The 144,179-nt window shown below is 40.5% G+C and overlaps 1 protein-coding gene and 1 pseudogene across 2 annotated transcripts; one reads left to right on the top strand and one right to left on the bottom strand.

Moving 5' to 3' along the window:
• Window positions 1–10,536: 10,536 nt before the first annotated feature.
• Crtc3 (CREB regulated transcription coactivator 3) lies at window positions 10,537–119,496 on the top strand. 2 transcript variants are annotated; one of them, XM_076851298.1, is made up of 15 exons: window positions 10,537–10,854; window positions 21,320–21,418; window positions 70,967–71,086; window positions 81,257–81,318; window positions 82,818–82,880; window positions 84,802–84,902; window positions 91,910–91,945; window positions 95,392–95,477; window positions 96,900–96,949; window positions 103,681–103,898; window positions 108,216–108,514; window positions 112,725–112,925; window positions 113,015–113,095; window positions 115,100–115,202; window positions 116,066–119,496. In XM_076851298.1, exons 1-15 carry the CDS (start codon window positions 10,723–10,725, stop codon window positions 116,272–116,274), a joined length of 1,860 nt encoding a protein of 619 aa, XP_076707413.1. In that variant the 5' UTR covers window positions 10,537–10,722; the 3' UTR covers window positions 116,275–119,496. The 2 variants fall into 2 exon arrangements, with proteins under 2 accessions (XP_076707413.1, XP_076707414.1); XM_076851299.1 differs by lacking the exon at window positions 91,910–91,945.
• On the bottom strand, window positions 62,745–63,473 carry LOC143394224 (uncharacterized protein C9orf85 homolog pseudogene; annotated as a pseudogene).
• Window positions 119,497–144,179: the final 24,683 nt, after the last annotated feature.

Below are 144,179 nucleotides of genomic sequence, written 5' to 3' on the forward strand. Positions count from 1 at the left end.
ACTCAGGAGGCTGAGGCTGGAGGATCACAAGTTCTAGGTAGCCTCAGCAACTCAGCAAAGCCCTACTCAGCTTACCAAGACCCTGTCTCAAAATAAAATAAAAAGGGCTGGGGTTGTAGCACACTGATAGAACATCCCTGGATTCAATCCCCAGTACATACCCCACCCTACCCTCCAAAAAGAAAAGGAAGTAGCAACTCCAGCAGATCTGAGAAGCCCTATTGGAGAGAAACCTGCTGAACTTCTTATTACCTAGCTTTCCCAAATGTATTTGACCACATAATTCCATCCCTCTTACTCTTCCAGAAGCTTTCTGCTAGCCATCAACCCTGGAGATCAATAGGTAAAATAAGGTAACAGATGTCGCAGCCAGATCTCTCTCACATCCTTCCTGTTAGTGATCAGTGAAACTCATGTTCCATTGAACAAACTCTGAAATCTGGAGAAAGAGAAGGCTAGATCAGAATGTGACTCTAGGTGTTCAATAAATGGTAAATATTACTTAGTAAACAAAAGCACAAATGTGCATTTGTGTGTCACATTTGCTTTAGAACTTTGGACTTTGTTATAGTTTGGTAAATTTGTTAATTTGTTATTTATTATTATTATTATATTTTTTTGCTTTGGGCTCGGAGTGTGTGGCTCAGTGACAGAGCTTTTGCTTATCATACATGAGGTCCTGGATTCTATTCTCAACACCAAAGAACAATGTAACAAAGAAACTCTTTTGGTCTTAATTTGTAGATACTGGTTAAATATAACTTTTGTCCTTATTTATCTAGAAAATAGTTTTGATAAGAATAAGAAAAGTATGCTTCCTTGCTGGGCATGGTGGCACACATCTGAAATCCCAATGACTTGGGAGGCTGAGGCAGGAGAATCAAGAGTTCAAAGCCAGCCTCAGCAACTTAGTGAGGCCCTAAGCAACTTAGTGAGACCCTGTCTCTAAATAAAATAATAAAAAAGCTGAGGATATGGCTCGGTAGGTAAGAGCTCCTGGGTTCAATCCCCAGGACCAAAAAAAAAAAAGTATGCTTCATAAGTTTACTGTACTTGCTCATTTCCGCTGGCCTTTGTCGTTAGAAAAACACATGTCCAATTCCTATAGATACAGAGGCATAGAGATCTGAACAGTGGAGCCACAATCTGGAGATAAGGAAGAAAGGATGATGAGATGGGAATTAAAAAATAGTTCCTCCCAGCCAGTGCACCCGGCTCACTTTGGGAGGCTGAGGCAGGAGGTACCCAAGTTTGAAGCCCATCTCAGCAATTTAGCAGTACCCTGTCTCAACAACAACAACAAAATACAAAGGGCTGGAGATGTGTCTTAGTGTTAATGTGCTCCTGCTTTAATCCCCAGTACCACTCCCCTACTCCACCCACACACACACAAATCTGCAAGGAAGACAATTTAGGAAAATGCTGGATCACAGAGTGCGGACCTTCCACCATCTCTACTTTGACTTTCCTCTGCTGCAACAACAGAGAGAACTTGTTTAATATCTTGATATACAGTAACAACACTGCAAAATAACCAAGGACAAGAGACACATTATCTATAAAGTAACATTAGTTAAACTAATAGCAGAAAAAAAAGCCAGAAAAAAAAATCAACTATAACCTTCTGAGTTTGACCTGGAAATAACTGATACAGATAATGGAGAAATTGTCTTGCAAACTTTATCAAGGATGAAAATGGATCAGAACAACTTAGACCAAGAGTCAGCAAGCTAGTTAGTGAACCAAATTTGCCCCTCTGCCTGATTTTCTAAATAAAGTTTTATCAGAGTACAACCACATCTGTTTATTTATATTATTACCTATGTCTGCTTTCATGTGACAATGGCAAAGGTGAGTAGTTATTTGGGAGACAAGACCATTTTCTCTAAAACATTTACTATATAATCCTTTACAGAAAAAAAATGAGCTGTGGCATATGTCTTTAATCTCAGACATCGACGGCTGGGGCAGGAGGATCACAAATTAGAGGCCAGCCTCAGCACCACAGCGAGATCCTCAACAACTTATTGAGATCCTGCCTCAAAATAAAAAATAAAAGGCTGGGGATGTAGTAGCTCCATGGTGAAGTGCTTGCCTGGCGTGCAAAAAAGCCCTGGGTTCAAACCCCAGCACCACCAAATGAAATTTTAAAAGGACTGGGAATGGAGCTCAGTGGTAAAGTGTCCCTGTGTTCCATCCCCAATACCAAAAAAGAAAAGATAAAGAAAAACAGTTGACCAGCCCCTGCTTAGGCAAAGGATACATCTGAGTATGAATTCCCTTTCAATTCCCCAGAGGGGGATGCCCCAGGTGCTATAATCAACCAAAACAAACAAACAAACAAACAAACAAAAAACCTCTCAGGTTTTGAATTCTACCTTCTGCCAGAGCAGCCACATCAATACCTGAAAACAACTAAGTTTATAGTATTACACAGGGAAATCATTTTGCCCCTCTGTAAGCCAGGTCATCTGGGTCCTGATTCAGAGCCAAGGAGCTAGATCTAATCCTAAAATTCACGATGAGTCTTTCTTGTGCAATTTCTCCTTGCCTATGTCTTAACTTTTTAAAATGTATTTACTTTGGCAGGACGGGGGCTGGACCCAGGTCCTCATGCATATTAGGCAAGTCCTCTACCACTGAGCTCCAGGGTTCGACCCCTGACCCTGTGCCTTAGCTTTTAATCTCTGTCCAAGTAGAGGCCTCCCAGGGGCAGGCCCACTCTGTCGTGGCCCACTCTAAGATGGCTCCTCCCTTCCCTCCCCAGCATTATCCAGGCCAGTAATCAACAAAGTAGAACACAGAAGACCAAACCAAAGATGAAGGGGAGAAGATAAGAAGCAGCAAGCTGATTTATACCAAAGGACTACAGAAAGAGACCCAGAGGAACCCAAAGGCAGGAGCCATAGGGTTGAAAACACATAGAATGATTAGAGGTATATGTGAGGAGAAGTTAGATGTCCAGATCCCCTCCCCAAGTCCACAAATCAGGGATTACCCTTTCTTCTCTGTCAGTAGACAAGAGGTCAACCCCGGGGAATTTGGGGCAAAAAGGACTTCAAGTGAGACAGCAAAAGCTTGGAGTGAGGGCATCAAGAGAAAGTCTACACATTGAATAGTGAGACCTTCAGTTTCCCTTTTCTCTTTCCCATAACACCTAAACCACCAGCAGCCAGGCTTGTTCTCCTGGGTAGTAGATTAAAGGACTTTTCAGGCAGGGGAGAAAACAAACAAATAAAAACATCAAGCAAATGAAAAAACAGGCCAATGGGGAGGCTGAGGCAGGAGGATCAGCAACTTAGCAAGTCCCTAAGCAACTTAGTAAAACCCTGTCTTAAGATAAAATATAAAAAGAGGCTGTGGTTGTGGCTCAGTGGTTAAGCACCCCTGGTTCAACCCCCAGTATGGAAAAAAAAGAAAAGAAAACAAAAAACAGGTCACAAACCAAGAGATATTGCTATTTAGGGAACAACAATGAAAAAATTGGGTCTCTACTCAAAGCTCACCAGTCAAGAACTCCCCCTTACCCCAACCATACACACATACAGCTGCTGCTCGGTTGTTTAGACTAAATGGCATTCTTTATTATCGCCTCCCTCCCCATTTTAACAGTAATAATATTTGCTTTTAAAAAATGCAGATAGTTTAGGAATGTATAAAGTAGAGGATAAAAGTTTCCCAGTAGTTTTTATATTCTCCAAAGGCAGTTTCTTTTTAAATATTAATTTTTTAGTTGTAGCTGGACACAATACCTTTATTTATTTATTTTTATGTGGTGCTGAGGATCGAGCCCAGGGCCTCGAATGTGCTAGGTGAGCTCTCTACTGCTGAGCCACAACCCCAGCCCTCCAAAGGCAGCATTTCTTAGGCATATCTTTTTAAATTTTTTTTTTTTTTTTTTTGAGGTGGACATGATGGTACATGCCTGTAATCCCAGTGACTCCGGAGGTTGAGGCAGGAAGATCCCAAGCTGGAGGCTAGCCTTAGCAATTTAGCAAGGACCAAGCAACTTAGCAAGACCCTGCCTCAAAATTAAAAATAAAAAGAGCTGGGATGTGGCTTGGTGGTTAAGCACCCCTGACTTCAATTCCTGAAACCACCACCCTGCCAGGCATGGTGGCACATAATCCCTGTGAATCAGAAGGCTGAGGCAGGAGGACTGCAAGGTAAAGCCAGCCTTGGTAACTTAGTAAGTAACTTAGTTATTTTATTTTGACACAGGATCTTACTAAGTTACCAGCCTGGGTAACTTAGTAAGACCCTGTGTCAAAATAAAAAAATAAAGGGCTGGGGAGGGACTGGGGTTGTGGCTCAGTGGTACAGTGCTTGCCTAGCACATATGAGTCACTGAGTTCAGTCCTCAGCCCTGCTTAAATAAAGGTATTGTGTTGATCTACAACTAAAAAAAAAAAAATTTTAAATAAAAAATAAAAAGGGTTGGGGATATAACTTAGTGGGTTCAGTCCTCAGTGCTCAAAAAAAAAAAAAAAAGAGACAGAGATAAAAGTTCAACAGAGGAGAAGATAAAGTTGAGAAAGTTTATTGGGAAACAGAACTACAGGGAAAGATAAAGACAATAGAGACTAGAAAAGAGAAGATAAGAAAGTGAGAAGAGCAATCTGGGACACCCATTAACTAACTAAAAGAAACTGGGCTCAGTGATACATGCCTATAATCCCAGTGATTTGAGATTTGGAAAGCTGAGGCAGAAGAATCATAAATTCAAGGCCAGCCTCCTGGATTTAGCAAGAACTTGTCTCAAAATAAAATAAAAAGGGCTGAGGATATAGATAAGAATATAGCCTTCCATGTCTGAGGCCCTGGGTTCCAATCTCAGTTCAGAGGAAAAAAACTCAAGAAAGAGCAAAGAATATAATAAAAAATATAAGACAATGTGGGGTTGGAGTGGGGAACAAAAATAAGCAATTTTCAAAAAAATCAGGTTACCTACACATACACACACACACACACACACACACACACGAACAAGTGTGAATGGACTTCCTATAACAACACTATGAGAAAATAGTGAAATGAAATATTCAAAAATCTAACTAGGAAGGACTTCAAATGAAGAGAACTAGTCTTACTTAGCCAAACTGACAATCAAGAATGAGGGTAAAATAAAAAATCATTTGTGTTCTTATACTCCAATAATGAATCAGCTGAAAGAGAAATTAGGAAAACAATCCATTCACACAGCCTCCCCCAAAATAAAATACTTAGAAATCAATCTAACAAAAGAGGTGAAGGATCTCTACAGTGAAAACTACAGAACACCAAGGAAATTGAGGAAGACCTCAGAAGATGGAAAGATGTCCCATGTTCTTGAACAGGCAGAATTAACATTGTCAAAATGGTTGCAAAAACACTATATAGATTTAAGGCAATTTTCATTAAAATTCCAGTGACATTCTTCATAGAAACAGAAAAAGCAGTCATGAAATTCATTTGAAAAAATAAGAGGTGCAGAAGAGCCAGAGCAATCCCTTTTGAGAAAGCAGGATACATCACAATACCAGACCTTAAATTATAGTACAGAGCTAGAGTAACGAAAACAACATGGTATTGGCACCAAAAAAAGACTTGAAGACTAACAGAACAGCACAGAAGAAACAGAGACAGACCCACATACATACAGTTACCTCTAGTAGACAAGGGTGCCATAAACAGACATTGAAGAAAACACAGCCTCTTCAACAAATGGTACTGGGAAAACTGGAAATCCACATGTAATAGAATGAAAGTTAAACCATATCTCTCACCCTGCACAAAAATCAACTCTTCAACGGACCAAAGACCTAGAAATTAAACCAGAAATCCTGCACTTACTAGAAGAAAAGGTAGGACCAACACTTCAACTTCAGGCACTGACTTCCTGAACAAAACTCCTGAAGCACAAGAAATAAAATAAAAAATCAATAAATGGAATGGCATCAAACTAAAAAGCTTCTTTATAGCAAAATAAATAATCAAGGGGCTGAGTTGTAGCTTAGTGGTAGAGTGCTTGTCTAGCATGTATGACACACTGGGTTGGATCCTCAGCACTACATAAAAATAAAATAAAATAAAGGTATTTCACATATTATAACTAAAAAACTTTTAAAAAGAAATAATCAAGGGCATGAAGAGAGAACTACAGAATGGGAGAAAAATCTTTGCCACCTGCAATTTAGATAGGGTAAACAAAGAACTCAAAAAGCTTAATACCCAAAAAAATCAAACTGAATCAATAAATGGACAAAGAAACTGAATAGACCCATCACAGAAGAAGAAATACAACTAAACAACAAATATATAAAAAAATGTTCAACATCTCTAGCAATTAGAGAAATGCAAATTAAACCTGCACTGAGATTTCATCTCACTCCAGTAACAATGGCAATTATCAAGAAAACAAGTAAGAACAAATGTTGGTGAGGATGCGGGGAAAAAGGAACACTCATACATTGCTGGTGGGACTGCAAATTGGTGCAACCCCACTGGAAAGTAGTATGGAGATCCCTCAAAAAACTAGTACTGGAACCACCATTTGACCCAGTTATTCTACTCCTTGGTATATATCCAAAGAATTTAAAATCAGCAAACTTCAGTGACAGCCACATTAATGTTCATAGTAGCACAATTCACAACAGCTAAGCTATAGAACCAACCTAGATGCTCTTCAATAGATGAATGAATAAATAATTGTGATAATGTGTAAAATGGAATATTATTTAGCTATAAAGAAGAATGACTTTATGAAATTTGCTAGTATATGGATAGATCTGGACAATATCATGCTAACTGAAATAAACCAATCTCAAAAGAAAAAAAAAAGGTCAAATGTTTTGCTGATATGTAGAAGCTAAACTGCAATACAGTGTATGTTGGGGGAGAAGAGACCTTCAGTAGCATAGACAAAGGAGAATGAATGGGAGAGGGTATAGGAATAGGAAAGACAATCAAATAAATCTAACATAATTTTTCTATGTACATATATTAAAATATCTAAGTGAATCCCACCATTGTGCCCACCCATAAGAATGAGGTTCCAATTAGAATAAGATATATCCCATGCTTGTATAATTTTATCAAAATGGATTCTGTCATGTATAACTAAAAAGAACCAACAAAATAAAAAAATGTGGTATGTACACACCACACACACACAAACAACATCTGTGCACACACTAAGTCTCAAGATATCACCTCTTTTATTTTTATTTTTTTGTTGTTGGTTCATTCTTTCTTTCTTCTTTTCCCCCTAGTACTGGGGCTTGAACCTGGGGAGCTTCTGCCATTTAGCTAGATTCCCCATCCTTTTTATTTTTAAAATATTTTTTAGTTGTAAATGGATCTTTTTATTTATTTATTTACATGCCGTGCAGAGGATAGAACCCAGGGCCTCATACATGCCTGGCAAGTCCTCTACCATTGAGCCACAACTCCAGCCCTTATTTTTTATTTTAAGATAGGGTCTTGATAAATTGCCAAAACTGGCCTCAAAGCAATCCTTCTGCTTCAGTTTCCCAAGTAGCTGGGATTACAGGCCCATGTTACCATGCCTAGCTCTTTTATAAACATTTTAAGCCTGTACAATTGTTTAAATAATTCACATGTATTTACTTGAATAAAAACTAAATTTAGGAGCTAGGTATGGTGACACATGGGGTAATCCCAGTGAATGGGGAGGGTGAGGTAGGAGGACCACAAGTTCCAGGTCAGGCTTGGAATTTAGGTAGGCCCTGCCTCAAAATAAAAAGGACTGGGATGTAACCCAGTGGTAGAATGATTGTCTTCCATGTGTGAGTCCCTGGGCTCATTCTACAATACCTCCTTCTCTTCCCCTATTCTCCACCCTCACAAAGAAAACCAGTAAATGATAAAGTTGCAAAAAGTTTATTCAGCATAATTTTTTGAAGAACCAACAAAATTTGGTATTCTATATGTAGTTATTAGAGCCAAAAGCATAAAAACAAGAACAGTAGTGATATATACCAACTTGAGCACAGCAAGCCTCTGGAGAAGAAGGAAAGGGTAGAGCTTTAGATATGCTTAATTTTAGTGTCTTTATAAATCCAAGTTTATGGGCTGGGGTAGTGGCTCAGCTGTAAAGTACTTGCCTAGTATGTTTGAGGCACTGGTTTCGATCCTCATCACCACATATAAATAAATAAGTAAATAAAATAAAAATATTTAAAAAATAAATAAATCCAAGTTTATGTGGCAAAATGCTGTGTGTGTGTGTGTGTGTGTGTGTGTATCTTTATTTTATTTATTTTTTATGTGGTGCTGAGGATCAAACCCAGTGCCTCACACACGCTAGTCAAGCGCTGTACCACTGAGCTACAATGCCAGCCCTGGCAAAATGCCTTTTTAATTAATTATTATTATTATTATTATTATTATTTTAATTGTTGGTTGTTTTAATTAATTATTTTGTGTGTGTGTGTGTGTGTGTGTGTGTGTGTGCCAGGGATTGAATCTAGAGGTGCTTAACCACTGAGCCACACATCCCAGCCCTTTTTATTTATTTTGAGCCAGGGTCTCTTTAAATTGCTTAGGGCCTTGATATGTTCTGAGGCTGTCATGGAACACGCGATTCTCCTGCTTCAGCCTCCTGAGTTGCTGGGGTTACAGGGGAGCACCACTGCCCCAGCCTTAAATTTAAAAAAAAAAAAAATTATTTATTTATTTTTAGGTGAAGATGGATACAACACAATGCCTTTATTTTTATGTGATGCTGAGAATGGAACCTCATTCTGCTAGTGCTAGGGGAGCACTGTAACGCTGAGCCACAATCCCAGCCCCTAAATTATTATTTTTTGCATTGCTGGTGATCCAATCCAGGGCGTTGGGATATTAGACAAGCTTCTAACACTAAGATACAAGCCTGTCCTTAATTTTAATTTTTTAAATTAATTAATTAGTTATTTTTTGCTGCACTGGGGATTGAACCCAGGAGCACTTTACCACTGAACTCCATCCCCAGTCTTTTTAATTTCTCAGCCTCAAACTTGCCATCCTCCTGCCTCAGCCTCCCTTGTTGCTGAGATTAAAGGATTTTACTGGCTTTAATTTTTACTTCTTGTTGTGTCTGGCTGACATCTAGGGTCTCCGCTCTATCACTGAACTGCATCCTCAGCCCTTGCAAAAATGTTTTGATGTCTGTTTATTTATTATTATTGTTATATTTTTGGTACTGACGATTTAACCCAGGGCACTTTACTGAGCTACATCCCCAGCCCTTTTTTATTTTATTTTTTTTGAGACAGGGCCTCAGCTCAGAGGCTAGCATCAAATTTTGGTTCTTCCTGCCTCAGCCTCCCCGAATCACTGGCATTACAGCCACCAAGTCGGGCTGATATCTATTTAATTGTGACAGAGATGTGTATTTTTGTACTCTTCTGCATGTCTCTAATCCTTCCTAATTTACAAAACTCAGACACACAGTCAGGGCTCCCAAGGTCATTTTTTTTTTAAAGAGAGAGAGAATTTTTTAATATTTATTTTTTTAGTTTTCGGTGAACACAACATCTTTATTTTATTTTTATGTGGTACTGAGGATCGAACCCAGCGCCCCGCGCATGCCAGGCGAGTGCGTTACTGCTTGAGCCACATCCCCAGCCCCCCAAGGTCATTTTTTAAAATATTTATTTTTTAGTTATAGGTGGGCACAATATCTTTATTTTATATTTATATGGTGCTGAGGATCGAACCTAGTGCCTCATGCATGCTAGGCAAGCGGATCTACCTCTGAGCCACGACCCCATCCCCCGCCTCCCCCGCCCCCGCAAGGTCATTTTTATAGACATCAACATTTATGAGAGCTGTTTCTGTACTGAAGAAGGGGAAATCAGCTGAGGCCACTGGGCTGGTTTTAAAAAGTGGGGTTGGCATGTTGCAGAAGCTGGGGTTTGGAGAGGCCATAGGGTCACTTGGGAAAGAGCCTGGGAAATGGGCCAGGGCTGCGGACGGAAAGGGTTGCGCCCGGCGGGAGGGTGTTTGTGCAAAAGTGAGATCCAGGTTGGGGAAGATTTGGTGGTAGTGGTGGTGGTGGGGGGGGGGGGGGGCCTCCAGCTCCAAGGCGGCCTTCCAGGGAAACACGGAGGGAAGAGGGCACAGGAGGAGGACCGGCGGTAGACTTTAGGCCCCGCGCTGAATCAGCGCACCCCCAACGCGAGGGTTGAGGAAAAGGCTCATTCAAGCTTAGGTCGCCCAAGTTTCACCCGTGAAGTTAAATCAGGGTCGCCCGAGGAGGGTGGGGTACGGACAAAACTCTTCTAAACGAGGCACGTCAATCCAAGGGCCATCCCTGAGGCAGGGGAGTGGCAGCGGAGTGGTCCCCAGCGGCTGCCGCACACCGGCTCCCTTCTGCTCCGCTCTCCGGGTCTCCGGAGGCTGCGGGTCCTGAGCCAGGCTCCAGAGCGCCGGCGAGGCCCTCGGTCCGCCCGCGCAGGGCCGGGCTGCCGGCGCGCGGCCCGGCCGGAGGCGGGAGGCAGGCGGGCGGCGGGAGGCCGGGCGCGCGGAGGGCAGGGCGGGGCGGGGCCGGCGCGGGGCGGGCCTCAGTGCGCTCGCTGCCGCTCGCTGGCTCCGGGGCCGCGGCGGCTCCTCTGCCGGGTCGCGCCGGACGACGGGCTTCGGGCGGCGGCTTGGGTGGCCTGCGGACGGACGGACGGGTGGGTCGAGACGCAGGCCCGCGCCTGCCGTCTCGCCTCCTGCCAGCGCGGGGCCCGCGCCATGGCCGCCTCGCCGGGCTCGGGCAGCGCCAACCCGCGGAAGTTCAGTGAGAAGATCGCGCTGCACACGCAGCGGCAGGCCGAGGAGACGCGGGCCTTCGAGCAGCTCATGACCGACCTCACCCTGTCGCGGGTGAGGCCCCGGCGGCGCAGCGAAGCGGGCGCGGGCGGGACCCGCGCGGCGGGTGAGAGGTCGAGGGGCTGAGACGACTGCGGGGCCGCGCGGGGGCCGCGTTGAGGCGGCCGCGGCCTCGGAGCTACCCAGCCTTCCGACACCCGCTTGCCATTTGCCATCTCCGAGGAGTGGGAGGGTCGCCCGGCTGGGTGCGGGGGTCGGAGAAGGGCCGGGCTCCGCGGAGGCCGGCGGCGGTGTGAGGGCTGCCTGAACCGGAGGGTGACCTGGAGCGCGGAGAGGAAATCGCAAAAGGCGCGGAGGCCGGACGGAGCCGGGGCAGTCTGGCTTCTCACTGCTAGGTCACCCACCACAGCCAGCCCTCCTGGACTGTGGCGTGGAAGGCCGCGGGGCCCGAGGGTCCCACACGCTCCATCAGGGGAGCTTGGTGCACACAAGCAGTAAATCCAGGGCCCACCCCGTGGTGGTGTGGGGTCTTGGTACCACGATGCGAGTCTGTCGAGTTTGTGACTTTCCTCCTTTGCTTTGAAGGTATTTTATTACGTTCAGTTTGCTTTGTTCAGCACTAGATATTTAGTGTGAACTGACAAGGTGCACAGAGTGGCTGATGAATGACAGGCACCCAGAGGAATAAGTAAGGCTCTAGCAAGGACTAACACCTGGCAAGGTTAGGTGACTGGATTGCAGCAGAGGAAGATGGAAAGCCAACAGGAGTGCCAGCGCGACTCGCAGAAGAGGGTCAGCATGGGCGGTGCAGGCCTTGAGGATCCTGAATGCTGACCTTGAAGAACCACAGGGAGGATGTGTAGATGCTGAGGGCCGGGGTGAAGTGGGGAGCCCAAAGCAGAACTGCCAGCAGAGTTGCAAACTGGTGGTCTCCTGCTCTTGGCTGAAGAGTTACTTTTTTTGGTCAGCGTAACGTTTGGAAAAAAACTTTGAATTTGTTGCCAGATTTTTTTTTTCCCCCATTGGGAGATTTCCACATAAAATCTAGATTTACTTATTTATTTCTATTAAAGTTTGGAAGAGCTGATAACACTAATCCTGAATTCTCCTGCTGGGTGGTGGTTTTCTCTCTCAAATGGAGCATGAACCCTAGTTTGTTATAGTTCATAACATTCCCTGTTTCAGTCCCCCAAGCAGGTCCCCCATGCTGAGGCCATTTATCATATTTATTATAGTGTTTTAGTGAAGTTAAGAGGAAAGTAAAATATTTTCTGTACTTACGTTTCTGTCACACTGAGAAAAAAGTAATGTATATCTCTAGTTTCTATCTATCTATCTATGGATAGAGAAGGCCCAGTATTTCAAGAAATTTTTTTCTCATGCCCTGATCAGCTTCATTCATTATGGTCTGGTATCCATAGGCATTTACATTTGTGACCTTGGTTAGATTGGGGGATGTGTTTGACAAACTTGGAGCAGATTGAAAAAACTGGGTAGATGAAGATTGAGGTCTGTGCTGTTATGTGTTATATAGATATTTATATTGTGTATGTACAAATACATGCAATGTGTATGTCTGAAACCAATCTCCCACCCAATTCATAAATCCCCTCTCATCGGTGAGGTCATGAGTAATATATAGACTTTCTTTTTTTTTATTTTTGCAGTACTAGGGATTGAACCCAGGCCCTCACACATACACTAGGCAAACACTCTACCTAGAGATACATCCCTATCTTTTTTTTTAGTTTTATTTTGAGACTGGGTCTCACTGAGTTGCCCAGATGGGCCTCAAACTTATGATCCTCCTGTCTCTGCCTCCCAAGTAACTGGGTGGGAATATAGTATGTATCCATGAGCCTGGTTCAGACTCTTGTTTTTTAGTACTAGGGATTGAACCCAGGGGCCCTTTACCACTGAACTACATCTCCAGCCCTTTTTTGTTTTTTGAGAAATGATTTCACTAAGTTGCTTAGATTCCTGCTAAATTGTTGAGGCTGGCCTCGAACTGGCAAGCCTCCTGCTTTAGCCTCCTAATTTCCTGAAATTACAGACATGTATCATGGTGCCTGGCCTGGCTCAGACTCCTAAAGGCAAAATTTTTTTCCACAGATCCTCAGTGTTAATTTAAATTAGTTTTATTATATTACTCCTGTATGTTCAAGTATAAACTCATATATAAAGTCCTTTGCTTATAGCTGTGAGCATCCATAAACCAAAATGTGTGTGTACAAAATAAGTTCAAAGTTACAAATGCAGTAAATCCAAATTAACATTAATGTGAAGAAAGCTACTTTGCTATACTGAATTGAAGCTATCAGTGTGAATATTGTGAATTTAGCACGTGTAAATAACTATATCCCATGTGATAATTTAGTCACTACTTTATTCTAATTATGATGCTACTTTGCCCTTTGTTCAGTGCAGAGAGTCATTTACATGTTAATTCTTCTTGTGTTTTTTTGCTCACCAATTGCAGGAAAAATACTAGTAGTTGGATCCATTATATTCATAAACATGCAAATGATTACATTGAATTTGCCTACTAATATTTGCTGATTTAAAAATTTTTAAGGGTTATTTTCATAAAGAAATCACAAAACTGAAATACTTCTTATAGAAGACTCAGGTCTCCAAGCATGTATCTATAACATCCAAAACTCCAAAGATGTTAACTAGAAAATAATCTATCTAGTTCATAAATTGGTTGGCAATATCCTGACTTTCTATTATTAACCCATGTCAGGCACACGAATCAGGGGGATAGACATCACTAATTGATCTAAATACTCTAATTTCTACTCTGAGCTTGTGTTGGACTTCAAGTTTGTCTTCTTATAATCATAGCCAATCCCTTCAGAGTTGGTCTTAAATCCTGTTCTCCAAGTAGGTTGTATGAACTAGATTATTATTATTTTTTCTATTCTAGCTTTAGAGGTTCAGCCTTATCAGGATACATTGGGAGGTTTTTGAGAAGGGAGTGGTAGGAGGATTCCTTCCAAGGTGGTACCTGGGATGGGAAGGAAGTGGAGGCAGGTATGTCAGGGGAAAAACTATTTATCGTGTTGTTCATTCATTAATGTATTTATTTGTTAGCATTTGAGTAATAATTATGTGGTTAATAATGTGTGTGTGTGTGTGTGTGTGTGTGTGTGTGTGTGTAGGGGGTAAAGACATGGTGCTTCCCTTTAAAGATCTTATTAGTTTGTTCAACAAATACTGAATCCCTAGTATGTTCCAGAGATTATAATGGTCATTGGGGTTATATAGTAGTGAGTGAGCAAATCAGTCTTGTGATGTGTTTTAGGATCTAGTGGGGAAGACATTTAACAAAGAAGGCCACATTTTGATAAATGTTACAGTAGATAGTAGAAGTAGATAGAACTCTGGGCTTGTATGGTATGGGAGTCCTTGCCTCTTCTGATGGCCTGAAGGATCAGAGGGCATGGGGAAGGCATTCAAAGGTGTATGTGTTAAGGGAGGGAGTGTTGCAGGCACAGAGAATGGAGGTTCATCGGGGGAATGAGGAAGGTGATTTCAGATGGGACTGAAGACTTCTCAGGGATCAGATTGTAGAGATGGGATTTGGGAGTTGATCCTAAGGACAATGGGAGGTCACTGAAGAGGTGAAACAAGGGAGATTTACATTTTCAAAAGATCCTTCTAACTCCATAATGGTGGCTAGAATCAAGGAAGAGGTAGCTGCAGAGAAACTACCATATTTGTCTAGGAGATGTGTTGGTAGCATCCACTAGGATAGTAGTGATGAGAAGGTAGAGAGGGGAACAGATTGATACTTAGGAAGTACAAAGGACCAGATTTGGTGAACGAATGGGAGAAGTAAGAAAGGAGGGCTCAAGAGTGATTCCTAGCCGTAGGCATAAGCCATTTCAGGGTGTCCTTCATTAAGCGACACTGGCAGCAGGGTTGGTCTGTGAGGGGATATTGAGTTTGCGGTGCCTGTGAGGCCAGTAAGTGGAGATGGTTCAGCAGGCAGTTGTTTAACTGGTCCTGGGGCTCAGGAGGGAATGCTGAGTTAACCATACAAATTTGGGGATCTTTGGTGTGTAGCCACAGGAGATTCAGATGCCTAGGAAGAATTTGTAAAACAGATATTGCTGCATCTTGTTTTTGGCTTTCTCATGTATTCTTATTTTTGTTCTCTTTAGCCCCAACTGTGGATTTTTGTTGTTGTCATTTTTGTGTTGTGTGTGTTTTTTTTTTTTTTTTAATTAGGACCAGCAATGAGTATTGGGATTTTACATTAAAATCTAGACTCTGGCTTCTTTTGAAAAATGAGATCATTTAGTGACACACCCCACATTTCTACATGGCAGCAATTGCTGGGAGCTAAATATTGGCTGCCCCTTTAGATAGGGCATGTATGTGGTCTTCAGTTTGCCACAGTACCTGCCACTCCCTATGATATTCCTCATGATTCCAGACTTCTTTACTAGCTTATCTTTTCTACTTGGCAACTGTAGGCATTCGAATTTGTTTCCTTCCTATGAAGTAAAACATAGAAGAGGACCTAGGAGAAACCCAAGGAGCCCCACCATTTAAAGGAGAAGTAGAGGAGGACCCAGCAAAGAAGACTGAAGGACAACCGTAGAGTCAGGGGTGGGGAACACCAGAAGGATTATTGTGAAGAGGAGAGAAGTGGGCCAGCTGAGCCCAGTGCTGCTGATTTGAACTGATATGAGGAGGATATGTCTTTTGGTCTAGTCATGTGGAGGTCACTGGTAACTTTGGTGAGAGCCACAGCATTTACTGCTTGGTAGAAGGTTCATTGTGAGGCTCTGAGGATTGGAGAAAATGGAGACAGGTTGGAAACTGTTCCAGAAGTTTGACTGTGAAAGGCAGCTTGTATTGAAAAAACTACAGGATAAACTCAGCACGTCAACATGGAATGTTAATTTGGTTTGAATATTTGGGAAACATCATCATCATCATCATCATTATCATTACAATTGTTGTTGTTGTCGTAGTCATCATCATCATTATTTTGTGGTTCTGGAAATGGAACCCAGAGCCTTTCTGCCAATGAGTCACACCTCCAGCCCTTTTTATTTTATTTTGAGACAAGGTCTCCCTAAATTGCCCAGATTGGCCTTGAATTTGGGATGCTCCTGCCTTACCTCCCAAGTCACTGGGATTACGGGTGTTGGCTAACATGTCTAGCTGGAAAAACCATTATTTTTATATTAAAGTAAATAAACCATAGAAATATTATAGAATAGTGAGGCCTCTGAGAGAAAAATGGACAGAGAAGACTAGAAAGATTAGGTTTGGGCTAAATATTGAGTGCTGTTTTTTGGTGGGCACTGGGCTAATCCCTTTGTGTTGTTATCTCCTGTTGTCCTGAGAATGACCCTCTAGTCTGTATTGAGAATTTCCTTCATTTTGTGGAGGAGTATGTAGAGATTTGGAGAGGTTACATGGCTGGTAAATGGCAGAGCTAGGGTTTGAATCTGCCTGTCATGTTGAATGCCAGTACACTCAAAAATGTCCCCCACAAGGACATTCAGTTGTTTCAGCAGCATTTGTTGAAAATTCTTTTCTGTCCCTATTGAGTTGCTGTGGCACTTTGGTAAAAGATCAGTTGGCCATATATGTGAGAGTCTATTTTTGTACTCTCTTCTGTTTCATTGGAATATAGATCTCTCTTTTTGATAATAGCACACTCTCTGGATTGCTTATGTAACTTTATAGTAAGTCTTGAAATCAGTTTGTCCTCCAGTTTAGCTCTTTTTAAAAATTGCTTTGGTTATTTTAGTTAGATCATTTTAACATCTATAATTTTAGAATGATCTCGTTGTCAATTTCAATAAAAAAGATTTGCTTTTTGTTGTTGTTTGATCTTGGTGCTAGATACTGAACTCAGGGCCTCAAGCATGGTAAGCATGTGCTCTACCACTGGGCTCTACCCTTAGCCCTCTTGCTGGGATTTGGACTGGAATTGTGTTGCTATTGTGAGACTTTTCTTTTCTTTTTTTTAAATATTTTTTTCAATTTTTTTTTTTTTTTTTTTTTTTTTTAGTTAGTTATCGTCAGACACAACATCTTTGTTTGTATGTGGTACTGAGGATCAAACCCTGGCCGCACACATGCCAGGCGAGCGCGCTACTGCTTGAGCCACATCCTCAGCTCCGAGACTTTTCTTTTTTTAAAAAATATTTATTTATTTATTTTTGATTAGACACAATACCTTTACTTTGTTTATTTAAATTTATTTTTTAGAAGTAGTTGGACACAATACCTTTATTTTATTTATTTATTTTTGTGTGGTGCTGAGGATTGAACTCAGGGCCTCGAATATGCTAGATGAAAGCTCTACCGCTGAGCCACAAACCCAGCCCTATTGTGAGGCTTTTTTTTTTAATTTTTTAATATTTATTTTTTAGTTCTCGGCGGACACAACATCTTTGTTTGTATATGGTGCTGAGGATCGAACCCGGGCCGCATGCATGCCAGGCGAGCGCGCTACCGCTTGAGCCACATCCCCAGCCCCTGTGAGGCTTTTCTAAAAAGGAATTTCGGAGGCTTCGGTCTCATTTCATATAGGTATTTAAAGAAATTCCGCTGAAGTGTGTGACCATAGGTTCCTAACTCAAGTTACAAGCTGAGGTCTGTAAGGAAAATGAGTAGAGGGGCCAGGAATGAGATGATAAATGGTAGATTATCCTGGGCCATAATGGAGGAATAATAGAGTATGCCTTGGATCTGGGTAAACAGGAGAACCCAAGCCCTGTCCAAACCATCTGATACTTTGGGGCTCTATCTAGTGTTGCCATGCAAGCATATAGGTTCAGTGTTTTTGAACTTTCAGTCAAAAGAAGTTGGAAGCCTAGATTTTTATGCAGTCTTCTACTTTTTAAAAATTGAAATTTAAAACATTGAGTGGGTTAACATCTTGTGGCTCAAGCAGAACTCTGTCTAGGCTGTCACTCTGTGACCTCTATCTTAGGCTAATCATTTTTTAGTCTTCATTTTCAATCATCTGTGAATATGAAGATGTTGAATACAGACTCAAATTTCTTTAGCCCAATGATTCTAAATTTCAAAAGAGGAAAATATAAATATAACTCAAAGTTTTTAGCGGTAGCTGAGAATATCTGCATAAATGATAGTGGTTTGAGAAGTTGTCCAGGGCTTTACATATCATGTTATTTATTTATTTATTTATTTTGGTACTAGGTATTGAAGCCAGGGTGCTTAGCCACTGAGCCACATCCCAAGCCTTTTTTAATTTTTTTTTTTTTTTTTTTTTAGAGACAGAGTCTCACTGGGTTGCTTAGGGCCGTGCTAAGTTGCTTAGGCTGGCTTTGAATTCATCATCCTCCTGCCTCAGCCTCCTGAGCTGTTGGGATTATAGGTGTGCACCATTGTGTCTGGCTATGTCTTTTCTCTCTTAATTCTTTATGAAGGAGGCACCAGAATAATTTGGCCAACCACATGAAAGCTCTAGGTTACAAGGTCAGGTATTTAGATTCCAAATTCAGTGTTCTTTATACTATAGGGCAACAGTCTCTGAAGGTTCTGGAAATAGGCCCCTTGAGAGGGAGAGCAGGAATGGGGCGCTGTGAGAGGGCCTTGAGCTCAGTTGAAGGCAGGTCCTTAATTGGAGTTAGAATTTAGCTTGGTTGAAGTATTGAGGTTTTGGGGTAAGGGTTGAAGCTTTTGTGAGAACTTTCTGAGGGCAGGAACTTTGGCATATAATCATTTTAAGCCAGTGCCTGGCATTCTACTTACTGACACACAGTTAAAGTTTTTATACAAGTGAATAAATGGATTGATTGATCCTTTGAAGAAGGAATCAAAGGCTTTAGATCAAGGTGTTCAAGAGTTTCGTTTGGAGAATTTCAAGGATGGATGGAGTCAAATGTTTCTGGTAAATGCTTTTAGAATGTTAAGATTGAAGGCTGAGAGACTTATAACTCAGCTCACAGGTGGAAAAAGCTTGCCATGTCCTCTTTCTCATATTTGACTCTGAGATCTGGATTTTGATTAATATATTATAACTATCTCCCTCTGGCGTATGTTGGAGAAATCAGATATTATGGGTATAAGGAAGTTAAAGATACCAAAGAATTTTATATGCTTTTAAGATTTCCAAACAGGTACATATTGAAATATGGAATGATAAAATGTCTGGGATTTCATTTCTTTCTTTCTTTTTTTTTTTTTTTCTGCTGGGGATTGAACCCACAGGCACTTTACCACTGAATTATATCCCCAGTCCTTTTTTTTTTTTTTTTTTTTTGAGAGAGAGAGAGAGAGAGAGAGAGAGAGAGAGAGAATTTTTAATATTTATTTTTTAGTTTTTGGCAGACACAACATCTTTGTTTGTATGTGGTGCTGAGGATCGAACCCAGGCCGCACGCATGCCAGGCGAGTGCGCTACTGCTTGAGCCACATCCCCAGCCCCCCAAGTCCTTTTTATTTTTAATTTTGAGAAAGGCTCTCACTAAGTTGTTGAGGCTGACCTCAAACTTAAATCCTCCTGCCTCAGCCTCCTGAGTTGCTGGAATTACATGTGCGCCTCACCATGATAGCTATCTAAGATTTCTTTCAGTGGGTAATGGAAGGGGTAAAGAAGAAATAAGATCGAACCTAACTTGATAATCATTGAAGCTTTAAGATGGACAGGTGGGGTTTCATTGTATTCATCTCTATTTTGTATGTATTTGAAATTTTTCATGATAAATATTTTTAAAAATCAGAGAGCTTTATAGGCTCAGCAGTACATTTAGTTCACTGGCCTTTTTGTGAGTCTGTAAGTAGTGAAGTTGCTGAGAGAAATGGGAGAAAGGAAAAGAATATGGCCGAAATAGGAATGTGAGCTTTGAGTGAGGTAACTGTGGCTTGACCTTGAGCAAGTCACTGAACTTCCTTGAGTCTGGGACCCCAGGTCAGTAAAAAACAGAGTAATGCACTCTCCCTTGCATGGTTTTAGGGAAGGTTAGGGACGAAGTGGGCAAAGCATCTGAGGACAGCACCCCATCCATCCTAGGAGCTCAGATCTGGTAGTTTTTATTATTATTAACAAACAGTAATGAAAGAGTCAAAATCTGCCTCAGGCTCTCATATATGACCTCTTTCTTCCTATATGAATTATAAGTACCAAGGGTTATATAACCACAGAGCTAATTTATTACTTTAGAAATAGAATTCATAAGACCTGACTGGACTACTTTGGGGTTTTTAAGAATTGTAATTAGTTTACTGCCTTTTGAAAAGAGATATAAGAAAGAACTTACAGAAGAAAGGCTTATTAAATCAGTGGGGTACCATTTTATACCTACTAACTTGGCCTCCTTCACAAAAATCCATATTCAGGGTAGATTTCATAAAAATAAAAGGAGATCTGTAGAGGAAATGGAGAAAAGGAGAGGGAGGCAAGGAGGGAACCAGGGGTGGGATACTGGGGAGTGATATTGGTAAATTATATTATATTGTGAGCATGAATGAATAAGTAATAGTAAATCCTATGATTATGTATAACTGTAATGCACCAGTAAAGAAAAAGAAATAAAGAAAGTAAAAAAAAAAAAAAAAAAATCCAGGCCAGGTGTGGTGGTGGTGCGCTCCTGTAATCCCAGTGGCTCAGGAGGCTGAGGCAAATGGATCACAAGTTGAAAGCCAGCCTCAACAACAGTGAGACACTAAGCAACTCAGTGTGACCCTGTCTCTAAATAAAATACAAAATAGGGCTGGGGATGTGGCACAGGGGTTGAGTGCCCCTGAGTTCAATCCCCAGTGCAAAACAAACAAACAAAAAAACACAACAATCCATATCTAGAGATTTAGTAATTGCTCTTTGGAATATGTTCTAAGGCAGTGATTCAGAAGAAGAAATATTATATGGCTACAAAAAATTATTCTGTAGCCAGGCACATATAGGGGCATGCCTATAATCCTAGTGACTCTTGGGATAATGAGGTGGGAGGATTGAAAATTGGAAGCCAACCTCAGCAATTTAGCAAAACCCTGTCTCAAAAAAAAAAAAAAAAAAAAGAAAAAGGCTGAGTATTGGTTCAGTGATACCCTCAAAAAAGGAAAAGAAAAAAAAAAAACAAGATTATCTGTTGACATTGAAAAGTTTGTAATGTAAGGGTGCAAAATTGTACTTATGATCCCAAATATGCAGTTACTTCAAATGAATGTAAATGGAGACTGGGAAAGAGCATGGAATAAGGGTTGTAGATAATGGCTTAGTTTTTTAAGAAATTCTTTGTTATTGTTAAAGATTATGCCTCAATGACTACACTTACACACTCAAAGACCTTGCAAGAGTACCTTACTGTCCTGGCACGTGACATTTGGATCATGGGTAGGTTCTTTCCAAAAATGGAGAAGTAATCAAATATCAGAAAGCACCGGAAACTTGAAGGTTATGTTCATTTAAGTAGAGAAGAAACTGAAACCAAGACTCATTCTTGGACTTTTCCACTACAAAATATCGCATTTTGATGCTTGCTGTCATCTCTGAACAGTCTTGAAATTGTTTTGTTTCCAGGTTCAGTTTCAGAAGCTTCAGCAACTGCGCCTTACACAGTATCATGGAGGATCCTTACCAAATGTGAGCCAGCTGCGGAGCAGTGCCTCAGAGTTTCAGGTACTTTCAGATATGTACTTTTTTGACGCTGAATGGAGTGTAAAAAGTTAGGCAAAGATTATCTCTAAAAAGATTAGATTTTGAAGGATAAACTGGGCCTATATACAGTTTAGTCTTTTTCTTGGAATTCTATCAATATTCTCTTTTGTAGTTTCTATAGTACAAGTAATGTTATTTCACAAATGACCAAAGACAGCACTATCAAACATGCTCTAGATCCTGGGTATCATCTCTAGCACTGCAAAAAAATAAAAAATAATGGGGCTGGGGTTGTGGCTCAGTGATAGAGTGCTTGCCTAGCACGTGCGAGGCCCTGGGTTCGATCCTCAGTACCATATAAAAAAATAAATAAGTAAATAAAGGTAAAAAAAATCTTAAAAAAATAATAAAAATAAAATAAAAAATAATATTAACCACAGATAATATTTGGAATTTTCTAATAGCCACACTAAAGAAAAATAAACCATAGAATTAATTTTAATATCATTTAAATAATTTGAATAATTGTTTAACCTAATATGTCCAAAATATGATCATTTCAACATGTAATCAACATAAAAAATATGAGATGTTTCACATGCTTTTTTGTACTGTCTTTGAAATCTTTTGTGTACTTTACACTTAAACACTTTTCAGTCTGGATTAACCGTATTTTCCTATCTTCATGTGACTAATGGCTACCTTGTTGGACAGGGTAGGTCTAAGGCATAGATAGTGGTCTGTATTGCCTCTAGCTTAGTGAAGCGTCATCACATGCTTTAATCATTTACTTCAAGAGCCTCATGCAAAACAATGTGGAATCAGTGTTTCAGACAATGGTATTCTGGTACTATTGTTAAGATCTGAATTGGACCCACTCTGATATCTCAGTCTCTGAAAAAGTAGGAGACTGTCATTCTAATCACACAACTTAAGATTTGGTGTCAGCCTTTAAGGTGAAGCAAAACTTGATTCCTTTGGATACCTTTCCATTTTTAAAACACTGTCTTTATTGTAGAAACTGCGCTCACTTTTTCAGAGATAATCTGAAGTATTTTGGAGCATTTTGGATTTCAGAATTTTGAATTAAGGATGTTCAGCTGGCTAGATCTATATTTGCATTCTAAATTCTGGAAAGTTCTGAAATCTTAGACACTTCTGGTTTCAGGCATTTTGTAGAAAAGAATACTTAACCTGTACTGTTTTTTTTTTTTTTTTTAAGAGAGAGAGAGAGAGAGAGGAGAGAGAATTTTTTTTAATATTTATTTTTCAGTTTTTGGCGGATACAACATTGTTGTTTGTATGTGGTGCTGAGGGTCGAACCCGGGCTGCACACATGCCAGGCGAGCGCACTACCGCTTGAGCCACATCCCCAGCCCCTGTACTTTTTTTTTTACTTTGAAACAATTGTAAACTTACAGAAAAATTGAGAGTATAGTACTAATAACATTTTCCCTTTGAGAATAAGTTGCTGATGTGATGCCCTGTAACTCCAGAATATTTCAGATGTATCCTAGAAGCAAGGATGTTGTCCTATATAACTAAATATAGCCATCAAAAAATATTAATAGCCATGCATTATTACCATCTAATCCTCAGACCTCATTTAGATTTTACCAAATAGCCTCGTATTGTCCTCTATAACTGGGTCTAAGAAGATCTAGTTCAGAATTATAGATATTTAGTTATTATTGTCTGTGTTCTTCTTTGATTGGAATAGTTTTGAGTCTTTTATTTTTGACATTAAAAATTTATTTTTGACTGTTGTGACCTTGCCACTTTTGAAGATTATTTTGCGGACTGTCCCTCAGTTGGGGTTTGTCTGTCATGTCTTTGTGATTAGATCCAGATTATGTCTCTTTGGCAGGAATAACATAGAGTGCTTCTGTTATTATATCCAGTAGGCACCTGATTTTGAGTGGTCCTGTTAACTGAGGTGGATCTGTCAACTAAGGTGAATCTGTCACGCTTCTCCACTTTAAAGTAGTAACTCTTTTCCCCTTTGTAATGAGGTGATACATCTTTGTGAGGTAATACATTCTCCTGATCTTCATTAAACTTTCAATTTACACTTATTTATTTATCTCCCAGTATGGTTTTATGGGGGTTTCCTATTTTATTCAATGGATTTTAGTCTATAACTAAAATTATTTTCATTTCAATGCTTACATAATAGGAATTCTTACATGATAGGAATTCTCTTCCAAACAGAAAAATTTTGACATACTGATGAAATAAAGGGAGTTCATCCCCGCCCCCCCGCAATTTTTTTAAAGTAAATCTCTTTGGGGTACAATTTACAATTTACAACTCTATGCCATATAATCACCATCATAATCAAGATGCAGAACTGTCTGCCATCCTAGAAAGTTCCCTTCTGTCCCTTGATAATGGACTTCCACCCCAACCTTCAGTCTCTGGGGACAACTGATCTGTAGTTTTGCCTTTTCCAGATTGTCCTGGAAATCAAAAGTGTGTGAGTCTTTCTGTGTGTATTTGTATGTCTCTGTTAGCAAATCTCCCTCTTTCTTCTCTTACAAAGATACCTTCTCTTACAAAATTAGGGCTCATACCAATCTAATATGACCTCATTTTAACTTGATTACATCTACAAAGGTTCTATTTTCCCCTCCCTTCCTTCCTTTCTTTCTTCCAATAGAATCTAGGGATATTTTATCCCCTGCCCCCACCTCTGCTTTATTTTAAATTTTTTAGGCAGGATGTGCCTAAGTGACTGAGGCTGGCCTCAAATTTTTAATCCTCTTGCTTCAGCCTCCTGAGTCTGTGGGATTATAGGTGTGCTCAGTGCCAGGTTTCTGTTTTCAAATAAAATCACTTTCACAGGTTCTGGGGTTAGGACTTAAACATATTTAAGTTCTCCAGAAACATTTTTTTTGGGCGGGACATAATTCAACCTATTACATGCTTTTATCAGTTATTCATTCCTTCTATTGCCAACTAATGTGGTATAGGTGTATATAATTTGTTTATCTATTCATCAGTTGATGGGCATTTTTATTGTTTTCCACCTTTTATTATTAATAAAGACACTATTGCTGGGTGTGGTGGCACACACCTATAATTCCAGTTACTTGGGAAGCTGAGGCAGGAGGATAATGAGTTTGAGGCCAGCTTCAGCAATTTAGTGAGACCCTCAGAGCTTAGTGGGACACTGTCTCAAAATAAATAATAAAAGGGAGGCTAATCTCAGCAATTTAGAGAGAACCTGTCTCAAAAAAAAAAAAAAAAAAGTTGTTGGGGTTGTGGCTCAGTGGTAGAGTACCTGCCTAGCATGTGTAAGGCTGGGTTCAATTCTCAGCACCACATATAAATAAGTAAAATAAAGATCCATTGAAAACTAAAAAATAAAAATAAAAAAATTAGGGCTAAGGTTGTGGCTCAGTGGTAGAGTGATCGTCTAGCACATGTGAGGCCCTGGGTTCGATCCTCAGCACCACATAAAAAAACAAATAAATAATATAAAGATGTTGTGTCCAGTTAAACTAAAAAGTAAATTTTAAAAATTTTTAAAAAATTAAAAAGAACTGGGGATGTAGCTCAGTGGTGGAGTGCCCTTGGGTTTAATTCCCAGTACCAATAAAATAAAACATACAAACAACAACAAAAAAGCCACCTACACCCAACCCAAAATAAAGTGGCTCTATTATTTCACATTTCCACTAGTAAGGTGTGAGAATTTCAGTGACTCTGTATCTTTTCCAGCACTTAATGTATCAGTTTTCTTTAATAGCTTTATTTTATTCATTTATTTTATGTGGTGCTGAGGATTGAACCTAGGGTCTCACATGTGCTAGACAAGCACTCTACTTTTAAAAATTATGGTGGAAAAAAAACACATATTTGTTATCTTAATCACTTAAAAATGTACAGTTCAGTGGCATTAAGTAAATTCATATTGTGCAAACTCTCTCCAGAAGTTTTGGATCTTACAAAACTGAAACTCTATACTTATTAAACAACAGTTCTTTTTCCCCCTTTCCCAGCCTCTGGCAATCACTGTTCTACTTTCTGTCTCTATGAATTTGACTACTCTAAGTGCCTCATGTTGAGTGAATCATAGACTATTTGTCTTTTTGTGACTGTTTTGTTTTACTTAGTATAATGTTCTCAATTTCATCCATGTTGTAGCATGTGACAGGATTTCCTTCCTTTTTAAGGCTGAATAATATTCCATTGTGTGTGTTTAGCACATTTTGCTTATCCATTCACCCACTTGGATTTTTTGCATCTCTTGATTTTAGTGATCAGTGTTGCTCTGAACATGGTGTATAAATATCTCTTTGAGATTCTGTTTTCGATTATTTTAAACATATACCCATAAGTGGGGTTGCTAGATCATGTGGTAGTACAGTTTTAATTATCTCAGGAGCTGCTTCAATGTTTGCTATAGCAACTGCTTCACTTCACATTCTTACCTGTAGAACACAGGGTTCTAGTTTCTCTGCATCCTAGGCCCATAGTCGTTACTTTCTGTGTTTTGTATTTTGTCCCCCCACCCCCACCCAAGTAATAGCCATCATAATAGGTGTGAGATGGTGGTATTTCAGTTTTAAATATTTTGGTTCTTCTAGTACATGTGTAGTGGTATCTCCTTGTGGCTTTAATTTTGCATTTTCCTAATAACTAATGATGGCGAGTATCTTTTTGTATGGTAAAATGTCTCTAGATCTTTGCTCCAGTTTTTAAATTGAGTTGTTAATTTTCTTATTATTGAGATGTGAGAGTTCTTTTTATATTTTGGATACCAGCTCTTTAATCAGATATGTGTTTTGCACTTATTTTCCCCAGTGTGTGGCTAATTTTTTCATATTCTTAACAAAAATTTGAAGAGTAGAATTTTTACATTTGATGGAGTTCTGTTTATCAATTTCGTCGTTCTTTTGTGATTTAGGCTCTTTGTGCCATATATAAGAATTCTTTGCCTAACTCACTATGATTTTTTCCTATGTGGTTTTCTAGAAGTTTTATAGTCTTAGGTTTTGCATGTAGATAATTATGAGTTATCTTTTTTTCTGTGGCATAAAGTATGGGTTGAGGCCTTTCAAATAGGGTTTTGAATTGCTTTGGCACTGCCTGTTGAAAAGACTTTCCTTTCGTATTGAATTGCCTAGTCATGTTTGTTGAAAATCAATTGACCATATACATATGAGTCTATTTTTAGACATTATCTTCAGTTCTGTTGGCCTCTTTGTCGTTTTGCTAATACTACACTGTCTGATTGCTGTAACTTTATAGGAAGTTTAGAATCAGGTGGTGAGAGTCCTCCAACTTTGTTCTTTTTTAAAGTTGCTTTTATGTATTTTATTTCCTTTACTTATTCATAAAATTTTAGAATCAGCTTGTTGATTTCTATTTTTAAAAACCTTCAGGGATTTTAAATGGGCTTAAAAGACTCTGTGGACAGGTTGGGGAAATTGATATCTTATTATAATTGATATCTTATTATTAATATGGAATCTTCAGTCTTGAAATGGTTCCAATTCTGAACATGGGTACAGAAGCACAGATTTTGATTCAAGTTTAGCTGCATATAATTATTTATACACAATTCTCTTTACATGTTTTTTCCTTTATTATATTTATTTTTTAATAGACAAATAATTGCATATGTATATTTACATTATACAACATATTTTGATGTATGTATACACAGTTGAATGGCTAAATTAAACTAACATATGCATTACCTTGGTCCTTATCCTTTCTTTGTGATAAGAATTTACTCTTAGCAGTTTTTAAGTTTTAATATGATATATACTACTATTAATTCTAGTCACCATGATGTACAATGAACTTGTTTCTCTTGTCCACTCTTTTTGTATTTGTAGAACCATTTGGAGTTTACAGAATGCTTCTACACTTGTTATTTTACTTGATTATTACTATAACATTGGCTGGTTAGTATTGTTTAAATATAGTTAAAGAAAATTAATTTGGTTATAATTAATATGGTTATAGAAAATTGTTTCTATCCTAATGGAGGATCTAAAAACACATTCTTTTCCTCTAACTCAATGGGCTGTTATACAGAGAACTCAGGCTTAACAAATGAGTTTTAAAAAAAATGCAAGCTTTTCAGACTGTTTTCTGAGAATCTTTAGCAAGGGGCGCGTCATCAGTCAAGGGGTGGTTAGGGTCAAAGCCCTTGGATCTCTAGGCAGGACCTGGCATATGCCCACTGAAGACAGAGAGGAGGAAGTACACAGTACCTTCTCTGAGGGCTAGGATTGTCCCTTTTGGTTAGGGGAGGGATAAGCTTTCCACTAGTGTATTCCAACCTGAATAACAGCTAGGGTACCTGTTGCCTCTTTGTCCTGATTGTTGGGCAGCCACAGAAATAGGTACTGAGTGCTTTTCTTTGCATAAGGCTATATGGGAATAATTGTTAACTTTTCATAGCCTTCTTGTAACTGTCTAGCCCTTTCAAAATATATCACTGAAAAACGATTGCACTTTTTACATTTCTGACTTCTACATTTTAACAGAATTGCATGATCTTTTTTATATCTGAGGGTTTACAAGTTCAAACTAATTTAGGGAACAATATAGCGGCCAAGGGAGAAAGCTCTTTCACATGGCAGCAAAGACTTGTAGGGCCAGATCCAAAAGGGTGATTTTTCTGACACTCACTATCTCTATAATGAGGCCAGAATTTGCATAACAATTATATTAGAGAGCCAGGACTTAAAAAAATCAAATCTTTGACTCTCAGTGACTTTCCATTATTGCATTTCCTTTCCAAAAAAATTTTTTTTTTGGTACCAGGGATTAAATCCAGGGGCACTTAACTACAGAGCTACGTCCTCAGCCCTTTTAAATAATTTATTAGAGACAGGGTCTCACTGAGTTTCTTAGGGCCTTGCTGAGGCTGGGTTTGAATTTGTGATCCTCCCACCTCAGCCTCCCTAGTTGCTGGAATTATAGGCATGGGCCCTACCTCCAGGCCTTTTTAAATTTTTATGAGGTTCAAAACCAAAAACAATGAAACAACAACAACAAAAAAAATGGAGCTGTGCAGTGGCTTGTAATCCCATCTGCTCAGCAGACTGAGGCAGAAGGATCATAAATTCAAGGCCAGTCTAGCAAGTTAGTGAGACCTTGTCACAAAATAAAATTAAAAGAGGATTGGAGATGTAGCTCAGTGGTACAGTTCCTGCCTAGCATGCAGGAGGCCTTAGGTTTAATATCCAATGCCAACAAACAAACATTAAAAAAAAAAAAAAAAAGAAAAGGAAAAAATTTACACAAACGGAAAAAAGGAATATTCATCTCAGAATAGTACTACTGCTGCTGCTGCTGCTGTTGCTGCTATTTCTACTGGCCAGCTATTACTAAGCTCGGGTTGTGTGTCAGACACTGTTATGTTTTCTACATAGATTATTTAGTCTTCACAGAATCCCTTTGGGATTGGTATATGTGTTTGGTAATTATCATAACATTATTTGACTTTAATGTGATGAAATAACATAACAATAAGTTGCTAAAATCAAAAACTCCTGGTAAGTAATAACATGCCAATAGCTAATCTTAGATTTTTAATTCACTATGATGGCTGAACCAATATTTTAAAAAGTCAGAAGATGTGAATATAAATAAGAAAAAACATAAATATTGATGTATGTAGGCAGAACAATAATAAAAGAAGTAAAGAGACATTTGAGAGGCTGAGGCAGGAGGATTGCAAGTTCAAGGTCAGCTTGGGTAACTTAGCAAGAACCTATATCAAAATAAAAAATTGGAAGGGCTAGGGATGTAGCTCAGTGGCATGGTGCCCCTGGGTTCAATCCCCAGTACCCCTTCCCCCCACCTTTCACTAAGGAAAATTTCAAATATATTTACACTCATTTTTGTGTATATTTTATCCCATGACAAGAGCCCTCGGCCTAGGATGATTTACATTTACAAATTTATATTAAATATAAAAAAAATCATTGCCCTTATATTTTTTCTATCTGGTTTCTGAGTCTGTAGAGTATATCTGAAGGAAGACTGCAGAAAACATTTTAGTAACTTGGTACAATGATAGGCAGAAAGAGCTTGTTTGAAATAGCTGTGTCTTTGTCATTGTCCCCCTTAATTGTCAAGCAGCGTTTGGAATCTCTGTTGTCCTCATGATAAAATCCAGTCCCACATGCATATTTTCATGTCAGATCTTGAGACCTGCAATTTTGAATTTCAGAATTATAATGTAAATGGCATGAAGATGTCAGCATGAATAATATGGGACACCTTTGCTTTCCACAGTGGAATCTAATCTCTTAGAACTCTCCAGGTTTCTGTCCTCCTCACTGGTGTGTGTGTTGGGGGGAAAGTTTGGAAAAGGGGAGCAGAAACAGGTTTGGAGGAGAAATGAGCTCTACCCACTCACAGCCTAATATGCCTAATGCCAAGGAGCTGAATTCCAAGTAGGTGAGAAGCTTATGGAGTAAAAAAGAGACTGACTCTCACCAAATATTTTCAGAATTTTTCAAAAGTTTTTTTTGGTAGATGTAGTTGGACACAATAACTTTATTTGTTTGTTTATTTATTTTTATGTGGTGCTGAGAATCAAACCCAGGGCCTTGCACGTGCAAGGCGAGCGCTCTACCGCTGAGCCATAACCCTAGCCCCTGAATATTTTCAGAATTTTGTAGAACAAAATGGTGAGATTGACAGGCATTGGTCCATCCTATACTTCCCTTTTCCTAAAGAAAGAGGTGAAATCCTTGCCATATGGACAGCTTTGCTGTTAAATGACCAGAGCCCTGTTTCACTGAGTCTCTTTAAGCAAATCTCAGCATTCTCTGAGTCTCATTTATAAATGATGATAATGACAATTACTTGATAGGGTTGTTATAAGGATCTTGAAAATGTAGAATAAATGCAGATGTTAGAAAACTGTCAAGTCTTAAGCAAGTTAGTAGTATAGTAATGCAAATAGGGCTTAGGAACAGTTTTGAAGTAGAAAGTTTGTATTTATCACTTTCTACTTCCTGTGTTTTCCTTACCTACCCTCCACCCCACCCCACCCCCCGCCCACAAGTCCTGTGTTATCCAATGTTCATCGATATCCATACATGGATATTTACATTTAAATTAATTAGGATTAAAAACAGGCTGGGGATGGAGCTCAGTGTAGGGTTCTTGTCTAGTAGTCACAAGTCTCTGGGTTCAATCCCCAGCACTGTGAAAGAGATGGGGGTAGGGGGAGAAAGAAAGAAGATTAAATACAATTAGAAATTCAGTTCCTTGGTTGCATAAGCTGCATTTCAAGAGCTGATAGCCACATGTGACTGGTGGCTGCTGTATTGGATGGAGCTGCCCCAGTTAGCATTCTCGTGCTGCACTCTAATTCCCATTTTCAGCCACAGATTAAGTCCTCACCTTCCCCTAAAAGCCCAGAGCTTTAAGGTGATACTTCTCTCCCTCCTTTCCTTCTTCAGCCAGTTAGATTTTTTTTTCTTTCTTTCTTCTTCTTTTTTTAATCAGAGTTCTTTTATTTATTTATTTGCAGTTTTGGGGTTCAAACCCAGGGCCTCACTCATGCTAGGCAAATGTTCCACCACTGATCTACAACCCCAGCTGCGCCAATCAGATTTCTATATCTTAGCTTAATAAGTGCTTTGATTAAATTTCATATCAAGAACTTTTATGCTGCACCTAAGTACTCTCAGGTACATGCATTTCAAAAGAGGACACCTGCAAAATCAAATCTCTGCTAGTAGACTGTCACACTGTCAAGGTAGCAGTGGTTCTGTAAGGTTGTGTGGCAGAGATCACCTGTGTATCACCACACACACTGGTGGTCAAGATGAGCAAACTGCCCTGTGAGGGTTTTCAGTTCTCCTGTTCCTTCCCTCCTCTGAAAGAGGAGTTAAGTACTTTTACTTTTCTCTTTCATTCTTCTTCTTCTTTTTTTTTAGGTGTAGATGAACACAATACTTTTTTTTAATATTTATTTTTTAGTTAAAGGTCAACACAATACCTTTATTTTATTTCTTTTAAATATTTATTTTTTAGTTGTAGTTGGACACAATACCTTTATTTTACTTACTTATTTTTATGTGGATCGAACCCAGGGCCTTGCTCATGCTAGGTGAGCACTCCACTCTACTGCTGAGCCACAACCTCAGCCCCCTTTATTTTATTTTTATGTGGTGCTGAGGATCGAACCCAGTGCCTCACGCATGCTAGGCCAGCGCTCTACCCCTGAGCTCCAACCCCAGCCCCTCCCTTTCATTCTAAAAGAATTAAATGCTGCAGATGTTTCTCAAGCACCAGCTATAGTGGCAGGCTTCATATTATGCATATTAGATCCTCATTTAACATTGTCATCTTTGTGTCCAGAATCAGAGGCCTAGGCAGTCTATGTCCAGCCACTGCCCCTTACTGAAGAAGGGCTGCTCTGCTTTAAGCCACAAATGACCTTGGAATCTCGGACACTATCCCAGAGTAGTTCTGTGTTGAGTCATAGCTCAGAGTCTCTCCAGAGACCTCAGAATAGCTTCTTGTGCCATCTCATGGTCTTCAGAAAGTCTGTCTATATCTCTAGGGTTGACGCCCATTCCTTGTGTCTCCTGAGTATCACTTATGTAATTCCTTTGTCTTCTGGAATTTTGGCAGTGACTTGCTCTAAGCCTCTACTTCTTTTGTACTGTTGAGGAAGACCTATGGTGTGATGAAGAGTGTGGTCCTGGGTGTCACACAGATCTAGGTGGCTTCACCATTACTTTGATCTATGCTTTTGGGTGTTTCTTCAACCTCTCTAGGACCCCTTTTTGTATATATAGAAGGGGTGAGAGAATAAACTGAGGTCAGGGGAGACATGGAGGAATTGACCAACGATTTTGGGAATTGGAATGTGTTGAGGGAACTAGAGTGTAAAGATAACTGATATTTACCAAGTCACTAACTGGCTTTGTTCATTTGTCATAGTGTGTGACTTTTGTGGCAGAGTCATCTGCACAAAACTTAAAAGTGAGAGGGAATTTTGTTCCCAAGGTCATAAACCTTAGCCAGCCCTGCTATTGGGTACAGCATGCTCTCTGCCAACCCTGAAACAATACTCTTTCATCCAAATACTATTAGATAAAATGAGATAGAGCAGTGACCTTGAGTCTCTACATGAGACTCAGAACACCACATTTATAAATTATTTTAGCATGAATTATTTCCAGGAAAGATTTCCACTGACTTCTGGTGTCAGCTATTTTATGTTGTGTCTTACTTTCTTTTCCAGAGAATGACATTTTCTGACCTTGTCTCTTAAATTTTGCATAGGAGTCTGTACCTCCCAAACTATATGTACTTTGCAAGTATGATTCTTCTGTCTCTGTGTTTGATTTGCTCCCTATTTGCTTTTGATTTTTACTTCTAGCAGTATGTTGCGCTGGTGCACACCTGTAATCCCAGCAGCTTGGGAGACTGAGGCAGGAGGATCACAAGTTCAAAGCCAGCCTCAGCGATTTAGCAAGGTGTCAAGCAACTTAGTGAGACCCCATCTTTATATAAAATACAAAAAAAGAGCTGGGCTGGGGATGTGGCTCAGTCGTTAAGCACCCCTGAATTCAATCCCCGGTACCAAAAAAAAAAAAAAAAAAAAATCTTCTTTGTGGTATTAGAGATTGAGCCCATGGTGCTCTACTACCTAGCTATCTCCCCAGCCCTTTTGTTTTTTGAGACAGGGTCTTGCTAACCTGTCAAGGCGAGCCTCCAACTTGTGATTCTCCTGCCTCAGCCTCTTGAGTAACTGAGATTATAGGCATGTGCCCTGCATCCAGCAGCATGTTCTTCTCTGCTGCTAAGGAAATAGAAGCACAGAAAATTAGTGACTTACTTAATAGTTTTGGAATGTACATCTGTCCCAAAATAGGAACTGTGACCAAGAATATGTTTGTCATATTTTTAATACCAATTTCAATTGTGCTTTTTTTCCTCTTTTCTTTTTATCTAACCATATGTGTTGAATAAAAGACTTATAGAATGAGGGAGAAAACAGACAACTCATGAATCTTTAGTAGTCTGGAATAAAGCCCTTATTTGAAATTATAGAAGGAGCAAGGAAATGTTGGCCCGACACACTGAATTAGGAACATCTGTATCCATAAGAGCTTAAGTCAGAACATTGAAAAAATGGAATATAGCTATTTTCATTCTGCCTTCCATGTGCTTACAATTGTTAATGCAGTATAGGGTCAGCAACGACATAGGTACTTGAGGTCACTTGCCAGGGTGCTTTAAAAGACCAAGTATAGTCAGTTGTGGTGGCATCTGCCTTTCATCCCAGCTACTCAGGAAGATCTCTAGAGCCCAAGAATTTGAGCAATATAGACCTGGTTGAGAGAGAGAGAGAGAGAGAGAGAGAGAGAGTGAGTGAGAGAGGGAGGAAGGAAGGACGGACGGACTGGGTCATGTTCTCTTAATTTAAAATCTTTATTCCAGAAAAGTTGGGAGAGATGGGAAGTTCTTTTCCAAAGTCTGTCTATTGGATAAAACCAGTGTCTCATTTTAAAAGAAATACCACAAGGCCTAAAGCAACAATATATGTTTGGCTTTAAAATAAAACCTGTACGGCAGTATAGACTACCTAGTAAGCCAGGCAAAAGGTCAGACTCTTAATTCAAATGCAGCCTCTGTCACTTTCTGGTTTTGACCTTGGCCAAATAATTTAGCAACTCTGCCTCAATTTCCCTACCTGTAAAATGGAGATAGTGGTAATGCCAATATCTTTTGTTTTGAAGTATAAATGAAACGTTATCATACATAACACCCTTAGAATAGGCAAGAGGTAAGCAGGTTAGAGGTGTTTCCTGTTGTGATTATAGTTGTTACTACTATTTCTGCTACTACTGTTGGAATTGCTTCTGCTATAGTTGTTCCCTCTGTTGCTGCTACTGCAACCTAGGCAGGAATCTGGCCTGTGTTAGAGTTCTAGTGCTGCCACTCAGTAGCTGAGTGTCCCGAAATGGGCAGTTTAACATTCAGTCTTTTTGCGGTGTTAGAGATTGAATCAAGGTCTTTAAACATGCTAGGCAAGCACTCTACCACTGAGCTATACCCTCCAGCCTGAAATGCACCAACACTCTGGTGTGGGCAACTCCTTGTTTGAAAGTGATCATGGTGCCTGTTATAATAAGTATTTATTGCATTGACTTTTTCTTTTTGGTACCAGGGATTGAGTCCAGGGGCACTTTACTACTGAGCTATATCCCCAGCCCTTTTTATTTTTTATTTTAAGACAGAGTCTCTGAGCTAAGTTGCTGAGGCTGAACTTAAACTTGCGATCCTCTTGCCTCAGCCTCCTGAGTTGCTGGGATTACAGGCATGCTCCACTGTGCCTGGTGATGTTATTGTTGTCACTGTGGCAGCTCTCAACCAAGGAGTCACTTATGCTATAGTGTTACAGTCTGTTCTAAGTTGTGTCACACATAATTTGTTCTTACTAATGAAGTACCAGTGCTTGAGAATTTTTTTCAAAAATAATAGAACTAAATCAAAGCTGTTCCCACCATCATGTTATTGCTGTTATCTTCCATTTTGAGAATCTTATACCCCCAAGGATTGGCCACATCTTGGCTATACCTCTGGGGACAAGGGTTCTATAGGAGATTGCTTTGTGTGGAGACAGAAAACAAGCTTGAGAGTTTTAAGCCTTGGGGTGCTGTTATTTCTGCCACCAACACTATCTATGTCCTTCCATGTTCACTTTCTTCTATGTGGTATACCTCTGTTCTTACTGATTGCCAGACCAAAGCACCATAATGCTCCAAAGCCCAAATGTTTTTCTTTTCCAGACATATTTATATACCAGGAAAATACTTGTTTTGACTATTAAACTCACTTTTTCTATTACATTAAATAGCCATTATAATTTGCCATGGGTTTATTTATTAATAAATATCAATTGCTTCTTTTAAGTATTATTTGATTTATGAAGATGATTTAGAGAATGTTTCTTTAAGAAGCTTTTAGCCAAATATGATAGACTGAGTACATACCTAATAATTGTAAAACAAAACTCATTGACTCTTGTTTTTGTTTTTGTTTTTGTTTTTTTTTTACCTTTTTAGCTACTGCTTTTGTATTTTTACATTGTGGTCATTTACAACTTGATCTTTAATTCTTTGTTTTTCATTATAAATAATATATGCTCATGTATAAAATTTGGAAGATATTTTAAAATTAAAAAGGAACAGAAAAATTAGCCATATTTTATTAACTGGAAATTACCATTTTAGTGTTTTATTTTAGTCATTCTTCATGTATCTTTCATACAGGTGATATCATTCTGTCTATATATGCCTTTTTTTATGGTCCTGGGGATTGAACGTAGGGACTGGAGCTTGCTAGGTAAGCACTTTAGCACTGTATTACACTTCCAGCCCTCACTCTCCCTATTTATGTAATTTTTTTCTATTTCAGCCATTATGTAATAATTATTTCCCCACATCATTAAAAGACCTTATATGTATAATTTTAATAGCTTAATAATATTTCACTATCTTTGACTTACAATTTATGACCATTCCTCATTAGATTCTGATTTTTCTTTTTTTTGGGTGATTCTGAGGTTTTTTTAATTTTATTTATTTTTTTTTAGTTGTAGATGGAAACAATGTCTATATTTTATGTATTTATCTTTTTTTGTGGTGCTGAGGATCGAACCCAAGGCCTCATATGTGCTAGACAAGCACTCTACCATTAACCCCACAAGTCCAATCCCCACTTCTGGGCTTTAAATCCAGGGGTGCTCTACCACTGTGCTAAATCCTCAGCCTTTTTAAATTTTTATTTTGATACATGGTTTCACTAAGTTGCTGAGCCTGTACTTGAATTTGCAATCCTTCTGCTTCAGCCTCCCAAGTAGCTAGAATTACAGGCTTGGGCCATTTTATTATAAACAGTAATAATACACAAATTTATGCATGAGTCATCTATATTTCTAATCTTAGATTCCCACAAGTAGAATTAGTCAATCAAAGGGTAGAAATCATTGTAAAGTTATTACTACAGTGGTTTCATTGCTTTTTGGCAATGATATTTAACTTATCAAAAATTTTCACACTTAACGAATTTGTATATTTATGACCTTAAAACAGGAGATCCTTAGCCTTTTCAAATGTAACATTCCAAGTATGTGTTGACTATTCAAGAATGACTCCAGAGTTCATGACATAAAGTAGTTTGCATATTTACTGAAGCACAAAATTTAATCACACGGGCCAAGAGGCTGGTGAGTTACCAACACTGTCTAGCAAATGTTGTCACTGGGCTCCATAGCTCTCTCTGCAATACCTGTCATATATTGACTTTAAAACCTAATGTTTTTGAATATAGAGAACTTTTGTGAAAGTTGAGGAGGCTGTTAATTTATGGTATATGCATATGTATAGGAAATCTACCTGTTGTAGAAATGTGGGTCAAGAAAAAAGTTAGGAGTTTATACAGACACTTCCAACCAGAGGTTTGCAAATGTCTACTGCTTTCTAATTGCTTGATAGTGTGCATTAACCTGTCGCTTCTAGAAAATAAACCCAATTTCATTCTTAGTGCCAACTAAACAAATTATTTTCTGCATAATAAATCATAAAATGGTTTTATAGGTGTATCTTTATTAAAAAATAAATCCACTAGTGAAATTATCAGTGAGCCACTGTAGATGTTTTCCCCTTATTTGCTTTAATTTAAAAAGAAGTTCTTTGTATTTTGGTGGAAATGTCTTATTTTCTGGGTGGGAAAGAAAGGGTGTAGAAAAGTATGTCTTGGAAATTCAAAAACAAATTTGGCAAACTGATATTACTTAGTCCAATTTCACCTTAGTTTTTCTGCTCAACTTTACACTTTTAAGAAGAACTACCCACCTTGCCTGCCCCCAATTTGAAAGCAACTTCCCCCTCCCCGACTTTTAAAACCATCTTTCTTGAGATTGCTTTCCTTACCTTTGCTGACAGGGAGATAATGGTAGCTACATTGCCTCCCATCTGGTCCCAAAATGTTTCTTGCTTTTATCTCACAGTTCCCTGGCCAACTAGCACTCCCAAGTCCTTCCTATCCCAGACCCATCTTTTCCCCTCTTAAGGTCTCAGACATATGAAATGGAGGGGCTCACATTTCTGCCTGTCTGGTCCTTTCATATAGTGATTTGTTCAAGGCATGGTCTCAATCTATAATAATCCAATATCACCCTTATGCTATGGTGTGAATGCTGGAGAAGATGGAGTCAATTCTTTCTGGCTTCTGGCTTTTTTTTGTTGCCTTCTTCCCCAGGCTCCTGGGTTACCCCTACTAGTCACTAGCCTCTTTCCCATCTCTAGATTGCAGCCTGATCTGAAGTAGATGGACTGAGGCTGCTGCACACTCTGTAATTTGGCATCAAGTCGCTGTGTTGGCCTTTTGCCTCAGCTCTGATAACTGGACTCTTGTCTGGTTTCTCTGTGCCAGAATCCCATGGTAACCTGCCTCATTTCTCTATGCTTTGTTTTTATCAGCCTCCCTCCCAGGGACTAAAGTCCTGTCTTGAAACTCTGTCCAATGTGCTTTTCTGATTGCCTTTCTGATTGGATTCCAGAGCACCCCTAAATTTCTCATTGTTCTGCAGTGCCTGCAGTCAGGAAGCCTCTGTTCTGGACACTTACTTCAGTAAATGGCAACTCCGTTTTTCCAGTTACTCAGGCCAAAACCTTGGAGTCATCTTAACTCCTCTCATTCTCTCATACTCCACGTCTGAGTTTTCATTTCCAAAATCTGATCACCCTGATATGACCCACCATCATCTCTTCCCTGCATTCTTGTAATAGCCTCCCTAGTGGACTTGCATTAGGAGAGTCCTGTCCCATTTCAGTGTATTCTCAACAATGCCATCTGAGTGATCCTTTTACTTATTTTTTTAGTACTGTGGATTAAATCCAGGGCCTCATGCATGCCAGGTATGTACTCTACCACTGAGCTATATTTTAGGCATTTTTTTTTTTTTGAGACAGGGTCTTGCTAGGTTGCCCAGTCTGATCTTGAACTTGTGATCCTCCTGCCTCATCCTCCCAAGAAGCTAGGATTATAGGAGTGTGACACTGTCCTAGATTTTATAAAAAATTAAGTTGTAGGAGCTTTTTTTATATTTATTTTTTATTTTTAGGTGGACACAATATCTTTATTTTATTTTTATGTGGTGCTGAGAATCGAACCCAGCATCTCACGCATGCCAGGCGAGAGTGCTACCACTTGAGCCACATCCCCAGCCCCTGTAGGAGCTTTTTGAATATTAGAGATACATGTTGTCTTAAAAAAGTTTTCCTCACACTCTCTAATTTATTGTTTTATGCTGTTTTGCAATCTTTTTTTTATTCATATAGGTAGAGGTTCTATATTAGGGATCAATCAAATCAGTGAGAATACAGATTTATTCATTCACAAAAAATTTATTGAAGGCCAGAACTTGTGGCCTATTCATTTAGTCAGGACAGCTTCAAATCCTGACTTCCACTTCACATAACTGATGATGGCTTTCAGCTTTAGTTTTAGCAGATTCTTGAAAGAGAATGTGTTTTCTCAGAGCCAAGTAGCCCCAAACATTTCCCAGATTTTGCCCACATAATCAGAAATTTCAAAAATGTTCTGGAATTTATGGACTCAGCTCTAAGTTACTAGGATCAGGCATACGTTGTCTTCCCTGTGCATAGTTTGCTTTCACCATGCTTTATTTTCCCTCAACTGTGTGCCATGAATAGGGCAGATGATGAATGCTTCAGTCCTCTGCGGGGTGAACTCCAAAGGCAGCCTCGGAATCTAGACACATAATACATATGGTTGAAAGCTGGTAGGCTCTTTTGAAATCATGTGGCTTCCTATCAGACCACCAGCTCTGCAGATTTCCAATTTCTGGTTGTTGCTGAACTGGGAGATGAGTGTAGCACCTCGAGGCTGCCTACCTGAGTGAGCTATGGGTTTTGTTTGAGTCTGAACAATACATAAAAGGCTCTTGAATAAATCTCCAGTGTTCCTGTTTTTTCACCCTCCAGGTCTAAGTTTGATTTGTGCTGATGTCTCCTGCAAGAACTGCTTTTTTGTGTGGTGCTGGGGATTGAACTCAGAGCCTATGTGCATGCAAGGCAGGCACTCTACCAACTGAGCTATATCCTCAGCCCCAAGAATTGTCTTGTAAGCCACTTAGGAGTTCAATAAAATGGGTCTCTCAGATGCCTTTAACACCAAACAAGTTATTTTCTTGGTAAAGCAGCTTCAGTGAATCTCTTCTATAAGTCTTTTTAGCTTGCCATCTGGTGCATAAAATAAATCAAATTTTCATTCTCTTCTTTGGTGTCTTAGAATGGTGGTCAAAAAGGTACCCTTGGGGCTGGGGACATGGCTCAAGCGGTAACGCGCTCGCCTGGCATGTGCAGGGTGCTGGACTCGATCCTCAGCACCACATAAAAATAAAATAAAGATGTTGTGTCCACCAAAAACTGAAAAAATAAATATTAAAAAAAAAGAAGGTACCCTTAAGGGGCTGGGGTTGTGGCTCAGTAGTGGAGGGCTTGCCTAGCACATGTGAGGCACTGGGTTTGATCCTCAGTACCATTTAAATAAAATAAAGGTATTGTGACCATCTACAAATATATATATATATTTTTTTTTAAAAAAAGAATGTATCCTTAAAACATACTGTGCGGATCTCATTACCAGCCTACCACTAGGTAACATTGGGACCTTAGACAAGATCCTTAGCCACTCTGTGCCTTGGCTCATTTATCTGTAAGCTGTGGTTACTAAGATAAATTTGTGAAGATTAAATTAGTGAATGCATGTGCTTCCCAGAATAATGCCCAACACATAGTTATTACCAATAAATGTTGCAAATTTCCTGGACAAACTCTTCTATTGAGGGAAACACTGGGCATATTAGCTTTCTAATATGTTTCCAATTAATGTTGATGTAATTTTTCCTCTCTATGCAGGTATCCCCATGTAGGATTAGAGAAATAAGCTTTTGCTATTTATATAAAGCTTCTTAAATTTGATACGAGTTAGTTACATCCTAGTAATTCCTCAATGGCTAGATAAAAATACTTTTTGCTGAAGTCTTAATTGGCCTGTGCAGAGGTCAGCCAGGCTGTATATTAATGCCCTGATACCATGTAGCTTTAAGGAGAGGCAGAGAAAATATCCAGAGAGAAGACATACCTGAATGGTGGCAGAGCTAGGACCAGGATGGAAACTAGGTTTCTATATTACTTACATTTTTAGTCCACGTAAAATTCAAATCATATTAATATGAAGCAGTCCTCTTGCCTCTGTCCTTGAACCCAGTCTCTGTCTGCCAGGTCATAAAAGATAGGGAAACGAGGCCCTACATTTTAAAGTAGGGATTGTCTCTAAACTTTTAAGTTGCCACATGTTTTGGTAGTTGAATAAGCACAAGTTTTGTTCCAATTCCCTACAAAATTTCACAATAGTCAGGAGTTAGAATTGGTCCCTATGTTATGAAACAGTCAGTTTTTATACTTTAAACTTTAAAGCAAGGCTTTAGTTGTTGATTATTACTTTGGACATATTTCAAGAATCAGAATACCATCTGTGGAAGATTCTACACAGGCCTTAATTCCAGACCTTGTAGTGGTTTTCCTGTTCAAAGACAATAGTCTGCACTTTGAGTAGCTCCCTGGGTATAGAAATTGGCTGCCCTGACAACAAATAGCTCATGTCTTAGCTTTTTTCTGTCTTTACCCTCAACCTGTTGGGATGTGAATTCAGACAGCTCTCCCCTCCCATCTTCTCCTAGAAACCTCTCTGGAAGCAGTCACCACAGTAACCACCTTCTTTTACGCTAGATTTCTGGAGCACAAGGAAGAATACTTCCCCAGAGAAGTTAGGAGGTTTTAAATTTCTTTTCCCCTTCTTGTTTTTTTGTTTTGTTTTGTTTTGTTGGTGCTGGGATGAACCCATGGCCTCCAGTGTACTCTACCCCTTGTGCCACACCCCAGTCAAGAGGCAGGCGTTCAACATGAGTGAAAAGAGTAGGCAGTTTCTAAGGACCAAAGCTGGACTTTGTGTATCCTGTGTCACATAATCTTCACTTCAGCTCTCTGAGATAGTTGTTATCATCCCCATTTTACTGATGCTTAAAAAATAGCATGTTCTGGGTCACACACGTGGCAAGTGACAGCGTCAGAATTCTAACTGAGGTTTATCTTTCCCAGGCCTTTGCTCTTATTTAGCAAATTAAACAAGTATAGATAAACAAAATCAATTCATTTTCAGTTAGGAAAGAGGTTTTATTCCTTCTTTTTCTCAGTGTGGATAAATGCCTTTTTCTGGTCCCTTGGGGCCTTCAGAAGCCCAGTTCAGTGTCACTTTGGGTTAGTTCCTTCTCTTAGATTATATTCTGTTTATTTACTCCTTCAGCCCTCTGAGAAATCTCTTTGTTAGTGTAATCCTACTTTTAGTCTTAAGAAAACTTTTCTTCCTTGACTACCAAAGAAATTTGTCCTTGGTTTTGTTTTGTTTTGTTTTGAGATTGGGTCTTGCTAAATTGTCAAAGCTGGCCTTGAATTTAGGATCCTCCTACCTTAGCCTCCTAAATCTCTGGGATTGCAGGCATGTACCACCATGCCTAGCTCGGTCCTTGGCTTAGACTTAATTCTCCCCTGAACGCTCTAGAATTTCACACTGGAACTTGGTCAGGAAAGGCCAGAATTAGGAGGCTATATCTTAGATGGAAGAGGGGATCAATTAACACAAAAGGGAGCAAGCCAGACCAGGAGGGCAAGCAAGGTCCAAAAGATCAGAAGGCCAGTGAGGTTGGGTCAACAGGAGCAGATGTAGCTACATAGGTCACTCTGCGAAGCTTTGGCTTTTGAGTGCTTTTAATCTCTGTTTTATCTCTTCTCAGTATCTCTTACCTGCCATCTTGTCATTCATAAAATTGCTCAAAGAACTTGTTCTACTGGTCTGTGCATGTTCAGTCTCAGATGTAATATATAAATGAGGTTCATTTATAGTTAATTAATTTAGAACTATTATTTAAAAGTTTTGATAAGTAGCCAGGTACAGTGGCACACACCTGTAATCCCAGTAACTTGGGAGGTTGAGGCAGAAGAATCATAAATTTGAGGCCAGCCTCAGCAACTTGGTGAGACCCTAAGCAACTTAGTGAGACACTGACTGAAAATAAAAAATAAAAAGGGCTGGGAACTTAGCTCAGTGGCAAAGTACCCATAAAAATAAAAATTAAACAGAAAGGGTTTTTTTTTGGTGGTACTAGGGGTTGAACCCAGGACCTTATACATGTTAGGTAATCACTGAGCTACACCTCCAGCCCTTTTTATTTTTTATTTTGATGCAGGGTCTTGCTAAGGTTCCCAGGCTGGCCTTGAACTTGCAGTCTTCCTGCCTCAACTTCCTGAGTCGTTGGGATTACAGGTGTGTACCACCATGCCTGGCTAAAAGAATAAAACTTTCGAAGCAGCTTATAGCTTAAAATGTAACTCTATGAAGCAGAAAGAAGACTATTTAAAGGGAAGCATTTATGAGAGGCAAAGGATAGCCTTGACCGGGTTTCTGCCAATAATGAATGGCTCCAGTTTGGCACAAACATCTTTCCATATTGACTTGTTTCCCTGGAAGACAAATTACAATTTGTAGAACAAGAGTGGATCCTGAAGCTCTTTGGATGTTTGGATGCATGGGTCAGAAAACTGAAAGCAAGGGGGAAAAAGTTAGGTAATTAGCTTAAAGTTATTCAACTTATAAATAGCATAGAACTCAAGTTCTGCTCACTTAATTTAAAGTTTTTCAAACCCTGCAGACCATTTGATCACTATATTTTCCTTTGTTTCTGAATGGAACAGAAAAAAAAATTACTTCTTTTCTTCTGTCTTCTCTCTCCTTTTCTTTCAAACAAGGTTTCTACTATTAGTATTTAATGCTACTACCATTTATGTCACTACCACCATACTCAGTGTGTATCTGGCATTTTGCTAAATGCTTTGCCTACGTTATTTAGTCCTCCTAGTAACCCCAGAGTAGGTACTATTACTATCCCTACTTATAGGGGCATGATGGAGAACAAGAAGGATTAAATAACTTCCTAGACCACAAAGTCCTAAGTGGTGAAGTCAGATGTCAAGTCTGGGCTCTTTGATGTTGGAATTCATTCTTGTAACTACTAGTTATCCTTCAAGCAGTTTTTTGTTTTTTTGTTGGATTACTGAAACAACTATTTTCCCTGAATGCAGAAGTTGAAACCCATTAAGGAAATTCAACCAGAGTATTTCTTGAAGAAAAAGGAAACCATTTCCTGATTTCTTCATGTGTTAACCTTGTGCCATCACTAGGACCGGTACTAGCTACTGTCACATTAGCTTTTGCTATTAATGCTGTCTTGCCCATTATCAAAACCTTATCTATGGAATCCTAACTTCCAAGCTACTTTGACTCTTTGGATTTGTTTGGTATTTGCTTTGGAGAGAAAAAATTGGAAAATAGGAAGCTTAACTAGCAAAAAATGTGAGAGTTTGTTTATTCTCACTTTTGGAAATGGCATGTGGATTAAAACTTTAATGAAACACATAGGTAGAAGTGATTGGCGTATGATCTCAGGAATTAAACAAAGATTCAAAGGCTGTCTCCACCCTTCATGAGATTTACATTTGAGAATTTAAGCTTTCCAAGCCTAATTTTCCCCATCTGTATTATGGGAATAATAACTATCACTTCATGAGGTTGTTGTGAGATTTAAATAAGATAATGAATGTGTAGCTGGGCACAGTGGCACATGCCTATAATCTGAGTGGTTTGGAAGGCTGAGGCAGGAAAATCCCAAGTTGGAGGCCAGCATTAGCAATTTAGCAGGACCAAGCAACTTAGCAAGACCCTGTCTCAAAATGAAAAATAAAAAGAGCTGGGATGTGACTCAGTGGCTGAGCACCCCTGGGTTTTATCCATGGTACCAAAAAATAAAGAAAGAAAGAAAGAAAAAGATGAATGTATATTATCTAGCACTATGTCTCAAACATTGTAAATATGAATAAAATTTAATTATTATCAAAGTAAAAATTTAGCCTTCTTAACTTTTTTATCCATTAAGTTAAGGAAAATTTTTTAATTAATACTCACTGCTAGTGAGGGAGTAGTGAAACTTCTTGTATACATTATTACAAACATTGTAAATTGATATGCATATTTTTTAAAATTAGGACTAAGCTTATATTAGCATAAAGAATGTTAAGATATTCGTATTCTTTTTTTTTTTAGAGAGAGAGAGAATTTTAATATTTATTTTTTTTTCCGGCGGACACAACACATCTTTGTTTGTATGTGGTGCTGAGGATGGAACCCGGGCCGCACACATGCCAGGCGAGTGAGCTACCGCTTGAGCCACATCCCCAGCCCTATATTCGTATTCTTTGATGGATTCTACTTTTAGTACTCTCCTAATAATCCAAGATATGAAAGTTTTAGGCCTGGTAGCTTGCAATATTATTTATTGTAATATATGATTGATTTCAGTATAATATGATATATCTGTTCTGTGCTGCTTAAATTTACGAATGAAAAGACTCTGCAGCTACATGAAAAAATAATTGTATTATTATATTAAGCAAAACATTTATAAAGGTGTACAAAATTGTATAAACTGATGGGAGTATATGAAATTTTCATCCAGCTGCTGGGACATAACTGATTTGTCTCTAGTGCCTTTTTGACACTGCCACTCTGACACTACTCATTTTTTAAATGAGGCTAAAATAATTGTCAAGTAATGAACCTAATCCCACACCCAAATCTCATCCCCATTGCCAGTTTACCCTCATTGTGGTAAGGGCTGAGGAGTAGTGAGGGATGATATAGGGCTCAGAGATACTCTAAGGATTCCCTTACATTCCCTTACAACATACCCAATGTGGGTTTCTTCTCTGTTTTATTTGTGTTTTTATTTTTACCCCCAGTACTGGGGATTGAACCCAGGGCCTTGTATATGCTAGACTAGCACTCTGCCACTGAGCTACCTCGATAGGCCTTTTTATTTTTTGTTTTGAGACGGGGTCTCACTAAGTTCCCTAGACTGATCTCAGACTTGTGATCCTCCTGCCTTACTCTCACAGGTAATTGAGATTACAGGTGTGCACCACCACACCTGGCCTTTTCAAATTCTTGAACCTTTCTTTGTAAAAGTCACTCTAGTAGGAAGTAGAGAGGGATACATGGGCATCGATGTAAATATGATCTCTTATTCTTTTAAAAATCTTTTAAAGTCTTTTCTCCATGATTCTGGGGATCAAACCCAGGGCTTTATGCATGCTAGGCAATTACTCTACCTCTGAGCTACATCCCCAGCCATTGATCTCTGACTTTTGACATCACCACATCTTTAAAGAAATTCCTAATGGTTTCCTCAGTAACACACGCGTTACTTTATTGTTCTAATAACACTCCTTTATCATGATCATTTTGGGAAAATTTTAGATGCTAACTCAGTAAGCTATAAGCTAATTCATTGCTTTAAAAATATTGTTATTGTAATGCATCCTCATGAGAGTTCAAGCACCCTAGTAATTATTGAAGTACAAAGTCCCCAGAAATGAGAGTGAAGATGGGTCTGGGCTGCCTTTGGTATATTGAACACGTCACTTGATGATAAAAACAATGATCTTTACTTTGGCTTACAAAAGGCTCATGCTTCAAGGGGTGCAGCAAAATGTTCCTTAATCAAACTGACTGTGTCAGAAGGGTTTTATTGAAATGTCCATCTTGGGAATACAGCTATGCAAAAACATGCACAGGGGGCATAGCTCAGTGGTATAGTGCTTGCCTAGTGTGTGAGAAGCCCTGGGTTTGAGCCCCTGTACCACAAAAAACACAAACAGGGAACTAAAAACACTGGATACAAACAGCAGTTGTATTTGGATAGTTTGAATATAATCCCTCTCCCCTTTTTATGTTCTTAGATTGTCTGTTTCTCTTGTAATAGAAGATATTTGAACAAATATTTATTGAACATAATCTATGTTGCAGACACTCTGCTTGATGCTAGAGATACAATGACCCAGACAGGCATGGTCACTGCTTGGCTGAACTTCAGTGCAGTGGGAGAGGCAGATGATTTTACGAATTATTGTAATGCCATGTCACAACCCCACAATAGAAGAATTCAGAGAGAGGCTGGAGCACATCAGCATGGTCCTAACCCATACCATGGCCAGGGGACCCAGGAAAGCTTCCTGGGGGAAGAGATGTCTCAGGGCAACTGGGGACTATGTAATTAAAGGATGGAGTGGGGACTATTCTAAGCAAAAGAAACAGCTTTTGGCATAGAAAGTCTGGATATAGGAGAAAACGTGTCTTGTTTGAGGAACCGAAAGTTTTGTGAGACTCAAATATATATTGAATATGTGATGTGGGGGTGATGAGAGATGAAGCTGGAGAGCAAAGCAGGAACAAGATCATGAAAAACTTATTTTTTTATTAAGGAATTTAAATTTTGACTTTAAGGATAACATAAAGCTAATAGGAGAATATTTATTAATTTGTTGCCTGCTTGCTCGTTTATGTGTTCTTCCAAGTTTAAAAAAAAATAAATGTTTGTTGCTAAATACAGTGGCACATGCCTGTAATCCTAGTGACTGGGGAGGCTGAGGCAGGAGGATCGCAAATTTGAGGGCAGCCTCAGCAACTTAGTGAGACCATGCCTCAAAACAAAACAAAAGATAAAAAAGAGGTAGGGATGCAGCTCGGTGGTAAAGCACTCCTGGGTTCAATCTCCAGGACCAAAACCCATTTTTTTTTTCCTGGTACTGGGGATTGAACTCAGGGGCACTGTACCACTGAGCCACATCCCCAGCCCTGTTTTATATTTTATTTAGAGACAGGATCTCACTGAGTTGCTCAGTGCCTTGCTGCTGCTCAGGCTGGCTTTGAACATGTGATCCTCCTGCCTCAGGCTCCCAAGCTGCTGGGATTATAGGCGTACACCCAGCCCAAAACCCATTTTTTGCTATTGTGAAAACTCAAATAATATAGAAACATGTGAAATGAAAAGCAAAAATCTTTTTTTTTCCTCCGTCATACCCTCCCTGAGTTCTAATTCCCAGAAGTATCTATTGCTGAGTATGGCTTTTGTATCTTTCCAGAAGTTTTTGTGTATATGCAGGCATGTATGTATATATACACACTTTGTATTTACTCAAATGAAATCATGCCATACTAAATAACTTCCCTCTTAAAACAATAAAAACTTGATATATCTTCACCATCTTTCCATATCAGTACATAAAAAATCTATATTCTTTTTTTTTTTCCCCACCATGCTGGAGATTAAACCCAGAGCCTCTCATAAGTTAAGTGTGTACTCTACCACTGGGCTACATCCCCAGCCATCCCCAAAGTATATTTTGAGATAGAGTCTTGCTAAATTGTGCAGGCTGGCCAATCCTCCTGCCTCAGCTCCCAACTAGCTGGGATTACAGGTGTGCACCACCATACCCAGCCGTCTATAATGGCAACACTGTATCTATAGCTGTCCCATCATTTACTAAACTAGTCTCTTATTGAGAGACATTTAGATTATGTCTAGTTTTTTACTATTACAAAGCAAAACTGCAGCAAACATCTTTGTTATAATATATTTGGGGGTATTTATCTAAGGGTGTCTCTAGGATAGGTTCCTAGAGTTAAAAGAGCTGAGTGAGTATATATGTTTACAATTAATGTAGATAGTACCAAATTATCCCCTATACAGTTAATACCAATTTTTACTCTCACCAACATTGGGAGAGTATCTGTTTCTTCATATTTAAAAAAAAATTGTAACAGCCAGACATGGTGACACATGCCTATAATCTCAGTGACTTAAGAAGATCACAAGTTGAAGGCCATCCAGGGCAATTTAGTGAGACCTTGTCTCAAAAAGGGCTGGGGATGTAGCTCAGTGGTAGAGTACATGCCTTTGCCTAACACATGCAAGGTTCTATGTTTAATCCCTAGTACTACAAAAACAAACAAAAAATTGTGGTTAATTGAACACATAACTTAAAACATTATCTTTTTATCATCATTATCATCATCACCATTATTTGTAATACTGGGGATCTAAGATATTTATTTTTATTTTTTATTTTTGATGCTGGGGATCAAACCCAGGGCCTTGTACATGCAAGGCAAGCATTCTACCAACTGAGCTATATCCCCAGCCCCAGATGTTTATTATTTTTAAGTGTATATTTCAAGAGTGTTAAGTATACTTAACATGGGTCAAAATGGATCTCCATAACATTTTCATCTATTATCCAATAACTTTCCATTCCTCCTCTCTCTTCCCCTGTCTCTGGTAACCACCATTCTCCTGTTTCTGTGAATTTGACTCTTCTAGGTGCTTCATAAATGAAATCATATACTTTTTCTCTTTGTGTGACCAATTTTATTTTACATAGCATATGTACTCCAGGTTCATCCATGTTGTAGTGACAGGATTTCCTTCTTTTTTAAGTCTTGGTAATATTCCATTGTATGTATGTACCACATTTGGTTTACCCATTCATCCAATGATGGATGCTTGGGTTGTTTCCATTTCTTGGCTATTGTAGATAATGCTGCTATGAAAATGGTTATAGAAATATTTCTTTGAGACTCAATCATTTTGGATACATGTCCAGAAAAGGGGTTGCTATATCTTATGCTAATTTTATTTTTAGGTTTGTTTGTTTTGAGATGGAGTCCACTGTGTTGACCAGGCTGGTCTTTTAAACGCCTGGGCTTACATGGCCCTCCTAAGTAGCTGGAACTACAGGCACATGGCACCATGCCTGGCTTGATTTTTAGTTTGTTGAGTAACTGCAATACTGTCTTCCACAGCAGCTACTCCATTTTACATCCTTACCAACAATTAATACAAGTACTAATTTGTTTATAGCCTTGTTATTACTTGTTATTTTCTATTTTTGTTTGTTTGTTTGTTACTGTGTTTTGTTGTTGTTGTCTTTTATGGTAGCTATCCTAATGGGTATGAAGTGATTCATTGTGATTTTGATTTGCATTTCTCAAGTTATTACCGAAATTGAATATCTTTTCATATGCTTACTGATAATTTGTGTACCATCTTTGAAGAAATGTTTATTTAGGTTATACCCATTTTTATCTTTGCCAAGAATCTATGGATTAAAAATGGCATCTTATTGTTTAAATTGTCATTTATTTTATTAGTCATTCATTCAACAAATAAATACTGAATGACCCCTGTGTCTGACAGTGTTTTAAATTGTTGCAGTATAGCTAGCACACAAGATAGTTTGTGCATCTTTTATGTTTCTATGGCATTTTGTATTTCTTGTTCTGTAGATTGAATTTGTAAGTCTTTTGCTCATTTTTCTATTGAGTACTTTATCTTTTTATTGGCATATAAGAACTCTTTATTATATGCTAAGTAAATGGGCTTTTGTATATTCATTTTCTATTACCATGTTTAAATGACTACCAGTTTGATGGCTTATAGCAACACACATTTTACATCTACAATTTCAGTAGGGAAGAAGTCACAGGCATGGCTTTACTGGGTTCTCAGCTTCAGGGTTTCACCAGGTTGCCATTCAGATATTCACTGGGACTGTGGTCTCATGGGAGACTCCACTGGACATGTGCTTCCATGCTTCCTTGGATTGTTGGCAGAATTCATTTTCTTGTGACACTGAGGGTCAGTTTTTACTGGTATCTCCTTTTAGTTCCTACAGGGTACTTACACTCCTATGCCATGTGGCCTTCTCCAGTATGTTCATTCACTTCATGGCAGCTTACTTCTTCACAGCCATCGAGGAGAGGTGTCTTTCTAGTGCCTCTGCTAGCAAGAATTGTCTTAACAAGTATCATAATAGTCGTGGGAGTGACATTCCACCCTCATTGCTGAAACCTACTGGTAAGAAGCAAGTTGCAGGGCTGGGGATGTGGCTCAAGCGGTAGCGCGCTCGCCTGGCATGCGTGCAGCCCGGGTTCAATCCTCAGCACCACATACAAACAAAGATGTTGTGTCTGCCAAAAACTAAAAAATAAATATTAAAAAATTCTCTCTCTCTCTCTCTCTTAAAAAAAAAAAAAAAGAAGCAAGTTGCAGGGCTGAGGCTGTGACTCAGTGGTAGAGTGCTTGCCTAGCATGCATAAGGCACTGGGTTCAATCCCTGGCACCACATAAAAATAAATAAAATAAAGGTACTGTGTGCATCTACAACTAAAAAATAAAAATAATAATAATAATAATAAAAAGAAGTTGCAGTCCTGCCTACACTCAAGGGCAGGGAATTCTGCAAAGGTGTGATTTCTGGGGACACCTTAGTGTGTATTCGTCACAGTCTTCCATGGGTATTCCAAATATTTTCACCATATTAATAATATTGAGGAGTTTTCTGTGCTTTCTTTCTCTGTCTTTTTTTTTTTTTTTCTGGTACCAGGGATTGAACTCAGGGGCACTTGACCACTGAGCCACATCCCCAGCCCTATTTTGTATTTTATTTAGAGACAGGGTCTCACTGAGTTGCTTAGTGCCTTGCTTTTGCTGAGGCTGACTTTGAACTCACGATTCTCCTGCCTCAGCCTCTAGAGTGGCTGGGATTACAAGTATGTGCCACCACTCTGCTCTCTTTTTGAGTCAAATGTGTTGGTCTTTTTTGTAGCTGCTGTGTTACAGTTTGTAGTATTTTTAGTGTGGATTTTATCACTCCAAGATTTTGTAAATGTTTACCTTGTTTTGATAACCCATATTTTATTCTAACCCTATTATTATTTTAGAATTTATTTATGTATTTTAATGTGAGATTTGAAGCAGAGATCCCACTTTTTTCCCCTCTCTGGCCAAATTATTATCTTAATTTTTGAATGATTTATTTTTAATATGGTTCTTTTGTTTTTTTTTTCTTTTCTTTTTCTGTTTTGTTCCATTGATACAGCAATCTGTTCCACTGTGTTTCCATATTTTTGCATTATTGTAGCTTTGTAATATAGTCTTGACTTTAATTTTTGTTATATGAATTTTGGATAGATATATATGAACACACACACACACACACACACACACACACACATATTCATGTGATCCAAAATTAAAAATAAACAAAAAAATGTATAGTCTAAAGCATTCTTTCTGTCTCTGTCCTAAGCAACAGTTCACTCCTTGCAGAGAACCAGTGTCATGTTTGTTTATTCCTTTAGGGATATTTTATGTACATATCAGCAGATGGGAATATATAATCCATTAGTTTACCCAGAAGATGGTGTAACCATATACATTTCTGTACCTTGCTTTTTTTCATTTAATAAACCTTGGAGATCTTTCTTTATCAGTTTATAAAAAACATTATCATTTTTTTTAATGAGTACCCAGTCTTCTACTATAGGAATTTACCACAGTTTACTCAACTAATTTTCTATGTACAGATTAAACACATACACATGAACACAAACACACACAATGCTGCAATGAACATTGTACATATACCTGTATATGCATTGCAGGTATAGCTACAAGAAGAATTTCTATAAGTGGAATTGCTGAAGCAATGAATATATGCATTTACAGTTTTGATACATATTGTCAGTTCATCCTCCTTAGAAGTTGTACCAGTTTACATCCCTACTTTCCCTCTCTGTGAATGCCTGTTTGCCCACATCCTCCCAATTCAGTATTTTGTCAAACTTTTTGATCTTTGTTAATTCAGTTGAAAAATCATGTCTGTGTGTAGTTTTAATTTTCAATCCTCTTATGAGCGAGGTAGTTTTTTCTCCTGTTCATGAGCCATTTGTATTATCTTTACATTAAATAATCTGTTTATGTATTTTGCCCCTAATTTTTTGTATTTTTAAAGAACTTTTAAAATATTGAAAAAAATGACCATTTATTTGTGATGTGAGTTGTAAATATGTTCATATTTTGCCATTTGTCATTTGACTTTCTTTGTCATAGGATTTTTTTTTCCAAGCAGACATATAAACTTTGTCAAAATTTGGGGACTGGGCTTATGGCTCAGTGGTAGAGCACTTGCCTTGCACAATGAGGCATTGGATTCAATCCTTAGCACCACATAAAATAAATAAATATGTAAAACAAAGGTATGGTGTTCATGTTCAACTAAAAAATTTTGTGTATCAAAATTTACAAGTAATAAAATTTTATGCCATTTTTATTGCGTCTAAGTTTTTTATTTGTTTTCCCTGCAGTGCTAGGAATTGAATCCTGGGCCTTGTAAATGCTAGGCAAGAACTTTATCACTGAACTATATCCCTAATCCTAAGTTTTTGGTCATAGTTAGAAAATTGTCTTCTCTTGCTTCTTGCAACACTTTATGCCTTTATTTTTAAATTCAAAGGTTTGCTCTATTAGGAGTTTATGCTAATGTAAGATATGGAGTGTGACTCTGTCTTTAAATTTTTTTTGTTTCCTAGCTCATTGTCCCTATATTATTTATTGAATAATCATTTTTACTAATTTAAAATCATCTTTACAATACTATTTATTGAATAATCATCTTTACTTTGGAGATTATTGTGTGATATGCTAAATTCTCACACTTGGTTATATTTTGGGACTTCCTATTTGCTTTTATTATCTATATGTCTTCTCATGTACCAGTACCATATTTTTAATTAAATATTATAGCTTTGTACTCCATTTTAAAAATCAAGAAGGGTTAATTGGTTTCTGTGCTGCTTTTCAGTGATTTTTTTCCAAGCTATTCTTGCATGTTTGTTTTTCCAAATGAACTTTAAAATGACTTGTTAGAGTCTTCTAAGAAATCCTGTCTTTAATAAGTTTTATGCATCTGAATGACGTGATCAGGTTTGTGTTTTAGAAGATTATTCTGACTTCAGTGTGCAAAACTAAGTTGAAAGACACAGAGTAGAAGCAAAAATATCAATTACAAGTTTGAGTTACCCAAGGGAAAGAAGATAGATGGGTAATTGAGGATCATTGTCAGTTTGAGAGGTATTTAGTAGATCAAAATGACCAGACTTTGATGATGACTGGGATAGGGAGACAAGGAGAAAGTATTTAAGGATAATCCTAAACTTTCTAGGTTAGGCAGTTGAGCAGTACCATTTCCAGAAATTCAAAGCTTTCAAGGCATGATTATTTCAGGAGAAAGATGGCAGATTTACTTCTAAAAGTGTTGAGTTTGAAATGCCTGCAGGCAGTCCTACAAGAGTTGTCCAGTCAACTGTTGAATGTACAAGTCTGCAACTCTGAAGAAATGGGGAAGCAATACAGAGTTGTGTGACAGAGCCCAGAAAAGAACCCAGCATTTAAAGGATATTCAGGACATTCAGGAGTTGGCAAAGAAATCTAGAAAGAAACACCCAGAGAGAGAGAGAGGAAAACAGGATAGCATGGAGTCCTGGGATTCAGGAGAAGAATGTTTTCAAAAGAGAATAAATTGCCAATAATTTCAGATACTTTCAAGAGATCAAGTGATTTATGAGCTGAAAAGTCCATTTGGACTTAGTAGCAAGGAAAGACCACAATTACCTCAGGAAATTTCAGTGGAATAGGAAGTTGGGAGTTGAGACTGAATAGAAGTTGAGCTTGGCTCTTCAGAGTAGGAGAGACAAGGTGAGGAGGAGAACCATTCCCCAAATCACATTACCCTCCTGCCCCGAACTTTACACTGGAGAGGGTTGGCCATGGTTAAATGCACCTGGAAAGAACTGAGGAGAAAGAGGCTCGTCTTCCTGTTGTTTGAGGGTTGGATAATTCTGGGGAGAATATAAGGCTTAGAGAAATTAGCCAACATGATCTGTCTGAAGAGAGTGATCCACTTACAGTGTGGTCTGTGTGCCATGACAGGTTTGACTAGATTTTGTTTTGAGTTTTCCAATATTTTTGAGATACACAGAGTGTCTAAGACATTGGAATCAGCCTTAAAAATTTAATGGGAGATTAAAAGCATGGGAATGGTGTATTAGTACACCATTTGTGTAAAAAAAAAAAAAAAGAAACAGAAGTAATATAAATATGAATTTGCTTACACACATAATCAATGTTAGTAGGATTTCCAAAAAGCTAATACTCTGGTTATTCTTTGGGAGAAGGGAACTGGATATAAGGGAAACAAGAAGTTTGCTTTGTCACTGTCCATCTTTATAATTTTTGTTTGTTAAGAATATAAATATGGGGGCTGGGATTGTGGCTCAACAGTAGAGCACTTGCCTAGCACATGGGAGGCCCTGGGTTCAATCCTCAGTACTACATAAAAATAAATAAAATAAAGGTATTGTGTCAAAAAAAAAAAAAAGAATATAAATATGATCCTAGCAAATTGGAAAGCTGAGGCAGAAGGATCATGAGTTCAAGGCCAGTCTTAGCAATTTAGTGAGACCCTGTATCAAAATTAAAGCAAAAGCTAGGGATGGGACTATGGATGTAAGTCAGTGGTAAAGTACTCTTGGGTTTTATCCCCAGTACCAACAACAAATGTGAATATGTTATTTATTAAAATAGCTAGTTGTCTTCCTTTATTTTTGGTACTAGGAACTGAACCCAAGGGCCCTTTACCACATCCCCAGCTCTTTTTATTTATTATTTTGGGACAGGGTCTTGTTAAGTTACTTATGGCCTTGCTAAGTTGCTGAGGCTAGCCTCAAACTTGTGATCCTCCTGCCTCAGCCTCCCAAGTTGCTAGGGTTACACTTGTGTGCCTTGCACCTGGCTTAGTTATCTTTCAAAGTAATGATTCTAGAGCCTGAATCATTACTAATAACTCTAAGTATGTCTGTGATCTGTCTGCTCTTATGCATCTCAGAGCTCCTAAGAAGCAAACCTTTGCTTTGTGCCTTTGAGGTGTGGACTTCTACCTTTGCTCCACTCTCCCCGCATGGGGATTTGCAGCTTTGGGGAAACAGACAGTGTTGGATCTGGGTTAAGGAAGAAGACTGTGGTCTGGAATATACTGGTTCTGTTAGCTGTAGCTTGGCAGAGTGGGTCTAAGGCTTACAGGGAATGAAAAATGAAAGGGCGCAGTTATTATCCTGAAGCAGGCTAACACCTCATGCTGGTTTTCTACCTTCCAACTACGACACGTGTGTGTGATGGTTAATCCTGCAATTTTTCCGTCTCCCCATTACTATTATAAATCATTCCCAGAAACTGCAAAATCTCAAAAATTTCCCTAAAAATAAATCAAAGTAAGATATTCAGAAAAGGATTAAAAATTTTCAGCATTTCTCATTAAGTTTCATTATGGTTTTAGAGAAAATATCTAGATTATTGCATGAACTAAACATTTTACATTTAAAGTTTAATTTGTATATTCCATGCTGATTATATACCTTCACTTTGAAGCATTGGCAGAAATAACCAAAACAAAACAAAAACCTCAAAACATTCAACTCTAGGCCTGGGAGTATGGCTCACTGATAAAGCACTTTCCTAACAAGTAGGAGGCCAGCACTGCAAAAAAGAAAAGAAACAAATAAAGAATCCATGAAAAATAACCAAATTCGCTAATGATTATTTCTCTTCATCCATTTTTAGCATACCAACTTAAAGTAGATCCCCTGACTTGAGAATATGTGTAGTTCGTATTATATTTAATGGTACCTAATCTGACTTCAAATTTCACTGATTAAAATCCTCAACTGAACTATAAATATCATAAATCTAGAGTTTGAGGAAGTAGTTTAATCACTGTTCCTTGGTCTGGGTTCTTACTGATAAGGTGTCTGTAAGAAGCCTATAGAAAATCAAATTATTAGCTTTATTCCTGGCAGCTCAGTAACTCTGAAAGCCCCATTGGCTGGGCTCTGTGATCAACATGAAACTGTCTTCCCTCCTTCCTCTTCCCAAAGTGAACCAGCTGAACCTGCAGAGGCTGGGCTAATAGGGCTTCCCTCTTCAGTTGCATGCTGAGGAGCTGGGGAGTGTCTACCTTCCTTGCCAGGGAGAGAGCCTGCTGAGACTGTCAGGAACCAAGAAACTTTCTGCACTCCAGCCAGGCTTGTTAACACATTAGCCCATCCAAGAGAGGCCTAGCTCAGAATAGTAGCTCTCAACAGTCAGAATGGTCAGCTTTCCCTTCCATGTCTACAGACAGAAGTGGGACTAGAGGAGAGGAAAAAGCTCCCACATATGGGTTCTGCCAGTTTTTCTGTTTGTTTGACAAAAGAAATTGAACTAAGTTGTCATACCAGCTTAATTCTCTCTAAGCAAGCAGCCAGATCCAGTTTTTCTTTTGACTCAAGTTAAATGGAGAATCTGATTCTCCAGACCAATTCTTCTACTTTTGGTAGCTTGGTTCTTCATGGGGATGAATGATCTGATGGAGATGGATTTTTAGCATCCTCTTATCTGGGCAGATACCCTCAAGAGATGATGAATTCTGTAAGGACACTTTATAGCCTGAAGAACATACCAGAAGCATGGCTATGTGAAAAAGAAGTGGCCTGCTGGGAATGTCATAGGCTGATCCCATCTTCAAAGGGTTCTGGTAGCAGCTGGATGACCATTGGTGAGGATGCTGTGTACTTGACCTAGCTGACTTGGAAGTCATTCCTAATTCTCGTAACTGTGTGAATCCAGCAGGATACCTTGTATGTCTCTTCATGAAGTAGCCAAATGAGGAAAATTAACTATGCTCTTTAAAATGAAAAACAGTATATAAGTCTTTTTTTAATCCTTTATGTTTTATTTAGAATTATTATGTTCTGTTATATTTAACTAAATATTCCAGATTTATTATTTCCAGACACATTTTCTCTTAAACATTTATAATTACTTTGTGAAATTATATACTTATTTTATTCTTTAAAGACATTAATAGTATGGAGGAAAATGTTGTTGACTACATGGTAGAAAACTTGGCTTTCATCTCTTTCTTTCTCTCTCTAAAATGTAGATAGACGTTATTGTGGGTAAAAGCTGAAAAAATACCTTTGATTTGTTATAGTATTATAAATTTAATTAAATAAGCTTTTTATTTGGAAATTTAAACTGTACCTCAAGGTTGGGAATATAGCTCAGTGGTAGAGTGCTTGCCTGGCATGCCTGGGCCCTGGGTTTAATTCCTAGCACCACACACACACACACACACACACACACACATATGTTTCAAGGTAGAGAATTGAATAAAGAATTCCCATGTATACTCATCACTAGTTTAGGACATTTTGCCTTTCTTGTTTCATCTGTCCCCTTAGTTTTTTTTTTTTTTTTAATCTAAATTACAGATCTCTCACAAACTCAATGAAGTCTTTCACCAAGCATAATCACAGTGGTGAATCTGGTGTGATTTGGATGCAGTGGGACCAGAAGGAGGGGAGCAGGACAGGTGCCCCATGACTGTCTCCTACTCCCATTTCCTAAGACCTGTACTTTGACTGCTTTACTTCTTGACCTAAGGTACCCACCTGACCTTTGGGCCTTCCAGGATTCCGTTCTCCTTCCTATTTAATCTACTTCTAGCTCTCACTTCTTCTGCCCTGCCCTCGCTCAGCTTAAGCATCCATATGTCAAAAAACAATTCTTCCACCAGGTGCTGTAGCACACACCCAGAGACTCAGGAAGCTGAGACAGGAGGATCTCGAGTTCAAAGCCAGCTTCAGCAGAAGTGAGGCGCTAAACAACTCAGTGAGACCCTGTCTCTAAATAAAATACAAAATAGGGTTGGGGATATGCCCTTGAGTTCAATCCCTGAACCCCCCAAAAAACCCCAGCCAAAACCAAGCCAAACCAAAACAAATAAACAAAAAACAATTCTTCCACAGTTCTTTCCATCACTGTCAGAAACAAAATCAGCTGCCTCTGGATATCAATGGGCAGACCTTTTTTACCCTGACCGAATTTCTCGGGTCATTATCCTATTAGCATCAAAGGGGAACTACAGTCAACAGAAGGCCTCCCTCATTAGAACACATTATCCCAGGCCAGGAGGTGGGGTGGGAACTGGCAGTTTAAAACTTGTACTTCTCTGGGGGCCTGGGCAGCATGCCCTGAAGAGAGTGAAATGCCTTTAAAGATAGGGGTCTGCATTATCCCCTGCCCTGCTTTGGCTATCCCTGAGGATTCAGAGTTGAGATTCTTCATTGTATTATGGAAAATAGTCACCCTTGCCTGCCTGGGGTGATGTGCTGGGTAGTAAGGGAAGCCTTTCCTTTAAACATTGAGTGTAGTTCCTCTTTTAACTTTGATGCTAATAGGTCAACTGGAGTAATTTGTTCTGGGTAAATAAGTTCTGTCCATTGATCTCTAGAGGCAGCTGATTTTCTTCTTACCATGATGGAAAAGTAAGAAGAATAGAAGAATATTTCATACATAGGCATTGCCAGTTTTAATAATGCCATTTGTACTTTTTCATCATGCATCCTAGCAGTAAGTTTTGTGCCAAGTTTGGTGGCACACATGTAATCCCAACAGCTGGGGAGGCTGAAGCAGGAGGATTGCAAGTTCAAGGGTAGCCTCAGCAACTTAGTGAGGGTAAGCAACTTTTAGCAAGACCCTGTCACAAAATAAAATATATATTTTTAAAAAGGACTGGGGATATGGCTCAATGGTTAAGTGCTCCTGGATTCAATCCCCAGTGCTGAGAGAGGGATTGGGGGGAGAGGGAGAAAGAGTGTTAAGAGTTTTGTATGTTGTTTGTTTGTAGATTTTATACGTATCCCTCTTTACTGTTATATACACAAAGAATAGGAAACTAAGTGAGAACAGAACTTCTAATGTTTCCTCCATACTCATCCCCCATGAAAGGCATACATTCCACTTTGGAGCCTGATTAGCTAGAAACATTATATAATTCATCAAATATGTTGGAACCCATTATGTGGCAGCACTGTGTGGGGTGTTGGAGGGAAGATGCAGAAGGCAAGATCTGAGATCTCACTGCTGACAGCCAGGGGAACATCATCTGATCTCTCCAGGTAAGAGGCCCTGAGATGTTGGCCTTCTTCTCATCCACTTCTTGAGTAGGAGCTCTCAGTGTGAACCTGAGCCCCAGGCTCTGGGCATGCTTTATGCTTTGTTGTTATTTCTTATTTTGACAGAGTATTTTGTCTGGCTCTCTGCAGTCATTCTGATTGTTTGATTTTGACCATAAAACAACCTAAAAACAACTAACCCCCCAAACCTGTTTTCTCTCTATCATTTTTTGGAGTAATCTTATAGTTTAGTTTATCTATTTAACTTTATTTCCCTTTTATTAATTTATCATCATCATCATCATCATCATCATCATTATTTTGGTACCAGGATTGAACCCAGGGGCATTCTACCACTAAGATATGCCCCTAGCCCCTTTTATTTTATTCTAAGATAGGGACTTCCCTTTAAACTTGAGATCCTCTTGCCTCCCAAGTCACTGAGATTATAGGCTTGTGCCTATAATCTGCTTCCCTTTTATATATCATTCAAAAATAGGACTAAGGCAGGGTGCATTCCCGTAATCCCAGTGATTCAGGAGGATGAGGCAGGAGGATCGCAAGTCTGAGGCAAGTGTCAGCAAATTAACAGGACCCTAAGCAACTTAGCAAGATCCTGTCTCAAAATAAATAAAAAGGGCTAGGGATGTAGCTCAATGGTAAAGTGCCATGGATTCAGTTCCCAGTACCTAATAATAACAATAAAAATAGAACTAAGAAGGGGCAACACAAAGGATACCAATATGATGACAGGCAGGGTGCTAACCCCTTCTCTGGTCTGCTCTTCTCTTAGCTCCTTTTCATTGCTCATAGCAGGACTCCTTGGTATTTTGGAGAAGAATGGATCTCAAATTCAGTCAGTCAAAAAAGGTATACCTTCTATGTTTAAAAAAAAAAAAAAAAAAAGCCTACCTATCCAGGTGGTTCAGGGCTCTGAGAGTCTAATTACCTCTGCCAGACTGGCATAGATCTGCCCCAGGATAGTGCAGTACTGACAGATTGCAGAAGAAGGGCCTTATCCTGTTCCCAAGACTGTTAGGAGCTTTTCAGAAATTTTGTGAACTGAAGATCCCATCCTCAGAGCATGCATATATGTATGTGTGTGTGTGTGTGTGTGTGTGTGTACACACATATGTATTATATATTATGTATGTACACACACACACACACACTCCCATCTACTGATGTGTTCTGACACTGCAGAGGACAAAGGAAGTGAGGAGTGCTGTACTGAGGGAGGCTGGCAAGGTGCTGGCAAGTCTGATCTGAGATTTGTATTTCTCTCTCTCTCCTCCAACCAAACTATGAAATCATTTTTATGCTGCCCAGTCCATAAAATGTAGTTAAAATGGCCCCAGGCTTGAGTAAACGGCATCCTTTTTTTGTATGTGTGTGTGGCCAGATCTTCTTACCCTCCCCACCTTGTTCTGGGAAGTAAAAGGTGCTGGCTGTGGCTGGAATGATTTGCTGGGGTCCCAAGAGATGCAAAGTTGTTTCTTGGTTACATTTGCTCTTTTTAAAAGGGGGAGCCTAGCCAGGTGCAGTGGTGCGCGCCTGTAATCTCAGTGGCTCAGAGACTAGGCAGGAAGATTGCAAGTTCAAAGCCAGCCTCAGCAAAAGTGAGGCAATAAGCAACCCAGTGAGACCCTGCCTCTAAATAAAATACAAAATAGGGCTGGGGATGTAGCTCAGTGGTACAGTACCCCTGAGTTCAGTCCCCGCTACTCCAAAAAATAAAATAAAATAGGTAGCCTCTAACATCTTCCACTAACTAGTCTATGTATCAGTGAAAAGCCCTGCTTAAGGAACTTGCCTAATCTAAACTTGTTAAGTCTCTACTCTTCCCCAACAGAAATTTATTTAGTACTAGGGGCCAATATTTGACATTTAACAAGAACTAAAGAAACAGAAACAGACACCATTCTGGGCGAGCAGGAGGTTGTCTGGTAGAGCTCACTAATAAGTGCAAGTATGACCTTAGGGCCAGGCCCAACTCACTCTATCTGGTACCCTTCCTACTAGCTTAACCTCTCACCAGCCTCCTACCTATTAGGAAGATGAGAAACAGATGTGGGCCTAAGTATATGGAAGAATCTAGAATGACTGAGGTAGTGTTTTAATTTTAAAGGAGGAAGCATAGGTTGTGATTTTTAACCATTTATGAAACAAGTTAGATACCTAACCCAAATCAGATAACTGGGTATAATAGCAAGCTGTACATGTGCTGTATAAACTGTAATATCATCACATATCATAACAGGACTATTATCCTTTCTTAGAATCTTAGCTTGTCAGTAGATTTTTAAGAACACAATAAAATTTAAATGAAAGAAAACTTTTTGTGGTGGTGGGGATTGAACCCAGGGCTTTGTGCATGTCTACCACCTGCTCTACGACTGAGCTATAGTCCTGTCCCAGAAAAATTCTTAATAAAGTCATCTTTTTTGCTTTCTTCCATATATATCAACAAAATATCCCCTTAAAGTCTCAAACAATAATTATTTTTATACGCTACTTAGCAAAGAAGGCAAAGTGAAGAGAACATTAATGAGGCTTAGGACTCTGAGTTCAGGCTGGTATGTACTAGCCATGTGACCTTAAGAAAAATCACTATCCTCTGGATCTTGGTTTCTCATCTGTAGAAGAAAAAAAAAAAAAAAAACAGAACTGAATTTTCTTGTGGTCAGCAGTACTTCCTCTTATTTGTGTAAAGCCAGCAGCCCCTGCTCCCTTGCTTTGCCTTCCTACCTTAGTTTTCTGGACTGTGAGTTGAAAACAAGATGACAAAATGCTCCCTTCTCAGTGCTCTACTTTAGGTTTCCCCTCTGCGCTGTTTTCTGGAAGACTTATTTGCTTCCTGGTTCACTGCTGAGATGTTTGAAGTTGCCATATAAATGACCCCCTAGGTCAGGCTAACACATTGTCCTCATAGCATAAAAAGGTGACATCACATCCAGTGCAACTCTCTATAATATTGAAGCTTCATGCCAATATGTGTTTCCAGCATTGATAGTGGTGTTCTGTTGCCCTTGAAGGAGTTTTATCAAATTTTTCTTGACCTCTATTCATCAAAATTTCTATAAATTTTTTTTTCAAGAGGACTGTTTACTGATTTTTAATATTATTTATAATAATATCATCTTATTTTTACATGAGATAGTTCTTACATAACCACCAATTCTGAGTCTCATTTATTTTGATAACAAATACATTTATGTATTTAGGTAATACATTCTTGAATTTCTTTTTTTTTTTTTAAGAGAGAGGTGAGAGAGGGAGAGAGAGACAGAATTTTTAATATTTATTTTTTAGTTTTCGGCGGACACAACATCTTTGTTTGTATGTGGTGCTGAGGATCGAACCCAGGCCGTGCGCATGCCAGACAAGCGCGCTACTGCTTGAGCCACATCCCCAGCCCCAGTAATACATTCTTTTAAATAATTCTCATGAACTACAATAGGATACCACAATATGTATTTTGGCAGATATTATTCTAATTTATGCAACCTAAAAAATTTGTTATAAAAAACTCTGGATGAAAGCTTTATAATGTTTGATAATTATTCAAATATTTTACACAGTTTATATTGTTCTTACATATATTTTATGTATTTTCTATAGTTTTTCTTTTTTCCTCATTAGGATTTCACAATATTTTTTGTAAGCCCCTCAAATGCAAAAGTTGGTCAAAATTTCACATTCTTTAACTTGAGTCATTAATTCACTTGATTATTATCTGTATCATCTAAATAAATATCAAAATCTAAATCAGCATCACTTTCTTCATGGCTTTTGCAGTTTCTTGTATGTTTGTAACTTTCATTATTTTCAGTCTTTTCTGGATCTTTATTAAACAGAATAACAGTGTCTTCTTTCTTTCCACATTTTGCACAAACTTCAAGCTCAGAGGCACATGGTCTACACATTATGTGGTAAGAATCCTTCACTATCTTTTGTAAACATTTAACACATTTTTTAGGTTTTGATAATGGTTTGTATTTGTTGTATTTTACACACCATTCAAAAACTTCTTTACAGCGCTGACATACTCCATCGTGAAGTTTTTGGTTAATTTTCTTGGTCTGAGCACTCTTATCGAACTTGTCATTTTTGAAGCTAAATGTATTCTGATGCTTCTGAGGCCTGGAACGAGCCACGTTGCCCTTCTGGGAACTCATCCCGGAAACCACAACCACCTCAAGTAGAGTGTACCTAAAAAGTTTTAGGGAAGACCAGAGAGCTTCCTCCCCAGGTGTTGACCAAAATTTCTATAAATTAAGCTACTAAGATTTGTCTTATATAGAATTACTTCTGTGCGAGAATATTGATTAGGTACCTCTCTGTAAATACACTGAAATTATGTTATATTCTGGATCATACTTTTCAATGAGCCACGTGTAGGCTTAGCCCTGGTTTTATGCATGTTTTATCTGTTTCTTTTTGGTGCTGGGGGCTCAAACCTAGGGACTTATGCATGCTAAGTGAGTACAATGTATTTTTTTTATATATTTATTTTTTGGTTATAGGTGGACACAATATTTTTATTTTTATGTAGTGCTGAGGATCAAATCCATGCCTCACACATGGTAGGCGAGCGCTCTCCCTCTGAGCCACAACCCCAGCCCCAGTACAATGTATTTTTAAAAACTTGATAGAACTACTTTTTTTTTTCTCCCAGTACTGTGGATAGAACCCAGATGTGCTTTTACCACAACACTTTTTGTTTTGAGACAGGGTCTCACTAAGTTGACCAAGCAGGACTTGAACTTGCAATACTCTTACCTCAGAAGTTGCTGGGACTATAGGAGTGTGCCACTACACCCAACCTTGATATAATTTCTTATATGCAATAATGTTATTTGGTCATCCTATTAACACTTAGAAACCCATATTTAACTTGAAGATATTTGCAAATCACATTTCTTCTGCTTCTCATAATTGTATAGAGATACAACCTTATGCTAGGGTTGATTTTTTTCTATTTTGCTACAGAAGAAAAGAGTGTTATTGTTCACACATAAAGTATATACTGGGGCTGGGGCTGTAGCTCAGTGGTAGAGTGCATGCCTAGCATGTGTGAGGCACTGGGTTCGATCCTTAGCACCACATAAAAATAAACAAATAAAATAAGGCATGCTGTCCATAAACACCTACCAAAAAATGTTAAAAAAAAAATATACTGTAGTTGGGCGCAGTAGTGCACGCCTGTAATCCCAGTGGCTTGGGAGGCTGAAGCAAGAGGATCACGAATTCATAGCCAACCTTAGCAACAGTGAGATGCTTAGCAATTCAGTGAGACCCTGTCTCTAAATAAAATACAGAATAGGGCTGGGGATGTGGCTCATTGACCAAGTGTCCCTGAGTTCAATCCCCAGTACTCCCCCACACCAAAAAAAAAAAAAAAAAAAAGGTTGGGTACAGTGGCTCACCTATAATCCTAGCAACTTGGGAGGTAAGGGAGGAGTGTCACAAGTTCAAGGTCAGTCTGGGCAATCTAGGGAGACCCTGTTCTTGGATTACTGGGTCTACCATCTTTTATGTATTTCAGGAAAAAAAAATGTATGTGTGTATGGGTGTATTTATGCCTGCCTGGGATATAGCTTAGTGATAAAGCACCCCTGGGTTTAGTCTCTAGTACTCTCCACTACCACCACCCCCCCCCCCCGCACCAAAACAAAAACAAAAACAAACCAGAAATCTAGGAGCCTGTAATCCTGTAATATAAGGAGAGCCTGAGACAAGGGCTTTCAACAGTTCGACATCTACTTCTCACTTTGGACATGCCTTCTTTCCCCATAACTCACTCATAGAAGCAAAGAAAGATTTGGCCATAGCCCTCTATTGCCCACCCTGATATCACTCTCACCCTATTGCCTGCCTCATGAGGTTCCATCGAACCTTGGTGTTTGAATTGTTCTCTATCTTCAATCTGCCCTCCCTTAGATTTGTTGACTCAAACCCAGAATCCACCTTTTCCCTGCCTTGGGTTACCACCCAGTCATTACTTCATGTTCAGTCCCAGCAATTAGGCTGCGTTGTGAAGCAAAATCTAGTAGGCCAGCCCTTGACAAAGGTGTGTGCGCCTCCCAGTGCTAACCTGCCTATCAGGCTGTTGACACTGATATCTCTACTTTGTCTCAGGCTGCTTCTTACAGCATTATTCCCATGGGGCCATAGCCTTTCTGCTGTCTAATGCTTGGGGGTTCACATTAAGGCCTATGCTGGCCCCAGGTTCTCAGATATACTGGGCCTACCCTCACTATATGTATTTCAGAATAAAAACTAGAATGCCATTCAAAAGCAAACAAAAAACTAAAGAAATTCAGTGAAATTTTTATTCTTCCCACAAGGAATGCTTGGACCATTACTGGAAATTCTTTGAAATTGACTTTTCCTCCTCAGTGTTGCCCCTGCCATGTTAGTCTTCTGAGCACATGTTCAGTCTCCCTTGCGTGGTCTGCATCCCAGACATTGAGTGGAATAGCTTTTGTATACAGAGGCACAGAGGCCTCCCTCCCTTCTTAACAGGTATCTGGGTCTAATGTTCTGAAACAGAATAGTGCTTTTCAGAGCCTGAGGCCACCGCCTCCTCAAAGTATATAGGTGCTGATTTTGACTTTATGCCTCCTTATTGCCTGTCAAGAAAAATTGGGCTCTCCATCTCAGTGTCGTCGCTCTCTGCCATCACTGCTATGTCAGCCAGCTTGACTATAGTAACAACCAATCCAAAAACTCTGGGACTTTGAACATTTATTTTTAACTCATATAACATTTATTTTTAACTACTGAAGCTCTCCTCCTTGTATTTTTTTCTATAGTTGAGTCTGAAGGAGCATCCTCTATTTGGAACCTGCCATTTTCATGGCAGAAGGAAAGGAGAATGAGTTTCTGTTTGAACAAGTATATATCATAGGCTGAGGGTGTAGCTCAGTGATAGGGCACTTATCTAGCCTATGTAACACCTTGAGTTAAATGTCCAGTACTGCTAAAAAAAAAAAAAAAAAAAAAAAAAAAGTACATCATATCTGTTCATTAGCCATTGACCAAAACAAGTCATGTGGTTCCCTATGTTAGACAGCTTTTCATTGCTGTGGCAAGATACCTGAGAGAAACAACTTCAAGGAGGAAAGATTTATTTTGTGTCATGGTTCCAGAGATTTCAGTCTATGGTCACTTGGTTCTGTTGATTCTGTGACCATGGTGAGGAAGAACATCATAGTTGGGAGAACATTATGGTGGACACTCACTTTGTGGCAGCCAGGAAACAGGAGGGAGAGAGGAGGGAGCCACAGACAAGACAGTTCCCAAGGGCATTCCTCCAAGAACCCACTCCCTATGACTAGGTCCCACGGCCTACAGTTTCTACCACCTTCCAATAATCCACTTAGATTGATGAAGTTAGAGCCCTCAAGATCCAATCATTTCCAAAATCCCCACCTCTCTATATTGCTGCACTGGGAATCAAGTGTTCAACACATGAGCCTTTGGGGAATGTTCCAGATCCATACCATAAAATCCACTCAACTTTTTTCAGCCATCATTCCAGGCTGCAGCTGTTCAAGGTGATGAGGTGTGAGCACAAGTAGTGCCTCACTAAGATGTAGATCTCTTCAGGGAGATTGGGTGGGGGGCGGGGTGGGTGTGGCTCTGAATGCTGGGGAAGCTAGCGTTATCATCAGCATCTTTCCTATTTTATGGATAAGGAAGATGAAGTAACTTGTTTGTAAGTGGAGGACCCTGAGCTTGAACGTGGAATGTTGGTCTTATGAACATTAGAAATGGAATAGTATGTAATTATTGAATTAACAAATATAAGTATTATGAAATATATGGGGAATTGTTTATATAATAATAAGTACAAAAAATAAATATCAAAAGAATACATACTCTGTGGGTATAAACATGTAAAAGTTGGAAGTACTTGGCCTTTTGGGGTGGTAGAGTTTTATCTCTTTTTAGGAGGAAAGATTTATTTTGTTTTAAAGTTGACTTAATAATACATTTTTAAATAACAAAATTTTAACTTTCAGTAAACAAGAGATTGAAACATGGTGGGGAAAGGAGAATTATGTGTCTGTCACTATATTTTTTTAGAACTTAGGGGCTGAGCACTGGCAGAAACATTTAAAAAACCCAAACCACCGAGGGGAAAAAAAAAAAGAACTTAGGGGCTTTGACCAACTTGCAGATAACCATGCTGTTTGACAGACTTCTTCATTCTTTTTTTCTTTTTATTTTTTTGCAGTGCTAAACTAGGGATTGAACCCAAGACCTTGCACAAGCTAGGCAAGGGCTATACCTCCTCTTCACTGTTCAACCTCCTCAGTGCCCTGCTTCCCTAGCTGAACAACTGCTCTACCTCATTTGATGAGCAAATTAGGTCCCTGTGAATTGAGAAGACTAAAGCCAAATATAGTTTAGATTGGATTAAGATCAGATACTACAGAGATAGTTGAGGTTGAGCCATGGTGAGGAAGAGAAGAAAATATCAAATGTCAACCGAGATTATTCCCTGCAAACTGAGTCCAAGTAGTAATAAGGGATTTGAGCCAGCAGAAGTTAATGCTAAAGAGGCAACTGTAAATAGAAAATATAGGCATGATAGGAAGTCTAGATGACATTTCAGAGCTCTTTGCTTTTGGAGACCCCTTCTAAAGACCCTCAGCTATATATGTTGGCCTCCCAGAGCCAGTCTGTCAGTAACTGTGCCCTGAGACTATTCAGTGAAAATTCTATATTTTTAACTACATTTAACACTATTGTAGTGAATATATCATCATATTTAACAAAGGGACCCTCTCCAGCTTTTCGGCATAGAAGCATCTGTCTCTTAAAATTATTTCAATCTTGGTTAATCAGGTTTCTTTTTCTTTTTCTTTTTTGATACCAGGGGATTGTACCCAGCAGAGCTTAACAATTGAGCTACACTGCCAGCCTTTTTAATTTTTTATTTTGTGGCAAGGTCTCACTAGTTGCTTAGGGCCTCCTTAGGTTGCTGAGACTGGCTTTGTACTTGTGATCCTTTTGCCTCAGCCTCCTGAGCCGCTGAGTTGACAGGCATGTGCCATTGCACCTGATGGATAATCAGGTTTCTAATAATAAAATATGCTACAGGCATGATCTTCTTAATTAGCAAAAACATTTCTATGTTTTCATTTTTGTATTAATAGTAAGTATTTTTATTTAGATATATTTTTGTTTAAGTCATATTTCCTGCCATACAACATGAACATAGTTAAAAATCATTAAACATCTCTTATCCCACATATCACTAGGCCCTATAACCTAAAATTATAAAAGGATAAATTTTATGTGGACAGTAGCCTAAAGATTATGTATTTTTGCCCAAGTCAATAATGTTGTAATTATTTTTTCAAGGTAGACTTAATAATTAAAAAAATAACAAAAGTAATGATCATATTTTAAGTCAATCTAAAGATTTATTTGATTTTGAAGTCATTCAAATTTTAGAAAAGAGGTAAGTCCTGCTTCAGTATCTGTGCCTTTATCAGATTTTAGACTTATAAACTTTTCATTTTGAAAAAAATTCAAACCTTGCAAGAATAGAACAATGATTTTGTGTGTACCCCTTCACATAAAGTCACTAATTGTTAACATTTTGCCCCATTTTCTTTCTCTTCATTCTCTTAATATGTGTGTATACATGTTATGTCTACTTATTTCCTGTGTCTCTTAACAATAAGGAATTCTTTTACCTAACCATGGCCACACTATAATGATCAACTTAAGGATATTTTATATTAATGTCAGTATCATTTACTGTATAGACATTCAGAATTTGCCAACTATGTCAGTATTGTCATTTATAACATGCCTTATATCCTCATCTCCTTTAATCCAGAATAGTTCCTTAGGGTTGTTTTGGTTGTGGTCTTTCATGACTGCAATTTGAGAAGAAGACAGGATGTTTGTTCTGCAGAATAGTTCTCAGTGGGGGCTTGTCTGATGGTTCATGAGTGATGCTGGGAACTTCTCGTGGCATCATTCCTCAAAGCACCTGATGTTGGTTTGTCCTATTATTTTATAGGTATTTCAATTTGTTATTTCTTAGAATAGTATGCCCTGTTACATGAGATCAAATCCAGCTTATCTGTTGTAATAAATGTTTTTCTTCTAGCCCTGAAATTGTTCCTCACTACAATCTCTTTATTTTACAAGTTCATAGATTTGCTTTATGGAAATAGGTTGGAACTGTTAAACTAAATTAGCCTAGACTTTATCAGCCCTTTTAAGTGAAATAGGAGTAATTCCCAATATGAGAAAATCCATATGTTTAACAAAGAAACATTAGCAATTACTTCTTAACTAAGGAAGCTCCCTTATAAAAACATTCTCTCATAGAATTCCTTTCTTGGTAAGCTAGCTAATTTATATAGGATTCAATTTACCTAAAATAAAATATGTTTTAAATGATAAGTATGTGACCCAATGGACTGTTAATTTGTTTGATTTATTCATCTGACAGTGTATACATGTATCAAAACATCACATTATATGCTGTAAATATATACAGTCCTCTTACCTCATATTGAAGATTAAACCCAGGGGTGCTTTACCACTGAACTACATCCCCAGCCCTTTTTATTTTTTATTTTGAGATAGGATCTCATTCAGTTGCCAGCGTTGGTCTCTAACTTGTTATCCTCCTGCCCCAGCCTTCCAGTAACTAAGATTATAGTCGTGTGCCACTGTGCCCAGTTATATAATTTTTATTCACTATTATACCTTAATAAAACTAGGGGTGGGGTTTTAATATAGGGGTGGGTTTCACATAGTTAACAACACATCTATTATGTAATGTTGTATACACATTGCCCTGTTCTGTAATATTTAATGGTGCAGCCTGGAATTTGGTCTTGGATAACCAAAAAGGTTGCCCTTTATGATGCAGCCTCAAAAATGTCAAGCAATGTACCTCAAGCATTGTTTAACAAAGGATTTGGGGTTTATTCACCATGTATTTGCCTCAAATGTTTTATAGTTTCATTTGTATCCTTTGGGATACAGAGTTGCATGTTTTCCACTTATATTTAGGCAGTATTCCTTTTTTCCTCTTTAACTCAAGGTTGCAAACTTAGATGTCTGACCTAATGAGTCAGGGAGGTGATCCTGGTATGAGTATTAAAAGCAGGAGTGTGGGTGTCCCACCTACAGGGAACCACTACTGTTAGTGGGACTGTGGATCAATATGGCCACAATGTTCTGAGTTTTCCCTAGAAGCCTCAAATCCAAATTTTTAAACATTGTGAATCCAATCAAAAATTTAAAAGACTGTGCAGAACAAGTTGATATTCCATCACTTATCAGTGTATTTTTATCTTAAATATATTTCTTTTACATGTCTCATACATCAGTGTTTTGGGGATTTGGTATATGAATTCATAATACAGGATATATGAATCCCCAATTCTCCACCTCCTAATTGTGACAATTTTATGTATCATTCTTTCTGCTTTCATCTTAACTTGATAAAATTATTTTAAACCATTCTGTAATTGGGTAGAAATAGTGCCACTCACTACATTATTTTATTTACCTTGACTGAACGAATGCCAGTGTACAATAGGAACGTTATAATCTCAGTCTTTTCATCTGTTGTTACTAGTTTTTGCTCTTGAGGGTGAGTGGCAATTCCAAAGTCAGAGGCCAATTCTTCTTTCCATATCTCTACAGCCATCATTTCATCAAGTTGATAACATTCGCGGAACCCGCCACCATGGGTTGGTGGAGAGGCCAGCAAGAAACCGCTTCCACCCCCTTCACCGAAGGTCTGGGGACAAGCCAGGACGACAAATATCCTTTGTCACTGTCTGAAGGGAGTGTAAGTTTTGAAATGTTTGAAAGATTTTCAGAATTTATCTTCCCTATAGTTCTCCTGCAACCTCAGAATCTTCATTTTATCTGATGCATGGAGGCAATAAAAGTAAATGATTCAAAACTAGAAACATCTCTACAAGTGTTTAATTTATGAAAGCATTGATAACGTTCAGTTTCATGAGATAACTGAATATAAACAACATGTGATTTATTCAGCTTAATCCCGAAACTTCTCAGCATTTTCTTCACAAATTGTCAACATGAGAGTTAAGCCTGACTTTGATTTGAGTTAGAGAGATTTGGTCCACCCAGCAAAAATGGATAGATAGATTTGTGATTCATTTGTATTTCTGTTGACCTGGTGACCTGATTTTGGAACTGAAAGAAGAAATCTCATACAATTTTCTATTTGTAGATGTTCAAATTCAATAAATGACAACAAAAATATAAACTTGGTATTTAGGAAAAATAGTATATAATGATGTATACTTGACACCAAACTCTGTGTTGCTAAGTAGCAATAAAGACAAGGAGAAGCAAATTCACCTTATAGTTTTATTTAACTAGTACTTATTGGTGGGTACAAGAACAGGATGGAGGTACTGCTGCCTGACCAGCATGGTTCTGAGGGTTTTGGGGATACTGAAATGAGATGGATTTTGTGGGAGAGGACACAAAGGTGTGCCAGGAGGGCCTCTGTATCCCTTCACTCTTCTCAGAACACAGGCACAGGGGTGGAGAAAAGAGAAGAAAGGCGTGGTGAATCTCGCAGAGAGCTGAATTCCTGGCAGTGATGGTAGGGCTGGCTTCACAAGCCTAGAAACCAGGAAGTGGGGGAGGGCACTCATGCTTACTGAGCACCTACCCATGCCAGGCACTGTGCTGGGCAAGTTATATGTCATTTAGTCCTCAGAGTTCATTGAGTCGTTTATTTTTTTAACCCCCATTTTCCCATGAGAAAACTGAGTGTTGTAGTAACTGGTCTAGGATTCCACTGCTGTGGTTGGAGGAGCCTGGGATCAATCTAGGTCCAGCTGAAGCCCAGCTGACGCCCAGCTGTACTCCTGCCCTCCACCCAAGTTCACTGGTGATGAGGACTACATTGGTACAAGAGAGACTCTGGTGTGAAGAGTTGTGGTGGGTGTACATAGAAATCCCCAACTTCCTGGCCTCAAAGCTTTTCTGGTTTTTAATGTCTGGAATAGAGGATAATGACTCCAGGGAATGTTGATTTCTCCCTTCTCTCCCATCCCCAGAACAACACATTTGGTCCCTTCTAGTTTTGTACATTATATGGCCATTACCAGGGAACATGAAGGTGACACATGATCTTGATTCCTTTCTGGAAAGTGTGCTAACTTTGACACAAAATGCAAAAGGTAAAAGGGGACTGAGGCAATTCAGCTGATTGCGCATGTGGGGGTGGAGTAGTTTATCAGAGCTGGTCCAAATTGCTTGGAATTCTCAGGCAAAATATTGTTTCTTTGCCTGATTTAACAACACAGTGTAAGGCTGGGGCTGTAGCTCAGTGGCAGAGCACTTGCCTGGCACACGTGAGTCACTGGTTTCGATCCTCAGCACCACATAAAAATAAATAAATAAATAAAGATATTGTGTACATCTATAACCTAAAAATATAAAAAAACCACAGTGTATATTTTTTCTTAAATTTCTTAATATTTTCTCTCTCTCTCTCTCTCTTTCTCTCTCTCTCTCTCTCTCTCTCTCTCTCTCTTTCTCTCTCTCTCTCTGTTTTTGGTGCCAGGGATTGACCTCAGCGGCACTTGATCATTGAGCCACATCCCATCCCCAGCCCTATTTTGTATTTTCTTTAGAGACAGTTGCTTAGCGCCTCAGTTTTGCTAAGGCTGGCTTTGAACTTGGGATCCTCCTGCCTTAGTCTCTGAGCCTCTGGGATTACAGGTGTGCACCACCACATCTGGCCCCTCTTTCTGTTGTCAATGTTCTTTCATATGTTGTATGTATGTAAATATGTATGTGTATGGCCATCTCAGGTACTTTCTAAAGAATGTATAGTCTATACACATACATTTTGTATATAGCTTTATTAACCAAAGGAATAGATGAGGGAATTGAAGAAAAGAGAAAGAGAAGAATGTTCATGCACTTCAAAATTATTTGTGAAGTGTCTGCTAGTAGATAGGCACCATTTTTGACACTTTAGTCATAACAGTGGAAGTACTGTGGTCCCTGTCCTCAAACTGCTTATAGTCTAGCGGGAGTGGCAGTGAAACCAGCAGGTGGCCAAAGCACAGTGTGTTGCTGGAACTGAGACAGCTCCGGAGCCTATGGAAACATAGGCGGGGCAGTTCACATGTCCTGGAGGACCAGAGAAGGAGGGAAATCAGAGGCTTGGAGTGTGAATAAGAAGGGGTTGATGTGTCCATTTATTCAACAGATAAATATAGCACCTTCCCTGTTCCAGGCATTGTCCTAAGCACTGGGAATGCAGTGATAAACTTTACCCACCCTCTTGAGTTTCTGGTTCTTTGGGAGATGACAGATAGCAAAGAGGCAAAAAAAAAAAAAAAAAATGAAATTAAGGAAAGTGATTTCAGATAATGAAATGTGATATATGAGAGTAAGCAGTTGGGCAGGGACTGTTCAGGTAGAGGGAACGGAAATGTACAAAGTTGCCGAAGGGGAGGCTGTGCTGAATATTCAAGGAATCCTGTCTCTTCCCAGGTAATATAGTCTAGGGGATAACCTGACTCTGTATACAAGTCAGTTTGTGAAAGCATCAGCAAAAACAACTCAATGAACTCTGAGGACTAAATGACATATTTGTGAAAGCATCAGCAAAACTCATAGACTCCTAAGGGAAGGAGAGGCCAAAACTAAATTAATATACAGGTAAATTTGTTCAGCAGACAATCTGAGTCTGACTCACTGATCATCAGGTCTCTCTCTGTAGTCCCTAATTGGGGTCCTGGGACTGGACATTTGCTGATACAAAGAAAGTTCTTTAGCTTAGTTCTTTAGTCCAGCTACTCACTGATGAAGCAGTGAGTCTCTTAAAGAATCAAGGGACCATGAACTTCAAGTAAAATATAAAAGCAGGATTATGATTTTACATCAAAGGTGTTAATTTATTCAGGAGAACTTGGAAGAGAGAAGCCTAAGTCCTTTACTTACATGGCCTGTTTTCTGTTGCTTATGAAATAATTTGCTTAAAATGGCTGCCTTTCACATACGTCTGTTACTTTTTTTAATATTTATTTTTTTAGTTGTAGTTGGACACAATACCTTTATTCCATTCATTTATTTTATGTGGTGCTAAGGATCAAACCCAGGGCCCAGCATATGCTAGATGAGCGCTCTACCGCTGAGCCACAATCCCAGCCCCTCTGTTACCTTTTTTAAAAAAAATTTTTATTTTTATTTATTTATTTTTATGTGGTGCTGAGGATTGAACCCAGGGCCTCACACATTCAAGGCAAGCGCTCTACTACTGAGCTGCTACCTTTTTAATGAAGTTGTATCATTTGAAAATATGAAAACTGCTTTGAATATTTGTTGATAGAAATAGGAAAAAATGTATTCAGAATTCTGTTATCACATTTGTTTTCTTGGTTTGGGTGTTATAGAATGAGCAGACTGTCTTAGCTAAGAGTTCAATCTAGAGATATAATAATCACAAATGAAACGAACATTGTTCAAAAAATAATCCAGCTTCTTCCCAGAGTGGGCAGCTACAACAAGCAGATCCCAGGCATAGAGATTCCTCTTACAGTGGGCGGCCATACTGCAGAAAGGGCTAGAGTAGTGGGCTGTGCTGTTGACATGGTGGCTGCCACAAGCAAAGGCCAGGGCACCACCACAGCTGGGCCCTGGCTGGGCCCCCCACAGGCAGAGAGGTGCCACCAAGGTTTGTTCCTGGCTGGGGGCCTGGGCAGGGAAGCTCAGACTACAAACTCTTCTCCCTGTCTACAGCTGCCAGGCTGTTAATAGCCCTCCTTACTCCCGTTCCCTGAAGTCAATGAGCATGCTGTATTCCATACGCCTAACACTCACATAATGTCAAGGGATAAGGAAACATTATTAGTCTTTAGAGTTTTAAGGAAAAAATGTTCTTGACTTAAAATTCCACATGAAGCCTATTGCCACCCATGAGGAGGGAAACAGGAAGACGCAAAGACTCAAAAAGATTCTGCTTATATACCTCCTTTAAAATTGACTTTAAAGGGCTGGAGTTGGAGCTCAGTGATAAAGTGCTTGCCTAGCATGTGCAAGCACTGGGTTTGATTCTCAGGACTCAGATAAATAAATAAAAGAAAGACACATAGACAACTAAAAAATTATTTTTTTAAAAAAATTGACTTTAAGTTGTATTCAAGAGGGACATAGTTAGAAGTTAAGGGACAAGAGGATGTGGGGTAACAGTAAAAGACATGGCTGAGAAATTAGAAAGGAAAAAATTGTGACCAGTTTTATATATTAAATGTGACTCTGGAATTTGTCTTGGTTGGTGGGTTCTCTTAAGCAGATTCCAAGTCCACTGACCTTGCCAGTTGCATGGAAGGTCACAGGCCTCAGCCACAAAGTGTGTCCCTAGGAGAACAGAGTTTAAGAGGGTAGAAGAGATAATGGCTGACCTCCAGAAGGCTGTTCTAAGTCTGCCCCAGGTGCAATTACCAATTGGAGACCGGAAGCCAAGAGAAGAACCCAGGCCTTGTCAGCCTGACTAGTCAGGCAGCACACACACACAAAAAAAAGACAGGGTGGAACTTGTTTTGAGATTCTGTGGCTCAGTGACTCCGCCCACTATTGGTAAATGGCCAACAGAGCCTCTCTTATCAACAAAAAGAAGAGCTATTCCCCTTCTGGGGAAGAGGGAATGAGAGCTGTTTCCTTTAACACCCTCTTGTTGTGAGGAGTTGGGTCTCCTTGTCCATGGATTGAACTTTAGAAGGATTTTCTTCAACTGACCGACCACAGAGACTTGGAGAGGGAGGAGAGACTGGTGTTCTGAGATCCCAGCTTAAGCAACTGAATGGATGGCTCCTCATTGAATAAGATGGAGCATAAGAAGAAGGGCAGATGGCGGGTGGGAGAGGGTGAGTAGCAATTGGTTAAATTTTAGGTGGCATGTGAGGTGTCTGATGTACTTTTTTTTTGTACTAAGGATTGAACCCAGCCCTTTTTTTAATATATATATATATATTTAGGTGTAGGTGAACACAATATCTTTACTTCATTTTTATGTGGTGCTGAGGACCGAACCCAGGGCCTTATGTGTGCTAGACAAGAACTCTACCACTAAGCCACAAACCCCAGCCCTCCCCAGCCCTTTTTATTTTTAATTTTGAAACAGGGTCTCGCTAAATTGCTTAGGGCCTCACTAAATTGTTGAGGCTGACCTCGAACTTGTGATCCTCCTGCCTCAGGTTCTTGAGTTGCTGGGATTACAGCCTCCAGTGTGATTTTGGAATAGAAACCAAGTAGGCAGTTGGAAATAGGGACTTGTGGTTCACAAGAACTTCTGGGAGCTAGAGGCATGGATTTGAGAGTTCCCAAGGTAAGGATGCAGTGAAGGTAGGTTTCTCCACCCAAGGGGGCACTGGTCAGAGGCTTTAGCTTCCCCCTGCTCCCACACTACTTGGTACCCTGTGATTCTGAGTCCTTTCTTCCCATCCTGTCCCTGGAAAGTAATGCCAGTCATTGTAGAATAAAGCTGCAGGACCTCAGGGAACATCTGTTGGAAGGTAGAGGAAGAAGAGCCAAGGAGGGGAAGATAAAATGTTTATGGTAGGTATGGGGACATTTTTTTAGACTCAATTTCTATTTCTATCCATTGCACCCACCTCTTCCTTGCTTACTTTTTAAGACTTAACTAGCTAACTAAACTGCTGAAGGAGGTGCTAAAGAAGGAGCCAGTGTGACTTCTTAAAAACCCTAGCCAAGCATGGTGGCACATTCCTGTAATCCCAGTGACTCAAGAGGCTGGGCAGGAGGATCACAAATTCAAGACCAGCCTCATCAACTTAGCGTGAGCAACTTAGTGAAACCCTGTCTTAAAAATAAAAAAAATTTTAAAAAAATTAAAAAAAAAAAAAAAAGGCTGGGACTATGGCTCAGTGGTTAAGTACCCCTGGGTTCAATCTCTGGTACCAAAAAACAAAACAAACAAACAAAAAATCATATCCTGGAGGCTAGCAGGGAGGCTCAAGGATGGCTCAATGGTAGAGTGCTTGCCTACCATGTACAAGGCCCTGTGTTCTATCCCCAGAAAGAACAAAATATCACTCTGTATCTTGTGCTTCTCTTATGGTTGTATGCCAGCAACTAGCAAGCCCTCCAAAGCTGCTTGTTGAATTAAAAACAAATTTAAGTTTACAAATAATGGTAAATCATTAAGAACTCATTAGTCCCCATATTTTTTAAGTTTTATTTTTGTTGAGTTTAAATGTAAGCTTGTAATTTTAGTGATTCTCTTGGTACCCACACTTGGGCTTTAAAAATACCTACCAAAATAAATGAGACAGTAAGAAATAATAGAGCTCAGAGGTCACACATTTAAACTTTTTTTTTTTTTTTTTTTTGGCAGGGGGCGTGGGTACTAGGGATGAATGAACTCAGGAGCACTAGGCCACTGAGCCACATCCCCAGCCCTGTTTCGTATTTTATTGAGAGAAGGATCTCACTGAATTGTGTAGTGCCTTGCTTTTGCCAAGTCTGGCTTTGAACTTTCGATCCTCCTGCCTCAGCCTCCCAAACCACTGGGATTACAGGCATGCACCACTGTGCCCAGCTACATCTTTTAACTTTTGATACCTCATCTTAATCATGTGAAAAATGTCAGGAATTTACTACATTTTCATGTTGTTAATAGACATCAGGAAGGTTGAAATGCTCTCTAATAGCTCAACATTGAAATAACCAATATTGGATCATTATAATTATGTCACTACGTTCTAATTTGAATTCTCAATACTGTGTAGTCAGACTTAATGGTTTTAAGGATGGTAGTGTAGTGAGGAAAATGGTAAACATTTGCTTCATGGAATTAAGTTTTTCTGGGCAGATTCATCAAATCCTACAGAAAAGAAAAAGCAGCTAACCACAGATTGTGGGATTCCTTAATGGTCTTGCCAGCTGTGCTCATTGTCTCACAGGGCCTTTGGATTTTTTAAAAATATTTATTCCTAAGCTTTAGGTGGACACATATCTTTATTTTATATTTATGTGGTGCTGAGGATCGAACCCGGTGCCTTGTGCATGCTAGGCAAGCACTCTACCACTGAGCCACAATCCTAGCCCTGGATTTCTTTATCACTGTTTCCTCTTCTGTTTCCTCCTGTGATGTGCTCTAACCTTTACTTCACATACATTAAGCCTAATAGCAAAAGTTGAAGAACTACCCTTCTTGAAAATATCTGTTTTATTGTATTAGCTCAGGGTCAGATTAAGAAAGAAGATGATGAGACATGACAAAGAAAATGAATACCTAGAAGAGGAAACTGCAATTTAATGCTTCTCTTGGCAAAGGGAATGTTTTATGCTAAATCATTAAGAACTCATTATTACCCATATCTTTCTAATTCCAGATTCTGTATTCCCTTGAGATGCCCAGCCTAGGCATACGCAACAGGTACCTTCTCCATTAAGACTCCCATTCCCCCCTGAGTCCAAGCCAGTGATAATTTATTTTCTAGCACCTGTCCTTCTTCCCAGAACCTTCCAGGTATATATAATTTATTTTCTGGGAACTTGGTGCTAGTTCAATCTTTTTTTTTTTTTAAAGAGAAAGAGAGAGAGAGAGAGAATTTCAATATTTATTTTTCAGTTTTCAGCATACACAACATCTTTGTTTGTATGTGGTGCTGAGGATGGAACCCGGGCTGCACGCATGCCAGGTGATCGCGCTACCACTTGAGCCACATCCCCAGCCCCCAACTAGTTCAATCTTTACTGTGTGACTTTGTGAAGAGCTCTTGAACTTTGGAGCCAGTGAGCTGTACATTTGACCCCTCATCTGCCATGCTTGCTGCCTTGGATTGCTCAGCATTTTTAGGACTAAGCCTCAGTTTGTTTAACTGTAAAAAGGAGATAAAATCATCTCCCTCCCAGGATGGTTACAATTAAGTTGAAGGACAAATTCAGCATAGGCCTGGCACATAGTATGAGCTTATTGTGTCCATTTTCACATTGCTGATGTCTTAATGCACTTGTGTCTTCTTTATTATTTCTACCTTAAGAAATAAGGGTTTGGGGGCTGGGGTTGTGGCTTAGTGGTAGAGTGCTTGCCTAGCATGCATGAGGCACTGGGTTCAATCCTCAGCACCACATAAAAAATAAAATAAAAATAGGGCTGGGGTTGTGGCCCAGTGGTAAAGTACTCACCTAGCATGCATAAGGCACTGGGTTCGATCCTCAGCACCACATAAATGTAAAATAAAGATTGTATCCACCTAAAGCTTAAGAATAAATATGAAAAAAATAAAAGATATTGTGTCCATCTAAAACTAAAAACAAATATTAAAAAAAAAAAGAAATGAGTATTTGGAGGGCTGAGGTTGTGGCTCAGTGGTAGACATTTGCCTGGCATGTGTCAGGCACTGGGTTCAATTCTCAGCACCACATATAAATAAATGAATAAAAATAAAGGTCCATCAACTACTAAAAATATATATTTAAAAAGAAGAAGAAGAAGAGTTTGGAGCCAGGCATAGTGGCACACCCCTGTAATCCTAGCGGTCTGGGAGGCCAACACTAGAGGATTGCAAGTTTAAAGCCAGCCTCAGCAATTTAGCAAGGCCCTAAGCAACTTAGTGAAACCCTGTCTCAAAATAAAAATTAAAAAAGGGCTGGGGATTTGTTTTGGTATCAAAAGCATTATTGGTGCATTTTATCCAATCAGTGATAAAAGAGACAAAAAGAATTGACTTGATTTTGGTGAGGGTGACAAGGAGGAGAGCCAGGCCTTTGAGGAGGCTGTGTTCCACATGGGAGCAGAGGAAAGGGAAATGGATTAGCAAAGGCAAAGAGGCAGGAAGGACAGGATGTATTTGTGGAACCCAGACAGCTGGAGGTAAGAGCAAACAAGTACTGTGTAGCCAAATTTGATTTTGCCTTTCAGGTAGAAGAGAATCATCAAAGGTTTTCAATGCAAGAGAACAATATGATTTAAAATGCCCTAAGACAATCCCTTGGGTATAATTAACTAAATGCAGATAGCTCTAGTATACTTGGTGTGTACAGTGCAGCATCCCATTTCTTTACTCTATCTGGAACATGTTCTAAGGCATGCTAGACCCAAGGAGCAAAACAGAATTTATTAAAGTATCTCCATAAGTCTAATGCACCTGTCTTTGGTTATAAGTATCATGAACTCACCTTAACTTGGAAGAAGGAGATTTATTGGCTTTCCACTAGAAACTCAAGAGCTAGATCCAGGGTTCTGTAGTTCTGTGGTGCTACCCCCTGTGTTGACTTCATGCACTGGCAGGCTTTCTCCAAAGGGAGCTGAGCTGTCAGATTCAAATAGCCTGGGGGTTTGCCACCTTTATTTGTGGCACTCCTTTCTCCCCCTTCAGAAGCATTCTTCCAGCTATTTGGGTGGCCTATGTTTGTAATCCCAGCAGTTTAGGAGGCTGAGGCAGAAGGATTATGAGTTCAAAGCCAGCCTCAGAAATTTAACCAGGCCCTAAGCAACTCTCAGTGAGACCCTGTCTCTAAATAAAATATATAAAAGGGCTGGGGATGTGGCTTAGTGGTGCTTAAGCACCCTTGGGTTTTGTGTCATAAGCCCATCCTTGAACCAATCGTTGTTTCCAGGGAGATGAAGTGCCTTGACTGGGTCCATCCGTGGAATGGGGAGGCCTGCACAGAATGGCAGCCTAACTGGGTTTAGGGTGGGTATGGAGGTTGTTCTTGAAAACAGAAGATGCTGGGCATGCAGAAAAATAAGAAATGCCTCAAATGAATCATGCAAAGAAAACACTGGTTAGAAGATAAAAAGAATAGACTGCCCTAGAGGAAGTTGATAAGAGAAGGCATAAAGAAAGAACTGTCAGGTGTAGAGATGAAAATAAGAGCAAAAGACACAGTTTTTAGCTCTTCACAATTTCAGCTTCTTAATTTTGCTTCAATTTTCCATTACTTTTCCTTTATTAAAAATTCTACTTTGATGGTAGTACTTTTGGAGCCAATTACTCTTCACAGCCCCTGGATGAGAGTTGGCCAAGGTAAGATATTTTAAAGATATACAGATGTTATTTTTAAAATGATTTTACTTTATTTCATTCACCTTGAATGTTGTTTTAGAAATATAGTATAAAAGAGAGTCTGGTTTTAGAAATATTAGTATAAAAGAGAGTCTGGTTTTCTCTTATAAAATTTAAGTCTTTTGATGTATAATCATGGGCTTGTATGAAAGTATAAAGTGAAAAATTAAGTAAATCTAGATCTTCCTACTTAAAAATCAAATAAAAACACATTTGGGATATATTTGCCAACAGAATACTCAGACTGGGTATTCTTCTATTTGAGACATGTAAAAATAAATGCCTTTTCTTAGGGTGTCTTCATAAGCAACTAAAAGGAATAGAAAACTCCTAAAATGGTAATTTGCACAGTGATTTGACTTAGGATCTCTTTGAGTACTTGTGTACAAAAAAATTAACTGAAAAGGACTTCTGCATCTGTTTGTATGGTTTCATTTTCAGATTTTGTGCGTGTTTATGTGTACTGAGGATCAAACCTAGGGCCTTACACATGCTAGGCAACACACTACTACTGAGCCACATCCCCAGCCCCGTGATATCATTCTCAGGTCTCCAAGGCTCATTTAGGAGGCATTTGGAATGTACATATATATTTTTAAAAATTTGCTTTCTGGGTTGAGGTCTTTTCTCTGGGCAAATCTTGACCAAGCACTTACTACTGATATATAGTCCCGATCTGGAAAAGGAAATAAAGACAGGAACAGCTGGCCCCAATCTCGAGCTGGTTTTTAATTACCTTTAAGAATCTTTTTAAGAATCTTAGGATTTAAGTTTTTTGGACAAATACAGCATATTATTTTAAATCAGAAAAAGCATATCTCCAAACTGGTACTTTTCTTACATGTATCCAATAAAAAGTATCTTAATGTATAACAAATTAGAATAAATAAATAAATAAACAATTAAAGTGTCTTATGCTTTCCAGAGCAGTAGGATTAGTCAGAGTAGTAGTTTCATTCTCTTGATGACTATAACAATTATAGTCCTCTTCATGTCCATGCAAATGGGAATGCAAAATATTTGTATCCAGGATTGCTTATGCACCCCCTACACATAATCAAGTTATGTGATAAGGATTAATATTTTTACACATCTAGAGTAAGACCTCATGTCACCTAAAGAGGACTCAGTCATGGAGTTGGCCAGTTTCAAAAAGTTTTCAGAGATGTTTATTTGCCCTTTTGTTAATATTTCATATATTCAGTTAGCTAATCCTATTCTTGTAGGTTTGGGGTGGTTATACTGGATATTAGAGCTCCTAGGTACTGAGAAATCATTTAATCTAGCCTTGTTTTCACAATAATGAGAAAGTGAATGAGGCCTGGGGCATTTTTAAGTGACTCAGGTTATGGGTCTAGGTGTGTAGAGACCTTTTCTCAAACCCATATCCAAGGCTCTCTTTTGCTCCTGTGGATTAAACTTCTTTTCCTCGTATGCTTATGTTGTTCTGGTTTTTAAAGGCAGCAACCTCCTTGGAAAGAAGAAAAGCATCCTGGGTTCAGGCTAACATCTGCACTTAACAGGTACGTGGGTTGTTTCATACTAGAAGTAGATTTTAAAGAAGACCCCACAATTTGATTGTTCTGGTATTCTTTATATATTTTCTGGCTGCCAAGTGTGTTTATGCCTATTGTGATGAAGTGTTAGAACAAAAAAAAGTTCACCATTTATTGAGTGTGCAGGGCACAGTGTAAGAACATGGGGTCTGGAGTAGATTAACTTCGGTTTGCCTCAATTGGCTTATCTGAAAACTGTAGATAATTATAACTTATGGGATGGTTATGAGGATTAAAAAGGATAAAAAGACACATGAGAAGCATAAGTGTATGCTTAAGCGTAAGTGTAACATCAACAATTGTCATGATCACTTTGGATTCTTCTCCATAAGTAAATGTTCTATCTGGTCATTTTTTTCATACATGGCAAGAATGAGTATTAAATTTCTGCTTTAAGAGGCCAAATGACTTGTCCAAGTTCCCTCAGCTAATATATGAAGGATTGGAATTTTAAAAAGGCAAAATCCCTTCTAATATTGCAAAACTTTAAACATACACAAAAGAGAATATTGTAAGGGGCCCCTTGTGCCCATCCCTCAATTCAGTCTCTATTGGCATTCCACCAGTCTCGTTTCTTCTCTACCTTCCATTTCATACCCCAACCCACAACTGGCTAGATAAAATATCTGCAAATATCTCTTACAAGGCCAATGAGAAATCTTAAAAAGAAAAGAAAAATTCTGTTATTACACTTAACAAAATTAACAATAATTCTTTAACATCATCTAATATCCAGTTTATATTCACATTTTCACAACTGTCTGCATTTGATTGATATACTCTTGAGTTTCTTTGAATCTGTAAAGGAGATGGAAGCTGAACCTGGGTCTCTGCTCCCAGAGCCCACGCTCATCCTGTTATATCACATGGGTTCTTCTCTTGTTGGTCTAGTCCCTTGTCTGAAGCCACATGGCTTTATGGTTACATGAGGCTGTCACCTGGATTGGACCACAGAAAACCATTTTAGACTAACTTGACATGTCTCACATGTACTTTTTGTGGCAGACAGTTTGACCCTTGGGTGAGATAAATAATTGTCTCTTGAAACAGAGGCTCTATATAAACTAAAGGAGAATTTCAGAAATTTGCTATTGATCAGCATTTCCCATATTTCTTGTCTTAGGACTTCTTTATGCCCTTAAAAAATATGGAAGCCCTCAAAGAATATTTGTTTATGTGAATATGTATTGATATTAAAATTTAAATTGAGAGATTTAAAAAATATCTGTTAATGCATTCAAAAATAATATAAATATATCTCTTTTAAAGAAACACAATCATATTTTCCAAAACAAAAAAAAAAATTTCCTGAGGATAGTTACATCATTATACCTTTTACAAAGCTCTTGAAGCAGCGGGCTTCTCTGCTGGTGCTTTCAATCTGTGATGGCTTCGCATATCACACAGCTGTTGGGAAAACTACACTGTATGCACCAGAAAGGCCAGGAACTCTGTAGTGTTATTTTGAAAACAGTCTTGACCTTGCATTTACCCTAAAAGAACCTTTTCTGGGGGGGGTCTTTCACTTCGGAATGGGCACTTTCAGATAGGGAAAACTTAGTGGAGCTGCATATTGTATGCATCATAGCCATCTTCTGAGTGGCAAAGAAGAAAAGGAAGGTCTTAGAGGGAAGCCATGAATGTGAGAACTGCCTTGTTGAAATAGTTTACCATGCTGAGCTTCAAAGTATAAGGCTATGTGAGTATAAATTAAAATCTTTTGGAGTGGTGATCCTCAGACTGCTATTGATGTAAGGCATTACAGGTAGGTCCTGACCCTTCATTTTTTTGGATGATTATAAGTCTGTTGTTCTTGCCTTTCTTTCCTGTTGGTAATCTTCAGCAAAGAATACTGCATTTCAGCCAGACTCTCTCCTCCCTTCCTTAGGACCAATTCTGATTCTGCTCTTCACACGAGTGCTCTGAGCACCAAGCCCCAGGACCCCTATGGAGGAGGGGGCCAGTCAGCCTGGCCTGCCCCATACATGGGTAAGACACGCAGGGCCCTGCTAACAGTATCTGTGCTTTCTCATTCTGTCTGTAGGAACTGAGAGTGAAAAGCTTATGAGGAGCACATACTTCCCTAGTTTGGTGGTCTTCAGAGAAGCTCATGGCAGGGGAAGTGGGTGTGTTCATGATGAAGTTAGGATGTATCTTTTCCTTGCTTCTTCTGTGAAAAATGGTCCCTTGTCGGCATGTCTTGGCCCTTGGTCTTCCTCCTCCTTCATGGCATTGCCTTCTTCTAGGCACTGATTATCTTTTTCATAGACTTTCGTAATAACTTACTAACTGGTCTCTTTATTTCCAATTCATATCCTGTCAATTCAATTTTCTGTTAGGTTCTCTTAGAGTCCTCCTCTGAGATAAGACCAGGTTGGAGGAAATGGCTTTCTTTCCTGGATCCCTGGACCTTTTACGACTGAAGCTCAAGATGAGGCAGACTCAGGGCTGGGGATGTTGCTCAAGTGGTAGCGCGCTCGCCTCGCATGCGTGCAGCCCGGGTTCGATCCTCAACACCACATACAAACAAAGATGTTGTGTCCGCCAAAAACTAAAAAATAAATATTAAAACTCTCTGTCTCTCTTTCTCTCTCTGTATATCTCTGTCTCTCTCTCTCTCTCTCTCTCTCTCTCTCTTACCAAAAAAAAAAAAAAAAATTCTCTCTCTCTTTCTGGAAAAAAAAAAAAAAAGATGAGGCAGACTCTCCAGTGGCTGGCAGTCCTGGTGCAAGATGTTCCCCTATGGAAGAAGTATTCAGACAGGACTTGGGCAGCGAGGAGCAGAGAAGAAGTTTTCGTGCTCTGTGCAGGAAAACTTGCCCCTGGGAAGGAGGAAGAGAGGGAGCAGAGCTGAGCACTACCTGCTCCCTCTTTCCCTATTTTGCTGTTCAGATCACCATCCTACCTCCTTTGGGCCAGAGTGAGTCCAGGAGAGAAAGGCCAAGAGTGAAGGAGTGGGGTAAAGGCACATTCACACCATCTGAACCCAAGTCCTACTCTTGTTCCTGTCCTTCTGAAAGCCAGCAGTGCCACTTACTTACCCCTAGGAGAAAGAGTCCAGATCTGTCTTCTGGAGTGACATGTACCCCAGGATTGGGCACTTGCCTGCCTCTTCCCTCTGCTCCCCAGCCTCATTCCCTGAGTCAGCCTTGGAGTTCTGCTGTTTCATCCTGTTCCCATCTCTTCCTCTTGTAACTCGTTCCTGGTCCACCTGGCCAACACTTCAACTGTGAACTTCAACTTGTGTCAGCATTTCTGTGTAGCCTTCTGGAACCTTCCTATCTCTGTTGGCCCCCAACTACCCATGTCTTTCTAACATCCTGAAGTATTAATTACAGATGGACTTAACACGTGGGACACTTGACTGCTTTTTCATACACATGCTTCTTTCACTCTCCTAGGGGAAATTTCTCAAAGGTAACATCTACTGGTCACGTTCTTTCTAATACCTAACAGTCCCTGGCACAGAGGAATCCTCCTAATGGAGAAGGGCAGAGAAAACACACAGTGGCTCAAACATTCAGAGCACTTGCTAAAACATGTTAGGCACTCACATTTGACCCTCACCTGAAATGAGTCTGGTTCATTTAGTCACATTCCACACCCACCTTTTGGGGGCTTATAATCTAGAAAGAACTACTATCTTGAATTGTCCATTCCATCTACAGACTGAGAGAAAGAGGATTGGGAATAAATATTCTTTTACTAAAGTACCAGTTTTTCTAGTTTTCTTTATTTTGGACTAAAGTCTTAATATCCTCTGTTTTTTCCAAGGAGAATATTCATGGTTATATTTTTTGCATATCGTAGGGATGGGTTTTAATAACAATTGTTGCTATATTTGTTCCCTTGGTACAATTTAGAAAAGACTCCACTTGCTTAAATGATTTCTCATAAAGTATGCGGTCTTTCAGAATTGGTGGGACATGGGTATATGAGAGTGAAGTTGGTGGAGATGTTGAAATTGGATATGGGTCGATTGCTCCCTACTTATAGAAGTGGGATGTGTGGGAAGATGGAACAGTTTAGCTTCAGGGTAGATAGATGGGAATATATAAACAAAGCCTAAAAAAGCCAAGAATATGATCAGCGGGAGTACCTGTGGGTACAGCAGGTCTTAGTGTCCCTGGACTGGGAGCAAACTAGCTTGATAGATCTTTGCCCTGGAACTCATGCATTTCTACATCTGCATGGCCTTTGCATTTTGAGCAAAGTTTATGCTTCTTTAGAAGGGACTGAAGGCCTCAAGAGAATAAGGGAACCGTGGATAATTTAAAGAGTTTTTGAGGCTTGCATGCAAAGAGAAAAGAAAGTAATTAAAGAAAGTGGTTACTTGAATTGGAAGTATTTATACTAAGGGTGATTTAGCCTGAGATGAGAAATGTCAGGCCAGGCCACATCCATATGACTCAGGAGGCTGAATTGCAGGAGGATTGCAAATTAGAGGCCAGCCTCAGCAACTTAGTGTGACCTTCAGCATCTTAGCAAGACCCTGTCTCTAAATAAAATATAAAAAAGGCTATGGATATAGCTCAGTGATAGAGTGCCCTTAGGTTCAAACCCCAATACCACACACACACACACACACACACACACACACACACAAAATCAGAATATGTGAATATGAATAAGAAAAATGAAAAAAACATGTTGATACAGATAGGCAGAACAATAATAAAAGAAGTAAAGAGATACCTGGGAGGCTGAGGCAAATTCGAGGCCAACCTCAGCAACTTAGCAAGACCCTGTCTCAAAATAAAAAAGGACAGGGGATGGAGCTTATTGGTAGAGCACTCCTGTTTAGTTTCTCAGTTCCAAAAGGTGGGGTTGGGGGACAGGAAGGGAGAAAATTCTGAAGCAGGGCTCCTGAGTTGACATGAGAATCTGATGATCTCACCTTTTCAAATCAGAAGTTAGAAAAGGGCCACAATATCTGACCACCATGGAAGGTGGGCCATTCTCCAGCTTGGATGTCCGAACCGTGTGCCTGCTCCTACAACTGCCCTGCAAGTACAGCAGAACTCAGAAACACATCCAAATATGGATGTGTTTACATGGGAAAGCCAGTGTGTTTAAAATATTATTCAAGTCTCCAAGGATGGGAATTATTTCTGGAGAATTCTATTTGTTGGTGGGAGCTATTTTAAATAGTTTTATGTGTTTTCCTCCTGTAATTCATTGAAGTTTTTCATTTTCTTTCCTTTAGGATTTTAAAAATATCAACTAGCTTTACAAAAAGGTATTTCTTTTTATAGGACCAACCAAATAAAGTAAAAATTAAAAAGGGGATGGGAAAATATAATTGGAGCCCAGAACTAGGTTCTGTGGTGGGAGCAATAATAACCGACGTTTCCCTAGGAGTCTTTGCTCAGTGTAGTGAGGGATCCCACTTAGTTGTTGTTGTTATTTTCGGGAGCAGATGATAAGGCTGCACAATGGCTTAACTACATGAGCAGGAAACTCTGATACATTCGTAAGTGAAGGTTCATGTCCACAGAAAATAAAGCCATTAGTTTGATACATGCTTAGTAATTTTCATAATGGTTATTAACTTGCATGATAATTAGCAGTGATAAGCAGTGGGTAAATGCCAGAAATAAACTTTCATACAATCAAATGGGATTTTTATAATTTCGTCTTCTTGTTTAAGTAGGCAGAATCTATAAAGAGAAGGGTTGACCATTTCCCTGGCAGCATGTGCAGTTTAATTACCATTTTGCACACGCATGCAGATAGCAAGCACTAGGGCTCTCTGTGACACTTGCCCTGCTTCACGGCCTGGGGCTATCCCTAGACTCCCTTCCTCTAATGGCCAGCATATGGAGGAGGGGGCTGGAGCAGGCCTTGATCTCTCAAGGAGCAGTCTAGGGTCAAGCACAGAATAGCATGTGACTTGTCTTCACACCCAGAGCAGTAGGAGTTGAATATCGCCATCTTTGGGGAGTACAGTCCTTTGCTCCTACTCTAGAGGGGCTGATATTCTTTGTACCTCAGTGACCTTTCAACTGGCAATAAACTTTGACTGCAGAGTTAAGAAGAAGGTTTTAAATAACCCTAAGAGATGTGAGCCTAATAATGACATTTGATTGTCTGGCACAAGCATCCCAAGTCTGAAGAGGGGCAAAAGGAGTGTCACTGAGGTGGCAAGAGGGCCCAGGATGTAAAGGCTGAAATTCCAGAGCTCACTCTGATTAAGGGATCCGCCTTTTGACTTCTCTTGTACCTCAAATTAAGACCATGTGAGGAATTATATTAGACTTGCCAGGCATGGGAACGTGCAGAAGGAACGTGGTCTCAGATGCACTTAGGTCAGCTCTCTGAGGCCCCGGCGCTATGAGGATTCCTGGAACACAGATACAGCCTCAGTCATTGCTGTCCCATCCCCTGTGGGACTGAAGTGAATTAATTCCCTCTGTTTTCAGATACTCAGTCACAACTGGTTCCTTTTTAAATTTTTAACCCTTAATTTATAATTATATCTTCTGGTATTTTTTATTTGGTGGGAAGAATCCAGCCTTGGACATTTTGCTTATGCTAACTTGGTGCTAACATATCAGTGATCATCATCCTCATCCTCTAATCGTTTAAGATAACACTTAAGAGTATATTTAATGACCCTTGTTCTCCTTCCCCTTGCACCCATACAATAGCCAAATTCTGATCATTCTATCCCTGCAATGAATCTCAAGCCTTCTTATTTTCTGTACTCACTGCCAGTACCCCATTTTGTGTCTATTATACTGGTTTTCTGCCAGGTTTCCCTGCCTTGAGGCTTTCTCTTTTTAGTGGGTCTCACATTCTTCTGCAAGAGGAGTGTCTAAAACCTTTTATTCCCCAACTCATGTCCAATTACTGGCAGACCCCTTCACTCCAGCCTTATCTCCCATTCCTTCCCCCTTGAGCTGCAGCCAGGCTTCCCCATCCTCTGCCTTGCCCTACATACACATCTTCCTCTTCCCTTCCTCCCTCTTCTCCATACCCCTTCCCCACTTCTCCTCCTGTCTCCATTTCATAATCAACTTTACTTCCAACTGTCTAAATCCTTCTGGTTCAACAAATTGTCTTGGGACATGGTCATGGATACTCATAATTTTCTAGAAGAGCTTATCAGAAGAATAATACAATCAGCGGTCATCAACCTTTGCAGGGGAGTCCTTGTCCTAGAACCAGCAGTGTAGTCTCGGACATGATAATAGCGCCTATCTCAAAGAGTTTCTGCTAGAATTACCGGAACTCATCTTTGAGAAGTGCCTGACCCATCATAAGTGCACAATAATGCTGGCTGTTATTATCATCTTCCTCATTGTCCTTCAATGCCTAACTCAGACATGAAGCCTTCCTTCTGCCCCAGTCTGATGGAGAGGGTGGCACTAATGGGATGTCATGTGGGGAATCTGATGGCCTCTCTGACAGTTTTACGTGGTAGCTCTCAGTTGCATCTTCATGTTTCAAGGACAAGTCAGTCTTAATCGGTATCTTGAATATGATATTATTCCACATACCATACTAATTTACTATATAGAACTTAGTTTTAAATTCTTAGTAGGATAACTACATTTTTTTTTTTTTTGTATTGAGCCCAAAAGGCTTCCACTGAGCACATCCCCAGCCCTTTTTTTATACTTTATTTAGAGACAGGATCTCCATGAGTTGCTAAGTATCTCACTAATCTGAGGCTGGCTTTGAACTCTTCCTGCCTCAGCCTCCCGAGTTGCTGGGATTTCAGGTGTGCACCACTGTGCCTGGCTCCCAGCTCTTTGTAGTTTTTATTATAAGACAAAGTGTCATTGAGTTGGCCAGACTGGCCTTGAACTTGAAGTTCTCTTGCCTTAGCCTCCCAAGTAACTGGGATTATTAATAGGCGTGCACTACCACACCTCAGGGCAATCACATTTTACTGATCAGAATGGTCAAGTTTCCTGCCCTTTCCCAAAAAGCCAAAATGTGAATCAGAGTTTTCCTTCCTCTCCTTTTGACAGTTCTGACAGCAGGGCTACATCTTTTGTTTTTCTGTACTTGGCTTTTTAAGGTTCTCCCGTTCACATGGCTTTTCTTTAGAGGTGCTAAATTACTGATGAAGTAAGTGGCAGCCTAGTCCAAGTCTCCCTAAAGAGTGAGCCAATGACCTTCTGCAGGAGAGTCCCCAGAGATGATTATTGAAGACAGATTCCTCAGCCAGTTCTCATACTTTTGGAGTCAACGTCTTTTAGGGTTGGGCCCAAGAACCTGCATTTTAACAAGCTTACCCAAAAGGTCTTTTGTGCACTAAAATAAACTTTTCAATCACTAACCTAGATTCTGTTCATATGGGCTGGAAAGAAATTCTGTCTTTGTTTGTGTGCTTAATTTAAGGATCTCTTAGTGCTTCTGGGGACTCTCAGTGTAGCCTTGGCCCTTAGGCTCCACTAGATAATTCATGGATTAAATATTCTTTATTCAGCCAGAACTTATTCCAAGTCAAATTTTTAAAACTTTGGAAATAGCTATCACATGGGCCCTTTAAAATGACTTTGACTCCAGGTACATTTTTTTAAAAAAATTAACTTGACTTTGTAAGAAATATATATTAACAACATCCAGCATGGAGCTTCCACTTTGTTCCTATAAACACCCATATTAAGTCTAAGACAGTGACATGGTCTCTTAGAAATACGTACCCTCCCCCAGCTTACACATTTGGAAGAGTTTCAAGCCAGACTTCTTTTTGATTCAAAGAGAGCTTCTAAGGCTTCATAAAAGTTGTTCTCTCAGGACAGAGGCAGTAAGAAAATTTCAGACAGACAATTTTAAAGGAAAAGAAAAGTAGACAGGCACCAACTTTAGACTCAAACTACATCTAATTTTAGTATAAACACTAAAGCACATTGAACAAGCATTGATATATTAAAACTGCTTTAGAATTTTCAAAAAATTGTATTACAAATCAGAAAGTTACTAATTCATGAATAAATGAAAATTAAAGCACCACATGAAAGTGTTTTTTTCTTTCCCACCAGGTTTCTGTGATGGTGAGAATGATGGACACGGGGAAGGTATGAATCGGTTTTACTTACCTGTGTTGGAGTGGGATGCTGGTCCTCATATGCATAACCTTCTTTCAACAGTTGAACTAATTAATACTCATATTTTTAAGACTCCCCTGCAAAGGTTGATGACCACTGATTGTATTTTATTCTGATATGCTCTTCTAGAAAATTATGAGTATCCATGACCAAAGCTCTAAGAAAGGAAATAGGTGATTAGGTTGTGAAGTTTCGTTGTTACCCAAGTCCCCACAGTCATAAGGTTGTGCAGGGGAACAAAAGTCTTAACTGCATAAAAATATGAATTAACCCATCAGTTAAATAATTAGTTATTCCAATATCCCTCTCTCGTCAACATTGTCTCTGCCTATTTAGTCTTCATGATTCAGTAATTGGCAGATTTAAATAAGAAATGCAAGGAAAATATAAATTGATCACAAAATGAAATGATAAATTTTGCAGAAGATACCGAGTTTCTTTTTTTTGGGGGGGGGGGTAACCAGAGATTGAACCAAGGGGTGCTTAACCACTGAGCCGTATCCCCAGCCCTTTTTTATATTTTATTAGAGACAGAGTCTTGCTGAGTTGCTTAGGGCCTCACTGAGTTGCTGAGGCTGTGTTTGAACTCGTGATCCTCCTGCCTCAGCCTCCCGAGTCACTAGGATTATAGGCATGCGCCACTGTGCACAGTGATACTGAGTTTCTTTATAAAGCCAATTAAAATAATGCTGGAGTTCTGCTGAAAAGACGCTCAAAGCCTTGGACAAATGAGAGTCCAACACTTCATTTATTCATTTGGAACCAGGCAATATTTTCTTTTCCCTAAATCTTCATAAATTGAAATTTAATTTTCATGAACTGAAGCTGAACAGCTAAATTAGATTTATATGTCATAGAGATAAGGCTCATGGGTAATATGATAAATGAGGAAAATCCTGCTTGAGAGACACAGTTGTCTCTCATCATCCTACAAACTCCTTTTCTGAACAAGCTGTTTCAGGCATTAAATGAAAGCATGAAAACATTAATAAGCATCTAATCCATTAGGATAGAAATGAAGAAATGCCTTCAAGGTTGTTTGCACGTGCACGCAACACACACACACACACACACACACACACACATATCCCGTGGATTCTTTGAAGAATTCCCATCAAATTTTGGATGAAAAACAAATGAGGGCTAGGGATATAGCTCAGCTGGTAGAGTGCTTGCCTCACATGCATAAGGCCCTGGGTTTAATCCCTAGCACTACCAAAAAAAAAAAAAAAAAAAAAAAGTGGAAAACAAATAAAAAATAATGTGTTTCTCACAGAAAACAATCCCTGTTATCTCTCTGGTAGTCTTGAGTCTGACTCAGCCCTTAGGACTTCTCCTAGTGTCCGACACCTATGAGAGCACTTTCCTCCCTCCCCTTCCCCCACCCCCTTTTGTCTATATGGGCATTGAGCCCAGGGGTGCTGCTGTACTACTAAATTACATAGGAACTTATCAAATTGCTGAAGCTGGCCTTGAATTTACAATCCTCCTGCCTCTGCTTCCCAAATTGCTGGGATTATAGGCCTGTGTCACCATGCCCAGATCACTTTTTTCTTCTTGATCTCCTATTGTCCTGGTTTAGAAAGGCTCTCGAGACCTCTTATTCTTGTCCTCCAGTTTGTGGGCAGACAGTTTTAGGATCCAAATTTCCCAAGCACTATTTTAAGTTTCTCCCCACAGCCAGTGAAACATAGATCCGGCCCTGTCCTTGTGAAGTTTCTGAAGCAGTTTATATTAATGATTAGACCAGGTAACATCAGGAGAAAAGAAAATCCACAAGGATGTTGACAAAATAAGCCCTTCAAAAGAGTAATTTGGTCTGAGGATGCAGCTTAAATTGTAGAGTGAGCACATACATCACAGGCTGTCAATCCCTAGAAGCATTTAAAAAGAGAGGGAGAGGGGTATTTGAATATCAAGATTGAGAGACACCTGGGAACATTGATAAAGCGTGAGCTATTTTTGCAGAAATGACATTGTTGTGATGATGCTGGTAAGATTAACTGTGAAGATCATTGTATCATTCCCTTGCAGTGCTATCAGAGGAATTATACACTCTATCCATACTTAATTCTAGGAATTCATGATTGTAATTATATCCTAAGTTTCATTAAATAGAAATAAACTTATTTTAAAGTATTTTAAACCCTTTTCTCAAAATTACTTTGAAATTTTTGGCCCTTGGTTTGTTTTGTTTTAGGCACTGGGGATTAAACCCAGGAGTGCCTAACCATTGAACCACATTGCCAGCCCTCTTTATTTTTTGAGACGGGGCCTCAATAAGTTGCTGGGGCCTTGCTAAATTGCTGAGGCTGGCCTTGAATTTGCAATCCTCTTATCTCAGCCTCCCAAGTTGCTGGGTTTACAGTCTGGTTCCTGTTTTAAGTGACTTCTTTCTGGGGTCCATTATCCATGCTGTGTGGGGTTAGGACTAGACAGTCCTGACACAGTGGAGCTACATGGTCACCAGAACGTAACAGCATTCCTCATTCTGAACAGTCAACCAGCATCTGATGCTGATTTCCCTCCTAACATCAGATCCTGTGTTTCCTCAGGGTCAGCCCTCGTCCTCTGGCCCATCTTTGAGAACACAAAGCTTTCATTTGTTTTGTGAATCAGCATTCTTATTTTACCTGGAATGACTGATAGTGTTAAAGTAGAAGGCCCTGGTATGGGCCCTTCACACACAGCCAGGTTGTTTTAGAGCTTTTGAGGCCGCTAGGAGTCCTCAGCTGACCTTCCTCAAATCTGCTGGGTTACTAATTCCTCTTTATTCCCTGTCCTAGCCCATTACCAAGCACCTTCATTGCCATCATGGCTTCCACATGCTCTTTCTATTTTCCATCTCATTCTTCCCTAGATTATTGTGTGCCTCTTCTTACCACTCTTTCCAAGCCTGCAGGGCCATTCCCTACCTAGTCTTAATCTTTTACATTTTATTTCCAACCACTCTTTTACCTAGCCTATGTTCCACATGATAAGAACTACTCTATGCTATCGTTGCCCATAATTTTCTCTCTCCTTAGGCCTTTTTCTTAATTTTTCCTCCTTGGAATGTCTTCCCGGGGTCTTTAAAGGGCTGCCCAGAGCACTTATCTCCAGAGCCTCCCTGGATTCATTCTTTCCTGTAAGGCAGCAGCACTGTACCAGTGATTCTCCTGGGCATCCCCTGGTTTCTTCTCTCAGTGCTGTTATTTATGTGTTGACCTCATGTGGGCTAGGTTACAAATTCCTTACAGTTGAATCCATGTCTGCTTACTATCTATGCAACCCCACAGTGATGCTGAAAGCACTTTCCCTTGTAAACAGTTAATAAATATTTTTTAAATAAATCATGTTTTTACAAAGATAATTTGTTTATCCAAAGATAGGATGGCTGCCCTCTAATGCAATGAATTTTCTTTCCCCCCTTTTAGTGGCATCTTTCCCTGGCCCATTGAAAGAAGAAAATCTGTTAAATGTTCCAAAGCCACTGCCAAAACAACTATGGGAGACTAAGGAGGTGGGTGAACAGTACTTAACTATGCTTGTTGTCACTGGATGTTTGCACTTCAGAGGTATTATAAAATCCTGCAGAGGCGGAAACAAGAGGAGTGGGGAGACAGAGAAGAAAAATATAGTTGGGAATGATTTCTCAAGTAAAAATGATCACATTTGTGTTGATGAATCAGTACACTGATCTTTGACTTCCTGATTTTCATGGGAATTTATTCATTCAAAAAAAGAAACCTTTTAAGCCCTATTATGTATTTTATTCATGTTGTTAAAAGCTCTGAAACCTGGTAACAAGTCATAGCTGATCTCTCTGTTTTGTAAGCCATCACCTTCTTCTGGTCTCCAGCTTATATCCAGAATTATTATTGCAGCAGATAATCCTTTTTAAAATCAAGGGCCTTTGACTTGTATTCTCCAGGAGCCAGTAAATGAGTCATCTGTTTTACTGTGATTTTGATGAGCCTTTGAGCATTTGTGTCTAAAATTGTGCTAGCTGACTTCCACCCTGTTCACCCACTGTGGGCAAAAGGGAGGCCCACAGTACTTGATTTAACCTTCCTTCCTGTAAGGAAGCTGTCTTGATTTTGAAAGAAAAGTTCATGTGTTCCACCCCTTAACGATGCTCTGTTGTAATCACTTATACTGTCTCTGTAGTTAACCTGTTAGGATCCCTTTGGTCCAGCTCCGTTTTCTTCCACCAACCATACCAAAGTCTCTGCTAGCATTAGAGTAGGCTTAACAAATTTTTAATAAAGTCAAGATGTATTTGATGTTAATCTTTGGGGGGATAAAAAGCTATGATTTAAAATTTACATATTTAAGCATAGGAGAAGCAGTTGTATGGTATGTTTTTGGTCAAGTGGTTTTGGAGGCTTTTATCAGAGGATGGCTTTGACTTCTCTAGCCAAGCAAGCACTTGGCTTTCCCCCTGAGGACCAGGGGCTGCTGTCTTTGAAAAGAGGTGCTCATCTTTTTCAGTTCTTATGGATTTATAGTACTCACTCCCGCCCCCCAGAGTTTATCTAATTGAATTATTTTTTTCTTTTGACATTCATTTCATCTTTCTTTATCATATTTTGCTTTTCTATTTCTTTCTTATCCTCAAGCCAATTGGGGAAAAAAATGTTTACTTAAAAGCTCTATATGTAAAATATTGGCTTTTTTGAAGGAAATAATATTCATCTAGAAGATACATTAATAAAGCATCAAAGTAAGAGAATATATTACTGTTATATCTCCCTTGTGTCTGGAAGCTGAAGAATTTTAAAAGCCTCTTCAGAACCCAAATGGGTGCTCTGTGAGGCTGCTGTTGGTGAGCACTGCTCTCAGCTGTGCTGACTGGAGTCCCAAGATCCCCACGAAGATACTTTTCAAAAATTTGAATTCAGCGTTGCGGTAAGTGAGCCCAGTTTTCTTTGTCTCTTCCCAGATTCAGTCCCTGTCAGGGCGTCCTCGATCCTGTGATGTTGGAGGTGGCAAGTAAGTAATGTTCATTCTGCTGAAGGTTTTCCCAAGAGGAAAGTCTTACTGCTTTGTCACAGAACTCTGAAACTTATGGCTATGTGTAAATTGAAAGTCAACTGCATTTTCATAAAAACAGCCATCTTTTTTTTTTTTTTTGGTACCGGGGATTGAACTCAGGGACATTTGACCACTGAGCCACATTCCCAGCCCTATTTTATATTTTACTCAGAGACAAGGTCTCACTGAGTTTCTTAGCACCTCGCTTTTGCCAAGGCTGGCTTTGAATTTGAGATCCTCCTGCTGCTGGGATTACAAGCACGCACCACCGCGCCCTACACAGCCATCTCTTTTGATACTCATATTGCCTGTACATTAATTCAATTCTATAACTGCAATAGCAATTAAATGGCCTTAAATATATTTGAGAATAACACAACTGACCCTGGGCAGGCATACAACTAGCCTGGCAGCCACAGAAGCAGGCAAGGGCTGAAGGGAACCCACCAGCCTCCTGCCTATGGCCCAACATGGGCATAGCTGACACATTGGCCAGAGAAAAAGAAAGCATCAGTTATCCTGGAAATCGTTTATATAAAAGTTGATTAAGAGAGTTCTGTGAATATACTTAATGCCACTGACCTGTGCCTTTAATATTGGGTAAGACAGTAAATTTTATGGTATATAAATACCATAATTTTGAAGAAACAAATGAAGAATGAATAAATGGGAAGATTTGCCATATGAAAAAAAGACTTTCTATGAAACTATTAATTAATTAATTTCATACTATACAACTTTACTCTCTAAAAAGTATGAGGCAGTGCTGGAACTTGATGGCCCACACCTGTAATCCCAGAGACTCAGGAGGCTGAAGAAGGAGAATCACAAGTTTGAGGCTACCTTCAGCAACTTAGTGAGGCCCTAAACAACTTAGGGAGATCCTGTCTCAAAATATAAAAAGGGCTGGGGATGTGACTCAGTGGTAAAGCACCCCTAAGATCAATCCCCAGTACTTCATCCCACCAAATTGAGGCAATTTATAAAAATATATGTAGTACAAGAAATTTTAAAAAGAAGAAGAGGTTTTTGAGGAAGTTTAGACTAAGGAAGAATAAGGAGACTAATGAAATCCAGGTATTCGCAGACACTCAAAAAGGACTGATGCCACCTCTTGCTACTGTGGCTGACTGGAAGAACCCTCTGCCATGGGTCTACAGAGAGGACCTCTTGGGACTTCCTTGGCAGTGTCTTGAGAGAACACTGAGAGATCAGTGGAGGGATTTTTGTCACAGCATTCTCAGTATAGTCCCACAGTCTGGAACTGAAGCCAATGCAGAAATAGCCAGTCTTGGGTGGGGTTGGGGCTCAGGAGTAGAGCACTTGCCTACCATGCACAAGTTCTTTGTTTACTTGGTAAACAGCAGGAACAGCAGGTCTTTCCAGGGCCAAAGCAGTGTGAAGTGAAAATGGGACCCTGGTATGATCTGGTTTGGTCCAAGAATCCATGTTAGGGGGTCTGTGGGTGAACTAAATCAAGTTCAGGCCATCCTTAAATATTGTTCCCCAAAAAAGCTTTCCAGAAGTGCCTTCAGGTCACTCCCTACTGAATACCTGGGACCCAGACATTCTTTTTGGCTGGTTAAATATAAATTAAGTAATTAGCAGCCTGCTGAGCTGTAAAGGGAGTTGACCTTCTCTTCAGAAAGTCATAAAGCTTGCCAAGCACCCAGAAGGACAAAGAGACCAGCCCACCCGGGGTGCAGGACCTGTCTCCACAGAGAGGTCCAAGATTTTCCTCAAGAACAGTTTTGGCCAAACCCTCAGACAAATGGATGCTCCGGGCTCTGGAGGCTGATATCATGGAACTGAGCTATGATATGTTAACCCTGAAGTGTTAAAGCCAGTGTTTCTTAGATAAAGAAAGTTGCTTTCTTGCTCTTCTGTTAGAGGTAGCATTCCATTCAGTGACTCCTATTCATGCAATATTTATTGACTTCCTAATTCCAGGTGCCAGGTAGAACAATGAACAAAGCAGATCAAGTCCCTGTTTACAAGGAGCTAATGTTCTTGTGGAGTAAGATAGGCAAAAACAAATCAGCACATCAATAGTATGTGTGTCATATGTTGGGAAATGAAATGAAGAAAAAGAAGAATAAGGATATGGGCCATGATGAGTGACAGGAAGGACTTTCTAGTAGGATGACATGTGCCCAGAATCTAGAATGAAGTGAGGAGAAGAAGGTTCCAGGCAGACCACAGGCAGGATTGGATAATGAGGCTGGCTTAGCCTGAACTGTACTCAGAGAAGATGAAAGTCACTGGAGGATTTTGAGCCAGGGAGAATGTTACCTGCCTATTATCAGGTCCACTGATGACTCTCATAGATAGTAACGATATTTGGAAACTGACCATTTGTCTTTCTTCCTCTAATCTGCAGGGAAGTTGGGGTTTTTGTTTTGGTTTGGTTTTGGTACTAGAGATTGAACCCAGGGCCACTTAACCAGTGAGCTACATCCCTAGCCCTTTTTATTTTTTTTATTTTGAGACAGGATCTCCCTAAGTTGCTTAGGGCATCACTAAATTGCTGGGGCTGTCCTCTTACTTGCGATCCCCCTGCCTCAGCCTTCCAAGTCACTGGGATTACAGGCATGTGCCACCATGCCCCACAAGAAGTTGTTTAGAATGTTACTGCTGACTCTAGGGTATACCATCCTCCTTTTTTACTCTCAGGACACAGGTCCTTCCTATTCAAGAAGGATGGCTTTCTCTATTTCCCCACCCTTATCCCCTTTGCCCTTCTGAGATATCTCCACTACTTCTTCCTTCTGCTTCCCAGAATTCTTAGACTTTAGTCCACGGCCAGCACAGACAATATATATGAAGGTTCGGCTATGTGGGAAATCCTAAGGGAGTTTAAATTAAAGACACAGACTCCATTTACCTTTAAACCAGCTCCAGGACGACTTCTCAAACCCCCAGACTCTAGCTACTCATTAAAGTAGCAAGGTTTACTGAAGAGGCCAGTGAGAGAGAGAGAACACACCAGGGAGAGGACTTTTATTGGGGAACAAAAAATTCTAGGGAAAATTTCATCCAATGAAGATTAAGGGGATTATTGTTCCAAGGTCAGGTGAGACATTTGGATCTTTAGGGACTGTGGTTAAGCACGCCTCCACACGGACAAGCCCTCGGACCCAAGAAGGGTGGGGAAAGCTGTTAACACATAGAAAAGTGTCTGAGCGCCTCACACCCAGCCAGGGAGGTAACTCAATTATGTGCAAGGATGGCCTCCCACATTAGACAAATTTATTTTTTTAGAGCATTAAGTTATGTTGGGTTCATTTTGACAAAAATCACACATGCATAGAATTTGATTTACTCCATATTAGTTCCTTGTCCCTCCTTCATTCTCTCTCCTTGTCCCTCCCTCATTCTCCTTCCTCTACTTATCTTCCTTTTGCTTATTTTTTTATTATTCCACACTTTTCAAAGGAATATTCACTGTATGTTTGTGGCGGGGGAGGGAGGGGTTTCTAGGGATTGAACCCAGGGCCTTGTGCATGTGGGGCAGGCACTCTACTAACTGAGCTATAGCCCAGTCCTGAGTATTTACTCTTTTTTTTCTTTAATATTTATTTTTTAGTTGTAGTTGGACACAATATCTTTATTTTTATTTATTTATTTTTCTGTGGTGCTGAGAATAGAACTCAGGCTAGGCTAGCACTGTACCGCTGAGCCACAACCCCAGTATTTACACACACACACACACACCCCATATTTACAACCAGTATTTACACACCTCCTCCCCCCAGTATCTACTCTTCAACCAATCATGGCCTGGATTCCACCTCCACTGTTCTAATGGAACTGTCCTTGAGGATGTCATTTACCTCCTCTAAAACTTAACTGAGTGAGAGACATCCCACTGAATTTCTCAGTGTCATTCTCTAGCTTGCCCTAGGTTCATTCATAGCATACTATATGAAAAACCTCAAAAAAAGTGCCTAAAATAGCAATCATATTACCCATACCCCACCTTTACACCTGGTCTACTTGTACGCCTCCAGGGTTCCTATCTTAGTGAGTGGTTCCACCAGTCCCCATGCCAGAAACCCAGGGACCATTCTTGACCTTCTATAGATGTCTTTAGAATCCATCCCCGCCTCTGCATCCCTATGCTGTTGTAATGTCTCATGTGACTGTTCAGCATTGTCACAGCTTGTCTCTGCCTCCAGGCTGTGCTTGCCCCCAAGCTCTGTTATCCACATTGCCCTAAAAAGGGCTAGATCCATCTCCCCTCTGCTTTCAGCCTTCCCCTGGCTTCTTGTCTTGCTTTCAGTTCCAGCCTCAGGTGCTCAAGGCCTGCTCCTCCAATATCACCTCTCATCACTATCTACCCCTTCTAAACTTGACCCTTTGTGGTGGCCTAGTCCTCACAGTTTCTAGGGCACACTGCTGGCTTCATGCCTCCCTGCTTTTGCCCATGCTGCGAACTCTTCTTGGAGTGATTTTTCTGCCTAGATTGCCTGGATTAGCCTGCAAACTCAGTTCAGAATCTTCCAGGAAGCCTCCTCCACCAGGTGCTACCAGCCTGTCATTTTACTGCTGAGTCGTATTACACTGCGCCACGTTCTTTATGGCTATCTCCCTTTGTCTGAGTCTCTTACAGGCTCTAATGCCAGTGGTTGTATCTGGTTGGTGCTCTACTGTGTGTCACTGTGTTGAGTGAAGTATTCTCAGTCCCCGGTTCCTGGCTGATGGTGCTTTCTGGGTGTGGCCAGAGCTTCTTCAATTACATCATTCTTTTCCTAGATCAGACCTGGGCCACTGCAGGAGCATTCTCTCCCTGACTCTTGCTGCTCACTTATGCCATCTTCCACTCTATAACTATAGTAGAATTTCTCAGTGTCATTCTCTAGCTTGCCCTAGGTTCCCTCATTGCTGTACAGTTCCTGACCCAGACCATAACAGTACATAGTCTTCCTTCCTGTTTTCCTACCCACCTTTCTCTTCTACTCCATCTCCTTCTACTGTCCCTTCCCTGTACTCTGCCCTGACATCTGACACCTCGACCATGCCAAACTCCTTGCAGTTCCTTGAACATACTGTGTCATGTCCTTGGCAAAGCCTTCACCTCCATAACCCATCCTGACACTGACAACACATGCTTTTATGCTCCCAGTGTCATTTGTAACTCCTGGTTGTACCGGCCCCCTTCAAACCTGGCACAGTATGCTTCCTACTATGTTACAGTTGCTTGTTTGACCATTCTGTTTCTCCTGCCAGTGTGTGAATACCAAGAATAGGGTCCTCTCAGAACAGGGCTGGAGGCCCTGCCTTTTAGAGGGTCCCACCCCCATGGAATGGAGTCCAAGGGGTCACAGAGATCCGCAGAGCACTCACCCTAATCCGAATGGTTGGGGGATGCAGGGTGTGGCCAGAGCTTGGCTGTGGAGGCTGCCCCCCCACCCCAGCCACCTGTGTGCCCTGAGGCATAGAACAGGGCTGTGACAGGAAGAGAGGGGTGTGGTCTGAGGATGGGACTGCCTCTCCCTCTGTGTTCTAGTACAGAGAACTAAGAAGTTGTAGAAGTCTATATTTGAATATGGCTATTATGAAGGTATTATTTGTCAAGGAACAAACAGAACAAAGTTCATTTAAGGGTTTGTTCATTTGATTTATAACTTCTACAAATTGGAACAGATGGTGTGCTGGCCTCCATTTATAATCTTGCCCCAGGCCTGCAAACGTTAGGGGCAGGCCTGACTGTATTCACAGCACCTTGCTTGTTCATAATTGTACCTTTAGCACTGAGCCCAGTGCCTGACACACAGTCACCAGCCAACAGATGTCAATCAATGATGGATGGCAACAAGTTTTTCTCACTCCTTTTTATTTTTTTTGTATTGGGATTGACTCCAGGGGTGTTCTACCACTCAGCTACATCCCTAGCCATTTTATTTTAAGACAGGGTCTTGCTAAGTTTTTGGTGCTGGCCTCAAACTTGTAGTCCTCCTGCCTCAGCCTCCTGAATTGCTGGGATTTACAGGTGTGCCTGGCTGATTTTTCTTATTTTAAAGTTTGTGAAACTATAATTGAAACAGTATATCTTGTTTTTCCACCTACCTGCCTCTTCCACCCCATCTCCTGCTACCCTCCCTTCCCTGTACTCTGCCCTGACATTTGACACTTCAGCCATGCTAAGCTCCTTGCAGTTGCAGTTCCATGAACACACTATGTCATGTCCTTGGCAAAGCCTTCATCTCCATAACCCATCCTGACACTGACAACACATGCTTTCATGCTCCCAGTGTCACTTGTTGCTCATAGATTTTTTTTTTTTTTTTTTGGCGGGGGTAATGGGAAGAGGTAGGAAAGACTAAATTGTCTTTCCTACCTCGTAAATTTATAAATGATTTATAAATCTAATAAAAATAACTATAAATATAAAGTAGTGCCTCATATTTTATATAGTAGCTTAAAATTTTCAAAATGCTTTTGCATCCATAATTTAGTCTGGTCTTTAAAATATTCCTGTACAGTAGGCATAGGTGACATCGTTACTCCTGTTTAATAGGTAAGGAAATTGTATTTCAGAGACATTAATCCCACAGTCCCAGTTCTCGAAACAAGGGAGAGGCAAAGCCTACTCTAGAACTTTGATCTTTGATAGCCACTGTTCTTATTTGACAACAGCCAAATGCATTGCAGAAATTAATACTTATCTTTCTTTTCTTTTTTTCTAGTGCTTTCCCACATAATGGCCAAAACATAGGCCTCTCACCCTTTCTGGGGACCCTGAACACTGGAGGGTCATTGCCAGATCTAACTAACCTCCATTACTCGGTGCCCCTGCCTGCCTCCCTGGATACCAGTGACAACCTCTTTGGTAGTATGAGTGTGGGGAATAGTATGGGCAACCTCCCAGCTGCTATGACTCACCTGGGGATAAGAAGCTCCTCTGGTAAGTATTCCCTGCTTAGGAAGAACCTTGGTTGTTCTCCTTGGTGCTTAATCCCTTGTGTCCCCAGCTATGTAGTATCTGTTCCATGCATCTTTGAATGTGAGTGGTGGTAGTGTGCCTCTATGCTGACAATTTGCTTTGGAAGTTCTATTTCTGCTCTATTTGATAAGCTCTGGGGTAGCTCTGCTGAACCTCATTCTTCATTGTTGTCACAAACCCATGTATTAAGTGGTATTGAGGAAGAAGATTTGGGAATCAAGAAATAAACATCCACTCTATGTTGCCTGGAAAATGTTAGCATCTCTTATCAATGTATGGTGATGTTTTATCATTTAAGCTATCTCTATTGATTCTTCCAATTTCTATTTGGATTTCAAAAGAGAGTATTTGAATTTTAGAAAGTTTACAGTGGATATGATAGAATTATTTATACTTAGTATGTGTATATTAAATAGAAATCTACAGTTCAAAATTATTCATTTGCATTTTCAGAAGTACTTAAAGATATGGCATTAGCTGTATTAAAATGCTGCCCATAGGGCTGGGGTTGTGGCTCAGTGGTAGAACACTCGCCTAGCATGCACAAGGCAATGGATTTGATCCTCAGCACCACATAAATGTAAAATAAAGATATTGTGTCCACCTAAAACTAAAAAATAAATATTTTTTTTAAATGCTGCCCATAATGTGGCTTGGGTATTACTGCATGGGTTGTTGCCCACAGTTCAGGCCTGGTGTCAAAACCTGTCTAAATTTTCTAGAACCTGCAGATACTTTTGTCAGTGTCTAGGGAAGATTTGAACCCCTCCTACTCTCAGCAGTACAGTGCTGCCCCTGGTCATAATGGTCCTCCTAAGTTGCATAGCGTTCCATTTGAAAGGAACCCTTCACAATGGTGTTTGAATGGAGGAAATGTTTGCTGGTTTCAGCTCTGAGTAAAGTGAGACTCAAGCAAATCAGAACTTGCCAGAACTTAAATGAGAGTGGTCCTCTTCAGGGTAGTAACCTGGAAGCTTCTCTAATGGCGGCAGCAATGCTCTGTACAACATAATTTCAGGTTTGCAGAATTGATTTCAGAGACCACCTTTACTTTTGTTTGGTATTTTTTGTTATCATTTTATTATCTTTAATAATAAGTTAGTCTTGGGCTAGGGATATGGCTCAAGTAGTAATGCGCTCACCTGGCATGCGCAGGGCACTGGGTTCGATCCTCAGCACCACATAAAATGAAATAAAGGTGTTGTGTCCAATGAAAACTAAAAAATAAATAATAATAATAATAATGTTAGTCTTGAAAAAAAGTAATAAGTGAGTCTTGAGCCAAGTGTGGTGGCATATGCCTGTAATCCCAGCGACTCTGAAGACTGAGGCAGGAAGATGGCAAGTTTGAGGCCAGCCTCAGAAACTTAGCCAGACCTTGTCTCAAAATAAAAATAAAAAGAGCTGAGGATATCATATATAACAAATTAGAATTTTTTTAAAAAAAGCAAGGGAAAAAAGGGCTAAGGATGTAGCTCAGTGGTAGAGCACTCCTGGGTTTAATTTCCAGTACTGGGAAAACAAGTCTTTCATATACTGATTCTGGGTTTTAATTTTTAGAAATCAAGTCAATCATGTATGGGCGAATCTAATGTGAAGTTAAGTGGCCAAGCCACATGGCACTATTTAAGATACAGAGTATGGGGCTGGGGTTGTGGCTCAGCGGTAGAGCACTTGCCTAGCACATGCGAGGCCCTGGGTTTGATCCTCAGCACCACATAAAAATAAATAAATAGGGCTGGGATGTGGCTCAAGCCATAGCGTGCTCGCCTGGCATGCCTGCGGCCCGGGTTCGATCCTCAGCACCACATACAAACAAAGATGTTGTGTCCACCGAAAACTAATAAATAAGTATTAAAAAATTTTAAAAAATTAAAAAATAAATAAATAAATAAATAAAGATATTGTGTCAAACTAAAAAATAAATTAAAAAAAAAAAAAAAAGATCCAGAGTGTTTCAGGGAATGTGTTCTAAGGGGCCCATGCTGCTTTTTTTTTTTTTTTTTTTTAAGAGAGAGAGAACTTTTTACTTTTTAATATTTTATTTTTTAGTTTTCAGCAGACCCACAACATCTTTCTTTGTATGTGGTGCTGAGGATCGAACCCAGGACCACACGCATGCCAGGCAAGCGCGCTACTGCTTGAGCCACATCCCCAGCCCGAATTTTTTTTTTCCAATGGATCTTTATTTTATTTATTGATACGTGGTGCTGAGAATCAAACCCAATGCCTCACGCATGCTAGGCAAGCACTCTGCCACTGAACCACAACCCCAGCCCCCACGCTGCTTTTTTAAGAAAAGAGCCCCGCCTCTCGGCTCTGAGGTTACTTAATTTATTTCATAATAGAAGCTCTCAAAATCTTTAGGATTTGTGGATTAAGAAATTATTTTGGGGTGAATTCTCAGTGAACAAGGATATCCAGGGTCATGGAAATAAAGCAACAATATCACCCATAATTGCCCTGGGTTTTGAGAAAGCTGGCATTTTTTAGAATAAGTTTGGATGCTTTGCTTCAAGCTGAAAATCTCATGTCTAATCATAGGCTGTTATCCTCAGAAAAAGCATCATGTCATCCCAGTGACTTAGGAGGCCGAGGCGGGAGAATCACAAGTTCAAGGCCAGCTTCAGCAACTTAACAAGACCCTGTTTCAAAATAAAATGACTAGGGATGTAGCTCAGTGGTAAGGCACCCCTGGGTTCAATCCCCACTACCAAAAAAAGAAAAAAGAAAAAGCATCATTTTTTTTCCCAGAACACAACAGAACTAGTGTCAAATTTTTATAGTTTCTATATACTCCTTAAAATGCATGGTATACTACAGTGAGTACACCACAGTGAATCTCACCATCATGTACATCTACAAGACTGGGATCCTAATTAGAATAAGATATTCCATGTTTGTGTAAACATATCAAAATAGATTCTACTGTCATATATAACTAAAAAGAACAAATAGGGTTGGGGTTGTAGCTTGGTTGTAGAGCACTTGCCTTCCATGCATGAGGCATTGGGTTTGATCCTCAGCACCACATAAAAATAAATAAATAAAACAAAGATATTGTGTCCATCTACAACTAAAAAAAATTTTATAAAAAAAGAACAAATAAAAATTTTAAAATTATTTTAAATGCATGGTACACATTTTTAAAAGATGTTTGAGCTTTTTTCTAAATGACTATTTTTTAAAATATAAATTCAAATCTTTAGCTCTAATTATAACTTGAGCTAACCTAATCTGTGACCTTTTCATGCATTGTTGAGTGGTGGAATAGTGACCTGGATTTTATCAGACAAATTCCTATCTTTAAAAAATAATTTTGCCAGCTAAAAATGCGTGAGTTTGTCATTTCTTCATTTCCAACTTTTATCAAACACTTCATTTTTTACCAACACAAAACAACCACAGTTCTGGTCACCTCAACTGCTGGCACATGAATGATGGGCTGAAGCTTAAAACATAGATATTGCCAGTTGAGATATATGCAGCAACAGTGGCATTTTTCATTCATGGAATGAAACTGCTCCAGACTAGAGCCCTGCCAGGTGCTAAGGATCCAGCAGGGCATAAGACAGGGTCTCTAGTTTTATGGAACTACTGACTAGCAGCCTGTGCTATGGAAACACTTTTCCCAAACTGCCTTGTTCATGCTAAGATTCGCCCTCCCTGAAAAAAGAAACACGGGACCAGCAAAACTTTCCTTTCCCTGAATTGGAACAGACTGTGACGAACAATTTCCCAGGAGCCTGAAAAACAAAGAGAGAGAGACCCTAGAAAAGGAGATATGGGAGAGTGTCCCTTCCTGACTCCTGAGAGCAATGGGAAGACTTCTTGAGAGCCACAGCTTTCAGTGAAAGGAAGATCTCCAAAGGCAGCAGAAGATCCAGTTAGTGTGCCCAAGACAGAGGCATTTAAGGAGTCTAAACAGCATTTGTTGTACAGCCCTAGTCTCCAGGCCCTAGATTGGAGCTGAGCACACTGAACCTACACCTCCGACCCCCTCTCCTTACCTAGTCTTGCTCTCCCAGCAGTTGTTTGTAAGATCTCATTTCTCTTTGGAAAAATTCTCTTCTTGCTCATGCTAGATAAGCACCCTCTTAACTATGGGTGCATTTTTTCCTTGTCATTGGTACATCTAAAACATTTCTGGTAATATAATGTCATCACGTTCAAAATCATCATCACATCTAGAGAGTGGGAAGAAAACTTTCATCTTTGGAAAACAAAAGATTTGGTCTGAAATTACAACAAGTAACTTGTGAATTTGTTGTCTTCCAGGTCTCCAGAGTTCTCGGAGTAACCCCTCCATCCAAGCCACGCTCAATAAGATCGCACTTTCCTCTTCCCTAAATAGCCATCCACAGACATCAGTTGCCAACGCATCTGCTCTTCACCCTTCGCTCCGATTATTTTCCCTTAGCAACCCATCTCTCCCCACCACAAATCTAAGTGGCCCTTCTCGGCGCAGGCAGCCTCCCGTCAGCCCTCTCACACTTTCTCCTGGCCCTGAAGCACATCAAGGTTTCAGCAGACAGCTCTCTTCAACCAGCCCACTGAACCCATATCCTGCCTCCCAGGTAAAAAAAAAAAAAAAGACACAGACAAACTATAGCACAACAGGCTGAAGTATCTAGGAGCTGCTTGCTTTCTCTAGGCAATTTTGGATTAGGTCCAAGCATCCATGAGATCTCAAATGCACAGTTCATTCTTATATGTGAAAGGAGAGAGAACACAAGTGTGAATAATTCAGAAGGCATTAATGACTGTATAATAGCAGATTTACTGTGTTGATTGCTCCTAAGCAAATATTGAACAATTTTCAGTTACTAACTCATGAATTTTGTGTTAGGGAAAGGGTAAGGTATATAGAATGCAGTCCAGATATGTCTGAGACAGCTAAGGGAAACCAGGTTAGGATTTCAAATTTGGTATGGAAAATCAATTATTGACTGTATAAATACATTAAGCCACAGGGGAGAGCCAATGAAAACACTTAAAACCTTCCTGAAGCTTCAATATGGGATTAGACCTCTTCCCTAATTACAACTACAGATTTTGAGAAACAATACTTTTATTGTTCGTGAAATACTAGATGTAGTGAGGACTACAGCTCTATAAAAGGACTAAAAGAAGTCTGTTTAGAAAGAGGCACATTTTGAAGTCACAGCCTGTTATAGAAATACAGGAGTTGAAATGTCACATTTTGACTTGTTGACTTTGTTTTCTTTCTAAACTCTTAGGGTGGTTCTCCTTACCGTAACCATCAATGAATATATTTTTAACCTATTGGTCACACCTTAGATACATTATAACATCATTAACTACTCACCACTTCACTGTAAATGAATAATGGTTTAGCAAGGAGGAGTTGATAGAATACACGGGAAGAAGTTAGAAGATCATATTAGTCACTCTTTACCAGTTACTGGCTATGGGACCTTGACTATATGAGTAATCCCATTTTAAGGAAGGAAAGAGGCTGTTTTGTAACTGTTTTTTGAAGATTCTGTGCTTGTTATTGGATTGCCTTTAGTCTTATTTTGCAAGATTATTTTCTAGGACATAAAGGTAATCTTCTTACTGTTTTCATTTGATTAATATTTAGATTTTTTAAAGTGATATTATTCATGCCCATGATTTAAAAGGCAAATAGTTTTAAAGAACTTGTTGTGAAATAACAGCTGTCTTTTCTCCTTTCCCATTAACCATATTTTTCACTGCTTAAAGATGGCTGTTTAAAATTACTACTTTCAACCATATTAGCTAATCTCTTTGGTATGACCATGTTATTTCATTCTAAATTTTTGGTGTTAGGTATTATCTAATGACATCTTACTCTTAAAGATTAGGACTTAGTTCTCTTTCAACTCTCCTACAACCTCATCTTCCCCCAACACACACACACACTACTTACCCTTCTCATTTATTATAACTATGGTTAAAATAATACTCAGTGTTTGGTGTTTCTAATGTAGTCAGAACCAAACCATATAGTATACTATGAAATAAAATGAACATTTCCTTTTCCTTTGGGAGTTAATAAATATCTGACTTATTATTGTTGTTAGTTTGGTTTTCTGTGTATGCATTACTAATTCAGCTTCAAATTCTTGCAGTTAAGTGACTCTCCTCTCAAAAAATTTAAAAGTAAATCCTCTATTAGCTTTATAAGAAAGAGTGCATGTGACTTTGCCTAACGTAAAATGTCTTTATTTTGCCGGGGTGCAGTGACGCACGCCTGTAATCCCAGCAGCTCAGGAGGCTGAGGCAGGAGGATCACAAGTTGAAAGCCAGCCTCAGAAACTCAGTCTGTAAATAAAATACAAAATAGGGCTGGAGATATGGCTCAGTAGTCAAGTGCTCCAAGTACAATCCCTGGTACAAAGAAAAAAAAATCTTTATTCTGCTTGACATTTAATTAATTTGGTTGGATATAGAATTCTAAATTTGAAATAGTTTTCCCCTGGAATTTTGAAGTTGTTGATTCATTGCTGTTTAGTTTTTATTTAGAGTTGCTACTGAGAGTTGCTAATTCCACTCTGAGTCTTAATACTTCAAATTTCCTTTTTTTCCTCCCCTGCCAGGTCTTTTGGTCCTCAGTGCTCTAAAACTTCAAAATATTGTGGCATGCATGAGACTAGGTGTTTGTCCAGTTACTTTAGTCTGGAAACATTTATTTCTGGAAAATTTTCTTTAGTTATTTCTTCAATTATTTCTTCCCTTTAGTTTTCTGTTCTGTCTAGAACTCCTATTATATGACTATCGTGCTTCATTTTCCTCTTTTACTCCTTATATTTTCTTCTCTCTCCTCCCCCCTTTTTCTTTTCTTTCCTTTTTTTTTCCCCTTACATTCTTACATTTTTGTTTTGCTCTGCTTTCTGGAAGAGTTTCTTAATACTCGTTTTTCGTTTCTGCTTTCATTTTTAAATTCACAAGAGTTCTTTTTTGTTCTCTGAATGTTCCTTTTTTAAATATAGCATCATAACCTGTTCTATGAATGCAACATCATCTTTCATGTCTTTGAGGTTTTTAGTGGTAGTTTTGTTTCAGTTTCTTTTATTTTTATTTTTATGATGGGATTGTTTTCCAAATTGCATATAAGTAGAGAACTTAATATAATGAATCCTCCTATACTCATCATCCAGCCTCAATCAACATTATTATCTTTTTTTTATCAACATCTCTATTTAAAAAAAAAATAGATATAGAGCCAGGCACAGAAGTCTACAATCCCAGAGACTCAGGAGATTGAGGCAGGAGGACAACAAATTCGAGGCCAGCCTTGGCAACTTTGTAAGATAGTGTCTCAACATAAAAAGTAAAAAGGGCTGGGAATGTGGGGCTGAAGTTGTAACTCAGCGGTATTGCACTTGCCTAGCATGTGGAAAGCACTGGGTTCGATCCTCAGCACCACATACAAATAAATAAAGATATTGTATGTCCATCTCCAACTAAAACCAAAATATTAAAAAAAAAGAAGGACTGGGGATGTTGCTCAGTGGTAGAGTGCCCCTGGGTTCAATCCCCAGAACTACCCCAAAAAATGTTTTTAGGCATACATCATAAATATTTAAATATATATGTCTTTAACAGATAAGGATTTTTTAATAACTTAAATATGATAGTGATGATTTTGTTTCTTCATGACCACTATCTACCTTGGTCTCTATCATTCCAGTTGCTTCTCTCATGGCCTTATAGTTCTTGGGCTCTGCTCATGGTTAAGGACATAGCACAGAAAAGCTGACTGGCAGCTATGTGTAGATGGGTAAGCTTGATTGTGGCTTATCATAAAGTTTTGGGTTTTCTCTTGGCTGGTGACACATGGGCATGTCTAGATTCCAGCATCCTGAGGACCGATCTGGGAAAGAAAGGCATAGGTCTCAATATCTGATGGTGAGATGTTTCTCAAGCCCTGTGAAAGCCTCACCTTCTAGGGTCCCCCACCCTCACTCTCTCCAGAGGCCAGCCCTCCTCCAATCTCCTAGCAAGTGGCAGGAAGGCCATGGTGGGGGGCCGTGAGGTGAGAGTTCTGCCTCTTATAGAAATTTTGACTAGACCCTCCTGGTAGAGCTTCACCTCCTGCTTCCTGCTGTCCCCAGCTCCAGAGCTGTTCAAGAATTTGGTGATTAAATTAAATCACTCTCACTTTTTCCCCACTGCCAACTCAGCATTTGACTTTCTCACTCAGCTGTTTTCCAAATTTTCTTGCCATTTTCTTCTCTCCTGATATCCCTGTCCTGTGTTATGTATCATTTTAGTGTTGTTTATTATTGTTTTGTTGATGTTTAATGTTTATTGTTTAGTTTTGACTTAGTAGAGGTTTGGAAGACAGCTTAGCTAAGTGCCTGTTTTCAACCTTCTATCTTCAACTAGAAGGTAGCATTAAATACAAAACATAATTTTCATAGAGAAAGCAAAGAGAAAATTGGTTAAATTTGCTGTATTCTTTCTTGTTTATCTTTTAAGACAATAGAAATGTCATTGAATGGGTAATGCTTTGTGGAAAAGCGAGATTTGAGTTACACTTGGAAGACTGGGAATTTACTCCATGGTACAATGCTTGCTTGTACATGTGAGGCCCACACATGTACCCTAGCACCTTAAAAAAAAAAGTTGATGTTATACTTGAGGGATCAGGAACAGGCTTTTCACAGCAGGGCATAGAAATGCTATGTGAGGACAATCTCAGACTTTTCTCTCATCTTGACATTTCCTAATCCCAAAGGACTTACTGCTAGAACTCAGAAGCTAATTCAAGCCATTGTTGGTCTGTATGTTTTCTAGATGGTGTCCTCAGAGCGAAGCCCACTTTCCTTCTTGCCCTCAGAAGCTCAAGCTCAAGTATCCCCACCACCCCCTTACCCCACACCCCAGGAGCTCACCCAGCCTCTCCTACAGCAGCCCCACACTCAAGAGCCCCCTGCCCAGCAGCCCCAGGCAGCCTCATCCCTGCCACAATCAGACTTCCAGCTTCTCACGTCCCAGGTAAGTCCTCGCCAGAAATATTGGTGAGGAGGGAATGAGTATTTTGCTCTGAGTTCCAAGCTAAATGGTCACCTCCTTATTCCCTGAAGGGCTCGTCTTTGACCAACTTCTTCCCAGATGTGGGCTTTGACCAGCAGTCTGTGAGGCCAGGCTCAGCCTTTCCTCAACAGGTAGGTGATCACCCCCTACATCTCCCTTCCTTGGTACATAAATGGCATGATTTAGGCTATCCAATGTGTAGACCCCACAACCAAATAAATGTGATACTTGCTTTCCCTGGTTTCAGATGTGTTCTGTGGCTACGAGACCCTGGAACCTTCCCTTACACCATAGAATGCTGATGCTGACTACTTGTTCAGTGTCAGGACTCAGCAGAGGAACAAGTGCCAGAGACTTGGGGATGGGGATGTATCTCAGTGGTAGGGTCCTTTTCTAGCATTTGCAGGGCCCTGGATTCTATCTCTAGCTCCACAGGAAAAGAAAAAAACAAAAAACAAGTTCAAGTTCCAGAGACTTTTGATTACACTGTAGTCACAGCAGGGTTATTGAATCAGTAATACTGGAAAGGACCATAGCTACTGATTGATCTCATGTTGAGGAAATTGAGGCACAAGGAGAGGCAGCACCTGGCTCCAATAACAGACTTAGAAAGTGGCACAGCAATGTGCCTACAGGCCTGGTTGGAACACCCAGCACTATAAGTGACCACATTAGGCAAGCCCAGTCCAGGGATGGTGTGGGGGATAGTTCCTCTGTAAGATGTTTTTATTCAGCCACTTTTTTTAAAAAATTTTTTTTAAGTTTTTTTTTTTTTTGTTTTTTTGGTAGTTGTAAATGGATACAATATCTTTATTTTATTTATTTTTATGTGGTACTGAGGATTGAACCCAGGGCCTCACATGTGCACTCTACCACTGAGCCACAACCCCGGCGCCTCAGCCACTTTTTTGTCTCTCCCTCTCAGTGAACATTTTTTTTTTTTTTAGGTTTGGATGGACACAACACAATGCCTTTATTTTTATGTGGTGCTGAGGATCGAACCCGGGTCCTGCCCATGCTAGGCGAGCGCTGTACTGCTGAGCCATAATCCCAGCCCCTCTCAGTGATCATTTTTAGTATTCGTAGATTTTTTAATGTTCGGGAAGTATAGATCAGGCTAGGCTCCAGGAGGGATTAAGGAGTAAAGGAAGAGTTAAGCAGTTTCCAGAACTTAATAAAACAAAGATAGCTATTTCCCAGGTAGGCCATGGTGAAGTCTGGAAAGAATCAGTAGTGCCTGCCTTTCTGTTTTGGGGGTTTGTTGGTTTATTTTGATGGTTCTAGGGATTGACTCCAGGGCCAAGAAAGTGCTCTACCATTGTACTACACCCCAACTCTGTCTCCCTGTTTTCTAAACAGTCCATTTCAGTGTAGGTAAGAATCAACATTTTCCTGAAACCATGGAAACTCCTTTTGAGACATTTTAAGAAATGATTTGGAAAATTAATTTTAGGAAAGGTACCTAAAGTAGATCCTAATTTTAACCAATCCTCACAGAGGTTTTATCATAGAGAGGCAATGGCCTGAGGTCCCTCCTTCTCTATGTAAAAGGAAAAGGCTTCCATTTTCTCATTTTTCCAGAACCCAGTGAGATAAGGAGAACATTACTTCCTTGGTTACAGATGAAGCCTTTGAAGGGTTTCCACCAATGGCAGTTTGCAAAGGCCTTTGTTAGGTGTCTGAGACCCAGAGGTGCTGCAGAAACCATGACTATTGGTATCTCTTGGGATTATATAGTGGGCTGGGCGGTTGTGATTAGGAATAAGTCACCCACAATGTGGGCCTCAGGAATCCATCCACCACTGCAGGGTCTGCCTACCTGACAAGACTAGTCTGCCTTTGGGCTTGGGTTATGGTTCAGTGGTAGAACATTTGACTAGCACACGTGAGGCACTGGGTTTAAATAAATAAATAAATAGGGTTATTGTTTAAAAAATAAATAAATAAATAGAGTTATTGTTAAAAAAATAGTATGCCTACATTAATTAGCATGTCAGCAGAGTGCTCTGGGATTCTAGAAAGAAGGACTATGAGTCAGTTTGCATGTCTGGTGCTGTTCTGGGAGCACATAACACTGTTCGCTCTCTCTGAGAAGCAGAGATTCTTCCTCACAATGTGACCTTTGATGCTTCCAGGTGCCCCTGGTGCAACAAAGTCATCGAGAACAACCGGAGTCATTTCATTTGAGACCTAACCTATATTCCAACTGCGGGAACTTCCCCAACCCAATCCTGACAGGTGAGTGTGAGCCACCCCTCAGCTTCTACACTGATTGCTGGGTTTTTACAGATAGTTTAAGCCATTTAACATTAGATAAAGCAAAAACCAAAATCCCCTGGCTCAGCTTTACTTTTTGGAGATGCAGGTGTTCAGCCCCAGACCTTGTGAGATAGTAGGGAAAGGGCCTACTGGTCAAAACTTTTCAGAAATATGTAGTCTCAGCTGATTGACAACCCTTGTAAAGGATAAAATCTGCAAAAAATTGCCAGTTGTGGAACTGTTGAGAATGTCAATTCCAAGCCAGATGCATTGGTGCACATCTGTAATCCCAGCAACTTGGGAGGCTGAGGCAGAAGGATCGCAAATTCAAAGCCAGCCTCAGTAACTTAGTGAGGCCCTAAGCAACTCAGCGAGACCCTATCTCTAAATAAAATACAAAAAAGGGGGCTGGGGATATGACTTAGTGATTGAGTGCCCCTGAGTTCAATCCCCAGTACCAAAAAAAAAAAAAAAAAAAAAAGAAGAAGAAGAAGAAGAATGTCAATTCCAAGCTGGGTACAGTGACATATACCTGTAATTCCAAGGCAGGGGATTGCAAGTTTGAGGCCAATTTAGACTTTGTTTCCAATAAAATATAAAGGGCTGGGGATTAGTTCAGTAGTAGTGCAACTTGGATTCAATTCCTAGTACCAAAACAAAGAATGTTGATTCTAGGGCAAGAGGTGTGGTCCTATAAATGATGGGTACATGGGTGTTTAATGTCCTGGCTGGGAAGTTGGTAGGATAATATTTTGGGGATTATTGTCAGTTCTTCTCCTAGTAGCCTGGGACTTTCATGCCTCCTAAACAGCACTCTTTTCCTCTCTCACTGCTCCTTGCAGAAGATTCAAGCACCAGCCTGTTCAAAGACCTGAGCAGTGCACTAGCAGGCATGCCTGAGGTCAGCCTGAATGTGGACACTCCATTTCCATTGGAAGAGGAGCTCCAAATTGAACCCCTGAGCCTGGACGGACTCAGCATGTTGAGTGACTCCAGCATGGGTCTGCTGGACCCGTCTGTGGAAGAGACATTTCGAGCTGACCGACTGTGAGCAGAAAGCACCAGAACAGGAGAATCCCTGAAACTGCCAAAACAAAGCAAAATAGAACAGAGCCAATGAACACCCTGGACTTCAGTTATCTCGACATGGAAGGAATCAACCCCAAGGTTCCAGGCTTTCAGCTGAGGTTCAGTTTCAGACTCCATGGCTTTTTCTAGACACAGCTATGTCCTGCCTCTGAGGCCTGTGGCACAAGTTGTGCTGTTGCAGGCAGGCTGCTTTAGAGCTTCCAGTGAACTGGAAAGCTCATCCTGTGACCCCTCCATCTTTTTATTGGCCGTTTAGTTGGTCAATACGTAAAAGTAGAAAATATCATGTAACGGGAGGCCTCAGTAGTGTTATGTAGTGCTCAGAACCACTGATCTCAATCAACACTGAAGACAGGACATGGGACTGAAGACACCGGAGGCAGGCAGAGGCTGTGGGCCCATAGCATTGGCTCAGCATTGTGCAACGGTACCAAAGCACCACAATGCCCTCTTCGATCTGGCTGTTAAGGCCAGGCACCCTCCAGCTGGAGGACATTCCAGGGCTTAGACAAGAGCCATGTTTCTCTCAGATGCCTTACTTATAATATGAAGAAGTTTAACCACAAGTCCAAGGACAGGCTTGAGTTCAGCAAACCAACTGCTAGTTTTTATCCCAGTTTGTAATCTCTTTACTGCTGCTTCAATACACCTTTTCCTTATGGACAGGAGGAAAAGGAAGACTATTTTATTCAGTCACTGAAAAAAGATCCCTGGTAATGGATGAGCCTGAGTAGAACATGCTCCTTCCTGGAGACTGGGCAAGAAAGAGAGGGGACTGTAGTATCTCAGACACAGGATGACCTCCAGACAAACTCCAGACAAGCACAGTTCTCCCTACACACCAGCTGGAAGGAGCAGATGGAGGTTCTTTCACTCACCCAGCAACTGAATTTCCCTGTCCTCCACAGAGTGGCTTCTCTGTGGGTCTAGACCATAAGCTCCTAGAGGGCAGCGGCTGTGCCTTATTCCTTATTTAACCCATAGTACCCAAAAAGTGCCTGGCATGGAATAAGTGCCTCGTGACTGTGTATTGAATACACACACGTGTGTTCGTGTGCATGAATGAATGAATGAATGAACAGATCTGCCATGCTGTAAGGCAGTCTAATCTATAGCTATCCCCACTCCCTACCAAATCTTCTCAGAGCTTTAGCTGTTCTAATGCTTGTGCTTGTGCTTAAGTTAAGCATGCACTTTAATATGCTTTTAACACTAGGTGACCAAATCTACCACTAGACTTGGGATCATGCTCCATAGCAGATAGGTGGCAAGGCCCCCAAGTGCTGGTACCTAAGGGATCCTGACTAGGCCTCCACCTCAAAAGATCTTCCCTCTCAGATCCATGCTTTTCTGTAAATGGCTTCAAACATGCTTTGAGGTAGAAGAAGTAATTTTATAGTAAATGAAGTTTTGGTTCATGGTTATTCATTAATACCTTATCATAAAATGGTTTGATCATATTTCCATCTGCCTTCTAACTTAGCCCCTGAACAGAAAACATGACGTTGCCCACAGAACACTGAAAAGGAAGAGCTAAGCAATAAGAAGACAGCATGGGGAGGAAGAGAGCCCTGGAGGAGGGATAAGATGCTAGAACCTTTGCTTGGATTGCTCCCACCCGAAGAATTAAGACTACACAAGGAGGGTCTGAATCTGACACCTCTGTGCCTATGGCAAGAAGAGTCTGGTAGAGGACCCTGGCTGGGTGGCTCTCCAGACCTCAATCCTTGGCCTTATCTCTGATTTTTCAAACAACCCTGATGGTGCCTTCATTTCACCTACCTTTGGAACCCAAGAATTCCTGTTTTTACCATTTTCCCTGAATCTGCTGTTAAATTAGGAAACCAACCAAGTCTTTCTTGCCTGATTTCTGCTTCAGAAAGGGGCTCTTGGCCTCCCTTGGCAAGCCTTATTCCCAATTAAACTTTCAAATCCCTTTATGTAGATCTCAGAGGGGAGTAACTTTTTGTTAAAATAAAAGTGCCTTCCAGTTGTAAAACTACCCAAAACCCCAGTGTGCTAATAGAAGCCAGCTCTTACGTCAGAGGCCCCCAAATCAGATCTCTGCCTTTCAGACAGAGAATGGTACAGATGTCATAAGAGTATGTTATTTGAGGAAAGGGGGGTCCCAACGTAATCCACTCTTTGCATAGTACCTTACTCATGGGAGTCATGGCATCAGAGTCCCAGTTCATGTTACACAGCAGCCCTGCCTTGCAACAGAGACCCCAAGACCCACAGGATGAGTTGTACTGCCCCTGGGACATTTTTTAGGTTACTGTAGAAGTGTAGACACCCAGGGGAAGTCAGTAATGAGGACAATGTGGTTTAGCACTGAATTAAATCTGCCCTTAGCTCCATCAGTCTGGTCTTTTCTTGTGAAAAGATTCTGGGCATTATAAAGCCTGCCTTACCTAGATGGTATTAGGGACACCGGGGACAGTGTTACCTGCCCCTTAGCATGTAAGCCTGCACTCACTGCTGCCTTTGTAACAAGCCAGCCTTGGTCCTTAGCATTGGAAATAGCTACAGACTTCAGAAAAAAAAAAAAAAAACAAAACTATTTTTGAATATTTAGTTTTGTCACAAGACATCAATCATACTACTCTCATTTACTAGCAGTTAAAAATCATAGTACTAAAAACCTATTTGTTTCCATTTTTAATTTCTGTATGGTTGTGGTTTTTAGGACATACGGTGTTAGGAGAAAATTTTCTTGGTCAGATCAAGATCATCATCAGTTCTGGGCTGGGGATATAGCTCAGTTGGTAGAGTGCTTGTCTTGCATGCACAAGGCCCTGGGTTCAATCCCCAGCACTACACACACAAAACAATAACAACAAAAATCAATTCTCCTTTGTCCTATTTCCTTTCTCCTAAGTCTACTGTATATTACCTGAGCTAAAATGTTGTATATCCAAGTCCATGCGCATATTTGAAGACATTTTTGGTTCTAACCCTTGGTGGCTCCTCTGATTTATGCGCAGGTGGTTCCTAGTGTGTCTCCGTTTCTTCATGGATGGGACCATCAGAGCAGCTAATCAGACTTCCTGCCAGTGTCCTGGATCCCAGGGCCCATTGTTAAATGATATTTAAAGATTGGAATTTGTATAAAATAGCTTCCAAGTTTTGTAATGCATCATTTTACATCTTTCGTAATTAAAAGCAGCACAATAAGGTTGTATCTGCATTTGGTGTTTTTCTCCTGCCTCAGATGCTGTGAATTGGTATGAAGCTTCTCACATGACACATTCTCATTCCTTTGAAACTGGGTGCCAATGACAGAGGGCACCCTGGAGGTGGCTCAGACTTCTGCCTCCCTCCTTCTTCTGCTGGAAGTCTTTCCCCTTCTTTTCCAGCTGCTCTGTCCTGGACCTGGCTGGACCCATCTTCCCCACACTTTCTGCCCATCCTGCCTGCCCTCCCCAGTCAGATAGCCTCATTTCCTTCAGAGTTTCTGCCTCAGCCATGCCTGGCACTGGTCGTAAAGGTGATTCCTAAAGCCTTACTCAGAAATCCCACCCTGGAGCTGGGGTTGTAGCTCAGTAGTAGAGTGTTTGCCTTGTGTGTAGAAGGCACTGGGTTTGAGCCTCAGCACCACACACACAAAAAATAAAGATACTGTGTCCATCAACAACTAATAAATAAATAAATAAATGAAATCTCACCCCTGACCCAAATTCCCCAGGCTCCCATTTCTGCTCTGGTCCCCACACATACCTCATTTGTTGATCCTACTGTGAATTCTGTCCCTTATTCCTCTTAGTTTGTCCTCTTCTGACTCCCCTCCCTGTTCCCAGTGGGGTCCATTGGGTTATAATGGTTTCCATTATGCCCTCAGGACCCACCTCCTGCTCTGACCCACCACACCTTGGCCTTTCCCTGCAGAAAAACTCAGCAATCCCACTCTGCCCACTAATCCAATCTCCTGCCCACCGAGGCACCTGCACCCCTCCCTCTCCTCCAGGCCTTCATCAAACTCTGCAAGTCCTCTCCAAGCAGGCCCAGCTTTCCCACCTCCTGCCTGCTCCCTATTTGGTTCCCTCTCCTCTATAAACTTACTCAAACCTATATCTAATGTACTTCTTCCTCCCCTCATCCCTCTGCCCCACAGGTGGTGTTTTCGTTTCTCACTCCTGCCATTGATCTGATCTTCCTCCAAGGACATGCTGCCCCTCCCCCAGGACTTCTATCTAGCCCTCTCCAAGAGCTCTTTCCCACTAGTCCTTGAATATGTCTCAGTCTCCTCCTTCCTAAAACAGAAAACAGCTCTGTCCTCACCTCAGCTTCTCTTCAGACCACAAGCTGTCTCCTTCCTTTCCTGGAAGAGGAACTCATGTTCCACTCCATTCTTGTCCCTTCCTGCCCACACCCCATCTGCAAACTCCCTCTGCCCAACACGATTCTGAACTCCTCTGACCCAGTCCTGTCCAGTTTCAGTGCCTGTCCTGCCCAATGCTTCACTGACACAAGAACCCTTTGTCCACTCCCTTTCCCACCAAATCCTGTCTTTGACTCCAATAAACTTTTTCTTCTTGTTCCACCACTCAGGGCATACATTTCCTCAGCGCATCCTCCTTCTCCACCATCTTTTCTTCTTTGGATCAACCATCCTTCCCTGACTATCTTGTCCAGTCCTCCAAGGTGGTGACCCTCACCTCCAGCCCCAATCCCCATTGCCTGTCAGCTCAGGCTCATCCACACTCCACCCACCTTCCTTCTGCTTAGATCTGTATAACACAGTAAGCATTCAGCAGCAGCCTTTGACGTCTGCCTTCCCCATAGGGCTTGGATCTACAAGGACAGGGGCTATGTTTGTATACTTGAATCCTATAGCCCAGTACCTGGCATGCAGTAGATACTCCATAAATATCTTCTGACTATTGATCCTATACTTATATTCCCTCTGGGATCACAGCTTCCACCCTATTGCTCAAGCTGGAAAGCAAACCACACTTCACACTTCTCCTTCACCTCTCAACTCCAGTCTGAGACCCTGTGGACCATGCCAGACCCCCATCCTCTCTCTCAGGTCTTGCACTCTTTTTCTGTCTAGCTCCCTCTTCATCTTCTGCCCCTCTGGGCAGCCTCTGCCTCCCTTGGGAGTTAGCCAAGTGACAATTTTTACTTAATCTCTCTTTTCCTCAGTGTCCTTATGTCTACAATAGCACAATAAGCACCCCATTTCATGGCATTTTGAGGGTGAAACAAACTTACACAATTCAAACACTTAGAATTTATCCAGCACATTGGAAGTGCTCAACAAATGTCAAATATTATAATATTTAACTATTATTTGTTGCATAAATCTGTTATCCTTTCAAAGACAGTATACATAAAACCTTAGACATTCTAATACCTGCTTTGACACCCCAAAGCTTAGTACTTGGAAGAATTTTTTAAACATATTATTTTTGTCCCTTTTGCTTAATGAGTGCTCAATGCAAGTGTGGAAATTAAGATTTGCAGCAAGTTCTTATGTGTAGCTGTGTCCTGATGTGGACACTAGATGGAGCTGAGACTATAGCAGTGGCTCTTAGGATCCTAAACCAACCAGATAGAGCCACCCCCCCACCCCATAACTTAAGACTTTGGATGGGGTTGAGAGAGGTATTGGTGAAAGTGGAATAATGTGATGATAGAAAGTCATTACGTATCCTTAGTGACCACTACAGACTATCAGTGGCACTGCACTGGTCACATCCCTCACATCAGCATGAATGTAAGGCCAGGCAAGGATGGCTCCGTCAGTTTTCAGATGAGGAAACAGGCCAGAGGAGCAGAAGAATGGAGTCACACAGCCCTGAACCCAGGGAGCACTGACTCCCAAGGCCTCTGGACACTTCCTCCCCACTTGCCAGAGCATTGATTCTCAAGACTTAAAAGTGCACCTTGAGGCTTCTGCCTGGTCAACAAGTATCTCTACCACTGGGTCACCAGTAAATGAACTGTACCCCTCACCTTGCAGAGGAAGGCTCTGAGCAGGCCTGGAAATGATCCCATGGAGCAGGCTCAGCTTGCACCCTAGGTGTTGTTCTGGGCAAGGCAGTTGGCACTAGTGAGATGGGCCTACCAAAGGAGTGCATTTTCCCCTGCTTCTCCAAAAATGTGTTTTAACTTTTTTAAACTTCTATTTTTATTATTTTTTCCTTTTTGCTATATTAGAGATAGAACCCAGGGAGACTCTTAACATGGAGTTTCATCTCCAGCCCTTTTATCTTTTATTTTGAGACAGGATCTTGCTAAATGGCAAAGGCTGGTCTCAAACATGTGTTCCTTTGGTCTCAGCCTCCCAAATAGCTGGAATTACAGGTGTGTAATCTTGTGCACAGCCATAACTACTATTTGCTGGGGGCAGGGTAATAGGGATTGAATCCAGTCTCATGCATTCTTTTTTTTTCTTTTTAATATTTTTAGTTGTAATTGGATACAATATCCTTATTTAATTAATTAATTTATTTATTTTTATGTGGAGCTGAGGATCGAACCCAGCACCTCGCACATGCTAGGCAAGGGCTCTACTACTGAGCCACACCCCCAGCCCCTCGTGTATTCTTGGCAAGCACTCTACCACCAAGCCACATCTTCAGTCAGCCCTAATTTTTAATTTTTTAAAAAAATTTTTTAAAGCATTAACTGGGGATTGAACGCAGGGCCTCACAAATGCTAGGCAAGTGCTCTACTCCAGTCCCTCAAAGACTTTTCTAAAAAATTACGACTGGCTGGAAGTGTAGCTCAGTGGTAGAGCACTTGCCTAGTATGCATGAATCTCTGGGCTCAATCCCCAGCATGAAAAAAAAAAAAAAAAGTTTTGCTTTTATAAAATAGTGCTCATTATAAGCAATGTAAGTGATACTGAATAGTACCAAAACAAAATTTTTAAGTGGTCCAGAAAACCAGCACCCCCAAAATAATCATGACTGCCACTCAGAGAACATCAATGGAAACATCATCTCTCTATGCATATATTCAGAGAAAAGGACGGACAGATGGTTGGAAGTTTTTACAAAAATGGTCTCTTATAGTACATGCTCCTTTTAGTAAAAGTATTTAAATTAAATAGAACAAAAGGAAACCTAAATGAAACTAAAGAAATTGCCAAGCCACAAATAATTATGTTGCTTTTTATGTTTCTAGATGCTTTCTTCAAAAGAAAGAAAAATAGTAGGTGGCTATATGGATTTGTCCTTTCAACAGGTTTCAACTGTAGATGGCATTGCTCAACAACCTGCAATTTAGGCCGAGGAAATGAGCTCACCACCACTTCCTAGCTCCTTCCCCTCCCAAATTTTGCGAGTTTATATTTTTACATTGTTAAAGTTTATACTATTTACATCCTGTCCCATTACCATCTTTCCCACGATTGTTTGATCTCAGGTCTGTGTGTGGATTCCCTACTCACTGCCTATCCTGATTTCCTGATTATTGTTGTTGTTGTTGTTTGTTAAAATTGTTGTTGTTTGGTTCCAGGGATTGAACCACTGAGCCACATCCCCAACTCTTTTTAAAAATATTTTAGAGACATATTCTTGCTAAATTGCTGAGGCTGGCTTTGAACTCTTGATCTTCCTGCCTCAGCCTCCCAAGCCACCAGGATTACAGTCATGCACCATCACACCAGGCTCCCACTCCTGATTATTCTTCTTCACCCCACAGCTGCAGCTTTGACATAAGGAGCCCTTTCGAAAATGGCTGAGCTAGACACAGTCACTGGGCTACAACCCTGAAGCCTGGTATGTGGGCTGTAAGACTGACTAACTTAAGCCCAGTGGAATTTACATAAAAGGGACCAACACTACACCTTTCAATATGATTACTTAAAAAAACTTGAGTCTTGAACTTGTATTTGGTGACATGGAGTTGGAAGTTTAGAATTTGGAAATTTTTAAAAAATGACTGCTAGCTGGGTGCAGTGACATACACATAAAATTCCAGCAATTTGGGAGGCCTGAGGCAGGAGGATCCCAAGTTCAAGGCCAGCCTCAGCAAATTTGCAAGGCTGTGTCTCAAAATGAAAAATATAAAGGACTGGAGATGTAGCTCAGTGGTAGAGCACCCCTGAGTTCAATCCCTAGTACAAAAAAAAAAAGGAAGGGAGGGAGGGAAAGAGAAAAAGAAAATGGCAGGGGTGGAGGCCTAGAGAATAATATAATCAAAGAAAGGACACTTCGGGGACTCACCCTGCTATTCTAAAGTGCCTCTCAACATACACACACCCCCTTTGAAGGTAGTGTCCTCACCCATCTTCACTGGGAAAAATTCAACTTCTCTGACAAGGCCTATGTCAAATAATGCCACCTCTGTGAAGCATTCTGTGAGATTTGGATTATTGTTTGGCAAATATTTACTATGGGAAGAATGTGTCTCAACCCTTCCCGCACCCCCAATCTTTAAAAAAGATTTTCTGTCAATAGCTCTGGCAGTCTGCTATCCACTTAATTCCCAAGCCAGACAGTAGGCATCTTCTGGCTTTCTGGCAATCCCCAAAGGCTGCCTCCAGGTCCCTTTGCTCTGTGACTGACTTTTGCCAATGAAATATTTGGAGACATGTCCCAGGGCAAAGCCTTGACATGGACTCAGTGGCACAGCTTGTCCTTTTGTACCTCTGCAATTGCCATGAGCAATGCTTCCCCCTGGGTATCTCTTATTTTCAGAAGAGTGAGAAAGACAGGACAGACCTCCACCAAGCCTGTACCCAGGAGCCAATCTAGTCACACCCAGCTGAAATTGGCAGGGCTACCCCAGACAATTTGCAGACACATGAGCCAGAAATAAATGCTTATAATAATAAGCCACTGAATTTATAGGGTCATTTGTTATGCAGCACTGCAAATAGTTGTTTGATACACCTTCTGTTTGTTTCCTCTTTGTGCTTGAGTTTCACTTTGTTCTCAGGGATTCTCAAGGATTCTCAAGGGATTCTCTTTCTTAACTGTAGAGCTGACTTTATTATAGTTTGCCTTCTCACTGGTTTTTGAGTCACTTGAGGCAAAGACTATGTTTGATTTAGTTCTGACTCCTTGGTACACAACTAAAAGACATCCAGTGTCATGATTTCCATCCTTTCCGTCTACATCCTGTGCAGGACAGCTCAGTCTGAGTGGAGAGCCCAGGAGAGCCTCTGCTTCCAGGACTCACCTGCAAGTTCGGTCAAGAATGTTAAAAATTTGGTCAAGAATGTTCCTGAGCTTTGGTATCACCTCTGGGGAAAACAACTAAGGCACTGCTTCCCTCACCAGGGACTACAGTGCCTATTTTCTTGACCAAACTCATTCATGAAAACAAGGGAAGACCTTCTTAAGTACTACATTCCCCCCTTATCCACCAGGGGTAGGTTCCAAGAGGATCTGTGGATGCCTGAAATTGCAAATAGTACCAAACCCTATATAAACTCTGCTTTTGGCTACATTTGCATACATATGGTAAAAATTTATCAGTGGGCACAGTAAGAGATTAGCAACAACTAATAATAATTCAGAACAGTTGCACCAGTATACTATAGTAAAGTTATTTTACATTTATGAATTGTAGTTAGGTACCATGGTACATGTCTGTCATCCTAGCTACTTGGAAGGCTGAAGCAGGAGGATCACTTGAGCCTGGGAATTTGGGACTATCTGGCTAACAATAACAAGACCCTGGAGTTAGAGAAATCTGGGTCCCACCCTTCCTGGCTGTGAAGAAAAGGCAAGTCAGTGGATTCTCTGTGGCTCTGTTTCTTTTCTTTCTTTTTTTTTTTAATATTTATTTTTTAGGTGTACACAATACCTTTATTTTGTTTACTTATTTTTATGTGGTGCTGAGGATCAAGCCCAGGGCCTTGCATGTACTAGGCGAGCACTCTACAGCTAAGCCACAACCCCAGCACTCTGTTTCTTTATTTATAAAATATAGATGATGATGCCCACATTGTGAGTTTGTGCCTGCCCCTAGGAATCATATTGTCTCCCAGGAGTTTGAAGCTTGAATGGGAGAGATCCAAAGTCTAGGAGTCATAAAAACTGAACCACATTAATGGCAATGCCCTGGAAAGAAGATTTTGGAAGGCCTGGTTGTTCAGCAGTTCCTGGGAGTCTAGGTGCTGCTCCACTAACTTTCTCCCAGGTCCCCCTGGGGCCAAGTTGCTTCAGCTTACCAGCTTGGGAAGACAGAATTCCCCAAGGAGTGGCCTGGAAATGCTGGTCTGGGCTCCTGTGGCTGACTCTGCCTTCTCTTTTGGATCAGGTGGGGCAAGGGGAGCTGGTAAGATGTGTCACTTCTACTCCAGGTGCCTTCTAAAGAGAGAGCTCCCTGGCCTGACTCTGGGAACTTCCTGTGTGAGTGACACCATCACACTTCCCTAGTCACTAGGAACAACACTGCTTGATCACTTCTTATCCAGGGGCCTGAGAGCCAGCATTCCCCACAGCAAGGCCTGACAAACACTGGTCCTCCCAGGTGCTAAGGAGGGATATACAAGTCAGAGCTCATGCTGACACGGGGTACTGGCTGCACAGTGATGTCTGTACCCAAGATATCTGTTCCGTGTCTCTTTAAAATGCCAGCCCATTTCTAAAGGGTTGACATGGTTGTTAACGTTTCTCAACCTGTTTGTACCTTGAACCCTTTCTCTCTGGAATGCCTCGTTGGGCCAATGTTCTTTCTGTAGAACCCACAGGAAAAGGCAAGGAAACAGGTAGGGATGGATGAGGGCATGACAGGGTAGAATTAGAGATTCTGAAAGGACCAAAGGATGGAACAACAGAAAAAAAAAAAAAAAAAAAAAAAACAAGAAAAGGACAAGAGGACACCACAGTGCTTCCAACATGGAGGACCAAATGGACCTAGGCTTCATCTGTTGATTGTCAGTATAATGTAAATGAATGGCCAAGAAAGCACACTTGAGACCATTCTGTTGCTGCTCCAGTGAAGAGCGCCCCCTGGTGACCTCTCTCTGCCTTGCAACAACCATTACCCGGCATCCAGCCCACCACCTACCTACCCATTGATAGCCTAAGGTTAGGAGTCAATTTTTGTTTTTTTGTTTTTATTCTTTTATTTTTATTTACTCATTTTTGTACCAGGGATTGAGCCCAGGGGCACTCAACCATTGAGCCACACCCCAGCCCTTTTTCTTTTTTATTTTGAGGTAGGGTCTCAGTAAGTTACTGAAGCTCACCTTGAACTTGCATGCCTCCTGCCTCAACCTCTGAACTGCTGGAATTACAGGCGCGCACCACCACACTCAGCTGATTTTTGTTTTTTAATTTAAAAAATGCTGGGCTTGGGATGTGGCTCAAGTGGTAGCGCACTCCCCTGGCATGCGTGCGGCCTGGGTTCAATCCTCAGCACCACATACAAAGAAAGATGTTGTGTCTGCCGAAAACTAAAAAAAAAATAAATATTAAAAAAATTTTTTTAAAAAAAATGCCTGCTTGGGCATCCCATTTATATAACTCACAAATACAAGCTCGTTAGTCAAATGCCTGGTAAAATTATCATTGTTTGCAGATGACATGTTTCCAAGACTATAAGTTTGGAGAAAAACAAATTTAAAAATTGCAAAAAACAAGAGATATCAGTTATATGTTTGTATATTTAAAAAAAAATAAAATAACAAGGGAGACAGTGAATCAAGATGGCAGCTTGAACACTTGTTCCAGCTTTCCCATCTCAACCCAAATCTCTAAACGTGATCAAAAAATATGTAGCTTTGGGGCTGGGGATGTGGCTCAAGCGGTAGTGCGCTTACCTGGCATGCGTGCGGCCTGGGTTCGATCCTCAGCACCACATACAAAACAAAGATGTTGTGTCCGCCGATAACTAAAAAATAAATATTAAAATTCTCCCTCTCTCACTCTCTCTTTAAAAAAAAAAAAAAACTATGTAGCTTTAAAATCTACAATGGGGCTAGAAAACACAGAGGGATTTCTGAACTGTTTTCAGTTCAGAAATAATGAGGAATAAAGAACCTTCAAAAATGAAAGACAAATAGCTGGAATAAATTGAAGGTGAATGATCTGGCCCTTATGATCAGGAGAGGACTCCTGTAAAGAGCAGGGCCAGTACAGGAAGCAGCAGAGGCCCTGGCAGCTGCGAGGTGACTGACTGGTGAGGTGGGAAAAGGGCTGCTCTTCCCTCATCCCACCACCCAGTTGGCAACTTGTTGCAGAGATAAGGACCAACTGAGGGAGAAATTATTCACCACACAGGTGAGGACTCAGGCAGGACTCATTTCCTTTATAAACAAAAGAGCCCTTTATCAATTAGATAAAGCCTCACAGGCCAAAAGAAAACCAGGACAAGGATATAACCAGACATTCACAGAGAGAGAAACACAAATAACTAATAACCATATGAAAAGATCCTGGTTTTCACTCTTAATTAAAGATATGCTAATTTAAACAACTATGAGAGTCACATTGCTCATCATTAGCAAAGATTTTTAAAAGATTGCCCATGCTCAGGGCTGGCAAGGGTACAGAGAACTCTACTGCTGATGGGATGTAAATTGGCACAACCTTTATGGAGGACAATTTGGTATCACTATCAAACAGAATGATTGAGGTCCTAGAAGAAAACAGGTTAAAATAGTTTTATATTGGTGGAGTAGAGAAATCCTTTCTAAGCAAAATCTAGAGGCCCTAAAGTTGGGGGGGGGAGCAGATTTGACCTCATAAAAATTGAAAAGTTCTAGAGAGATAGAGACCACAACAAAGATAAAGGACAAATGATAGACAAGATGTGCAACATGCATAATAACTCTAAAATACAAAGAGTCCCTTCATATCAAAGAATAAAACTTTATAGCCCCATATATAAATGGTCAAGGGATAAGAACAGGTAGTTCACAAGAGCAGACAGTTGAAATGGTCAGCAGTTGAGAAATGAGATTTATGCTCACTAGAGATCAAAGAAATGCAAGTTTAAAAACTGATAATATCTACCACTGGCAAAAGAAAAGAGACCTCCCATATGCTGCTGGCATTCTATGTTAGTAGGTTTTTTTGTAGATTTTTTTTAAGGCACTAGGGATTGAAACCAGAGGTACTCTTCCACTGAGTTACATCCCTAGCACCCCCACCCCTTTTTTAAAAAATATTTTTTGGTTGTCAATGAACCTTTATTTTATTTATTTATATGTGGTGCTGAGACTCGAACCCAGTGCCTCATACATGCTAGGCAAGTAGTCTACCACTAAGCCACAACCCCAGCCCCATCCCTAGCCCTTTTTATTTTTTTGAGATAGAGCCTTGCTAAGTTGCCCAAGGCTGGCCTAAAACTTACGATCCTCCTGCCTCAGCCTCCTGAGTTGCTGGGAATATAGGCATGTGCCATCTCACCCAGCAGATGTAGTTTTTTGAAGGCCATTTGAAAGAACCTATCAAACATCAAATATGTAGACTTACAGTAGTTCATCCTTTGGAAATCCCAGCTCAATTGGACTTGGATATGTGAACAAACATACCACATCAAAGGATTATTTGTATTAGAGAAAATTTGGGGGTAATCTAAATATTCAAAGATTGGGAAGAGAAGAGGGTATTCACTTTTCATATTTTGTATTGTTTAGGTAGTTTTTTTAAATAGTTTTGTATTTCATAGGTTTTGTAATTAATACTAAAAGGGAAGATGACCCCAAAAGTTGCTGTATATCTGACTTTCTGGATGTTTCTAGAATGACCTGAGATTCTGGCACCTCTATCCCTAAGTCCCATGAAAATGCCCTGGACATCCAACCTTCAAGCACAGTCAGAACAGAGGAGGAGGAACCAAGCTCAGAAGCCTGAATCCATACATTCTAGCCCCTCCTAAGGGGAAGGAAAAAGAGGAGGGCTCTGTTCCCACAGCCCCATCCCACCTGACTGGAGAGACTAACAGTGGGCAGGGTGCATCCACCACTGCACTAAGGATACAGAGAAAGTGACTCCTCCTGTGGGCTAGGGCCTGTGCCCAGCCCACTTAAGGTAACTAGGACAACAGCCCAACCCTCCAGCTTCGGGTCTGGAATTGCTCTGGATGGAGAGAAGAAGACAACTCACCTATGTAGGCCTGAGTTGTGTAGCATTTACAGTGAGGACATAGACGTTGGGATGCAGTAAGATCCAAGACCATAGTTAATCTGGGCTGCAGATCTTTGCTCTGTCTTCCTCCAAATAACATGAGCAACTCAGGCACCCACCAATCAGACCACACTCTAGCTGTGAATAATAGGGAGAGGTAGCAAATCAGTCCCAAACTCGGTGACTTAAAACAACACACATTTGCAATCTCACACATTTATGGGTCAGGAATTTGGCAATACTTAGCTGGGTAGTTCTGGCTCAGGTCTCTCATGGAGTTGTAGTCAAGATGGTGGTTGAAGAAGGCTTGGCGGGGACTGGAGGATCTGCTTCCAAGATGTCTCACTCACAAGGCTGTTGGCAGGAGGCCTCAGTGCCTCACCAGAGGGCTTCTCTGAAGGGCTACTTGAGTGTCCTCACCAAATGGATGTTCAGTTAATGAACTGTGTTTACAAATTCCCTCCCACACTGAATAGGGCTGCCCCTAGGGTATTACAGAAATGACAGTTTGTGACTTTGAAGCCTCAGCTCCCATGGCTAACGGCCTCATTGTTTAGATATTTTCATGTACGTATCCCAGAAAAGAGGAATCTGATTAGCTCATCTGTTCTGTTTGTACCAAGTCATGCCATAGATTGTCAGAGATCTATAAAGTGGAGCCTCTGAGGGGAGATGTCTGCCCACTAGAGTCAGTCAGAAGGGGTACGGCCTCCCAGACACTGTGGTTGACAAGTCTAGTACAATGGGGTCATATCTTAACTGAGGATCGATTCTAACATCTCTGTGTAAAACTTTATCCCATATGGTCAGAGTTACTCATGCAAATTCTTTAAATTACCCATAAATTTCTATACTACACAGTACCAAACGATCAAAAATCCAGCTCAGCCAGTTTTTCTTCCAAAAAGAGGACAGATGGCTGTTTCTTTGGTTGAGCACCAGATGAAGTAGATGGTTTGCTTTGTGGGTCATGTTGTTTGAAAAATATAGTTCTTTAGACATTAGAGTCACACGTCTCATGATGAGACACCCAGTGTAAGAGGCACATGGGACCCACGTGAGAACCACTGAGAGATGCAGAGTTGGGTCAAATCTCTGTCTCTAGGAGCAGAACAGGGAGGAGAATCTCAGACACTATTTAAAGGGTCTGCCCCCCTCCCTCTCTTTCCTCCTCTCCTCTTCCTCTTTTGAACACATACACACTGCAAAGTTTAGCAACTTTTTTTAACATCCACTTGTTCTTGTTGGGTTCACACGTGAATTGTAAGGAAGTCTAAATAAAAGAGGAAGAAAATTAATCTGATTCCAGCGAGAAAGCACTGAGCTTTGAAGTAAAAGAAGCAGAAAAACCATATTGATAATCCCATCCTCTGAGATAGATCTCTCACATGAAATGCAAGGTGATTTTAGAACACAGTTATTACCTATTCTCAGCAAGATCAGACAACGAACAACGCGCAGGGCAGGTAGGTGCTTCATCATATTAGATTGTCCCTGGAAGCTGTGATGAACGGGCTCCCAGGAAATTGGATTATTAAACAGAAGATAGACAAGAGGAACCCCTGTGGCAAGTGGGGATATTAATGAAGAGATGAAAAGAAAGCAGGGACAATTCCAGGCTTTTAGGTTAAAACATGAAGATAGAACGTGGGGCAGGGCGAACAAACCTTAAATTTCTGGATAAACCAAATAGAACAAAATCAGTAATCAAAAACTTGGTTATTCCCTCTGTCCTCCCTGCTCACTTGAGCGGTCTCTCTCTCTCTCTCTCTCTCTCTCTCTCTCTCTCTCTCTCTCACACACACACACACACACACACACACACACACACACACCCCACAGTTGTAAAATCCACAAGGACAAAGTTTTGCCTGTTTTCTTATTGCTATCTCCCTAGAACTTAAACCAGTACCTAGAATATTGTAAGCACTCAGTAAACAGTTGTCAAATAAATGAGTAAAAGATATTTCAAATGAACTAAGATGGGTCATTTTGTACCAATCAAGAAGGCAACCCAACCCTAAGACTTTATTTTATTGATCTACTTTTTGAGATACAGTCTTGCTATGTTGCCCAGGCTGGTCTCAAGCTGCTGATTTCAAGGGATCCTCCCACCTCCACCTCCCAAATGTTAGGATTATAGGCATGTGCCACCTATAATTCTTGAGCTTGGTATAAAAATAAAGATTTCTCCCAAAGTTGAAAGAGAAAAAAACAGGCAATTTTTAAAGATCTTAATTATGTTAGTCAGCTTTTCGTTGTGGTGACTAAAATACCTGACAAGAACAACTTAGAGGAGGAAAAGTTTATTTTGGGCTAATGGCTTCAGAGGTTCAGTCCCTGATCAGGCAACTCCATCCCTCTGGAGTTGAGATGAGGCAGATCATGCTGGCGGAAGGGCCTGGTGGAAAGCCGATCTGTTCTGCAGCCGGGAAGCAGAGAGAGTGAAGAGCCAGGGACAAGGTATAATCTTCAAGGCACACCTCCAGTTACCCACTTCCTCAGCCACACCCTACCTCCTACAGTTATCACCAGTACATCAATCCATGCAAATTATTTACCCATCAAAAGGATTAACTGATGAGGTTACACTAATCGTTTTACCTCTCATGCTATATTGTCTCCTGAGCTTTTAGGGACACCTCATATTTAAAGCATAATGATCAAGACAGCCTTGAACTTCACACAACAGCAGTCAATGCATGAGACAATGGGATGAAAAGTATCCAGTCCTTAAGGGAAAAATGTCTCCCAGGACTCCCGAAGCCAGCAGTGATGTCAACCACACAGGAAGACAATTGAAGGAAATCTCAAAACCTGGAAACTCAGAAAAATGCCTCTCAGACTCCCCTGGTTATGGGTCGCCTGCTGTGGGCCGCCCGCCCCTGTTCTCTCCCAGACTCAGGTGGCCAATGAGCAGATGAACATCAGCGATCAGAGGGCAGCTTCGGCCCCTGCTGTAAGGTCAGGGCTGGCAGGGCAGCTGGGAGGGTGTAGACTCACCACCTTGGGCAGCATCAGCTCTAGGACATTGCAGGCCTCTTCCTTAGGTCACATTGCAGGTGACCTAAGGAATACTCTTCCCAGACCCTACATGCCACTGGATAAGGCTGGGCCTGTACACCTCCCCCTAAAGAATTGAGACACAGATGTGTATGTGCAGGGCCCCCAGGAAGTGAAGGGTATAGGATGGGAAGTAGGGAGAGAAAGCCATCAGCCCAGCATGGTGTTTGTCATGAGGAGGGAAGGGCTGCCAGGGTCCCTGTCTCAGGTCCCCTCTCTGAATCCCAGCCTAGTGAGCTGGTTTCCTCTGAACAGCCTAATCTCTCTTCCCCCGAGCCCAAGTGTCCATGATGGGTCCGGGTATTGGACCCTCCCCAGGCGTGTTTCATTGTCAGCCACATGAAAGGGGGGTGCCCCCAGAGACACACTGGAAGTGGAGGAGACCTGAAGCCCACATCCTCCCTCAGTCCCTGCTACCTTCCCATCCACTCCTGTTGCTGTGGCCGGTATACCTCCCTGGGGACATCATGTCATGCTTTCAACCTGTATTTATTGAGCACCTACTATGACAATGAGTTGATGGACAAAACACTCATCAAACCTGTCATCCTGGGGTTGTCGCTCCACAGAGATCAGCAAGGCAGCCTCTGCACGGGACCAGCTGCTCTGAGCCTCCTGAGTGCTCCCCAGCCTTGCTCCACATTCCCATCCTGTGCTCACTAAGAAAGTAGGCAGCACTTTTTGTACCTTGGGGACAAAAATAAAAACCCAGTCACTTAAGTGTCACTCCTACAGCAGTGTTGACTTCATGACTGGAGATGGCGGGGAACCGTGTCTGAACAAAGAGACATACTTAGCAAGTTTTATTATCCTGACTGACATGCCAATTCCCATCCCTTTGGGGGAAAGAAAGCACTGAATGCCCATCCCCACCCTCAAAAAGAATAAAAATAAATTACCGGAACAGACACACAACAGCAGCTTAGCTCCCCACGAGCCCAAGAACTGTCTGGTGGCTGAGTCACCAGGGAATGTGCAGATGCAAGGGACAGAGTCCCTTCCTCCAGGTTAAGAAGTGGGGCAGCAGGGCCAGCTGCCAGAATCCTGGGCTGAGGGCAGAGATGTGGGGCAGCCAGAACAGGGTCTTCCTGTCCCTCTGTCTTTCTCAATCTGTGCCTCTGTCTCTTCTCTGATTTTCCTGGCATCATCTCTCTCTCTTTTTCTCTTACTATGTCTCTATCTCTTTGTCCTCCCATCTCTCCATCACTTGTCCCCCCCCCCCCCCCGGTAGTAGGCACTGAACCCAGGGGCGCTTTACCATTGAGCCACATCCCCATCTTTTTTTCATGTTTTATTTAAAGACAGGGTCTCACTAAGCTGCTTAGGGCCTCGCTAAGTTGCTGACGCTGGCTTTGAATTCACCGACCTTGTACCTCAGCCTCCTGAGCTGCTGGGATTATAGGTGTGTGCCACTGAGCCCAGCACTTGGTCTCTCTTTTTGACTTTGCCTCCAGCCATCTCTGGATGTTAGGACAGAGTCATCTCCTTGCTTCCCTGAACGTCTGCTTCCCACCCCACTGGCTCTACAGACCAGCCAATATTCTCATATCCCTAACAAGTTTGGTGCCTACATATGTTAACTGACCCTGTCATTATGTGTCCCCAATCCAAATCTCCAGGGCAGAGGGCAGTTGGCCCAGCCTTGGGATATTTCCTTCTGGATCAGTTGTCCCTTTTGTCCTAAGGCTGCTGTGAGTCTAGGCAAGTATGTTTGGAGTGGGGACAGAGCTCAGTCCTGGGAGTAGCAGTGGGTGTGACATACCAAAGATTGAACCCAGGGGTGTTCTTCCACTGAGCCACATCCCCAGCTCTATTGATTGATTGATTGAGAAAGGGTCTTGCTAAATTTCTTAGGCCCTGTCTAAGTTGCTGAGGCTGGTCTCAAACTTGTGATCCTCCTGCCTCAGCCTCCTGAGATGCTGGCATTATGGCATGCACCTCTATACCCATCTTGGAGTGAGAGTTTTTAGATACAGGGGAAAACCTGGGGTACACCTCAAAATAAGACTTCTATCTAAATAAGGCAGTGAACATTTTGTGTGACACTATAATGGTGGACACATGTCATTATATATTTGTCCAAACCTATATGAAAAGAACAAAAAAAGGTTTTACAAAGCATGCACCAAAACTATGGACTTGGGTAGGGGATATTGATAATGGAAGAGGCTGTGCATATCTGGGGAAGGGGAATATGGGAACTCTCCGTACCAGCCTCTTTATTTTATTTATTTATTTATACTTATAGATGGACACATGCCCTTATTGTATTTTATTATTATTTTTTAATGTGATGCTAAGGATTGAACTCTGAACCTTACACGTGCTAGGCAAGCACTCTATATCCTCAGCCCCTGCCTCTTTATTTTACTGTAAACCTAAAACTGTTCTAAATAAAGTCTTTAAAATTTTAAATTAAGCCAGGAATGGTGATGCCTGCCCATAATCCCAGTGATTGAGAGCCTGACACAAGAGGATTGCAAATTTGAGGCCAGCCTCAGAAATTTAGCAAAATCCCATCTTAAAATAAAAAGGGCTGGTGATGGAGCTTAGTAGTAAAGCGCCCGTAGATTTAATCCCCAGTACCAAAAAAAAAAAAATAATTAAAAATAAAACCATGCACACACAAAAAAGGAAAAACCTTCAATGTTAAAAGTTCCACAAAGAGAGGTGTTCTAGAAGTCTGGGGAAGACTTGCATGTAGTCATGTCATGCAACTCTCCTATTGCTTTGTAAAACCTTTTTTATTCTTTTCTTTTTCTTTCAGTTTTTGTTTTGTTTGTTTTGTTATTAGGGATTGAACCCAGGGGCACTTATCAGATAGAGCTATATCCCCAGCTTTTTTTTTTGTACCAGGGACTGAACCCAAGGGTGCTTAACCACTGAACCGTATCCCCAGCCCTTTTTATTTTTCACTGTGAGATAGGGTTTCACTAAGTTGCTAGGTCCTTGCTAAGTTGCTGAGGCTGGCCTCAAACTTGTGTTCCTCCTGCCTCAGCCTTCTGAGTTGCTGGCATTACAGGTGTACACCACCACACCCAGCTTCTTTTTGCAGATTGTATAAATACATATATATCCCTAAGACTTATCAAAGATTACCTTCACATGTCACTGGAAATAATACAGTAAAAAGATGTTCTTGTTCTCCATAATTCAAGCTGGGAAGTTTTCTAAGTGCAGTATGCTGCATTAGCATCCTCACACAGCCTCTTCTTAATTTAAAGATACTATAATTATGTATCATGCCTTGACATTGCTGAGACTCTATGTAAAAACTTGGCCTGGGAATAACTTAATCAAAATATGCAGTTTCTTTGATTTAATATGGCCAAGATTTTGTCAGGAAAAAAAATTATTCATGTTGTTAGAGACAGCTCTGTGAACAGAGCTCTTTTCCTGGCTCTTTCTGAAGATACCCTCCCTGAATCTCTATGAAGAACCAGGAAGGCTCATGAGCAGCCAGCAGAAACTACTCTGGCTGATGAGTGTTGTGGTACATGCCTATAATCCCAGCTGCTCTGGAGGCTGAGGCAGGAGGATTGCAAGTGTGAGATCAGCCTCAACAATTTAGCAAGATCCTGGGGGTGTACCTCAGTGGTAGAGGGCCCCTGGGTTCAATTCCTAGTACAAATTTAAAAAGAGTTAGCAGTGGGGAGGAGAAAGAAACCATCTGAAAGACACAGCTGCCCACAGGAGGTGAAGGGCAAGGGATGATTCATAGCTTTCAGGCACAATGGTCTTGGGAGATTCCAGCTTCCAGATTCTTGACTGTTGACTTAGCCACAAAAGAGAGAAGTCTGCATTGGCTTCTTTGTAGAAACTAAATGCAACCAAGTGCTGCCATCCTGAACCACAGACAGTGACTGTTGTTTAAGTGGCTATTTCTCACCCAAGGCACTGGATGGTTCTCACTCTTCCTGGAGAATTGTGTGAGACCCATGGGATCCATCTAGTTTCCCACGGCACTCTGAGAGTCCCAGGGATAGGCAGGGGCCAAGGTCTGCCCTCCAACTCTAAGCAAAGCAGCTCCAATTCAATCTGTTTCACTTGTTTTCCTAATTTAATTCTTTCATTAGTTGTGTTGTAAACACCAGTTTAATAGTAACGGTTCCCTAATCCAGTTCTGCAAAGGTCAAACTCTTAATTTCTATTTTGGTATTTACTTCTGTCATTCTAAATACTATGCTTATACAACTATTGTTTTTTTTATTTTTATTTGAATAATCATCTAACTTCTGACTTCCTACTATGGAAGATGAAGATTAAACTCTCTCTTATCATATATCCTGTCCCTCCTGTTGGGGACCGCAAATCAAGTCAAGATGGCGCCTGGCAGTTTGCCAGGAGGAGTGGTTTGTGAAGCAACGCCACCGAGCCATTAAGTTGATGGAGATTCCTTATTGGCTGATTGCCATAACTGGATGATGCTAATTGAGTCAAGCTGTGTGTAACCAGTTAGGTATATATACCTCTGCTGTTTTGCAATAAGGCGGCTCCTGCTACCTTGGGTGCCCTCTACCTTGAGTTCCCGCTCAGTTCCTGCTGAGTTTCCCCGCAATAAAGCAGTTCCCGCTTCAACCTTCAAGTTGCTTGTCACCTCCCCGGTTATTTTGCCCAGCCGGACTGCGGCACCCTCCCCCATACACTCCCGTGCACCACACAAACACACCTTTCCTCTCCTCATCTTGTAAATATCACAATATTTAATTAAATCAATAGTGTTTATATTAGTACAACTCTAGAAGGTGCTATTAATACACATACACACACACACACACACACACACACCATCATGGGAAGGATACTTAGCTCTAAGTGTGCAATCAGGGACACATTTCCAGAACAAGTGACAGAGAATGTGAGCTTAACAAGCAAGCCTAAGATAGCAAGAGGATGGGGGAGGGTGCATGGTAGAGCAAAAGAGGAGACCCCAGTGCAGAGGCCCAGAGAATGAAGGAAAGCAAGGTCCCCTGAGGAGGCTGAGGGAAGGCAGTGGCTGGGGAGCAGTGAGCGACAGCTCGGAGATCAGCAGGGAGTCACCTGCGCTCAGAAAAGTGGGAACCTGGAGGAGGAGGATGCAGAGTTGTGTGGAGACCAGATTTGTATTTGGGGAGGCCTAATGGTACCCCTTGGGAATGGATGGGAGGGGTGGCCCAGAAACGGTTACCTGGGTAAGAAATGACGCTGGCCTGGAGGTGGCAGTCAGGGAGCCCTGAGCATCTGGTCAGAGGGGAATGCCAATCATGAGGGTGAAGGAGAAAAGTCTGGCTTAGACAGAAGGAAGATGAGCCTGAGGTTACTGTGGGATATGTGGGGCTGGAGCTGAAGGGGAAAAAAAGCAGGGCTGAAACAAGGTGGAGAATTTTTTTTTTTTAATTAATAGTTGGTTTCAGAACTTCTGTTAAGAAATTGACTTTGTGTGGGAAATGTCGTGCTAAGAGCTTGCTAAGATCTTGGTTTAGATGGTGAAACTCCCACTCTCCAGGGGCCCAGTCAGATATTGAGATTCAGAGGAGATGAAGATGCTTCAGATGATGGGGAGGACTTGGGAGTTGCCAGAACAAATGAAAGGTAAGAAAGAGAAACTTGGAAGGAAAGAAAATAAGATGGTGGGAGGCTGGGCAAGGCCCAACAAGACCTCCAGACTTGGAATACCACCCTCCTCCAGAATCCTTGGCACAATCTGATGACCCCACAGTGGAGTGTGATTAAATTGTGGGAAAAGCAAAGAAAAGGTTGAGGTGTCCATCAGACTCAATCTGGTGCAGATAGGCAGCACACAAGGAAGCCAGATACTAAGAGAAGATGAGGCCCAAGTTCCTGGGAATCAGAAGAAACCTGGAGAAGCCTTGACTTCTGCCATTTGTGAGAATGGTGGTTCCCTAGATTTCAAGAGGATAGGGACCCCTAGCTGAATTGTGCCAGGGTGACATAGAGTGGACAAGGTCCCCAGATTGGGGTAGAAAGAGAAGGTTAGGAGGTCTAAGCCAGCTAAGGCCTGTGTGTGTGAGCTGCCCGGAGAGAGCAGATCCACAGGTGGAGAGGAAAGGGAAGATTTCAAGGGAGAAAAGACCCAAAACTTTAAGTGGTACAAAGAGGCTGAGAATGTTGAGAACTGAAGAGAGTCTGCTGGCTTTTGTGAGGAGTTGGCAGGGCCTGAGAGGAGAGCTGCTGTCTCCCCAGATTCATCCATTCAAATCCTAACCTCAAGGTATTAGGAAGTAGAACTTTTTGGAATTGATTAGGTCATAGGATGGGACCCACAGGAATGGGGTTAGTGCCATATTAAAGGATTCCAGGTGTCTCTCTCTCCTCCTCCTCCCTCTGCTCTCCGCCATGTGAGGATACAATGAGGAATCAGCAAATCTGAAGCCCAGAAGAGGATCCCCACTGGACCTGACTGTGCAAGTACCCTGATCTCATTTCCAGCCTCCGGAGCTGTGAATAATAAATTTCTGTTGTTTATAAGTCATTGAGTCTATAGTATTTTGCTCTAGCAGCATGAATGGACTAAAAAAAAAAATAGGAGATACATAAAAGCACAAAGGACACAAAACTTTCTAGAAATGACTGTGAAGATATCCCAGGAGGGCCTTAATTAAATTTTTCTCCAAAAGCCCAAAGCCTGGGTGATACCATTATGCAACTATTTGATTTTTCTCTCCCTGAAAAAGAAACAGAACAATTTGATCATGATTCAAAATCCCTCCACAATATGTATGACTCTTTCTCACAAAGACATGTCTTGCATATTTATTCAAAATTAATATAGGGAGCAGGGCACAGTGGTGCATGCCTGTAATTCCAGCATCTCAGGAGTCTGAGGCAGGAGGATTGCAAATTTCATGCTAGACTGGGCTACTTAGCAAGGCCCTGTCTCAAAATAGAAAGGACTGGAGAGATAGCTTAGTGGTAGAGCACCCCTGGGTTCAGTTCCCAATGTCACAAAATAAAACAATAATAATAATAATGATAATGATAATAAGTACAATAATAAATGGGGTGTTTTCAAAAGTTTTCAGGCTATTCTGGGCTACTTAGCCCAGATGGGAAAGACTTAAGCATGTTTAACTGCAAATGAGAAGGACACTGTCTGGAGGAAAGAAGTTGAAGACATGGGAGAAACATGTTGGTTTTGTGGTCCCAGACCAACAGGAGGAAATAGGAGAACTCAGGGGAGGGACTGGCCTTAAATAGGGAGAAAAGGATGTAGGTGCAGAGGATTAAGTGCAGGGTGGGGAGAAGAGGAGAAGTGGAAAGAACCAAAGGGGTTCTCTTTGCTCGGTGCATGGGAAAGGGAGTGTTTGCTCAGAGAGGTGGAGGCAAGGGTTGAGCTAAGAGGTTGGCAAAGCTTTTGTGCGGAAAGAGAAAAGATCTGAGCAGGGCCAGTGGAGGGGTGGCCCAGTGCTCCCAAAGGCTCAGGAGGCTGAGGCAGGAGGATTGTGAATTCAAAAACCAGTCTCAGCAATTTAGCGAGGTGCTAAGTAACTCAGTGTGATCCTGTCTCTAAATAAAATATTTTAAAAATGGGCTGGGGATGTGGCTCAGTGGTTAAGGTCCCCTGGGGTTCAATCCCTGGTACGAAAAATAAATCAATTAATAATAATAATAATAATAGGGGCTGGGGATGTGGCTCAAGTGGTAGCGTGCTCACCTGGCATGCGTGCGGCCCGGGTTCGATTCTCAGCACCATGTACAGACAAAGATGTTGTGTCCGCCAATAACTAAAAAATAAATATTAAAAAATTCTCTCTTTCTCTCTCTCCTCTCTCACTCTCTCTTTAAAAAAAAAAAATAATAATAATAATAATAATAAAAGAACTGACCAGGGAGGTAGAGTAGGGTGGCTCCCTTTCTTCCATTGTCACCCAAGGACCAGGGACAGGTTTGGAGTTTTTGTTTGTTGTTATTTGTTGCCTACTTCACTTCTTCCCAGGCCCCCCATATCCACCACAGACCTCCTTTTTGATGGGTTCAAGAGGCCCCACTACACTTCTGATGGAGACTATGGACTCCAGCAAATGCCCAAGCTTCCTTCTCTGTGCCAGGGGCTGCATTTCCCAAGACTCTGAACCCACTTGCCAAGAGGTTCCAGAAGCATCAAAGGACCCAATCTGTAAGTTGCCCCTGTTGGTATCATGGCCCCCCTGGGAGGAGAGGAGAGGAGAAGCACCTGGCCAGGTTAGAGAGATGAGGGTCTCTGCACCATAATACAATGTGAATGTTGCTCAACATTGTGATATTCTTGTACACTGACTTTTCTTTCTATTAATTTTTAAAGAATTATTATTATTATTATTATTATTATTATACCAGGGATTGAACCCAGGAGTGCTTTACCACTGAGCCATATCCCTAGCTTTTTTAAATATATTATTTAGACACAGGGTCTCACTGAATTACTTAGGGCCTCAGTAAGTTGCTGAGACTGGCTTTGAACTCACAATCCTCCTGCTTTAGCCTCATGAGCCACTAGGATTACAAGCATGCGCTACCACACCTGGTAAGAGCTATTATTAAATATGATATACAAAGAGGCATAAAGAATAATAGAGAACTGGGAAGGTCGCTCAGTGGTAGACAGCTTGCCTAGCATATGCAAGGTCCTGGGTTCAAATCCTCAGCACCAAAATAAATAAATAAATAAATAAATAAAAAACACCCACATAATCCCTGTCACGCCATTTAAAGAAAACATTAGGGGGAGAGTTGAAGCCCCTAGAATGTCTCCCTGACTACATCCTTTCACCTGGTCTCAAAGGACCTGCCATGTGGAGTCTGGGGTATATCCTTCCCCTGCTTCCTACCACGGCAGCACAAGAAGAAGTCCTCCCTAGGGGGTGTTAGAGTTTGGATCTGGAATGTCTCCCAAAAGCTCATGTGTTGAAGGTCCCCAATGTAGCAATGTTCAGAGGTGGAGGCTTTTGAGTCGTGATTGGATTACAAAGGCTTTACCTTCATCAGAGGATTAATCCAGTGATGGATTCATAGCCTAATAATATTATTGGGAGGTGGTAGAAACTTTAGTGAGTGGAGCTTAGCTAGAGAAAATCCATCACTGGGAGCATGTCCTTGAAGGGTATATCTTGTCCCTGTTCCTGACTCATTCTGTGCTGCCCAGTCACCATGAGGTGACAGCTTTGCTCTGCCACACCCTTCCACCATGATGTCTTACCTCACCTTAGGCCCAAAACAATGAAGCCAGACAACCATGGACTGAAAACATGAATTAAAATAAGTCTTTCCTCCTCTAAATGGATTTTCTCAGGTATTTCATCACAGAGACAAAAACCTGACCAATATATGGGGCATCGTGTTGCAGGTGGGTGAATAGACTACATTGCAACATTGCAGAAAAATAAGAGGAATCATGGACACAACAAAAAAGAAATGAAAACTCCACTTTAGAGATAAAAATACATGCAGTTGCAGAGAAAGGGATGAAAAGCTTTCTATCATTAGTACATTAATACACAGTGACAAGTTTGGAGTGACAAGTCTGGGAGGAGAGGGCCTTCTTAGGACACAAAAGCTGCTAAGGGGATAACCCACAGGACAATGAAGGGGGGGTGTACCAAGATTCGCCCCTCTGAGATACTTCTGGCCAAAGTTTTACCAATATTCAGGTAAGGGAGGCTGCTATTTAATACCAGGGAGAGCTGTGGCTATACCAGTACATTGTTTTCAAAGGCTCATTGTTGGTTGGCTGGTACATTGCTGTGGTTCATTCCAAGGTGTGGGTTAGTTTTTCCTAACAAGTCAGTACTCAGATGGGTCTACCCACCAGGCTCACGCTTGGATCAAGAACGCAAAATGAGGCTCTATTGGATTGTCGGGATGTCTTGGAGCACTTCCTCAAGGACAGATGGGTGAGAGGCTGTTGGTTGACATTTAACTACAGTTCCAAATGGATCAAACATCTTCTTACAATCTGTCCAAGTCAGCCTGGAAGTGGACTGGACTTCTACTGCCCGCCCTCCCGGCTGTCAACTAGCACTCTCCTCCCACTCCATGCAGGGCACCCATCACCAACGTGGATTGTGGGTCAGATGCCCAAGCTCCCAGCAAGGGTAGTTTTATGTTACATATTTCTTTCTCCTCTCTTTTTGATATAGGGCACATGGTGTGTTAGTCTGCTTAAACTGCCATAACAAAATACCATTAAAAGGGTGGCTTAAATAAAATGGTTTATTTTATTATGGCTCAGGAGACAGGTATACCCAAGGTCAAGGTGCTGGCAAGTTAGGTTTCATTCTGAGACTTCTCTTGGCTTGTAGATGTCTACCGTCTCACTGTGTGTTCACATGATTTTTCCTTTGTGTATTCCTTGAGACAGTGCTGGCTTTTCTTTTTGTTTTTAAGGATACCAATCCTATGGATTCTCTTTTCTTCTTAAAAGGACACCCCATACTTAGCCCCTCAGTTAATTTTTCCTAAAGACCTCATCTCCAAATAAAGTCACACTGAAACTTAAATCTTCAACATATGAAGTTCTGGGGAACACAATTCAGTCTATAGTGAATGGACAACCCAACCACTTGTTTATAATATGACCTGCAATTCCACAGAGAAAAGGAAGAGCAACCCTCCTTTAAGTATTGGAAATGTTTTGTCTGGGTGGTACTTAAATTGTGTGTGTGTGTGTGTGTGTGCATGCACATGCACATGCACGTGTTAGTTTTTCATCACTGTGATCAAAATACCTAACAAAAACAACTTAGAGGAGGAAAAATTTATTTTGGCTCATGGTTTTAGAGGTTTA

The sequence above is a fragment of the Callospermophilus lateralis genome, chromosome 3 (genome assembly GCF_048772815.1).
Source record: "Callospermophilus lateralis isolate mCalLat2 chromosome 3, mCalLat2.hap1, whole genome shotgun sequence".
Classification (NCBI taxonomy): domain Eukaryota; kingdom Metazoa; phylum Chordata; class Mammalia; order Rodentia; family Sciuridae; genus Callospermophilus; species Callospermophilus lateralis.

Bases quoted from the DNA above. Each gene is read 5' to 3' on its own strand.
- Crtc3 (XM_076851298.1), top strand. From the start codon at position 10,723: ATGGCCGCCTCGCCGGGCTCGGGCAGCGCCAACCCGCGGAAGTTCAGT. The intron at 71,087-81,256 runs ATATCCTTTGTC...TAAAAATTCTAC, and splicing joins GGGACAAGCCAGGACGACAA to TTTGATGGTAGTACTTTTGG. The intron at 113,096-115,099 runs GTAGGTGATCAC...TGATGCTTCCAG, and splicing joins GCTCAGCCTTTCCTCAACAG to GTGCCCCTGGTGCAACAAAG.